The sequence below is a fragment of the Rhamphochromis longiceps genome, linkage group LG16 (assembly GCF_057381845.1).
Source record: "Rhamphochromis longiceps isolate RC_006_pf linkage group LG16, R_longiceps_female_GT1.1, whole genome shotgun sequence".
Classification (NCBI taxonomy): Eukaryota; Metazoa; Chordata; class Actinopteri; order Cichliformes; family Cichlidae; genus Rhamphochromis; species Rhamphochromis longiceps.
Genome location: NC_140572.1, coordinates 7,686,557 through 7,793,952, shown reverse-complemented (window position 1 = coordinate 7,793,952; position 107,396 = coordinate 7,686,557). Strand labels below are relative to the sequence as shown.

Below are 107,396 nucleotides of genomic sequence, written 5' to 3'. Positions count from 1 at the left end.
ATACTGAACCCCAAGTTGCTCTCTAATGCATCAAGTGTTAGAGAGAAAGCTCTTAGAAAAAGCATAGAAAAACATGCTAGCAGGGATCTGTGTGAATGGGTGAATCAGCCCATTTACCACAGCTGAACAGGTGTGTCTAATAAAGTGAATTTAATTTGTAAATGAATTTATTAAAATGTCTTCAAATTTCCTGAAATCCAGCTTGGTAGTCCTTACTAATCTTACTACAACACAGGTGAGCATTAAAAAAAGTGTAAATATCCAAATATAAACTAAGGACTGTATGTAAAATATGTCTCTGTCCTGAGACCTAGTGGAACTGAAATCTGATTAATAAATTCCAAAATATGACAAAAGTGATGTTTAAAAACACTGGTCTATAAAGAGCTCATTACAGCTACATTTAAAGCTAAAAAAATAACACTTCTATCCATATTTTAATAAGTCAGCTTGTAAAGGAGGTCAGCTAATCAGAGCGCTACTCAAAAGTACAGCTTAACAAAGCAAGAACATAAGAAAACAATCTGGCCTAATGAGTACGGTTGAATAGTCCAAAAAATTTACCTCATATCGTGTTTAGCATTTAGTTTAAAAAGGTACAATTCCCTAAAGCCAACACTTATTCCAGCTGACCCAGAGTCTAAACTGATTCATGATTCTTCATGCATGACAACACCTTGACAAGAAACGGATCGTAAGGCAGCGTAATGTTCACAGGCTGTTTTCAAAAATCAAAACATATCAGTGTGCTGTGGCACGAAGTGGAAAGCACATGTTTTATTAACGTTTCCACGATCTCCACCACTTTATCAGTTTTGGTGACAAAAGTTTTGCTGGGGCATATTTACTGATCTTCAGAAGGTGAATCACTATGAATTATGGGATGGCAGTATCTTCGTTTCCTTGCTAAAGTATGGTGTGATGTATCCTGTGCTAAAGACGGTTTAACAAATCAGTGAAAAAGTAGTGAAAACCAAATGCACTCCTCATCATTTAGAATAAAGTGTTGTGTGACGAAATGTGTTGAAACAAATTACCAAACAAGCTGCGCGTGTGCTGTGAAACTCTCATGACTGCAGCAAAAAGGAAATTAAATCTGGCAACGGTGCGGGAGAGGGAGAAACTTTAGACCTGCACGTCTGATTAATGTGAGCGCAGAGAGTGGATGAATATCACCAAACTTGTTTCGAGTGTGTGGTTGTGGATACGGCCATCACAGCAACCGTGACGTCACCTACTGGTTAGTGAAGTCCCTTTGTGAAGGCTGGAGCTGAGCGACTTTGCGGGGGGTGATTCTGACTGAGGAACTAAAGAACACTGCACGCTCAAGGTCGACGTCTTTTGACTTGCTGGAGGTTTTCATTAGAGTTCAAACTCATTACGAGCATCTTAAAACCAAAGATAAAGGGAACAAGTGTCCATGTTTCCATTCCTCTATTGGGTTTTCTCTTACATGTTTTCCAAGTTTTGATCTTTTCCTTTATCACTCCATGAGTTTTTCTTCTCCTTGGACATCTCTGAATCGGTTTGATAACTTGAAATTAAGTTTTTTTTATGAACAATCCCTAGCTACATTATTATATAATCAAGGCTCACAAATCATGGTGGGATTCTTACAAAAAATCCCCAGTATGATTCCTACACAGCGGCAGAGGAAGAATTAAGTGGGGCTTTGTGATGGTTTCTCTAACCCTTGTTTATGAGTTTTTGTAAAAACCTTCAACACCGGCAGCCACGGTTGACTCATATATTTACAAGAAAACTTTGTAAGACGTCAACACCAAAAGAAATATAGACAGAATCATCAAAACCTTTCACATCTGTACACTTATGGGCCACATGTTTTCCACTAATGCATGATGTGGAGATATACAGGCACAAGCTGATGTTGCTAGGGAGACAGGTTGCACAGCAGGTTGGGAGAATTAGTCAAAACACAGCTTTGTCGGACAAACAGAGAGGTTCAGCTCAGTGTTAGAGGAACTACAGGCAAAAACGGGTTTTCTTACTATGAGTTCTTCAAGAACTCATGAGTGGCTGATCTCTCTCAGCCATATCTGACAACCAGCAGGCACCCTAACACCTGCTGGCCTCCTGATTTTTGCAAACTTCTGTTATGGGGGTAACAGAGCAAAATAGAGGAACATGTTCAGAGCAGCAAAATCTTCTAAAGATAGAATAAATCAAGTTGTTTGATGCTGTGCAAAAGTCTTGAGCGACCCCTCACTGTCTTTATATGTCAGTAGAAAAATGAGAAATGGGTGCATTTATGATGTTGAGGTCCAATGTGGAATTCATTGTGTGTTTTTCTATCCAGGTATGCTTTTACTGCACTGGCGTTGTGTCTGGGATCATTGTCGCACTGAAAGTGAAGCCTTTACCAACCAGATGCTTCCAGCTTTTATTGCACGGATCAAAATCTGACAGCAATTTTCTGTGTTTATAATTCAAACTGATCGAGTAGTATTTGAAATTGCCTTTGTTCTTGTTTTTTCCTGCTGCTGCTTCGTATTTTTATGCAATGCTGTTGTTCTCTATAATGGATCGGTCTACAAACTTTTAAGGGCAAGAATACAGGTATTCTTGAGGTTCGTACTCTATTTTAGGTCTCTTGCTAGTTTTACAGGTGCAGTTTGCGCTTCCAGACCTTAAGTTGCTCCCGTAGCAAAAGAAAGATTTGCTTTTATTTTCAGAAGGATGATAAAGGTTGTTTAACAGCCGCTTGGCTTCTCCATGAGATTCCTCAGCCAACGCCGAACTCGATGCACAGTGAGGTCACACTTGATCCCAGTCATGAATTTCAGACAAATCAGCAATCAGTATGCTTTCCCTCCCTTTGCTATACTGTTGACCCACTCTGAAAAGCATGCAACTCCCTGGGCAGTAACCCTGGTGTTATTCCCACATATTGTTTTTCTGACACACATTCTCCAGTTTTGGTGAAGCAGTAACGCTGCAGCAGGCGTGAGTGAACTCCCATTCGCTAAGACCCGCTAGACCCTGAATGTGATGTTGATTAGTTTTCTAAAGGCAAAATACAGGATCACAACACAACTGCACTAACACAGCAATACAACTGTAGAAACCTTCACAATGTTTTATAGAAGCTGCTGTAAAGAACCAAGCATGTTATGGCATTGTTTCTCCCTAGCTGAAAATCATAAAATAAGATTGTGTGATGGTTTATGGGGCTAGGTAGATGTACACAAGCACAGGAAAACATTTTTGTTTTACATTTGTACATATAAATACAGCAAATTATAGGAGTAGCTTAGAAGAATGTAAGACCTCGGACAAAGCTTAGTTACATAATAGGAGGGAAGATTTATGGGGTTGAAAAAATGTGGTCAAGAGAGCCTGGTAAAAACACCTGGTATGAAGTCAGTGAGGGAAAAGACTGGATATGTGAAGGCATTTGAGCATATTAATGTGTATTCCCACTGAAATACTGTACGCAAAGCTATTTCTCAAACTTAATATTTCATGCGGTCAGTTTTAATGACATTAGCCATTTTCTACATGTTGCTGTGTGCTCAGCTAGCTAATGAGCTTGATTGTGTCATATTTGACTCAAGCTGTATATAAAAAATATACTTAGTCTCCAAAAACCGTAAAGCAAGAGGGAAGATTCAAGGGTTAACTATGATAGGGTTAAAGTTGGAGTTTTCAGTGGCAAGAAGGTGGCTTTCCTTTTACCATTGACAAGAAGCGTGATGCAAAGGTGACAAGTGTTGGTGTGATTATTTGGAAATAGAAGAAATATAAAATCATGTTGGTCTGGAGCTCCAGGCAAAATGTTGCCTCGTGGGGTAAGGACTTGGAGGGCTATGAGAAAGGTGGTGGATTGCTCAAAAACTACACGGATAGAGGTTGTTTGTGATTTGAAGGCAGTTAGGACCACAGTCCCCAAGAACACCATTGGTAACTCACTATTCTATAATGGACTTAAATGTTGCAGTGCCCAAAAGGTCCCAGTGCTCAAGAAGGCACATGTACAAGCCTGTCTTAAGTTTACCATCTACCTGGGAGAAAGGGCTTGACCTTCCATTGTTGGAGGAAAAGAAATGCTGAGTATGACCCAAGGAACACCATCCCCACAGTCAACCACACAGGTGGAAACATTAAACTTTGGGCTGTTTATCTGCTAAGGGTAGACACTTGTTATTAATCTCTGTCTTTCTTCCACAGCATGTCTTTTATCCTGTTTTCCTTCTCTCAGCCCAACCGGTCGCAGCAGATGGCCCCGCCCCTCCCTGAGCCTGGTTCTGCTGGAGGTTTCTTCCTGTTAAAAGGAAGTTTTTCCTTCACACTGTCGCCAAAGTGCTTGCTCATAGGGGTCATATGATTGTTCGTTTTTTTTTCTCTGTGTGTATCCGGTTGTTCAGTCTGACGTCACTAGCCGTGTCTGGGTCTAAACTCCGCTGCAGGTCCATATATCAAACGATCACTATGGCATTACTGAGAGTTGAAAAACTGTCTAAATTATTTCGTCTGTAATAAGATGATCAGTGTGGCTGCTCTACCAGGTGTAACAATTAAGTTAAACATCCAGGCATCCATGAAAACGGAATTTATGACATTTAACGGAGTTAGAAGTTAGCAGGGAGTTAGCTCGCTAGCTTCTATCTAAATACAATATGCTGTGCTTGCCAACAAAGGTTTCTCAACCAAGTACTAAGTCGTGTTTTGCCTCGAGATCAAATACTCTGTCTCCCAAAACAATGAAAGTACCTTAAGAATAAGACTGTTCATTAAAACTTCAGCAGGGGATCAAAAAAGTGTTTCTTCCATTCTAAATGGGATGCATTGCAAAAGGCAAATTATCCTACTGCTTATTAAAAGTGTGATCTGAGTAAACAATTTTGTGATGTGTTTATGCGCTCAGTCCCTAGTTTCATACAGTTTGATACAGTTCGTAAGTAATGGTCCTATCCAGAGTAATAATAAAATAAATCATGGGTGTTATGTTGGATTTGGGGGTTTTATTTGCCATCCGGTCTTTAAGTCTGATGTCGTTAGCAATGTCTGGGCCCAAACTCTGCTGCAGGTCCCTAAGTCACACGATCACCGCGGGATCACTGAGAGTTGAAAAACTGTCTAAATTATTTCGTCTGTAATAAAATGATCAGTGTGGCTGCTCTACCAGGTGTAACAATTAAGTTAAACATCCAGGCATCCATGAAAACGGAATTTATTAAATTTAACGGCGTCAGAAGTTAGCAGGAAGTTAGCTCGCTAGTTTCCATCTAAATATAATATACCATGTTCTGACTGAGAGATTTCTGAAACAAATTCAAACATACAGCTCTGCTATCACTTCCAACATAAATGAAGACAAAGTAAACAGCAGTGACGTTTGTAGGGTTACTGAAGTTTGGCTAGCTGGTATATAACGATGTGCTACGTGATCGCTAGCAACACAGCTATGTTAGCATAATATAAACAGTGAAGCTGGAGGATGAACGCTAATTTTTTCCACTTGATAAAAGTTAACACGAGGGCTCCCAATGGTCAGGGACAAATGCAGTCGCATGGCAGGGTGGCAGGCTGTAAACGGACCAAACTTCAGCCAGGAGAACAACTGAGATAATCCATCCAGAATACGAGGTTAGTCATTCATATACTGCTGCATGGGCTGGGCTATAGTTACATCTAAGGTCTTAAAAACTGAGCTTTAAAATGATTAGCGGTAATAAAAACCGAGTGAAAAACAGTCACTGACTGTTTTTAGGGGCTTTTTGAGATTAAATAGAATAAGATACAAAGCATTAAAACATGTTAAAAACACAACAGTCTTATTAAACGCAGGGTAGTTTGGGCCCGGAAGCAGGATTCATCACGTCATCACTTAAAGACCGGATTGACAATTTGCTACTGTATGCTGAGTCAGCACTACCTTGCATATCACTTCAATTTAAAACAAACCAACCAACAAACAAACAAACAAAAAGCAAAATTAGGACCTTTAATTCAGAAGACCTAAATAAAATGGTTGAAGTCCCCCCTTGGCTGTGTGTGTTTTATATACACCCGTAGTCAAGCCCAAATGTGAATTAAAGAGCTAAAACATCTGTGATATTTGATTCTTGACATGCCACCCCCTCATTGTTGTGAGGCACCTCGGATGAAAAGCTCCATCATTAAATGGCTAAAAATGACCCTGCATCATTTTCCCTTTCATCTACAAAGAGTTACGTCTCTATTGCTGTCCTGTCTACAGCTCCCTTTAAACAAGTAATCCTCATCCTCCCCGTCTCTTCTATTATTCTCAAGGAAGCACACATGTCCACTTATTGATAACTAACACTTTTTTCATATCCACAAACAACAAATAGTAAATCTGTTATTTGTCTGTGATATGCAGAAACCTCAGTACAACTCCAGTGCTGTTTTCCACATGCTGGGCTATGCATTTGTGTATTCCTGTACCCTTTATGTGGGTGCCAGGGGAGGTGGGTGGGAAGGCACATGAGTCTGACCTTTGCTGGCATTAAAAGAAACAGATTAAGCCCAACTTTCATCTGCCTCTTTGTTATCCACACCAACGCTCCCATCCGTGTTCCCCCATGAAATCAATAAAAAATGCTTTGAAGGCCTTTTTTTAAACTGCTGTTGGAGGGGAAACCCCAGAATATTCTTTGGGAACCACTCTGTAAGGTGATCTTACTGTACATCATACAAGTAGCCTTCCACAGAAATGCTAAAGTTCTTCTTCACGTATAGTTAGCTGTAGTTGTAGTCCATATGGAGTACAGAGCGTGACCCTAATATATAACATAGAGCAGTTATCTAAGTGCTTAGATAGTGCTTAGATATCCATGTCCCCCTCTCTCTATAGATAACTGATAACTGATATTTATCAGGAGAGAGAGGGAAAACTTGAGAATAGCCCTCTTTCTACATGCAGCATTTAAAATAAGCAAAGTTATTCAAAAATACTACAGTATACACTGTAACCTATAGCCTTCATGTGGTGTGCCTGGGGGATTCCCAAGTGAGTTTTTGAGAGAGCACCCAGAGCCTTAGCACACATTAAAAACTCAGTATTCAGATAAACTACTTGGTCAGTCCCAAATTTCAGTATTTTGCCGTCTGGATAACTTTGCTCCCAGCAGAACATAGTGGTCAAACCTGGGCCAGCCTGGCACCAGTTACATCAACACGTAGAGGTAGCCTAAGAAAAATAGCGGTCTGGTGGTTTGCATGAACAGGGTGGCCTGGTATGGACTCAAAATTCCCAGCCTTAATTATTGTTTTTGTCTGCCCCTGTGTTTAAACCTGAAGCTTTCATTGTACATGCGCGGAAGCAGGGTATGGTTAGTGAAGGAAAAGTTTTGAAATGAAAAATTAGCATGACATTATTATTTATTTATTCTTTTTTTTTTTTTTTGCATCTTCAAGCGCACCTTAAGGAGAAATCATTTATTTAGTTTTTCAACCTCAGTCAAAACAAATGTGAAATAAAGCAATTGTTCAAAATAAAACAACATTATAAAGCCAGAAAACCACATTAAAGGTTAAGTCACTGTCATTATCAGCAGCTATCATGACTTAACTATTTCAGAACACCAGCACAGCTGATGGGAAGCCTAACAACCAAAGGTGGCATCACAAAACTTTTCCAGAGGACAGGTGATTTCTCCTTTTAGTAATAAGCTCGCCAGCTTTGCTTTGCAGTTTCTATTTTTAACTTTTAACTGATCCTTCAACTCTTTGTTTTGGCTGGCAGCGAACACTGAAACATGAGAGGGGGAGAAAAAGGGCAGGTGAGGTGGGGGTGCTGCGATGACCTATGAGTAAAACTGAGCACATCAAGAACCACTGATTTCTCCTACCAAACATCAAGGTCTTAAAAGCACATTGTCCTCCCCTCTTCAACACCGACACCCCATGTTCCTCTCTGATGACTGACACACACGTGACTGATGTTTGTTGGCTGGTCAGTGCTACTCCTGTTGAAGGTATAAAGTGTGTTTTTATGGATTCACCTCAGGTATCAACCATCTTGCTTCTTTGACCCTCTCTCTGTTTTGGCCTTCCTGTAGCAGACTTCAGTGACCTGTTTTAAAGCTGTTGCATGATTTAACAAATGCCTTACGGTTGGGTCAATGATTTGTTGGGCACATTGTTTAGAGGTTTGCCTTTTGGACACCACCACAGTAGATTTTAAACAATCTACTGTGCAGTCTTTCAGCATTAATTCAATTTTAATTAAAAGGAAATTCAACACCTTGAATCTACTTCAGATGTCTGCATCATTTTTATAACATAACAAGGAAATGCTTTATCTCATGGCATCAGTCCAGTTACTTTTGAGTTTCTAAAAGTTGGGGACTGTCTATCAAAATGTCTTTGATTCCTAAACGGTTATTCCAAAAACCGTTTAGGAATACATTTGGGCATTTATTTTCATTCATATTGTTCATCTTCTCTCCTTTTTCTTCTTCATCTTCCTCTCTTATAAGTGCTACTTCATACGGAGCAACAAATTCAGGTAATGTATAGAGATACAGTGTTTTGTTTTGTTTTTTGGCTTGGGAAATCTTTTTGTAGCCTAAGCCTGCTTTAAATTTCTCAATAACTTTATCCCTGACCTGTCTGCTGTGTTCTTTGGACTTCATGGTGTTGTTGCTCCCAATATTCTCTTAGACAACCTCTGAGGCCGTCACAGAGCAGCTGTATTTGTACTGACATTAGATTACACACAGGTGCACTCTATTTAGTCATTAGCACTCATCAGGCAACGTCTATGGGCAACTGACTGCACTCAGACCAAAGGGGGCTGAATAATTACGCACACCCCACTTTGCAGTTATTTATTTGTAAAAAATGTTTGGAATCATGTATGATTTTCGTTCCACTTCTCACTTTGTGTTGGTCTCTCACGTGGAAATCCAATAAAATTGATTCATGTTTGTGGCTGTAATGTGACAAAATGTGGAAAAGTTCAAGGGGGCCGAGTACTTTTGCAAACCACTGTACCTTTGTTCGACACCTAAGTGCTTTCTAACCAACATTCACACTATGATGGATGCATCAGACCTCCTGAGCTACAGCAACCCAAGATACAGTCAGGTATACATATGTGTGCATAGGTGTTTGTGTGGACCAAGCATCCCCATAGAGAACTTGGCTGTCAGGTGAGATGCAGATGAAGTGTGTATGTGTTTTATATGCCTTTACCTGCCCGCTATATTCATAACTTACAACCCCCTTAAATAACCCTTCTTGTTTACTGCACCCAGGACTTTTCACAGACTGTAAAATGTCCAAAATATGAATGTGTTTCAGGCTACTTCCCAAGAAGTGACTCAGAGCTGGCTTTAAGGTGACATAAAACACCTTCTGAACCCCTTTTGGAGGTCTCCAGCTCTATTGAAAGAGTATTTTTGTACAGGTAATTGAGTTTGAGAACCTCTAACATCACCCACAGTCATATCTGTTGAGTTCTGACCAAAAGAATAAGTTTACAGATATAAAGGTGAGGCTCTTTGTACTGCAAAATACTGTAGAAACAACCAGGATAAGTACTTACATCCCAACTATACGGAAAGGGGAACAAATGTTCAAGTTAGTAGAGCTGAAAAACATAATTTATAATGGTAGACGGCATATATGTAGGGATAGTAAGATGGATATTTAAGGCGAATATTCAGAAACTGTCTCTGTGCACAAAATCAAAGCAACTAAAAGCGACCAGTTTGAGCCTAGTAAACATCATTCTTTGCACAACAAGTAATTCCAACATGAATTTGGAGACTTTAATGTCTTGTTTCAACATGACATCACTCCTGTGTATAAAGCCAGATCCTCAAATAAAAGTTTTCCCAGTTCTGTGTGGATGAACCTGACTGGTTGGCCCTCAGCTTTAGGCAGAACTCAAACCTCATCACTCAACGTCTGTGTTAGACCTCACCAACTCTTTCTGAAATAAATGATGGCTGATGAACAAGTTCAGCACCTGGGGGAATGCTGCTTGGACGTCACCATATGTGATCACATTTTTCCAGGTTGTAAAATTGGTAATTTCCAAATCTAAAGAAGCCGAGCATAGAATTTCTCAAATAAGTTCAATGTGAGCTCTTATTTCCGGATTCACCCTGGTGTCTAGATGATGACTTCACTGTTTCTTCTCCTTCTCTGCATCCAAAAACATTTCCAATTTTATAAAAGATAACAGAAGAAAGTGCACACACAGCTGAAAAAAATCAAATGAAAAAACTGAAACCCGTACTGTCCATATCAGGGCATGCTGTGACTCCTTCATGCTACATTTTGCTGGCATGGTTTGGATCTACTTGAGGCAGTGGGTCACTCCAAATCAGCACTAATTCTGAGATTTTTGTTTGTTTTTATTCTAGGACGTGTTATACAGTGACTCGCGTTTTTTAATCAGGGCCAAAGCCCCAGCCAACACTTATCTCCAGTCTTAAATTTGACCTTTACCCTGCACCCAGTAGGAGTATCCTTTGTGAACTTTGCTTCACTTTTCATTATTCCTCCCATGAGTATCACATCCAGGAAAGTTCGTCATATTCTTGCCTGTTTTTCGCAATCAGGAAAAAATCAGGGATGCTGTCGCTGCCTAAATGTTGCTTCTGGTAGAGTGTAAATGCCTAAGCTGTGTAACACACTAAACGGGTTCAGTTCAGGCTCACATTACATTCATAACTGAAAAGAAAGCACAGTACACACCCCCACCCCAGTCAAAATAACCAGCATTTGTAGTAACCAGTATAGATGACATCATGGTTGCATAACAGTAGTCAGCACAAAGGGGAAGTTGGTTGTGTAACCATAAATGTTTGTCAGTCCTGCAGCGAATGCAAATATGCTGGTTTATTTCAATGGGATTTGCCCAACACCTAAAAGCTGCTGCGCCTGTTCAAATATCACCGTCACTCCTGTTTGTGGCCAATATGCTGAAAGAATGATTTTCTCTGCGCTTGGTCAATAGCAAATTGGTCTCAATCCCAAGTCGTTGCTCAATAATAATCGGGACCCTGGGTGTTGTAGAAACTGCTCTTTTAATGTGTGCTTATCACTGTAAAGCAGGGCTGTCTAATTTTCTGTCGTGGGCCACATACAGGCCGGACCAGTTTAATTCACTTTGTCGCAACCCACTAAACAGCAAAAAAATCTTATCTGGCACATCACACACAAAAACAATTAACCACCAGATAGTTAGTGTCAGTAGAAAACAAGTATTTATTTTACAGTTAAGGCAAACCAACCAATTACAGGACAAAAATAAACAACCACAGGGAAGCTTTAAGCTTCAGGGTCTCAAAATGTTTTTCAAAAGTGGTTTCATGAAAATCTGTATAACGGTTTTAACTGTGGACAAAACCTCCTGCATCCTCAAACACACTTTATAAGATGAGTCCCAAAGTGATGGAGCGCGAGAACTACTCTAACTACGTTTTATCATAGTGGGTATAAAAGAGAACTATTCCACACATCCTTTGTTTTAAGGTCACATTCATGAAGTAAAGAACTCAGGAAATTATCAACAGTGGACCGAACCACTGCAAGGCCTACAAGGGGGGAGTCCATTTACAAACCTTTGCTCTTTTAACCAGTATGAAAAGCAGTGCATGTTATTATTGTATTAGCATCCTCTCTCTTATCCAAATAACTTTGTTACCTTTCCACATAACTGAATGATTTAACCTAATCAAATGGAGACAGAAAAGTTAACTAAAGCACATTTTAAAAAACAAACAAACTTAAACTGACACTGAAAAAATGGTAAAAATCAAAATCTCCTTCCCAGTGTGTCAGAGGGGAGAGGGAATACCGATGTCTGATTTGTTTTTGTAGTTCTTCAGTATTTTTAATGGCAAAACAAAGGACTACAATTTAGTTTATTGCAATAACACGCTTATCTTACTGTCTAAACTGTCTAAACTTCTACCGTTTACATCATATAATGTGACAGTAATAGTTTTATTTATCAAAATGTCAGTCCATATCAGTATATTGATTTATTGCTTTCTTACAGCTCTCCCACATTAGACATCCATTCATACTGTATCTCAACAACAGTTACAGGACATCTTTAGCAGATGCCACAATAAGATGAACAGTTTTGAGTTTTCAGCAGCTCGTTAAATCCCTCAGAGGGATTTCGTTTTACAATATACAAAAAATAAAAACCATTCCAATCTGATTAATATCATCATCATTAAGTAAAAGGCTTTGGTCCAATTTGGTTTATATGACAAACTGAACAATAAGAGGAGGAAAACTAATATTCAGGCACATATCCATCACTGATGGGAGTATAATCTACCATGCTGACCCACTTTCTGGTTTTTGCTTTTCTATTGGCTCACAGCCCAGCAGTTGTCGGGGGAGACAGAGTTCACCAGCTATCATTCACCGGCCTGTTTGCTGAGACACAGTTCAGATTATCCGGTTTATCCCTCGCAATACTTATTTTGAAAGGACGTAAATCTGTCCTCGCAAAGTTTTAGTGTGAAGACTTTGTTTGAGGTTAGCTCCAGGTTAAGGCTGGGATAAAAGGTTAAGACAATTAATTTAAATAATGTAATGTCTACTTAATTTATGAATGCTGTGTGTGTGTGTCTAAAAGAGAGATTTCAAAGGCAGAGGTCCTGTAGGTCTACCACATTAACCCTGCGCTCCGTTTGGCTGTGCACATTCTTTTCCAAATATGTATTTTGAGACCAAAAAAGAATCTTGTTACAAAGTTATATTTAATTATATAATTGTAAAGTTTTGTAAATTTAAAGTCTTAATGCAATTTGCAGTTGATAACAGCAATGACAGCTACACAAACCTGAAGGTTTATCACTAAAGCACACAAAAAGAGTCACCATTTACCCCCTTTGACAGGTTTCTTTTGACATGGCTGCTTTTTCACTTGTTTTTAATCTAATCATAGTACCTATGAATGACTCAAGCAGAAAAAAGGTGCCAAACTCAAAGCATGAACCAGTGAGTTGCTAAAGCACATCATGTGTTTCCATTTCTTTTGCTTAAATGAAGAATGCCAAAGATAACACAATTTGACATAAAAGAGTATTTCTGCAACAACAAGATCATTCCCAAGGTGCTATTAGCTAAAAACCTGGCATGTCTCAGTATGCTTTTCATGTGTGTCCTTAAAAACTGTGAGGAAAGTGGACATGTGCAGGATAAAAGAAGAAGCAGACCTTAAATAATATCTACAGTAGATTAAGAGTGACTGAAAGTCATGTCCTTAAGAAATAGGGAACAGTCCAGTAAAGACCTGATGCAAGAACTGAGAAATGCATCTGGTGCTTCAGTTGATCCATCTACTGTTCGCCAAAGCCTCATCAGTCTCAGTCTCAGTGGATGGGTGGCTTTCAGAAAGCCATAGTTCAGAAAGAGAAAAGGGGAGAAAAGGCTGGGGTATGTTAAATTGCACAAGAACTGGACTGAAACTCAGTGGCAACAGGTCTGATGCAGTGGATGAAACAAAATTAGGAGTTTTTCATTCAAAACATTGTCAATATGGGATGACCACAGTTCAGGGGGATGGGAAGCTCATCTTGTAACCGGAAGGTTGCCGGTTCGATCCCCAGCCATGTCTGTCTTGGTCGTTGTGTTCTTGGGCAAGACACTTCACCTTCCGCCTACTGGTGATGGCCAGAGGGGGCGATGCCACGATATGGCAGCCTCGCTTCTGTCACTCTGCCCCAGGGCAGCTGTGGCTAGAACTGTAGCTTGCCTCCACTAGTGTGTGAATGTGAGAGTGAATGAATAATGGCGTTGTAAAGTGTTATATAAATGCAATCCATTATCATTATTATCAAACATATCATACATGAAGAAGGTCAGGGGAGAGGTACAACAATGAGTGTTTTCAGCCATCTGTAAAACACAGCAGAGGCTCTGTTAAATCAGTCTTGCCTGAGGCGTGTGCTTAAAAGACAATAGCAATGCAACATGAGCGTGCTGTTCTTCTCCTTCAAACATGCAGTGTGCAAGAATCTAAAAAGCAAACAGACAAACAGACAAGTGAGGGCACCTCTGCTATCTGTTGTAAGCCCCTCCCAACAAACCTCTCCTATGTACTACAACCATGCTGATTTCTCACAAAGACACATCTATCCCAGGTGAAAGTCCTCAGCAAACTGTGCAAAAGTCCTATGTGGACTGCTTTTTCTACCATTTTAGTCTCGTTGACCTGATCTGTGATTGCCCCCCCTGTGACTGGCTGATTTTCTAAAGCCTTAAAAAACAAGCTCACTGGAAAGCTTGAAGTACAAGTCTGCTGATATGTGACTGTGGGCTTTTTTCCTGAACTGGATAGGTGAACATGATGGATGAATGGATGGATGGATGGATGGGTACAGCTGATGCCTTGAGGCAATTTGCACACAGTAATCAATATGAACAAATAAAAGGCAGAAGTAAAAAAAGAGACAGTTTAATTTGAGGCAAATTATCCCTTCAGATCTATTGATGTGTGTATTCTCTAATATCTTTTATTAGAATGTCAGTCATGTTAAAGTCTTATTTGACATGAGAATTACTTTTTCTCCCAAAATGAAACTTAAAGCAGTCAGTAGAGACAATGAAGATATGAATATTGTGCTTTGGCAGTGATGCTCTGTAGATTCATCGATTTTGAGGATTTGGACATAAGTGAAGATCGACTGATTGTAGATATTTTTGCGCTTAATGACAGGATTTAGTGGAGGCATCGCATGACAAGTTGTTTCCTAGTCTTGCAGCAGCCAGACACTTTGATAGGTCAGTGGCAAATATAAATATTTGATCCAGTTATGCAAATCATCTTGGCCCAGGACCAGAATGCAGCTCACATGACTTGTTTTATATCCAGCACACGGAAGGAGCCAAATGAGGCCCCATTCAACTGCAACCATCGCTGCTGAACATCTGCCATCTTGGATCTAATAGAAGCACAGGCCGTATGCATCACCTCCCACTTCGCTCTCTTGACAAAAAATTGGATGCCACGTTGTAAAAATGGAAAATAAGACAAAGCAGGTCAAGGCGAAAAAACAATTTCAGCGTTCTGTGAAATACATTCCTGATTAATCGGAGCACCTGTTGTGTTTGAGGAGAAGTCAGAATGGTAACTGAGGATAATTTCAAAGTAAGCAACACAAAATCAGAGCTAGAAGAGAAAGAGCAAGTGGAAAAGGGAAATCTGAGGTGTAAATGAAGACATAGAGCCAAAGAGCTGCCAAGATCAGAAAGTTCTACATTTACTTTGGTAAGAGCGTGATGAATTTGAGTCCTTTCATTGAGGTCTTAGGGTGAAATCACATCTTTGGAATGAAGTTAGAATTCTTTTTCCTTCTGGGGCAAAGTATCATCCTCCACTCTGAAAGTTATCCTCTCATAACACAACCACATTAAAATGAGAACATCATTATGGACTTCAGATGAAGATTCCTTTTCAAACTAGTGTTTTGATGTCAGCTCCTCAGCTGAAAGCGCTTCGTAATGAAGTGAAGGGGAAAGACAAAGGCAAACAGAGGGAACAGAGTAAACACTGTAACAGGCTTAATCGTGATCCTGATTAGATTCTGTTTTGAGAACAGAGCCAGAGAGGGAATCAAACCATCTGAAAGCAAATGTTGTTTTTGGCAGACGGAACAATGGTTATAGGTTTCCAAAGAGCGGTGAGAGAGGGGACTGTTTATTTCACACAACTTAAAGGAAAAAAGCTCAGATTTTTGTTGTATAGAACCTGAAAAACTTCAGCATTTGTGTTTGCATTTTTGTACAAAGTGTGGTTCTTACTCTTGTAATATTTTGCAGTTATGCTTCATATATTTGCCCACATCATATTTCTGTTTTATGTGTTTTCATTGTGTAATGTTGCATGACTCAAAAGTGAAATATAAAGCAGAAACAACAAAGAAGCATCTGCTCCACTACCCCTGCTTTAAAGCACATGTCATGGTCTCTGAGTCTTGAGCCACTTGTTTACAGTTTCTGTTAGTGTTTGTTTTTGTTTAGTATGTTTGTGAAGTGAATAATGTTCATGTTTTGTTCCTTTTTCCATCCTTCTTGAAACGTAGTATTATATTTAACTCCTCTGAGGTTTTGTTTTTGGTAGCGCTTGTGTCATTCTGTTTGCAAACACGATAGCTCGGAAAATTTTGAATTAATTCTGATAAAACTTTTTAGGGGGTTAGAGTGGCGTCATGTTGACAATCAATTCGAACTTGGTTCATGTCCACCAAGGTCAGCTTAGTGATTTATTGGTCAAAAACTGAAACTATGGTTCTTACAAGTGTGTTGTGACATTTATTATGTTAATTTAACCTTTATTTAACCAGGTTAGTTCCACTGAGATCAAAGATCTCTTTGAAACATATGGGAAGTAGCATATAAAGATTTAAAATATCATGTCACCTCTGTGACCTCTGACCTCACCTTCAAGGGCAATAGATTGATCTAAAGGTCAAATTGATAATAATGCTATATAGAACTATTTAAAACTATGTTTTTTACTACCATTGTTTGTACTGATGACATGATAGGGACTAATATATGGGGATTCAAAATATCACCTTACTTTGTGCTCCTGACCTCTTGTTCAAAGTCAAATGAGTTCAAACTCTCATAAAATGTCTTTTAGCTTTAAAACTTTGCTTAAAATTGTGCTGCCTTTGTTTTTATCGGTAGCATTTAGTACATGATACTGGTATATGGGGACTATATAAGAGTCACAATATAGTTTGCATCCAAATATCACTTTTACGTTTCACAGCTGTTGTCCCCAAAGTTGACCCCAAAATGCATTATTTTTTACTGCACTAAAGACATCCTAAAGTAGGTTTAAATAGATCAAAGAAAAGAAAACGAATATATACAAAAATAACGCTTTGTTCCCTTAAAAGTAAATACTGCCCTGAGATTGAGCTGGCTTGGCCGAGGTTTGTGCTCATCATCTTTCCTGGTATTGTTCATTATTACCTTCCCAGTGGCCTGTTTGTATTTTGGCTTACTTAAAGTCCGTCATTTTAGCTTTTCCTTGGATTGAGTTTCCATATTTCTTGGTTAGCTGATGTTTAGTATTAAGTTTCTGTTGCTAATCCACTCTGTATTTACAAGTTCTATTTATATCATATTTTGCATTTGGTTCTCAATGGCTAAATTCCTAGTATTATTTGTCTTATTTTCTTTGTTTTGTTACTCTCAGATCATCCTTTAGTTGGTCCCTTTTGAGTTTCCATTCAGTTCCTCCATCTGTTCCATCTTTGTATTTCTGTGTGTCCCTGTCTTGTGCTCCTCTCTTTCCTATGTGTCACATTAATTCTGTTTCCCCTCATTCTGCTGTTTCGCGCTTCCTGTTTGATTTTGGTCAGGGTTGTGCTCTGTTTAATTTTTTGTGCCTAATATTTCCAGTCACGCGTCCCACCTGTTATCCCCTCATTATCTTATGAGTGCATTCATTGTCTCTGCGTTTGTTATTGCATCATCCTCCATAACTGCATGAACCCCAGCTCTTGATTCTGTATTTCCTGGCGATTTCTTATGTTTTGGTTTCCCTAGCTCCATTCCTGTATTTTGATCTAATCACCAAACCCTGTTTTGTGTTGGACTTCTGCCTCGTGTGCCCTGCATATGAGTCCGCAATAAACAGGTCACACAGCCCACTTATGACAGCAGAAGTGGAGTTATTCATGAGGAACTCATAAAAACTCCAACAGAACCAAAAAGCAACACACTCTGTCATCCAAGTCTCTGTTAGCAATGATTTGGCAACTGATTTAATCTGCCTCATCATCCATCCATCATCACTCTACGCTTTTAGACATTTTGATTCATATAATGCTTGGGTTATGACCTAAAATATATATTGTGAAGTCACAGAATGCTGGAACATTAAGATTTAACCACCTAGATTTAATAAGGTCATTTCAGGTTCAAGTGAATGTCTTTTGAAGAAAAACCTCAAGGCGTTCCTAATATATCACAGTCACAAGATCATAACGCCTCTACTTGTTGCTGCTGCAAGCATGGAGGCATAAAAAAGCCCTCTGTAAAGCTGGATCCACATATTATTCATCAGAGTTAGTGGAAACTGGGAACAACCCCAGATTTCTTTTTAACATTGTAGCCAGGCTGACAATGACTCAGAGCTCTGCTCAGCTTTTTATTCCCTACTAGCGATGACTTAATAACCTTTTCTACAAATAAACTTTAAGAGAAGACAAGTTTTGAGATGAGAGGCTGGCAGCATGCGTTAACTTGATCAACATGTCTTTTAGACTGGAGTGCTCAGTGTTGTTTTAACCTGGATAACCACTTTCACATTAAATCTGATTGATCACTTTCATTAACAGTCCTCTGATTATCTTGATGCCAGTAAGAAAATCACTTCCAATTCTCCCACTGAAAATGCTACGTCCACATGAACAGAATCAACTTCATGAGAATCCTCTGATTAACCTCTGATTCAAAATCTGCAGCACGTCCTCGTGCTTCAGCCTGGTGCCTGACTCTATTTGTAAAATGCATGATTGTGATTTGTTTGAAAGGTTTCAGAGCAGAACATAGGCCAGAATCAGCCCTGCTTTAAGTCACCAGAGGTCTTTTGAAGGCCTCGCACAATTTGTCTCTTTATTTGTTCTGCTAGATCTCAGTGTTTCATTTGACAACATTTTATTACAGCAACTGGAGGTTATAATCAGGTTGAAAGGAATGACACTACGCTGCTCGAAGACTAGAGTAGAAGCACAATCATATACACCTTCCTTAAATTAACCCAGCCTAAGCAAAGTTACTGGCTCACAGCAATAGTGAAAACATGGAGGTGAGTTAAGTGCCTAAACCTAACAGGCGCAGATAGATTCCCTCCTGGTTCTCTATCATGGCTTAAAATTGGATTGCATGGGTTTTTGTTTTTTGTTTTTTTGCTTAAATGGAAAAATGACACAAAGTCTTTTTAAGGTAAATTGAGTGTTCATGATCATCATGTGTTCTTCCACAGCATGTTTTTATCCTGTCTTCCTTCTCTCACCCCAACCGGTCGCAGCAGATGGCCCCGCCCCTCCCTGAGCCTGTTCTGCTGGAGGTTTCTTCCTGTTAAAAGGGAGTTTTTCCTTCCCACTGTCGCCAAAGTGCTTGCTCATAGGGGGTCATATGATTGTTGGGTTTTTCCTCTGTATGTATTATTGTAGGGTCAACCTTAAAATATGAAGTGCCTTGAGGTGACTGTTGTTGTGATTTGGCACTATATAAATAAAATTGAATTGAATTGAATAGTTTAGATACTTCTGTTTAACCAAACAGCCAATCACAGGGCTCCAACTTAATGTATTAAGCCTTATAGATACAGTGAAGAAAAACCTGATGGGGTTCCAACTGAGCACAAAACATGGATGAAGAAAAGTGAATACAGTAACTTTGAATGGCACGGTTGAGAGAGTGATCTAAGTGTTTCAGAAGCTACTACCTGGATTTCCCAACACAACCGGGGTTTACTGTGAATTATCCCAAAATATCATCACTGAACAACCCAGCGAGCAATAGCTCTCTGGGGGAAAATGCCTTGTTGATGTCAAAGGTCAGAGGAAAGTGGCCAGACTACGTGACAGCGAGTTCACTGTGCTCAGATGTTCTCCACAGTCAGCAGATCTCAGTTCCAGAGAGCACCTTTGGAATGCGGTGGGACGTGAGGTTCACCTGAGGGATGTGCAGCTGACAAACTGGATGATGTTGTCATGATATTTATTAAAAATCTCTTAAAAAATAAAATATTTCCAGCATCTTGAATCCATGCCATGAAGGATTAAGCCAGCTCTGAAGATGAAAGGTCTACCAAGAAACTCCCATGGTCTAACTAATGACGAATTTATCCCTGATTAATCATGGAACCTGCTGGATTTGAGGGAGAAGACGAACAACAACTGAGGAAAATTTCAAACAAAGTAAGCACAACAAAATCTGAGGAGGACGAATGACCGAGAGGAAAAAGAGGAAAAGAAAAAGGCACATGATGAATGGATGAAAGGAAAACTTATGCTCAACTCTGGCTCCTATAATTACTGTGGCAGCGACTGATGGTTTTAAATCACTGGAATTAAAATCAGGTTCTCTTTTTTTAGATCTATTTTTTTTAGTAGCGAATAGCTTTGGAAAAATACAAACAATGGCATGAAATCTGACCAGACTTTAGCAATCTCCACTCACAAATGCTCCCACAAAAAAAAATGCTATTTTAAAGCAACTCTAAACAAAAATACTGCTGTTTACATCTGCAGTCACAATTCTGAGGAGGTTTACCGGCAGTCTGAGCTCACAATCAAAGTGTTAAAGCGTGTGTTTACAAGAGTGAAATATCATCTTTCAAGCTGTGTATGGCTGTTTACATCTTAATACTGTGAGCATGAATATCCCTGTTCACAAAAGTCAACAAACACAATAATCGAATCAAAACGGGGGCACAACAGAGCTAAAACACGCTCATCGCCACTGACAACAGCATCATATCTACTCAGTTAAAATTTCCCTAGACAGCCACTAGTAATTTAACACATGATGTTATATATTTAACTTTAATAATTCCACATAGATGTTAAGAAGGTGAAAATTTTGCATTTGTCAGTTAACACTGGGTAAGAGACTGTATTCTAGACACTTTACTGACCTACATCAGGGCAGTATGACGACATGTTTCTGCCTCTATCTAATATGCATATACACAAACCCATTCACACTCATGGATCAAGCAAAGTGCTGACTTTACTGGGAAACACACACACAGCCCCAACTCGTCTGAAGATTCCCAGAAGAGAAGACGCTAACACTGCAATACCAAAATAGGTCAGAGATTCGGGGCAGCGGGGATGAGTAAAGTGTGAGAGCACGACAAGCTGTCAAAAATCAAAAATGGGGACGTGTTTCATCTGGACTTTTTTCTTAGTTACAGGTCATTCTGGGAAAATTATATTTTGACTGTGACTGGATTGTAAAACAAACTGAATTCACTGTCGGGTCTTCAGAGGGTAACTTCAGACAGCCTGGGTGCTATTAGTAATGCACTAATGTTACACTAACCACAGACTGTATATAAAAGATAGACGTAGCCAATTGGGGTGTCCGACATTGGTCAGTGAACTCTTGTATTGATACCTCGGGCAGAGAGTGAAGATTTTGGTGTTTGGAAGTGAGTGACTGAGCACTGCATACTGACAAAGCAGCAGCTAATCAGTTACAATGCATACTCTTCTTTGTTGTCTCGCTTTGACAGGATAACAAAGTAAATAATATGGACAAATATTATGATCATCTGAGGCCATGGACCCATTAGGAACGTGTTTCGTGGGATAGCAGATCAATGGAGATGAAGGACTGTTTTCTCGCAGGCTTCTATACAGTTCTTTTTGTAATTGGAGGGGTCGCCCCCTAGTGGCCATTGGAAGAAATGTTTAGGGTACTTCCAGAACGTTACAACCTAGGAGGCCATGCATCTTTTGTATATGTTTCAGGATACCTACTGAGTGCATTCCTTAGGCCTGCAATTGTTACACTCTTACCAAGATAAACAGCAAAGCAGAAACTTCCAGGTTAGCCAAATTAAAATGAAGAGAAAACTGAGGCCACATGCAACAATAAAATATTGCCTGTAACTGTTTTCCTTTTTTTAAATTTTTTGTTACAGCGATCAAAGTTTGCTTGGTGATACATATGGGTATTACTGTTATCTACTGAAAGACAGGGTTTCCTCTCAACTTCTTCCTTAGTAGGGAAACTCTGAGTTACACCTCTCAAAAAGAGTCGTGTTGAATTATTTCTCCTCTTCTTTACTTGCTTATCTCCGTGTCTATCTCACTCCGCTGCTATGTGTTTCTCTTCTCTCCTGCTTCTTGTCACTGTGAGTTTTTATTTTATCCTCACTTTATCTTCAGTCTCACAGCCCACTACTCAGCCCCCTCACTCCTCTTCCCAGTTTCTGGCATGCACTCTTTGATGTTCTCATTCCTCCATATAAAGCAATGGAAACACTGAGGGTCTCGGGCTGATGATGACACATGCCACTTGTCACTGTGACTGGCTGCATGGGAAAGTGCTCCTCCGGAGAAAACTGAGACACTAACGTTGCTATACCAATATGTTGGCTCCATAGTGTAACTCACAAAGTATACACTAGTAGTTTAAAACGTATGATGTTATCATTCTGCTGCAGAAACAGATCCACAATCCTGACAGCCTGCTGTAAAACAATGCCTTCATGGTTGGATTGCACTAATTTCATTCAGTTTGCAACATGCTGACTGCTGAGAAATACAGACCAAATATTTACTAAGTGAGTTTATGTCCTTATTGCACATTATAATCTGCATCTGTATGGGACAGTACTGAAGAGCAGCCACGTCAACGAGAACCAGCTCAGCACCTTTTGCTGCATTCAAAAAAAATAAAAGCTCTCATTAGCTTTCAGATATGGATCAGATCTCACAGTCCTGATTAAGAGAAGATGCTAAATTCACTCATTAGATACACTGGTTCAACTGCCTGTTAATGCAAATATCTAATCAGCCATTCACATATTAGCTACTCAATGGTCTGCTGGGATTTTCCTGCACAGCCGAGGGCAGCATTTCGCTGGATGTAAATGCCATCTTCACGCTTTTAACTGATAGGAAGGCAACAGAACTCAAACAACCCCCCAGCTACATGTAATGTTCAACATGTCGAACCTTGAAGCAGAAGCATCAGAAGCAGGAAAAACAGGAAAGATTAGACACTAGAACATCGGAAAAGTGTTGAGTCTGATGAGTCTGAATTTCTGCTTTAATAGTTGGGTCACAGGGCCAGAGTTAGTAAACATGAAATCATGCATCTATCCTGTCTTGTGTCAGTGCAGATGTAATGGTGTGGGGGGCATTTTCTTGGCACACTTTGGCCCCATTAGCACCAACTGAGCATTGTTTAAACCTAGTTTTGAGCCTAATCTTAAAAGTAGAGAGGGTGTCTTTCCAGACTGAGAGCTGGTACCACAGAAGAGCGTCCTGAAAGCTGAAGGCGCTGTCTCCTATTCTACTAAAGATTGATCGATCTAATAATCAATAGTATTAAAGGTGTAACATTTGTTCAGTTTAGCCTATTTTTCAGTGAAACTATAACATCTATTTTACAACTTTTCACAACGTTTAATGCAGGTTAAGAAGCTGAAAGAAGGTATGTGAGACATCTGTGTAGCAAATTTTTAAAAACCACTCTGTCTACAGGAAGGGCAGGGTCTACTTTAATACACTTCATTTCAGCCTTATTTACCTATTTATAATAATTTCTTATATTTATTGCTCATTTTTCTGTTTATAGTATAAATAGGTGCTGGTGGAAACTATGCTACTGTTGGGCACAGGAGAGGAAAAAGGTGTGTTCACAGGCAGAAAGGGAGAAAGAAAGTAGCAAAGCGTATGCAAGATTGAAGAAAAGAGGAAGACCACATGTAAAGAAGATGAAGAACATGCAGAGGGTTGGTGTGACAGAAGATGATGCAAGGGATAAGATGAGATGGAGGCAGGTGGTCGACCTCATGGTCTTATTATCTTTTGCTGTCAGTGTTCCAACAGTGGGTTTGTTTCCCTGAAGAGACACAACTGTCTCCCTCTCTTTTGCCTTTCTCTTTGAGTTTTACTATGTTGCCAATTAAGGCAGTTAACCCACACTGACTGCTCTGTCATTTTTCGTAGTCCCGGTGTTTCAACTCAACGGTAAATTTGCTGTTACTAGGCAATTCAGTTTAGAAAACTACAGTAATTATTCTTATTGCAGTTAAGCCCACAATTTGATTAATCCACCACTTTTCCAGCCAGAATCCCATTATTCCACCTGCATAATATTGCTTTTGGCATTCATCTTTACACTGCTGAAAACACTGAGTCACCTTGCTGGCAAAGTCAAACTCTGTGTTTAGTATCCAAGTCTATGTCGCCCGAGCTCGACACCCCAACTAACTTGAAGGTTGTGTATACCTGATGAGAGTGGAGGAAAAGTAAGAAAATACATTTATTTTCGTGGCCAGAACTTGAGTTATGTTTGAATCACAAATCGGGCTTCTTCTCGCAAATGCAAATTGGTCCTGTTGTGTTACTTAAATAAATCTAGTTAAATTGGTCAATTTTGTAAGATTAACATATTCTAATTCTTTGTCATAACTTCTTGAAGGCATGAATACTTCAGTGCAATTTTTGGCGGTAGAGCAGTGCTCCAACATGGTATCTCACCAGATGAGGAAATAAAAAACATTGGGTTTGGGAGGGGTTTCAGTGGCTAACTACCAGAACTCTTAGCTAGAGGTTTGCTTTTGTTGTAGGGCGTTTATTTACTTTCTCTTTTTGAAATTCTATTTTTTACTTTGTGATTGCTTAGATTTAAGATAAGAGGAGTGTAGGTTAAAATTCACCCTTTGACGACATTAAGCACATGTTTCAAAGTTATCTTGTTCCAATATTTAACAAACTTTTTCACTAGTGGTTTGTTATGGACACAATACCAAGTAAATACAGGGCCAGTGCTGATGCTGATACTTTTAACCTATAAAGGCAGCTGTAGGGAAGAGCAATGTGTCATGCTTTATGAGATGAATCATCATCAATTTGCAGATTTTTATGACCACTAATTGACTTTTTACTTTCCACAATACTGAGTTAGCATAATAAAAAGACACCTTTCAGTTTTTTTTATGTATTTTGAAACCAGGAATTTAAACCTCCCTGTCTGTAAAGCACATAACACAAATGTGTTATCGAGTATAAATAAAACAGATGTGACGGTGAACACAAAAGGCTCAGACCTTTTTCATGAACTTAGAGGAACAAAATACTGATGCTATGGCACTATATAGATCCAATATCAATTCCAGTGTTCATATTGATATTATTGATATTTAGATTGATCCGCACACATTTTCATTTTTTTCCCACAGTCTACTTTAAAGGATCAGTTGACAAAGAGCAAGCGAGTGAATTTGACAAAGTCGAAAGATGACGGCAGCTCGCGGCCCTTGCTGTCGAGGTGCGGCAATTGTGGCTCAAGAGTTGGGAGTTCGCCTTGTAATCGGAAGGTTGCCGGTTCGGTCCCGGCTCGGACAGTCTCGGTCGTTGTGTCCTTGGGCAAGACACTTCACCCGTTGCTTACTGGTGGTGGTCAGAGGGCCCGGTGGCGCCAGTGTCCGGCAGCCTCGCCTCTGTCAGTGCGCCCCAGGGTGGCTGTGGCTACAATGTAGCTGCCATCACCAGTGTGTGAATGGGTGGATGACAGGTTGTGTAAAGCGCTTTGGGGTCCTTAGGGACTAGAAAAGCGCTATACAGACCATTTACCATTTTACTTTTTGGCCACTAAGATAAGTCCTGCAAAAGTGATGACAACAGCTGAGTGCATTTGTTTAGGGTCCTGATGCTGCCGAACTCAGATACTGCTACTGTCCATCGGACAACTCTTAAAGTCAAACAACAAAACAAGCATGACACCCAGCTCGTTCACTGGGACACTATGGCCCTGAACGAGTTGTGCTATTTGGAGAGTCCTGGCAAAGTAGCCACATGTTTCAAGGCAACAGTGTTCAAACATGAGTGCATTTTAAATTATTGTATTTTGTTTTGTGTATTTATTCAGTTTTCACTTTCTATCTTCAACATTTCTTCACTCATAATTGGTTACTTCTGCACACAAATTTAAATTAAATTCATATACAAGAGATAAATTCCAATTTGTTCAGGTAAAAAAATCAGTCTTTCATGTACATACTGTAAAAACATTAATAATGGAGTTCCACAGGGTTCTGCACTAGTACCTGTATACTTTTTACTTTAAACATGCATTCCCTGGGAGATATTATTAGGAAAAGAGCATAAATAATAAAAGATTCAAAAATACTTTGATTTTAGGTGGTAAACTGTAAGAAATGAGAAACATAAATGCCTGTATGATTAGAAATGTTCTACTCCTCAGTCCCCAGTAAAGAGAAAAATGGAAAATTAACATGAATTAGCCCTATAATCACTTCAGAAACACATTATATAATTTATTCACGGTGTTTTCGGTTTCTGTAAACTTTACCTGCTGCATAAATGCCAGAAAAATAAATCATGGTGAGAGAGCATTCAGTCCCATCAACTTACGAGGGCAAACCACCTCCATGTGTAAACACACTGGTTTGTTATACTGTACTCTTAGGTAACATAATGAGGACATGATGGAACTGTATGCTGTGTTGACTCTCATATCAAACAAGTCAAACCTGTGTTTGCTTTAAACTTCAAGGAATCAATAGTAAAGGAATGCCAAACGCAAACATAAAAAGTAAACTGCTCAGCACCATTTGTTTGATATTTCATAGGGCAAAAAGAGCCACACTAATACTGTATGTGACATCAGATGGTGATATGCTGCTCCCAAGTGGTCATGGGAAAATTCACTGGGCAGATTTCAAACCAGTGTTTCCTTCTGAAATGGCTGAAAGAAGAATGTTTTAATGCAAAAGCGCCTTATAGTGCTGTGAAAAAATATTCCTTATTTCTTGCTTTTTTACATCTATCATGCCATATGTGACAAATCTGAACTTGTTTAATGATCTAAAACTTTGCCTTTACTCAGGTATCTTTGCCTAATGTTAAAATTTGTTTGATGACCTGAAACAAATATGCAAAAGACTAAGAAATCAAGAAAGGACAAAGACTTTTTCACAGCACTGTGTGTAGTCCACTTTTACCGAGGTAATACATTTAATTTTCCAGCAAAATTAATATCCCAATAACTCTGGCCTGTGTTTAGTTCAAGAGTTTAAAATTAGGTCTCATTTGATAAGTCAGCTGTTGGAGACATTTGCCCTGACATTATTTTTTGTAATTTCTTTCATTTAGTATGTCAAACTCTATGAATATGCAAATTATCCACCTTCTCTCTTCTGATAATTGCTTTTGATTGCCAACCCCACAAAAGTTACCGTGCTTCATTAAGGGTCAATGTCAATCCACAGCCTTGAAGGAAACAACGGCAGGAGAGGAAGGGTTCATAGTTTGAAAACCACAAAATACAGAACATAGAGTGAAAATAGAGTTTGAAGAGAGGAGGCTCCAGCCTGCAAAATGCACAGTCACACAGTTGTGGTGCCAACAAAGCTTGCCCTTTAGTGAACATTTCACATAGACTGTATCGCTCAGAGGGACATTGGGAATGACACCAGCTAACTAATCTTCCAACAGATCAGTCAATGTGGGGATTTATGTTGTTAAAAAAGGGGTGCCCAAAAGCTGGAATGAGTGAGATGCAAATCAAGAAACTCCTAACTTGTATGAGTTACAGCAGGTAGGTATTTGAAGCAATTCAACACATGTGCTAGCTGGATAATTTGGATTAATGATGAGAATACTCATCTCCACTATGTCTCCAGTACTAACGAGGACGAGAGTTGATTATCAAATCAAGAGGATGCATGCATGCTAAGCTTGAGCTGCCTAAAGATAAAAGGGGTTAATCAACTAGCACTCCCTGCACTGCTCATAAGCTGTGTCTTTTGGCTGAATGGGACATAACTAAATTCCTATGTTCACCACAATGTATGCACCTACTAGCACTCGTTCCTAGCAGAGTTTTGGTGGGGAAAGGTGCATTGAGCACACCGGAAATTTGCACCAGTTCTTTCAGGAGTTAGAGAATGGTGAATGGACTGGTTCTTATATAAGGCCTTTCTGCTCTACCTGAGCACTCAAAGCACACGCCCATTCATACAAGCACTTTGTGATACAGTTAAGTGCTTTCTATTTAACATTCATGCTAATGGTGGTGTCAGAGACCATGGCATGCAGACTGGACTGAACCACCAACCTTTTGATCAGCTGATAACCTGCTCTACCTCCTGAGCCGCAACTGTTCCTGTACAGAAGAACTGCAAGAAATGGGCAAAGCATATAGGTAAGGACAGTGGCCGAAGTTTGTTTTAAGTCGACACTCTTCAGTAGTTTTTAAATGGGTTAGCTGTGAGAGGCTCCAATAGTTTAGGCTCATGTTCTTTCCTTACAAAGTCAGCAGTAAAGGTTCTGCCCATGATGGAATATTCCAATACAGAAGGCTTTGCCTAAAGAAATGAGCTGCTTAGCTTGCTTTGAGTGGGATGGTCAGACACTTTCACACCTAGAAAAGCAGTAAAAGATGATAAGTGTCCTCGGCTGTTGCCCAGGAAAAAGTTTTGCTCCAACAAGAATTAAGGTAAAATGTTTTGGCTTGGTCTGAAGCATTATAGTCACTGATCAAGCAGTAGGGAATGCTGAGTGGTAAGTTTCTGGATCATAGGAATTGCATGTGGAGATAGCAGAGGAGCAGGCACTGACTGAGTGAGGAAACATGCTTAGTTTGGGTACGGACCCTCTGCGCTGTGACTCTCTGAATCCTTGCAATTAGAGTCTTTTCAAAACACAATAATACTTGGGGCAAAAAATTTAAATATTTGAAAGACACAGCTGATATTTTCTCCCTCATTGGGGTATTAAATGAACCAACAAAGACTGCTGGTGAGTGTGTAATCAGTGAAAGGCCTGTTCTAAAGTACACTGTACTTCAAACTTTGAAGCACATTTAACTTGTCTCTGAAGTGCTGATATGAATGATTGTGTTCTGTACGCGCAATCTTGTCTGTGTGATTGCATTTGAGTAAGACTGTAAGATCCTGCTATATTCTATAGTCTTCCAGCCTTGTTAATCAGTCATGCTTTAAAAAGCCTTTCATAATCTCAGCGAGAGTTAAATATTTGAGCAGAAGTTTTACTTTGTTCTTTTAGATTAACCTTATTGAGCAGAGAGGCTCATGAATGGATCAGCACCTATGGATCTTACTGGGGTTTTTTTTTCCCTGCAGGTAAATTTCCTGCACATTCTGCAGTAATCCTCACAAAGGAAAATTAGGCCCTTGAGTGAACCTCGTCTTGTAGGCTCAGTAATAAAAGTAAGAGGTTAATGCAGAAATGTAACACCACAGTTTTAACTCAGGATTTAAACGGGGTTACTAAGGAGAGAATTTATTAATTCATTTGATATTTTTGGGATTTTTTAGAGTTCGAGAGCGAAGAACACTTGGGTACATGAGGACAGCATTTTTGAAATTCCTGTCATTATATATTATTCTGTGTTTGCAAACACCTAAACATTTGTATTAATAAGAATGTAGTAAGTTCTTCACTGCAAATAATATAATGTATACTAACCAAGGTCTGCTTTCCATGTGTGAATTCAATGCACATTTTTCATTTATTACTAATTATTTTTTCTTGTCTTTGTTTTTCCACAAGTGAGGCCAGTGTCCTTTTCTCCACTACCCCCCACCCCACACACAAACACACACAAACACACACATGAATCTACAACTGACCTCTGAACTTCATGGTTAAGGTCATGGTTAAGGAAAGTGCCCACCTACACCCTCTAGTGGTTGCATCTTTACAGACTTTTTGCAAAAAAATATGGGAAATTGTAGAACCTATAGGTTTACTCAAATTATTTAATTTATTTATTTATTTATTTTCTCTTGGTCTACTGATGCAACTAGATTGTGGCTCTCCATCTGAGCTTTATAAACAATCTTTATTTCTCTTCCACCTTTAATTGGAGATCCAGATTATATACATATAAACAAAGGTTTATGCTATATTAGCCTTCATCTGTTACCAAACACAGCAACAGGAGCACCCTTTAAAACAGATGTTTCCCTGGAGACTAACAACTTGTGCTCATAAACGTACGCAACCATCGGGTGTCAGTGTTGTACAATAAAAAAATCTCAGTAGTCCCTTAAACTCTTGTCTCTTTAACAATTAAAACAAGAAAAGAACACCTAAATAACAATTGCACAATCAATGTGTTACATAAATGACATTTTAAATAATCAGTCAGGTAAATTATGTTTCCTGAAGTTGTGCGATTTATGTTAAATGCAGGCTGGGTGCTATATATGCATTAAATTTAAAACAAAACAAAAAAAGCAAAAAAGTAAAGGATTTCAAATTCTGAGTTAAAAACTGAACCATTCAGCCAACAAACTTTTAAACATGGCTAACAAAGAGATGAATCATAGACTGATTTTGAATAGAATAGAGCTGCATATTGCAGTTTTGGATCGAAAGGTTTGATTATCTGTGTTCCAGACTCATTAGTTCAGTTTGCAGAAGACCTTAATTCACATGTTACTGGAAGAGAATCACACTGTGTCATGGAGCGCACTCATGAGATTACTGTAATCCCATTTAATGTACTACATTACTTCCTAAAACTGCCAAGTGAACAAAACAAAACCGTGGTGAGTGAAAGCGAGAGGACACGGCCTTGAAGAGGTGAGAACAAAAAAGAGGAGCCATATGTGGGAGGAATGTGAGCGCCATCACAATGTTAAAAGTATTGAACCTCTAATGCAGAAGAACCAAAGACCATTTGTTCTTCTGTTCTCCCTTTATGACCACCCGTTTTTGACAGAGATGCTGAAATAGGCCAAAGATGCAAACTGATGAATCAGCCCCCCTAGAGATATGCAATTATAATCTGGCCTCCATATTCAAGCAGATTCTTTCACTTTCTCCTTGAGGCTGACATCTGACACGGCCGTGATAGCACACATACCTTTCAGTTGCCCTGCATGCTGTATGCTGATATTTGACACCTGGACAAACTTACACATACTTAATGGGTGGATTATTCCCAAACGTTGCGCGAGTAAAATGTTTGGAAGATAAATTATAAACTTAATGAGCAAATCCGTCAGATCAGAGGCTCCTAATAGCAAAAATGTACACCAGTTCCAGAAAGCCATTAGTCAGGCTCTAATTGGATGTAAACAGCAATTGATATCTGCTGATATTATCCTTGTGTGGGTTTTTTTTTTTTCCTTTTCCTTATTACAACTTCAAGTTTAGGCAACTGAGAATGCCAGTGACTCACAGCTCAAAGATGACACATCTCTCCTCTTCATAACCACATGGACTGTTTCACAACACGGCTATTTTCATAAAGCTTTCATTTCCAGGCGGGGATGGATGAATGGTGAGCTTTTTCAGGAGATGCAGATGGGCGCTACCGCCTGCTGAGGTGGAAGGAAAACTCGACAGACAAGTGTCGACGATATTGTTCTACTTTCACTGAAGGCACGTATCTGTGAGGTCAAATGTTTCACGAGTGTCTGTGATACCACTGCAGCTCTGGAGTGAATCTGCTACTTCATATGGGTAATATAGGGACTAAACAACTAAGGAGGCATATGTGTTGTAAAGCAGTCCCACCGCCTGCCTTGTGCCTTCAGTCTTACTCCAACACATTCAGCATGAATCCAGCACTTATTTTTGACACTAAGGTCCGCCAGCAGTGTCCTGTTTCGTGTTTGATGTAAATTAATGCGTGCCCCTTGGTCATCCTCAACAGACTCCTTTCATGACCACACCTTAAAAATACCGCCTTAAAAACCAACCTATTAGACTGATTTATGTAGAAGAATTACATGAAAATGTAAAATTGCTGATCATTGGCCAACTGATGTGCCTTAAAGTGAGTTTTTCATCACTTTAGCTCACCAGCAAGGGTCAGCAGGGCACGCTGCAAAAATAAATAAATAAATAAAAACACAGGTGATGTAAAGAACCAGAACCACTATGTGCTGAATGCATGATACACTAGCCATTTCACTTTGCCATTACTCTGCCACTGTCTCAATGTGAAGCTGATTTCTAACGGATCTGGAGCACTGTGAAGGAGTTAGAGCTGCATGCTCTTCTTCTTTTCATGTTTCTAATTTAATGGCCATGCCTGCAAGATTTACACAAACACTGAGGGTTCCCAGTGCAAACTGTTAGCACATTTAAAAAAATAAATAAATAAAAAACGAGTCTACATTCGTTAAAGCTTTGACTGCTTTGGTGCTTTTAGCTAAATGTCTATACAAACACTTTTACAGTCACACACTTGCCACATTACATAGCAGCAGGGGGGCACTTCTCAAAATAAAATGTGACCCAACACATTTACCAGAAGGGTCTGTGAGGTAATAAAACGTCTCCTTTTTTGGAGGGTGGGGTGATAAGCTCCTGAACCCCAGTCCTACACCCCACAGCTGGGCTGCTCTGCAGAGTTTCAGTCGCACGGTGTGAGGAGGAGGGGTGGGTGAATCTGCAGGACTCTGCTCACCACGCCTCGGTACGGTGAGTTTGTCAGCCATATTGACTACCTCTTCTCCGGTCGTGGGAGACTAGCGGAGGAGTCTCCCTCCAATGAAGCCTGTATCACTATAGCTACACTCTCAGTACGCACCGTGTCCGGGAACGTGAAACGGTCTATTTTTAATCGCTGTGGATATATAAAGTACTGCTGCCTGCTGGAGGGGGTGACAGTTGGGACACATCCTCGAGCGCAGCTAGGCGTTAGAGGTGAGTTTGACCGTCTTCATCTCTGCCTGTCGTCCTTCTTTTCCTTTAAGCCGTCCATTATGAGAAGGGATTTATTTTCTTCTCTGGGCTGCAGAGCGGCAGCTGTGTCTTTATTTGAACACTCTGGGCCGCTGACGAGCGGCACAACTTATTTTCTAGCGCACTTTGACTGGCAGGTTAAAGGCGGCGTGCCCCCGGTTTGGCTTCACCTCAGTTTCTAACCGGCTTCGTGCACGTTTTAGGACGGGAGGACGGGTGAGTAAGCCCGTGTCGCTTTCCTCTGAAGGGCTCAGTGTCAGTCGGTGTTAGGCAACAGAAGAGGGTAGTCATGGCAATTAGTTGTCATGTCTACTTCGAGATTCAAGCGGAATATATATGTGAGCTTTCACGAGCTCCTCTGAGCGCTTCGATAATGATTTCAACAGCTACCCGGGAGAGCTTGAACGTGCCCGCCTTTGCTGTTGAAATTCAGGCGAGGTCCTGTTCATGTGCTGGAAGGGACTGATGCTCTGGTGGGGAAGAGAAAAAAAAGCTCGCAGCGGAAAGAATGTTTCTTGCGCCGTTTGCAACTTTTGTGGTGCTGACAACGCGCCTTTCTTTCTGTAACAATGTCGAAAACAGCCGCTGCTGAAACACGATTAGCACATCGTTCACACTGAACTGTTAGCAGGTGCAGATACGGCATTCGGGGACTCGTGTGTTGCGGTCACCGCACTTTGAGATACTTGCGGTCGATTTAAATTCCGCTTTTTTTAGCGCTGCCTCCAAGATTATACAGGCGATACTGTAACGTAAAAACAAATAACAACTTCGATTTAAGTCTGACTTTTTTTGTTTATCAGCAAGATGAGGATATGTTAACGTTGGCAACCTTGGCCTTAGTTTATCATTTTCAAGTTTAGGCGCTAAGCTTGAAGCACGCGGACCAGTATGGCTTTTGCACATAAATAACGGTTTTCAATTCAGTCACAGTAGCGCGCGCACACACATGCAGGACGCTAGCGGTCCATCTGGCACAAACAGATGCTCTGTCGGCGTCAGGCAAATTACGAGCTGCTGATAGGCACAGCGAGTGAATTTATTGGCCATTATTCCCATCGCTCAAATTCTCCTGTTGCTCTCGAGCCCGCCCACTCGTGGGACCGAATTACAACTCATTTGAGAAGGAGGCTCTCCGCACCATGACATCAGATACCCTTGACTGCTGGTTTTAGATTTCTCTCGGCTGCGCTATTTTTTTTTTGTAACCTGTTGAATAATCCCACGGCACAAGGCCACAAAAAGAGAATGCTAATGCTTGTCCTGACCACACGTCCATATAGCTGTTAATTCCTGAGAAATGTTGCTGTAAGACCACTTAAATGCAGAAGAAGAAAGCTTTACAGCAGAAGTTATTAATGAAGGCTTGAAAGTACATGCTTACTCATTGGCTAATTAAAGAGACTTGTCATTACGATTAAACTTCGTATTTGTAAATAAACCCTCACTGTATCAAAAATGGTAACCGTGAGATAAATGTAAAGACACTAAAATGGCAATAACAGCAGTATCCCTCCGCTATTTTAAGAAAGAGAATTTAGACAGAGTATTCACACACCAGCTGTCAATGTGAAACTCCTCTACTATGTTATGGCTATGGCTGTGTTCGTACTGAGTGCAGTTTTCCCTTATCAGCCTTGTTAATGAAAATTTAGACTTTTATGGTGTTTTGTTGCTATTTCCATTCTATCGTAGTCTATGTAAGCACTTTAAAAGTTTAGAGACAGTATTTACATTGTCTGTTTACATTTCTTCTGTTAATTATAGATGCCTGTCAAGTCTAGTTACATCTAAAACAAAGGAGAAATGTGCCAGAAACATCTATTATTGTCATTCGGTGCATTGTGAAGGTGCATTCATGCATGGGTAACAAGTTTAAATGGTCAGAGTTGAACCAGGAACATGCTTTGCATTGCAGCTGGAATTTAAGTTTAACACTAAGCAACAAAAGTAATGGTGAATCTTTAACTGTTCAAGTGGAAAAAGAGATCAAAAATATAAAACGCAGTGAGTTATTACTGTTGTTCTACTTTTTTCACAAACATAAGGCTGACAGCTTGCAACATCTTAAGTAATATGCCAGAAATATGCCTTTCTGTCTCATGTATGTTGGTGTAATTTATCACATCAGTTGTTACGTTGGAGCATATGTAGTAGTATCAGCTGGGAACAGGGAGCCAATACTTTAGCTCCAGAGGCCTGTCGCAGACTGATGCTATCTAGTTTCTCTCATTTCTCCCTTATTTATTGTGCCTCAATCTCATGTCCTCTCTTTCACTTTCTTTGCCTTTATCTGCTCTGTTTCCTGCACACTTTAAAGCTGGTTTAAGTAACTCAGTGCGTGAAGAATTCTGACACAGAGGTTACGGTTTTGGAGGGATAACAAATGCAAACGTCCTTCATGCACGTCTGTAAATAAAACGGGCTGGTTTCAAATTCAGCCATAGTCATTACACATGCATCTGGAGCTAGTCTTTGTTTTTGGCTGATTAGCGTGGTCTTCTGCGGTTGGCTGTTGAGATTCAGCGTTATACTCCATCCCGTCCCCCAATCCTACCCATTCTCTGCCTCCCATTTCCTCCAACTGAGAGGGGGAAAAAAGTCAGCATGTAAGCTTGGAGCGCTTGGAGGTGATTCCAAAAAAGCTGCTGTTTGTGCCATAAATTTTATTATATTTGAGAAACTCATGAAAATTCACACCTTTTCAGTGGCTTGAAAGGAGTTTGTGTTAGCTCAGTTAGTTTCAGAGGTCACACCTGGGACAAGCCATTTGCGTTTTATCACAAAGTCTCCCCTCCTGACATTCACAGAGGGGTCAATTGGCTCTTTGGTGGTTTAAGTAAAGCTTTGTTTTCTAAGCAGTTGGTGCCGATTCCTGCTGTTGTAACAGCTGCTCAAAGTTATGAGTGTGTCAGCCCTGGCACTTAACAGCAGGACATTTTGTGGCTTCTGCAAACACACATGTAATGACAGAGATTTACCGTTGCAAGTATTTCACAGCAACAGTCGCCCTTTGTTTTTTATGTTTAAGCTATCACTATGTAAATTAACAGAATAAAGGAAACCGGTGATGTTGTCAAGAACTGTTGAAAATAATTGAACGAGTTCCAGCTCCACATTTCTGAATGGGGTTTCATTACCTTCCCCCTCCCCCCACCACCACTTATTTTATTTTATTGCCATTTTTAAATGGCAAAGAAAGTCAGAACAGTATTTCCCAATATGAATCACAGCCCAACTTAACATGATTAAATGGCAAAGGAGGGACAAGTAACAGAGGTCTGTAAAGGCGACTGGAAAATCTATAAAAGTCTGTAAATTTTTTTGATATTAAGTTAGGGCTGTGCGATCTGACCAAAATCTCATATCCCAATATAAGAATTCTATCGTCCGATAACGATATAAATCACAAAAATGTAACATTTTCTGTAAATTATGTGAATCTCAGGCAGCTCGACTTGCGTGAAGTGTTTCCAGCTGGAGTCGTGTTTTAACCTATGCATGAAACTATACATTTTTAGACATAGTAACGGCCGCCGTTTTCTTTATTACACGGCGTGCTGCAGGGAAAAGCCTGTTCTAACGTTTGAGTCTAAGGTTTATTTTTTAGCACCTGGCGGCTCTTTTTTGCTTCTCATCCGTAAATAATCTGCTCTTTCACGTGATTCATGTGAAAAATCTCAACAGGATCTTGAGCTTTATTGTGAAAGGTTTATGTGGAACATAAACAAGCGGACACGCGATGCTGTTACCGTCGTTGTTGCTAACGACAACGCATAAAAACAGGCGCTTGTCCATCCCTAGTGTGGTTATATTAAATATAAGAGAAAGAGAGAACTTTAAGAAATTAATAAAAACTACAGTGACCATCAAAACCATGAAAAAATAAATATTGCCGTAAACAGTTTATTTTGCGACACCACGAAACAAACGATAGCGTAATATGAAATGATAGACGTTTTTATATCGTCATCCGATATATATCTTTATATCAAACAGCCCTATTAACAGTGTTGATATCAACTGGGAAAACGAGAGAGATGAAAGAAAGCAATGTTCACATTGAGAGAGGTTTCTTTTTGCATGAATGGGGACCTGAAAGCTATATCTTTTTTTAAGTGACCCTGTGGTTTCACTAAATATATTACATCACTTTTTTCTAAGCCTGTCTACACAGTGCAGACCTGTGTGTGCTGTGGGTTTTTTCTTTTTTGAACGACTGGCTTTATACTGTTTCACAGAACACAGACGTAAAACCACTTCAACTCTCTTAGCATTCAGTGTCTTCACCTATCTGCTGGCTGCAGGTATATGGGTCAAGTGAAGCTTTGAATTCTTACCGACTTTCTCTCTCTCTCTCTCTCTTTTTTTTTTTTTTTTTTCATCAATTCACTGTTGTAGTCCTTCCTCACTGTCTCTCACCCTCGATGTGAAATAGAAAGACACAGAGCAAGCAGAAGGTGTTACAGGGTTGGAAGAAAATTGCACAAGGTGACTCAGCTGATAAACTCATCCCAGGCTTTAGATTTTGCAGTCTACCTGCTTTAAATTTAAGTTTTCCAGCCAAGGGACTTATGCTGATAATGGTTCAGTTTCTTCTGGTTCAGTCTAGCTGTTATTAAATTGTGGATGAAGTTATTTTAGATCTATGAGACACTTTCTCATCTTTCCTACCTACAGCTGAAAATGGTTTCAACAATGAATTTGTTGCATTGATTGTAATAGGGCTTCCAGTGAAAAAGCTGTTAAGGCCAGCAGGAGCGATGGAACTGTCTGAGTTATTTATGCATTTGTGGTGCTGATACTGATATCTGTTTTTAGGGTGCTTAAAAAAATCCAACATCAATACAAATTGGTCAGTATTTATATATCAGTGCTTCCCACCACAAGTAGAGCTCTGTTGGATCTGGTTTGCACTGTATGTTAACAGCTGTCAGAGTTTGTTTGGTAGATAATTAATCTCACTGTTATTTAGAAAGTTCAGTTGCTGCTAGCCTGCTATCACCTGTACTTTCTATCTTGTGATTTCCATAGCTCTCTAGTTAAGTGGCTGTTCTGGTGTTAGTTTGTGCATATACACTACTTGCATATAGATAATTCATAGGTCCAATAAATATATAATTTCAGCATATCTGGTATGCTTAAGAACCAATATTGGAAGTAAGTAACATTTATTAAGAGCTTTACACAAAAAAAAGTAAAATTAAAAACATTAAGTGCCATAATAGCCAATAAAAAGATAAAATAAGACACAATTAAGAAAAAGATTTCTAAAAGACAAACAAATGAATAATAATAATAATAATAATAATAATAATAATAATAATAATCATCATCCAATAAAATCAACACAAAGCCTGTTTTATTAAAAGTTTTTACTGCTTTTTAAAAGCACCCACAGAGTCAACTAGACGTAGTTGTGGCGGTAGACTCTTCCATTGCCTCGGTCCCACAGACTTAAAGGCTCATTCTCCCCAGTCTTTAGTTGTGTACAGCAAACAACTAACAGATTCTGAACCCGTGAAGATGGTGAGGAGCAGTGTATATAATCTGGACCTTGGCCGTGACTTATTTCGTATGTTATTACAAGGATTTTAAAATGAATCGTAAACCTGTTGGGAGCCAGTGTAAAGAGTATGAATGCTAGTGATGTGGACTTGCTTTCTAGAAGATGTTACTAGCCTGGCCGCAGCATTTTGTATTGCTTGGAAGTGTGAAAGTAAAACTTTGTCCAAGCTGGTAAGCAGGCCATTACAGTAATCTAAATGAAAAAACAAAAACGATAAACATTATTTTCCATTTCAACTAAGGAGAACATAAGTCACAGTTTAGAAATGTTCTTTAAATGAAAGAAACAGGAATCGAGACAAAGATTTTATATGCAAGTCGAACCCCAAAGAAGAATCAAATATTACACTAAGATTCTGAATGCTGGACTTAGCCGTTGAACAAAAAACGTACGAGTCTGACTCATTTTAGGTTATAGTTCACAAGGAGCTATAATTATGGTCTCAGCATTGTTGGTGTTCAAAGCAAGGTAATTGCTAGCAAGCTTATACTAATCTGGGTTAAATAAGATGGACTAGGGTGGATAAAGCTGAATGTCATTGGCATCGAAATGATACGAAACGTAATTAAAAGATTTTAGATTTCCACATAATGACTGCGAGCTACACTAGAGTTTCCTCTGACTCCACCCTGCCTAACCATAGTTCACCATCTTTCAGTTCCTATCCCAAAAGTGGTAGAGATATATCCCGGACAGGCAAGTGTACTCAGTTACATGTCCTATAGATAGTGCAGTATTGTAGATAATGGAGATCAACATTCTCTTCTGGAGAAATTATGAAATGACACAATTTCTTAATTACAAAAGATTTTTATCGGCACAAACTGGAAACCCTGATGTATCTTTGATGGGCAAATATCAGCTGATATCAGGAAACCAATGTACACTACCAGTCAAAAGTTTGGACACACCTTCTTATATAATGATTTTCCTTTATTTTATTTACATTGTAGATTCTCACTGAAGGCATCAAAACTATGAATGAACACGTACGGAATAATGCAGTAAACAAAAAAAGAGTGAAACAACTCAAAACATGTTTTATAATTTAGATTATTCAAAATAGCCACCCTTTGCTTTGATCACTGCTTTGCACATTTTTGGCATTCTCTTGATGACCTTCATGAGGTCGTCACCTGAAATAGTTTTCAACACTCTTGAAGGAGTTCGCAGGGATGCTGAGCACTGGTTGGACTTTTTGCCTTCACTCTGCGGTCCATCTCATCCCAAACCATCTTGACTGGGTTTAGGTCAGGTGACTGTGGAGGTCAGGATATCTGGTGCAGAAATCCATCACTCTCCTTCTTGATCAAATAACCCTTGCACAGCCTGGAGGTGTGTTTGACATCTTTGTCCTGTTGAAAAATAAATGTTGGTCCAACTAAATGCAAACTGGATGGGATTGCATGTCGCTGCTGGATGCTGGGGTAGCCATGCTGGTTCCATGTGATATCAATTGTGAATAAATCCCCAACAGTGTCACCAGTAATGCACCCTCACCATTACACCTCCTCCTCTATGCTTCACGGTGACTATCTAAAAGACACGGTGGGTCGAACCAAAACTCTCAAATTTGGACTCATCAGACCAAAGATTTTCATCAGATGTCCATTCCTTGGGTCTTTTGGTCCAAACAAACTCTTCTGATTGTTGCTTTTCCTTAGTAGTGGTTTCTTAGCAGCTATCTGACCATACAGTAAAGGTCTGATTCACACCAGTCTCCTCTGAACAGTTGATGTAGAGATGCTACTGGAACTCTGTGTGACATTTATCTGGGCTCTACTCTGAGGTGCTGGAAACTTGTGTTTTCTGAGTCTGGTGACTCGGATGGATTTATCCTCAGCAGCAGAGGTGACTCTTGGTCGTCCTTTCTTGGGGCAATCCTCATGTGAGCCAGTTTCGCCATAGTATTTGATGGTTTTTGCGACTGCACTTGGGGACACATTCAACGTTTTAGCAATTGTCTGGACTGACTGACCTTCAGTTCTTAAAGTCATGATGGACTGTTGTGTCTCTTTACTTATGAAATCTAAAATTAGTCAAACAGGGTTGTCAGCTGTGTACAAACCCGACTTCTGCACAATGCAATTGATGATCCCAACCCCATTAAGAAGGCAAGAAATTACGCAAATAAACTCTGACATGGCACACCTGTGAAGTGAAACCATTTCAGGCGACTACATCATGAAGCTCACTGAGAGCACATTCAGAGTTTACAGTGCTGTCATCATGGCAAAGGGTGGCTACTTTCAGGAATCTAAAATATAAGACAGAGTGATTTATCAGTTTTTTTCTTTGCTGCATAATTCCATATATCTTTCTTCATATATTTGATGTCTTCGGTATGTATCTACAATGTAGAAAGTAGTAAAAATAAAGAAAAACCATTAAATGGGAAGGTGTGTCCAAACGTTTGAGTGGCAGTTTATCTGTGAGCCTCAGTTAGCCACACAGTCTTAGTGACTGACCAGCAAACCCACACATTGACCTCCTGTGACTAAAGATAAAATGTATATTTCCTGACCAGCTGGCGATTGATTGGATTTTATTTTATTTTAATGTTTTCAATGTTGAAATCTGTTGCAAAGATGGTGTCACTAGCAGACTTGTGCGGTCACTCCGTTTGTATCGATGACACCAACTTACAACTTACATGCAGACCATATCATCATCATTTGCTCTCTGACCTTTAATGAAACTTGAAAATGTGCAACGCAAACTGGAAATGGAACATTTGCCTTCAAAGTAAAAGTTGCAGTGGTAAGGTGCAACTTTTACTTTAAAGCTGGTAAGCAGATACAATTACCAGCTAGTTTCCATTTGGGATTTTGTGATACCGGGGGTCACCGACCTGTCTCTAGGCCTGCGTAATTGGGGTTTTAGGAGTCAATGTCAATGCTATCAATCACTTGCCAAACGTGGAATACTGAATTTTTCCTCAGGACTGAAAATGCCAGATTTTCACTTGGTGGCTTCTAGCATTGTGACTGAGCCTTTGTACTGGATGCTCTTTCAGTCTATTTACCTGCTAGAAGATGACCTCACTCAGCAGTATTGTGTGATAGAAACCTGAAACTGGTCCTGTCGGAATAGAGCTTTTTTGTGATATGAAACTTTGGCTTGGGGGTGCGTTCAGTTGCTGTCACAACTGTCAGTAATAGTATTGTCCTAGTTGTCAAAGGAGCTTGCAAAGAAAAGCGTCTGGACTTCTTTAAGTTGCTTGAAGACGTTTCACCTCTCATCCGAGAAGCTTCTTCAGTTCTAAGGTCAAATGGTGGAGAGTCCCAGATATAAACCTAGTGGGAGTGACCCCCCACAGAGGGACAAAAGGACCCCCTGATGATCCTCTAATCGCCTGAGCCAAGGTGGGAAACTGGGCGTGGGTCCCAATCAGCCAGAGTTTCGGGTGTGTTCATTGTGAAACCTGGCCCCACCTTATCATGCGAATTCCTGAGGTCAGATGGCTCAGGATGTGAGTGGGCGTTAAGGCGTCTGGGAAGGGATCTCAAAACTGGATTATAGATGGCAGAGAGTTGGTGTCGTAAACCCCCGCCTCTGTTCAAAGATGGTCGCTCACAGTGGACATAGATGCTTCTTTCACTCCTCTTTCAAACCATCTGTCCTCTCTGTCCAAAATGTGAACATTGGCATCCTCGAAAGAGTGACCTTTATCCTTAAGATGCAGATGGACTGCTGAGTCTTGTCCTGTGGAGGTGGCTCTTCTGTGTTGTGCCATGCGCTTGTGAAGTGGCTGTTTGGTCTCTCCGATGTAGAGGTCTGAGCATTCCTCGCTGCACTGTACAGCATACACCACATTGTTAAGTTTGTGTTTTGGCGTTTTGTCTTTCGGGTGAACCAGTTTCTGTCTGAGCGTGTTGCTGGGTCTGAAATACACTGGGATGTCATGCTTGGAGAAAACTCTCCTGAGTTTCTCTGATACACCGGCTACATAGGGGATGACAATGTTGTTGCGTCTGTCCTCCCTCGCTGGTGTCTGATCTTCTTTTCTGTGCCTCTTTGCTGACTTTAAGAACGCCCATTTAGGATAGCCGCACGTTTTGAGTGCTTCCTTTACATGTGTGACACACATGTAAAGGAAGCACTCAAAACGTGCGGACAGAGAGGACAGATGGTTTGAAAGAGGAGTGAAAGAAGCCATCTATGTCCACTGTGAGCGACCATCTTTGAACAGAGGCGGGGGTTTACGACACCAACTCTCTGCCATCTATAATCCAGTTTTGAGATCCCTTCCCAGACGCCTTAACGCCCACTCACATCCTGGGCCATCTGACCTCAGGAATTCGCATGATAAGGTGGGGCCAGGTTTCACAATGAACACACCCGAAACTCTGGCTGATTGGGACCCACGCCCAGTTTCCCACCTTGGCTCAGGCGATTAGAGGATCATCAGGGGGTCCTTTTGTCCCTCTGTGGGGGGTCACTCCCACTAGGTTTATATCTGGGACTCTCCACCATTTGACCTTAGAACTGAAGAAGCTTCTCGGATGAGAGGTGAAACGTCTTCAAGCAACTTAAAGAAGTCCAGACGCTTTTCTTTGCAAGCTCCTTTGACTACGATGACCTGGATGACTGAGAACCTTCACAGACATATTGTCCTAGTTGATGTGGTCAAACTACAGCTGCTGCTACTGCTGACAGTACAATCAATCTTTAGTAGTCTTAAATATGTTCCTGCCCTCTGAAGGTGCCAGTGTTTCAAACAGTAATATTAGTTTTGCTCACTCTTCTTCTAGAATAATGATTTAAAACATGATTCTGTCCTACATCTTCCTATTTTAACAAGTACTATTTCAAGCGGTAGTCTAGAGGTCACTCGTATTACAATCTTGGCTTAGTTGAGATGCTTCTGCACCTGAAGAAAGAAGCTCATCTGGCTTCCAAAGCTCTCTTTGAACGAAAATGTATTCTGAGCCAGGTAGACCTTTAGGATTTGGGCCTCATAAGACGCTGATGTGATTATGGAAGGCTTGACTGAGACTGAGCAGTGCATTGATTTGCAGGTCATGTTGTACAGTTTTCTGACACATCAAAGGGACTTTTTAAAAGTGAGAATTTGTAAATTTACAATGCTCTCAGATGTGACTATAAAATTTCAGTTTGCCTCAAGACTATTCAAATATGTAGAAATCCTTCTGCCAGCCTTCTAATAGGATGGAAATATGTAGGGCAGTTATTGACCACATTAAATGGATCTGCAGTGACTTCTGTAAAGTATTTAACTGAGGTTAGTTAGCAGTTCAATGTAGTTGTCCAAGTTAATTATTCTTTAAATAATTTTTACTGTTTTTTCTGTTCAATAGCCTAATCCTTTAAATGTGATTATTGTAAAGAATGTTTTATGCAGAGACATGTAAATTCTTGGCTGAAGTCCTCAAAATAATTTTCTTTTAGTCTTGGAGGCGTAGGTTTGTTTAAATTCACTCACTAATAGTTAGACAAACAAAGCATAGCAGAGGCTGACTGCACTGATAAGTCAATTTGAGAACACGCACTTTGAAACCAATTTCTTTTAGATCTAAACACCATCTTTATGACATACTGAATGTTTTATTTGTCCCAGTTTACAAACCAAACCTAGTTTCCATCATTATTTCGAAAATAAAAACAAAATGAAGAACTCTTCCATAATTCTTCTTGGATGGCTTCTTGTGGTCATATTAATTAGTGTAAACCTTTCCAGTAACTCTGAGATATTTAGAGAACCAAAATCTTTCACTTTGTTTTTCTTGTCAGACCGAGCCTAAGCCTGTGTCTGAGCCTGGTTTAATGCTATGTGCTGACACTTGTGGAAGGTCTATTTCTAGCCCCACACATCACAAAGATCTGGCACCTACGGGACACCTACTAACTGCTCTCCTTACATTCTAATCATTTTAGGTAACAAGATGTACTAGATAAACCCACACTGTCCAGAGAACATAACATTTCTCAGTAAGCAAGTTATGATTTGTCATAGAGATCATGCAAAGGGCTTTGTAAACCCCCACCACCCCCACCCGTTTTGTCCCCACTTACTGGTTTGTTTCTGTTTCTTCTTTCTTTCCCTGATTTTCTCTATAACTAACCACTGTCCTCTACCTACTCTATGGTTCTCATTTGTTTTTTATGCTGAGTTTAGGACTGCTCCTCTGTTACAGCTTCATCTGAACACTGATGAATTCTGCTGTAGTCAAAGGATCTCAGTAACATCTGTGTGTGTACAGTATGGTTGTTTGCTAAGTGTTGCTAGTTTAGTTTGTCCCTTTTTCATAACGTACTTGCAGTAAAACATGAAGTTAATAGTGGTTCAGTGATTTTTGTGACGTAATCTTATATCAAATGGCCAGTTTGTCCTGTTTTGACAGTGTGACCATGTCAGCAGTGTTCTGTTTGGAAAGGTTTGCATTTCCCCTTATTCCTTATTAACCTGCAGCAACTGATAAATCTGTTTTGTCAGGGCTATTTTCAGTCAGCGCACACATGGTTTAGAAAGAGATGTACGTAAAGGATTATTGAAGAGGCCTAATCCCACCTTTACAGGTAATATAACAGTTCAGTCACACAGTTATATTGTGTGACTGACTGCGGTGTAATGAAACATCACATAGTCAGACACACAAAGTAAATATGTTACAATAAAGAATTGTAACATCAGATTAAACAGTAACAGATTGTTTGGTAAATGGCCTGCATTTGTATAGCGCTTTTCTAGTCCATAGGACCCCAAAGCGCTTTACACTACATTCAGTCATTCACCCATTCACACACACATTCACACACTGGCGATGGCAAGCTACGTTGTAGCCACAGCTGCCCTGGGGCGCACTGACAGAGGCGATAGATAGACTGTTAGACAACTATGTGCTATATAGTTGTCCAGATAACAGTTCAAATCAATATATAGGTCGTTAGGAAACTCCAGTGAAGACTGATCTGTACACAAGGTCTAAGTTTTAAAGTGGGGAAAAATAAATATGTGCAGTAGTGCATGCAGCACCGTAGCAGCAGAGATGGTAGTGAACTGACTACAGCTTGTTCGTCTGCAACGAAGTTTCCTAACCAGTAGGAATTCAGAGGAACACGGTGGTGTGGAAAGTAGCACTGATGCCTTACAGCAAGAAGGTTCTGGGTTTGAATCCAGAATTCAGTCTGGGCCTTTCTGTTGATACAGCCGTGCAGCACGTTACACTTAACTGATGACAGGATTTCTCATTCGGCAGCTTCCTCATAGCTCTCACACATCCTTGCTAAGAGGAGTTTACATGCCTGAGCATAATGAAAAGCACCTTGCGTACATCCAGGAAACTCACTTCAGTTGCTGACTTTTAGAGAGCAAAAAAATTCTTGAGTTGGAGAAAACCCCGTAGGAACAAGGAGCACATGCACACCCCACACAGAAAGGCCACCCTCAGAAGCCTGGGTATCTGAACCCAGAACTCTGTTGCTGCAAGGTGGCAGTACTAGACCCGTGTATTGGTCGGGCTCTAGCATTGAGTGTGTGTCAGCAGTGTTTTTGTAGCCGCAGTATTAAAAATGACTAGGTATGTACATTTATAGTGAGGAGATGTGAATTCAGTTAGTTTATGTATGCACAGTGTGACTAAAATGTGGGAGGTTTATCTGTTACAGCAGATGCTGTGAAATCATCCATCCATCCGTTTATCCATCGTCTTCCACCTATCTAATTCAGGGTCGTGGGGGAGCTGGAGTCTATCCCAGCTGTCACAGGGCTGTGAAGTGTATATTAGAAAAATTACCACGTAAGGAAGTGGTTGGTATAGTGAAAGGAAACGCAGTGCAAACTGTTGTCAGCATGAACCCAATCAGCAGATCCTTTGTTTTTATCTTTCTGTTTTCTAATCATAGCACTGTTCTGTCTTCAGCACAAATGTATAATTGTACTATAAGAGAACCAAGAAATATAGAAGAAACACACTACAGCAGAGCCCTGGGGCTACGTCTACCTTATGTTGTTTTTTTCTCTTATTTGTTGACATTTGCTTTCATTGTTGCTTTGTGTCTCAGGCGCTGGTGCCCCGGAGTGAGGCAGGAAGACGGAGGACGACTTCTTTCTGTTTCATCAGCAGCAGGGGACAGAGCGGAGAAAGATGCCCAAACCGGTTAGTACCTACATCAGGAATGAATGGTTCACTTACTAGAGTCATGTCATAGTTACTCCCTGTATTGCTATTCTTAAGTCCTGCAAGGTTTTCCCAATCATCAGATTGCAGGGTTTTGGGGGAGTTGTTGCATCGATTTAGGTTTGTATCTTTTTTTTTTTTTTTTTTTTAATTCTGTGCTATGGGCAAAGCAAGGATCTAATTGCTCATGTCAGCAGCATGTAAGGTTCCTGAAGGTTTGGATTTGCATTTTGCAAATGATTATAAAAGAAATGAATGACTTGAGGATGTTAGAAGATGGCAGCCCATTCAATTAGCTCTAAATTTGCCCAGCTAATGCATTTGCTGGACAGTGGGTTTGTCTGGGTTGTTTCACACTTATGCACACTTCTGATTTCTGGGGCTAGAATAAAGAAAATGCAAAATTTAGGTTTCCTGTATATGTGAACAACCTTGAAGTTTCAGGGGCTTTCACACATAAACACCAATTAGTTTGTTTGTTTTTATCACAGTGAGTCAATTTGTCTCTTACAAATATAACATTCAAGAAGATATTAACCACACAACCTGAGGATCATCATTTTATGTACAGTATCTGCTGAGCTCTTGGTTTTTCCTCCATTGAATACTCAGGCTAAAGCTTCTGTCAGAGAAAAATGGTTGGCTGTAAGCTCAGGATGGGTTTTGGGTTCTGGTTGGAAAACCGAAACCATTGTTCATTTCCTTTTCCTCAAGTGTAGCTGGAGGCAGTAGTACTGGTGACATGAATTACATGAGTCTAGACTTTCTTTTCAGCTCTACTAGTCAGAAGTAATGCTTTGTAGGACAACACAGAGTTTTGGGATAACACACGCATGCACAGAGGCACAACAGTCGTCCACTTTGTGGGATTGTCCTGTCTGTTGAGGGGGAAAAAACCCACAAAGAGGGCTTTCTCTGCTCTATTTTTAAACTGAAGGACACTGGGAGCTTTCATTTTGCTGTGACACAAACGTGTAGAGGCTGAGATTGCACTGCCGCTTAAATAACAGGATTATATTTTGATGGCTGTGATGTATTTTCTGTCTATTACTTTAGAAACTCAATGTAAACTCCTCAGCATGATATAAACAAAATTAAAGGCAGTGGTTATGAAGAAATATAGAATTTTATTCCAGATTTAAATACTAACCAAGATCTAACAGAACCAGATGTTTAGTAAAAGTCAATTGTGGTTTCCAGCCTTAGTTTGGTGAACCAGCTCAATGCATCGCTATAAACCTCAAGCAAATAATAATAATGGGTTCAAAGCAGATTACAGATGGAGCAGATAGTGATCATTAAAAACTAAAGCAAGGGCAGGAAGCTGGACGTTACGGGGCTTTTATGATCCTGCTGCACGTACACGCTGGCTGCTTACACGGTTTTCTTGAGCCAGAGAGCGACAGGACTGAACCCTTGGCCCATCAATCTCGGTAATGGGGAATTAGGCCAGACACAATTCCTGGAAAGAGGAGATTGTGGGGGAGAAGCAGCAAGAGGATGGGAGGTGAAGCATGAGACACAAGGTAATAGAATAGAAAGATGAAGAGATGCAAAATGATGAAACGGCTCATAAGAAAAAGGATAAAAATGACAGAAGAGCAGAAGACGATAAAATGTTCCTGTCCATAAAGATGCCTTCGGAGGGTTTGTGATATGAAATAATTTGGGGTAGTGTTACAGGCTTTTACAACAAATTTGAATACTTACGTAAAGAGGTTAGCTCTGCGAAACAATCAGAGATGGTGCTGAGCCAGATCAGATGGGAATTGCTGGAGAAATTGTGTGGTGGGAGGATGGAGACAGCGCTATGGACAGATAGATGGGGGGTTGGGGTGCAGGAGTGAAGGAGAAATTTGTAATGAAAGTGCAGATTATTGAAATTGACCATCGGGAGTGAAAACAAAGGGATAAAAGAGGATTTGGGAGAGGACTGAGTGATGGGCACTTTGTTCACCTCCAGTCTAGAAAAACGACACCCAAGCTACCCTTGAGGGGAACTCCCACTCTGGTTACATTACAATGCACTTTGACATTAAGCCTAGCGGTTGAATAGTAAACACATCAGCCCTTTCACTGCTTCATTTATGCATTCTGGTTTCCTGAAAATGCTTAAATGTCACTTTGGATTACAAGCTAAAGCTGAGTTCCCCCTGAAGGCATACCTATAACCATTGAGCACATAAGCTAGCCTGACTCCTTCAGCTCCAAGCTAATAAGCAACAAAAGAAGAAACTGTAGACAGGAAAAACGCATCAACAATTGAGGTGACCCGAAAGGTCTGCAAAGCATTTGTCTTGTTGGGGCACAAAGAAAGACCCTCAAAAGGCAAGACAGGCTATAAGCTAGCTAGCCCCAGGAAAGCCATTAAAAAGTGAGTTTGCACTAGATCGTAATCCTCCCTTAAGCAGTGTTTTAATGGCAAGTACACACCCCTAACCCAACATGGACGACCCCTGCTACTGACTGCTTCCTTCCTTCTTCTTTCATGTAGGTCAGAGGGGGTTGTACAAAACGAGTCTGTGTTAGGAAGCAGCCCAGAAATTGATTGCTGTAAAAACAGAGGGTAAATTCTTCAAAAACAGTGAAATGAAATTGAAATGAAATTTTCTTTTTTCTTTCCTCACATTTTCACATGTTGTACTGTGACTGAGAATTTTATATTCCCTCATCAGATAACCTTGATAATGAAACACAATACCACACCCTACCTTCACAATAACCTTGAGCTTGGATTTGGTTGGCTCTTGACTATAAGGACACTTGAACTAAAGTAGGGCTGCCACAAATGATTATTTTGATAGTCGACTAGTTACCGATTATTTTTGCAATTGGTCGACTAATCAGATCATGCATCCATTGAACGTCAAACGTACAGCTTATTGCACCAGCATGCATCTGCTCTTATATAACTATCATTATCTTACAGCTTTAAGTGTTTAAGGTATGTGCTAACTAAAAATAAAGACAAGATGATAGTTTATTAAATTTTAATGAAATCTGCAGGTTGTTTCAGTGAAGTTTAATAAACTCAGCCGTCTGCTCCTTGCTATCTAAAATATAACAGGACACCGGAGAATATTCTCGAGCATCTCACACTTCTGATAATCAGCTGTCTGCTTGACGTTTGTTCAGCTGTGTAAAAACTATAACTTTAATCTCAGCCAAACCGATTTACTCAGGAACAAATAAAATACTGAAAAAAGCCAAACAATAACATTTTTAAGTTATCAAGTGACTTATATATGTTTAACCTGAGTAGCGAAAGACGGCGGTGGGTTTAAAAATGATTTGCCGGGAGTCCGGTGTTCTCACGGGTTCTGGTGAGCCTTTCCCCCGCTAGCTATCGAGCTAGTGGGTAACAGACGTCTCTGAAAACGTCGGAGCGCTTTTGAAAATATGTGATGTCTTGATAAACTGAGCAGATATTTGAGGTTTATACAGCTACATTCTCGCCTGAAAATATGTTAAATGTTTATTTTGTGACCCAGAAAGAATAATAAGAGTAATATTAAAACTAACTAGCTGCCGCCATTGTTGGAAACTGAGCTGGGCTGCGCTGTGAATTCTGGATAGGTTGGGCCATGAAGTATACACCCGACCCATCCTTCAAATCTGGGGAAATGAAGGACGCATTTGTCGGAGTCACAGGAGGATGCGGTTCCTGAATTTGGACACCGCTACGATACCAGACACTGCTTCTTCTTCTTCGGGGTTTAACGGCAGCTGGCATCCTTGTACATGCAGTGCTGCCATCTTCTGTTTCAGTCCGTTATTACACTCTTAAATCCTACTACTTATTCCTGTGTCTTTTGGGATCTTACAAAGCTTCAAACGATGCGTCGACTACCAAATAAGCTGCCCACGATTTTGATAGTCGACGTAATTGTGACTAGTCGACTAATCGTGGCAGCCCTAGACTAAAGCAACATCTGAGATCAAGCTGAATGTGACCTTGCATAATGTAAGTTATTACTGTTCAAATCCCAAGAACTTTTATGCAGCTTTTAACAGAAATTGACAAACTTCTTATGTTCTGCAAAATCACTTTTCTGGTGATTTCTTAATGCTAAAACTGTTCTACATTTAGAGACATTAATCTTTGGCCGCCAATGCCAACTTCTATTTCTTGCAGTACATATATCCATCAGGAGTCTAGACAATGATGTAAGCTTGATTTGTTTGTGGTAGGGCTGTTCGATATAACGATATATATCAGATGACGATATAAAAACGTCTATCATTTCATATTACGCTATCGTTTGTTTCGTGGTGTCGCAAAATAAACTGTTTACGGCAATATTTATTTTTTCATGGTTTTGATGGTCACTGTAGTTTTTATTAATTTCTTAAAGTTCTCTCTTTCTCTTATATTTAATATAACCACACTAGGGACGGACAAGCGCCTGTTTTTATGCGTTGTCGTTAGCAACAACGACGGTAACAGCATCGCGTGTCCGCTTGTTTATGTTCCACATAAACCTTTCACAATAAAGCTCAAGATCCTGTTGAGATTTTTCACATGAATCACGTGAAAGAGCAGATTATTAAAAAAAAAAAAAAAGCCGCCAGGTGCTAAAAAATAAACCTTAGACTCAAACGTTAGAACAGGCTTTTCCCCGCAGCACGGCGTGTAATAAATACTCACAAAGAAAACGGCGGCCGTTACAACTTATGTCTAAAAATGTATAGTTTCATGCATCTGTTAAAACATTCGACTCCAGCTACATGACGCGCAGCTGGAAACACTTCACACAAGTCGAGCTGCCCGAGATTCACAGAATTTACAGAGATTGGAGATTGTTACATTTTTGTGATTTATATCGTTATCGGACGATAGAATTCCTTTATCGGGATATGAGATTTTGGTCATATCGCACAGCCCTAGTTGGTGGAGGCTTGCAGTCCCATGGCAGTAAATCGGTTAAAAAAATGTCTACCCTTAATATACTGTGTGCATGTGTCATTATTTATGACACATGTTTGATTGTGTGCTGCCCACTTAAAATTAAAAAATGAATTAAAGGGAAAAGACTCCCTTTCGAGGTTGCCGGGTTTAGGTCTTGATCAGTTAGACTTTGACACTTCAGATGTTCGGAGCCTGGCTTGACTGTGATGTGCGTATCGTGTATCATTACAGTCGACATGTTTGTTTTACCCATCCTCATCTGCCGGGTCGAAGCCAAAAGTTTAGCTGCTCACAGAGGCCACACGCAAAGCCAGCGTTTGTAGAGAGACCCACTTCTCTCTACTCATTTCACTTGATGATCATTTTAATGAAAATATTTGAAGTTTCAGCGACATGTCTGCCTGGGTGAATGCAGAATGTGTTGTTTACTTGTTTGCTGTGTGTGTGTGTTTGTAGGAATGAGCAGGCATCAGGCCTTTTAATCTAGGGTGTGAGATGCAGCGGGGGATCATACATTATTGATTTATTGCGGCGTTTTGCACATGTTGCCCCTCCTGGCGTTGGTGTCCCTGAGGGCCAGGGGCTTGTAGAGAGGGGGCAGTGAGCCCTCGCTGGAGGCTATAAATATTTTACACAGCCATTTTCATTTATATAATGGGAATTATCAAGTCACTAAATCTAATTAGAGGGAGGGTGTGAAGATCAGCACTACTTCCACCTCCTCTCCCCACCCTACATTCAGTCACTGCTTCAGCTATATTTTCAAAATTTGTAGATAAAACATTAACATTTTAATTGTAAACTTTTATTCATTGTGATCTACAACTTAGTGATTTGGAGAAATAATCGTATGATGTGATTTTAACCATCCAAACGATTCAGTTGTATTTCAATGGAAGCTTGGTGTGGTGTAAAAACGGCAAGGTTCCATTCAGCAGTTTTATGTATGGACCTCTCTAATGTTGCTGGGACTGAATGGGAGGAAATCTCTGCAACCAGTTTCCAGAATCTGGAAAATCATTCGACAAAGCTGGATGCCATCATACTGATGGTCATCATTAGTGATGCACTGATATACAGTATCTGTATCGGCCAATACTGACGATGTTGACTGACACCAGTGGCAGGTAGTTTGTGTCACATTTATTGTGAGCTGGCAAAAAGTAAAAAAAAATTCTCAAAATTGATGCATATAATGGTTTCAAATAACTTTCAGCTCATCCACAGACTGATGAGCTAACACTGTGGCGAGATGTATATCTATTTGCAATTCACAAGAATTACTACTACAATAGTAATACAATAATACTACTATAGTATTGATCAGAAATCCATCAAACTTACTTTACAGTAAATTCTCACTGCCTCTCCACTGATTAGTACTCAGATCTAACACTTTCGAAAACACATTCTCAATATTGATACATTTATTTATACATAAAATAATAAAGAACTTCATGATATAAGTGAAATACATTAGCTGGGGCCTTCCAATCCCCTTTATGTTACCATTAGTAATATAGTTAACGCTCACTTTCACATGGTTTTGAACAATGTTAATTTGTCCCAGCTGTGACTGTTAGTGAGCCTCCTTCTCAGGGGTTAGTTTGTGCCGCACAGCCAACCAAATGAAGCTTACTGTAGGGCCAACCAATCAGGTTTTACAAAGAAACCAGTAAGAGGCGGGCAGTATAGCCTCAACATTTGACAGACTACATTTTAAGAAAATTTGCAGTTATATTTCTGACAGTGTAGGAAAAAAAAATACTGAATGCTTTTATTGGCACTCAGCTTTCAGGCAGCAGCATTTATAAGTAAATGAAGGATTACTTTTCCATCCTTGTTACTGATGGCATACTGCCTCATATAAAGTGTAAATCTAATGAAACAAGGTGCCTGCAGCTTTATTTTATTATAGTGATATAATGCTCTGTCAGTAGTATTGCAAATGACACGGCACAAGTCAAATATAAGCACAAACTGTTAACTGGAAGGTTTTAAGTAGAAGCACAAAATAGCTGCAGAACACTGTTATATACTGCCTAAATTCATACTGGTTATCACAGAAGGTATGATATGGGATGACCCTATAAAGGATATATGTGATGGAAAAAATTGTATGTTGTGGCTCCACCACAAATTTTGTTTGTATTGGTAACCAATGGTAACCAAAGTATAATAATAATTTGAGGGAGAAGGAAGAAAAATCCACCTTTTATTTTCTCGCTGTTTCCTGAGCTGGAGGAAAGTATTAGATTTGTGCTGCCCTTCACTTTTTATTCTTGCTTGGATGTATTGTTTTTTTTCTCTGCATAACTGCAGGCAAAGCGAGATCTTCCATGCTATCCTCTCCCACTTAAGACCGCATCAGCCCTCATTACTGTGTAATTTCCCAGCGCTGATGTATGGATTTTTACTGTGAATCCATAATACCTGACTTTGAGAGCGAAAATACAAACAGCCATTTGAACAAACCCGAAGCAAAACACACTAGTCATTAATGTGCTGAATAAAAAGAGGTGTGGAAGAACAATGGGTCTAGGAAAGCAAAATGATGAATGGAAAACGGGTGAGGCAGAGGTGAGGAGATGAAGCTTGACAGAGGGCAGGTGTTAGATGAGATAAATGGAAAGATCATGCATGATGATGAAGCGCTGAAGGTGGCAGCATAGCCCCCGGTTGCCTTTAAAGCCTCTGTTAACCAGCTTAGCTACCAACAGCTTGTAATTATGGCTGTCTGAGAGTGTTCCTCCCTCACACACACTAACAGTCAACAGGTGGGCTGTATTGCGTGGGCAGCCTGAGCCTGTACACACTAGCCTACTATTTAGCTGTCACTACTTGTTATGAATAACATGCAGGGACTGGAGGATGCTGGTAAACACTGGAGCTACAGGCACACGGGATCCATTTCTCCAGAGTCTCCTTAGATGGAATCTTATTACAAAAACTGATATAGTATATAGTGTTTCAGCTCATCTGCAGTGCAAATAAATATTTCTGCTCTCTGTAGCTCCACTCAACTTTATGGATCTTTCTCTTCATGGCTGTTTTCACACATGCCCTGCAGACCTTTACTTTTCTATATACCTGACAGAGATGCCCCTGAGAAGACAGATGCCCCGTGTATCCAGATTGGACAATAAACTGTCTTTAACCTTCTTTAAAAAGCCACATGAACCCCATAGTTTTCTGTTCTTGCTCAACTCCTAAAGCTAGGAGATATAAATTTTTTCGATAATATGATTTTTTTCAAGTGTTGTAACAGATTGCCGCTGTTACCTTACGCAGTTTTCTGTGTTCTTCTTTTTTTTTTTTGTTTTTTTTTTTTTGTTTGATGTTGTCTTTACTAAAGTATGTCCAAATAACAGGCACACAATTTTTATTTGGTACAAGCTAGTAGAGCTCAGTATTTGACTTTTCCTCCATGATGTTTGCATGTTAAAGCCTGGAGCCGTGTGACGACACACATGCTAGTGTGCTTTGAAGCAGACAGTACATAGTGAGGAAGTATTAACAGAAGTTAAAACAAACAAACAAACAAACAAACAAAAAAAGCAGAAATAACAAACATGGGAACAATTAGTTCGATTAGAGGATCTGAGTGTTGGTTTTGATTCAAGCCCTAGTGCAGGTAATTCTAAATTCGCAGCTGAATACCAAACAGACTATTTCTAGTAGTGTCATGTGGACTCTATACTGGTCTGTGCTACATTAGAGAATTTCCATGTTTGGTCAATGTCACAACCTGATTCTCCAGGCAAAGTCCAGTGTTCATTTGTGGTAATGGTGTCTGGTCCCATATTAATGGCTGTCAGTCAAGATATCATAAGAAGCTGTCCTCAGAGACATGCTGATCATGTGGATTGACGTCATAAGGTTAATATTGTTAACAGTCTACATCAACATAAACAAATCCATGAGGTGTCATGTTGCAGTCAGGCATGATTTTCTACAAACAGCTACTTTTGTTGTCGACCAAGTGAAAGCAAAGGGATCTTCCTGTGCCATCACTCAAAGCGGTGCTTGTGAAATTTACTCATGAATTTTGTAAAGTTTACATTAATAATGTATTTATTTATCATAGCTATTTAACTTTAAACATGTTTGTGTCGTAACAAGTTCAAGCTGTGTTTCAACATGTTGTCTGACTACAACAAGCTATGTGACTGTTAGCGCGCACACTTGTGTGTACTTAACGGGAGTCCTGTTTAGAATAGACTATAATGAGTTTATGACATAGACAGTAGAAAAACTGACACGCTGATTGCATAAATCTAATTTTGATGCCATGACCTGAGCGTTGTTGTTGCTGCGTGTATGTGGAACAAAAAGATGTTATGTGTTTCTCTAAGTTTTATCAGCTGGAGTGAGTCAACAGTAACAGAATAGACTGTGGTCAGTAAACTGCTGAGACCGCCTGCTTTATCTGTTAACAGCTATCAGCAAGAAGACATGGCATGGTTCTTCATCAGTTTGTCCCACTCTCTCTCTGTCACACACAGACACACACAAATACAAATGTTAAAACAGCTCTTGCTCACATGCGTACACACAAATCTACAGCTGGAGTCTCATGTACAATATAGTGAACACTTTATATAAAGAGTTGTTTCAGGTATTTTTTTTTTTCTCTTTGCAACTAAAAATGGCAAAACATACATCGTAGCGATTTCTCCACAAGTCAGCCTGTTAGAATGTGGTGGTGTTGGGCTGTTTGTTGTTGTTTTGTTTTTTACTGTAACTTCATGTCTTTGGGCTACTGGTCAGACACAACTTAAAAAAAAAAACATATTAGTCAGTGATAACTTGAAGTCGATATCTGCACAATGCATTTTCTGAACTAAAACATGTGGGAGAAATAACACAAACAGTCATTTTAGCCTCGCTTGTTTAACGTCGGTTTAGCGTTTTCTTCTTTTACTGTTGCCTGTCTGTTGAACCGATGAGCTTTTCCTTCATCTCAAGAGAGGACGATCCTTTCTAGGCCACCCTGTCAAGTGTTAAAATCCCTCATTAGGACGCCCACATGGCTTTTTAGAAAATTACATTAAAATGTGCCACTGGGATGTTGCTGTGAGGTATTATCATGTGGAATACATGGTGTACAGTGTGTGCACGTCATATGCCCCATATGGCTGCACTCTCATACATACGCACAAATGTCAGTCTTGTTGTTAAATGCATGCACACACACACATATACACACCACCATATGGTAGTGTTCCCATGCTTTCCCCGCATCTACTGCACAAACACTGTTCCCTCTTCAGACTTCAAACACACTTCATTTTTCACAAGCACATTATCAATACATTAACATGAGTAATTATATTTAAAGTAACAGCTACACAGTAACAGTGTGAAAAGCTATTTGGGTCTGAATTCCTGTTTATCCAGTTTAATGACAGAAACTTGATCAAAAATGATTGTGGTGATCAATAATAGTTGAGTAAGGGTTTGGTGTTAAAACTGAGGCCCAGTCAGTGTAGCAAACATCCACAATCTTGTGCTGCGGTCAGCCCGACAAAAATGAGGTAGCTGGTTATGTGTTGCAGCTGTGTGCGTAGGAACAGCCCCCTAGGAGCTGTTGGGTAACGAGTCTCGTAAGATCAACCTTGGATGCAATGTCAGACCAAGAACATTAAATGATGCCCTCATTTTCAAAATTACTTGAATTGGGACCTTTTTTTTTTTTTTTTTTTAAATTTCTTTCTGCATGTGATAGGAAATTCATTGACATTAAGAGTCAGTAACCCACGCCAAGTCTTTGTGTGTACTGCTTTCAAACTGGCACTTTCACAGTTTCTGATCCATCAGCAGTGTGGTTGGGACATAGTTCTGGCATGTGGACAAGGCTTACGGGAGTGTTAGCTGCTGTGACTGTGCAACATGCTGATGCAAAGGGTTCTCCTGGTTTTGGTGGGAGTGTTGCCATCGACAAGAAAAGTAATTCAGTTGTTCAGATGCCAGAAGTGCACAGAGGCTATTGGGTTATTTATCATGCTTGTAGCTGAGACATTGTAGAGTCAGAAATGGAGTGTGTAAATAGTGAGTAATTAAATAAAAAAATAAAATAAAATAAATCCATACAGTGAAGCAGCTGCTCATTCTGTCCTACCTCCGTATGTTATGAGTATAGTCCGTACTGTCTTAGAGGAGTCGCCTAAAAAGTGTGGACTGCGGCTGGTGGTATATAGTTTAGCACAGTGTGGGGTTTTTTGTTTTTTACAAGAGAGGACCTCACTTTGGTGTGGAACTTATTGGGAATTTATTAGTATCTTTGCAGACAAAAAGATGCAACACATTACAGGACGAGAGGGAAAATATAGAGTATAATATACACACTTTAGTGTGTGTGTGTGTGTGTGTGTGTGTGTGTGTGTGTGTGTGTGTGTGTGTGTGTGTGTGTGTGTGTACCCACTGTCTGTCGTATATTTTTCAGGTCAGTAGAGCTGTCTGTGATTTCTTATGATTGATGCGTAGGCATCATCTCTTTGTCTTTGTGTGTCTCTAAATATTACACACACACACACACACACACACACACACACACACACACACACACACACACACCTTACTAGTTCCTTATGCAGCAATTTTGTACTTGAAGTGCATTTTATTGCTTTCGTTGTATGCATTTATACTTCAGAGCTGATGCAGGATTGACAGAACTATGACAATAAGAAAAACTCCATATGTCCACACTGGCAGATTACAGTAGTTATTGGATAGCATAGTGAGCAAGCTAGATACAGTTACATTCTATTACATGTAGTTTCACAGGGGTTACTGCAAAGCAGACAGTTGTTAAGGTGGCTGCAGTGTTTGCATTTCTGGGAAGGTATAAGTTAAGCGATTGCATAGATTTCTTATAGTAGTATAAAACGGCATAAGACTGGTAGTTTTTACTGTATCATTGTTATTTCTCATCTCCTCTGTGCCTCTCTCACTCCCCTCTCACTTTCTGCCAGGGTTACTTGAGGATAGTGCCAGTTGGTGGTTGGTTTCACTGCAGAGAGGGTTTCATACTGCGGCACAGGGCATTATAATGTATTGCACCTCGAGTGGGAAGAGAGGAATAGATGCACACCAAGAGAAATGTGCGATTGCATATTTATGTACTGCATATGAGTATGAGTTCATTACTATTAAAAGTGTCTGGAAAGGATTACTGTAGGGCAGTGGTGTGGTTTTGAAGGCTGATCTGATCTCTGGATTTCTTAGTCTTTTAAAACATGTTACTGTGTTAAAATTTAAAATGAGGTGAAATTTCCTGAATTCACGCAGAGACGGTGTGTTTTCCTGAGATATCTGTCTGGGCTTTTCTTATGAATAGCACTACATCATAACTCATTGAGGAAGTGACGCATTCTCCAAATTATTATGGTTGTTTCTTGTGCAAACTTCCACTCTTCTATGCGGAAGCACAGATGTCCAGTGAACCCCAAAGATCCAGGAGAAATGGTTCTTATTTTAGTTTGAGTTAGGGCTGCTCAATTAATCGAATTTTAATCACGATTACGATCTGGGCTTTCAACGATCATTAAAAATGACTGAGCCGATTATTAGCCCCTCCCTAATTTATCCGCGACACCTTAAAGGCCGGTCCGTGAAAATATTGTCGGGCATAAACTGTCCGTGGCGCAAAAAAGGTTGGAGACCGCTGATTAAGAGGACCCGAGGGAAGCTCGGAAAGCTAAGCAGAAGTTATTTGGAGAGTGACTGCCGTTGGTTGAAAAGAGAGGTAAAAAAAAAAAAAACTTCAGTGGTGTTGCACACTATTTTATATTATTTTTTTAAAGTCATTGTTAACCCTTTAAAGCCGGTCAGAGCAGCATGCTCCGTTTTGCGTAACTATTGTTAAATCCCTGTAGAACCTGAACCGTGTAAGCTAGCGCAATAATTTGTTTTGCATATGAAACCGGAGGAGTTGTACTTACATCTGATGCCATCAGCTTGTCCTCGGTCACGGTTTCGTTCCACATAAAGCTTTGCAAAAATTGCATAAAAAGCGCTTGCAGGAACAAAAACATAATATTCCAGAAACACGCTTTGCCGTTCCGATCAGCTGTTCGTAACACTTCCCACAGTGAAATGATGCACATGCTGTTTTCTTTGCAAATTTGCATCATAGGATTGTTTTTTGTTTTTCCTGCAGTATATAAAAATTGCTGTATCTCCAAAATAAAACTATGAAGACACTCAAAATAAATTTCCTGTTGTTGTAAACTATTTTTTGCAACTTTATTGTATTTAAAGTTTTGAGGGATAAGCCTCTTAAATTTCTCCAAGTAGAAATATATGTAAACAAAACAAAAGCGATTTTCAATTTTTTTTGTAGTTTATTGCACTTTTTTGCAATTTATGTAATTACTATGGACTTAATGCATACATATTATTAAAATATGGGCTATAACAGTTGTATTGATGTATAGCAACTTGAAATGCTCCCACAAATGGCACTACAGCATGTAAAAAAATAATATAAGCTCTGGTGGACTTGGTTCTATAGTAGGTCTTAAAGGGTTAAATAAATATCGTCAAATAATCGTGATCTCAATTTCAGTGAAAATAATCGTGATTATCATTTTTGCCTTAATCGAGCAGCCCTAGTTTGAGTCATTGTAGTTTTCACTGAGTACCCCCCTTTTTTATTTTTATTTACATTACAGTTAAATCGGAAACCTAGTGACAGGTCTTGGTAAAAGTGGAGTGAAAACTTCCTCTATTCAGTTTACGGGAAGAAGGATAAGCAGCGTAAACAGACTGCACCTAATATGGAAGGTGTGTGTGTGTGTGTGTGTGTGTGTGTGTGTGTGTGTGTGTGTGTGTGTGTGTGTGTGTGTGTGTGTGTGTGTGTGTGTGTGTGTGTGTGTGTGTGGTCACTATGTGTTGGGAATATTTATAGAAGTCTGACAGGGACTCGCACACAGCTGCACAGGCAGTCCCACCGGCAGACTGTGGAGCCTCAGATCAGTCCAGTTTACTTTTTTCCAAGCTGCTTATATTTGCTTTCTTTCAATACAGTCTTTAGATTTTCACACGTTGTTAGGAACTTTCACATCCTGTTTTTAGCAGTTCTGCTTCCTCCACACATTTATTTATATATATATTTAGTTATTTTTTTTAATATACACTTAGGGTTCCCTTTTTTTCTAAATGTAATATATTAATTCCTATTACATTTCATTTAACCTGTTAAATGTGTTGCAGCTTCCTGTACACGCTTCCTTCTCCTTCCCAGTTACAGTGGGGCAAAAAAGTATTTAGTCAGCCACCGATTGTGCAAGTTCCCCCACCTAAAATGATGACAGAGGTCAGTAATTTGCACCAGAGGTACACTTCAACTGTGAGAGACAGAATGTGAAAAAAAAATCCATGAATCCACATGGTAGGATTTGTAAAGAATTTATTGGTAAATCAGGGTGGAAAATAAGTATTTGGTCAATAACAAAAATACAACTCAATACTTTGTAACATAACCTTTGTTGGCAATAACAGAGGTCAAACGTTTACTATAGGTCTTTACCAGGTTTGCACACACAGTAGCTGGTATTTTGGCCCATTCCTCCATGCAGATCTTCTCGAGAGCAGTGATGTTTTGGGGCTGTCGCCGAGCAACATGCACTTTCAACTCCCGCCACAGATTTTCTATGGGGTTGAGGTCTGGAGACTGGCTAGGCCACTCCAGGACTTTCAAATGCTTCTTACGGAGCCACTCCTTTGTTGCCCGGGCGGTGTGTTTTGGATCATTGTCATGTTGGAAGACCCAGCCTTGTTTCATCTTCAAAGTTCTCACTGATGGAAGGAGGTTTTGGCTCAAAATCTCACGATACATGGCCCCATTCATTCTGTCCTTAACACGGATCAGTCGTCCTGTCCCCTTGGCAGAAAAACAGCCCCATAGCATGATGTTTCCACCCCCATGCTTCACAGTAGGTATGGTGTTCTTGGGATGCAACTCAGTATTCTTCTTCCTCCAAACACGACGAGTTGAGTTTATACCAAAAAGTTCTACTTTGGTTTCATCTGACCACATGACATTCTCCCAATCCTCTGCTGTATCATCCATGTGCTCTCTGGCAAACTTCAGACGGGCCTGGACATGCACTGGCTTCAGCAGCGGAACACGTCTGGCACTGCGGGATTTGATTCCCTGCCGTTGTAGTGTGTTACTGATGGTGACCTTTGTTACTTTGGTCCCAGCTCTCTGCAGGTCATTCACCAGGTCCCCCCGTGTGGTTCTGGGATCTTTGCTCACCGTTCTCATGATCATTTTGACCCCACGGGATGAGATCTTGCGTGGAGCCCCAGATCGAGGGAGATTATCAGTGGTCTTGTATGTCTTCCATTTTCTGATGATTGCTCCCACAGTTGATTTTTTCACACCAAGCTGCTTGCCTATTGTAGATTCACTCTTCCCAGTCTGGTGCAGGTCTACAATACTTTTCCTGGTGTCCTTCGAAAGCTCTTTGGTCTTGGCCATGGCGGAGTTTGGAGTCTGACTGTTTGAGGCTGTGGACAGGTGTCTTTTATACAGATGATGAGTTCAAACAGGTGCCATTCATACAGGTAACGAGTGGGGGACAGAAAAGCTTCTTACAGAAGACGTTACAGGTCTGTGAGAGCCAGAGATTTTCCTTGTCTGAGGTGACCAAATACTTATTTTCCACCCTAATTGACGAATAAATTCTTTACAAATCCTACCATGTGAATTCATGGATTTTTTTTTTTCACATTCTGTCTCTCACAGTTGAAGTGTACCTCTGGTGCAAATTACTGACCTCTGTCATCATTTTAAGTGGGGGAACTTGCACAATCGGTGGCTGACTAAATACTTTTTTGCCCCACTGTATATAGCACTTGTGTTGGTTATTTAAAATCACAGATTCTGTAGAGTGACCTCTCGACAGTTTCTAGATCTCCTTTGCCACCTCTTATTTCAACTCAGTGATCTCAAATTAGAATTTACTGAAGGGGTTTTCCAACACTCTGCATTGCTGTCAGTGTCACAATGGTTACAAGGTGTGGATCATCTTTGACCAAATACAGTGGCCATCACTGCCTTTATGCTGCATCATGGTCGTCTGTGGGAAACATTCAAACCACATAAATCAGGTTTTACATTTTCTACAGTATAAGTCTTCAGCTGACACTCGCAGAGCATGCTGGCAAGCTGCACAGCTATAGAAACCCAAATGAAGCTTCTGGTGCACGTTTTTTCTGCTGATGTTAATGCCAGAAGAGTTTTGGACCATTGCAGTTGTTAAGTGTGCTTTTCTGCAATACACACTTCAGCACTTGGCAATGTCACTATGCAACTTCACGTGGTCTACCGCGTCATATCTGAGTTATTGTGGTTCCTAAACACTTCCACTTTGCAATAACAGCACTTACAGTGGAATATCTGAAAGGGAGGAAATTTCACAAACTGACTTGTTGCAATGCTAGCGTCCTATTACAGTACCACACTCGAGCTCTGAGAGCTTCTGAAAATGACCCAATCTTTCAAAAATGTTCGTAAAGGCTGACTGCATGGCTAGATGCTCGAAAACTATATCCCTGAGGGTAACATCCCACTGAGTATGTCTGTCTTTTATATATCGTCCGTGTTCAACAAGTAGAATTAAGTAAACCATTTACTGATCCATTACTTGTGTTTCACAGATCAATGTGCGCGTCACCACCATGGACGCTGAGCTGGAGTTTGCCATCCAGCCCAACACAACAGGCAAACAGCTCTTCGATCAGGTAAGAGTCGCATACTGTAAACACAAAGATGTAAGTGTCTTATTTTTAATTTATTCCGTTTTGATCTCAGATTGTGAGGACCAAATCTTCTTCTGCAGCTAGAAGGGTTCAAAATGACTTCTACTGTTAGAATAGACACTACATGTATTTTAGACTATGTGACCTACTGAAAGACTCATGGATTACTAATGAAATGCAACACTGAAACTAAGTGCTGGTGCGTGTACCAGGGCGTGCTTGGCTGGGTTCGGGTTGGTACTGGTTCTGTACAAAGAAAACATATAAAGCACTCTTTGTTCAAAAGAGGAGCTTTCAGGAGTCAGCAGATGGGTGGAAGTATTGTGTGGATGGTGTGCATAACTGTGTACGTGTGTACGCTGTCTGGGAAGTAAAAGGGCAGCTTTCAGTGTCGTTTCATGTCAGACTACAAAGGGTTGTTGGGGTTGTGGTGGAATACTGTGAAGACAAAATGCGAGAGAGACACATTTGTTTTCTGCTTTTGTTGTCGCTTTTGTTTTCATGTTCTGTACAGCATGAGGGGAGTAAGGCTGTGTGTTTGTAATAGATCTGTTTTAACAGCAGAAATCAGGACTTGTTGCAGTCTAAAGCTGCAGATCATATCTGTAGTATTTGTGCAATATACACACCCAGTGAAACTGTGGTTTTGTTTTTGTATTTGTGTGTTCTGCTTCCTGCTGTGGATAGCTGAGCAACCACGTTCTGTTTCAGAGCTGTCTATGAACGTGCCTTTGACCTTTGGGTACCAGGATCCATAGAGAAATCAGACTCACTTAATGACTTGCTTCTGTGACTCGTAAACAGATTTTCCTAACATTTGTTATACAGTTATTTTTTTCTCATTCATATTCTGACACTGATCAGCTCATCTGATTGTTTGAAAGGATGATGACAGTTGGTGGTTGTAGCTGACTCGTGGAAACCACTGAGAAAGATGCCAGCTTCTGTTGACACTAAACATTTTAATCTTGCAGGAAATGCAGGTGTAAAACTGCGTGACGCTGGAATATTAACACATTAGTTAATTTTGTAGTTAACATGAATTGGCTCTTTTTTTTCTTTTTTTTTTGGTGACTTCACAAAGTCTCTGCATCCATTACTCTCTAATATCGCTTTTCTTTCTATGAAACGCACAGACGCACCAAATCTGAACGTTTCAGCTGCCTGTGCCTATGCATCGCCATAGCAACAAACTGTCAAATGCCCAGTGATTTGTGTGTGTGCGTGCACTTGTGCTGCATAGTACCGAATCTGCCAAAGGATGCTTGTTTACAGTCAGCGTACAGTGATATGTGTGTTCAGTGTGTTTCTGTTATATTCACGCTCATAAAAAGAATACCAAATATTCATTTGTTTGAGATTATTTTGGTTTTAAAAGCGACCGAAAGTAAGCAATAGACGGGATGCCTTGCAGCTTATAAATGAACAAGCCAGTGGGGATAAAGTATTGAATGATGAGATCTTGTAGCATGTGAGTGGCTTATATAGCATTGGTGTGGGATATTTTGGCAGGTTTCAGACATGTGAATGAAGACACTGATTCTTTGTTCTACAGGACTCAACAGAGACCAAACAATGACAGGTCTCCACAGGGCTACATTCAGTAGCCATACAGATGAGCTCCTTGTTGTCTGTGTGCCTTTCAACTCTAAAAAAGGAGGTAGCACCACCTTGTGGTGATTTTGAGCATTTCACTAGAGCTACTTGAGAAGGCTTCGAACCAACATCGGCTAATTGTTATTAGTACACACTTAAAAAAGCTTTAAAAATCAGTTATTTACCTGAACAGAATTCTTAATATCAGTGAAAATTCTACCCTTCACACATTATAGCACTTATTCAGCTAGAAATAGATACGATGGTGGATATTTGGAGAAATTATTGTGATTATGTTACATGAATATACAAATCTTAATTGTTCCAAAATGAAGATAGCTCCTGTCTTTTCGCTTTGTTTTCCTCCCTTTATTATTTCAAGGCTTGTTATTGCTGTGTTGTCTGTTCTGGTAATTCCCATCATTAAGGGCAAAGCTGTTACGCAGGCAGCCAAGGTATTACAGGTGTATGGATTTAGCCAATGTGCAGTCAGAATTCCTAGAAAGAATTCTGCGAGTTTGATAAAATAGGTTTGTTCAGTCCAGAGATGCCCAATTCCTGCTGTAACTTTGCTATATGTAGGAAACTACCTTAATCTTTATTTGATGGATTTGTTTTGGTGATATTTCTAAACTTTTTTTTTTTTTTTTTTTTTTTTTTGTTAATAAGAAGAAATATCCCAAAAGTTTGAAAATTACAGTGTTACAGTAACCAAAGTGTGGAAAAACAACTTTGCACAATAAAAAGAAAACCAAACCTCAACTGGTACTAAAAATGTATTTTATTTCATTTATTTTTTTAAAAACTATTAAAAATGAGCCTTTTTGTGATCTTCAAAAAAAAAAAAACAGGTTTAAAGTGGAAAAGACTTTGTATCTGTTGCTGTGGCAGCGGAGCTGAAATGAATGTTAGACAAAGTGTTCAGCTGCTTGTTGTAAATGGTGCAGAGCGTGGTCTGGATCCACTAAATATCCAGAGCCACAGTCATTCCACAGAGGAATCCAAACAGTGTGATGATTCAGACTGGATTGGACCCATAATGACAGCAAATTCCCTCATGAGGATATGAATGCATTCCAACATCTAAAAGGACATTACTTCATGTTAGACCACCTCTCAATTACAGCTAGTACAGTCCCTCCACATTTCAAATTAACATCCACAAGAAGTCCTGAAGCCACACTGTGGTCCAGGAGTGTGGCAACATCTCACTACAGTGCTCCATGAAGCACACCAGTCTACACACTGTAGTACTGTGCAGTATTATAGTCCTCGCTGCAGGCAGCAGAACTGTCAGAGGCGATCAGCTGATAAAGATTGTCTGTACCAACCTCGGTCATGGAGATGCTGACATGGTTGTCTTTTTGTAGGACTCGGATGTAGTTCTTTTTAAACCATCCGTCATATAAAGTGCGATTGATATGCATAGCAACAACTGACGTGCTTCAGGAGCTATATTTCTTCTGCATCCTTTATAATCCTGTGATCCCTTAAATGCAGCCTGGCTATGTTACCTACAGTACAGGAAGTCACATGTCCAGAAGGCAAACGGAGGCAAAGGCAAATGACATGCAGCACAGGGAAAAACTGTGCTGCATGTCCTGATTCCTTCGCAGTGATCCAGATTCGCATGAATGAGGTGAGGGCTTCATTGATAAAGAGGCTGCAGAGCTCACTATAAATGGCTCACTCAAACACACACACACACACACACACAGGATGATAAAAGGCCACATCATGATGGAAAAGCTTTTCAGACAAACTAACCCAAACATGTAAGCCTGTGATGGGTGATGATCACACTCGCTTGTAAAACTGCCCGTGTGAGCAAATGTTTTTATCTAGCCTGAAAGTATGAGAGTCCTGCTCAGAGGTCCAGGCAGCTTGATCGCCTTTCCCCGTCTCTGCTACACTCATCATTCCTCCCCTCTCATCCTGAAGTCTCTTATCCACATAGCTGTCTCCTCGTACCGCAGTCCCACTGGAGGCCCGCTCTGTGTAGGCGTATGTGTGTGTGTGTTTGCAAATGTAATTGATTGTACCGTTACCATCGCAACGGTGTGGTTTTTTTTTTTTTTTTTTTTTTTTTGGATGGGCGATTGTGGGGGCTTTCGCAGTTGTGCGTGCATGCGACATGGGTATTTAGCTTGTTTATGTCAGCATCTCTATTATTCTCTGTGCGTGAGAAAGAGTTAATTACATGGTAGAAGTGGCGTGGTATTGACTGTGTAAATCACCTTAACATCTGAGAGAGTGTCTACAATCCCCTCTGGGATCATCTGTGTCTCTTTCTCACGCTTCCTCTCTGTGTGTGTATGTGAGACAATAGTTTGTGAATGACAAACAGAGAATTGTGTTTGAGAACAGGGAGGAAAGACGAGGGGAAAATATTCAGTTTCACTTTTTAATGATGCATCGATTTGGTAAGATTGCTGTCAGTACATGATACCAGTGAGATGACAGAGCACTTTTACTTTATCTGACGCAGTGTGTACAATTTGTGGTCTCAAATCCTGAAAGAACTGAAACTGCAAGTACAGACAACAGTCATACTGACTACAGGTGTCGGGGAAATTTTGAGACTTTTTGAAGAGGAAGTGGAAAACATAAGATATATTTGTGGTTTCAGGTGGTGAAAACAGTCGGTCTGAGGGAGGTCTGGTTCTTCGGCCTGCAGTACACAGACAGCAAAGGCTACGTGACGTGGCTCAAGCTCAATAAGAAGGTGAGAGGCTGCTCAAAACACAGGAAGAAATCCATCCCTCAGCATAGCTTAAGCATGCTTATGTTTATATTCTTTGTAACAACTGAATTTATTCTCACATTAAGAAAACATTTTAATCTTATGACTCCTTGTAAATGGTAAACATTCATCATCCTGTTGTTAATACTTTATAAAACGACGTAGAGGATGGACCATGAACACTGAGATCTGTTTTTAATGTATTTTCAGTTTAGTTTTCTCAGGACTTTCATGTCCCATGCACTTTGTAAAGGGCAGATGATGAAGGCTTGTGTTCGGGTGTTCCTTCCAGGTGACCCAGCAGGATGTCAAGAAGGAGAATCCGCTGCAGTTCAAGTTCAGAGCAAAGTTCTTCCCTGAGGATGTTTCTGAGGAGCTCATCCAGGAGATCACACAGAAACTTTTCTTCCTGCAGGTACTGTGAACTGCTCAGGCTGCCAAGCTCATGTACGGGGTAAACCTGCATGAAAACTGAGCTGGATTTACAGCTGTAAAGAGCCTTTCTTATCTAAGACAATAATTACACCTTTTTTGAGCTGGTGTCATATAATGTGGCTATTGTGGTTAGTATAGATCATGCTTACCGGTATATTTGCTTTCTACATCAATTATTGGCAGTAGATGGATCAACATATCAGCAAATAAAAGAGTACGTATGGTTGCCGCTGGCTTACATTTATTAAATATAATATTGAAAGGTGGTTTGATGACGAGCTGAAATACTTTTCCTGGAGTTTTAAATCATTATTTATTTCCCTATCTGCATTGCCAATGTCTGTCAGCTAAATTGGGGGGTTTTGTTTTTGTTTTAATAACCATGTTTAATGTGCATCCCCCGCTGCAGAATAATATTGACAGAAACACTATTCTCTGAATCCTGCTGTTTAGTGAAAATCCCTGTAATTCCTCTACATTCATTTAACTATAGCCCACCCACTGACTGTTGTCACCTCCAGTTTTCTGATATATGAGTAAAAGGCCTCAATTATACTCTGTTGTGGGCGCGGACAGCTGGAGACACCACGGGTGAGCAGTGATTCCCGTTATGCTTCTTTGAAGCGTCCTTGTAGTCCGCCACCTGAGGTGCACTTGCCTGCCAGTTTTTCGAGACTACACTTTACAATGCACCAACTGTTCATGCAGCCTAGGCAGTGTGCTTCCATCCAGGTGAAACAGGAATGATTGCTCAGCTGTGATGTTTCCGTGTCCGCAACAGAGTCCTGTGTTCCATTTGCATCGTAAGTTGGAAGGCGGAACTGGGAAGTGACATTACCCCCAAGTTCAGCACATTCATTAGGAATGTCAGAAAAGGAAGAATAAACAAGGTTTGTTTCAGTGCTTAGCAAAGGTAAAGGTAGAGCCATTAATGAGGCACATGCATGGCCAGTGTTCTGCATATGGCTTATTTAATTTATTTATTTATTTTGGCTTATGTCTCAAACACACATATGTAGTAGTGTAGGTTACAAGTCACAAATGTTTACATACACTGCCGCCATTTGGACTGTTAAGTTAGGGTTGGTGGGGGATCACCAACTTCTGAGTTGGAAGTCCGACTAACTCAGAAATTCCTTCTTTGGACTTAAGATGGAATGCTTTGCATTGGCTTACATCTGCCAAAGATGATTTGGCTTGTAGCGCCAAAACACAACAGCAGTCTGCTCAAGGCGCTTTATGTTGTAGGTTACAAACCCTACGAGACACCCTAACAATCAGATGACCCCATATGAACAAGCCCTTGGCAACAGCGGGAAGGAAAAACTCCCCTTTAACAGGACAAAACCTCCAGCAGAACCAGGCTCAGGGAGGCGTAGCCATCTGTTGGGGTTAAACAGAGAGGGACAAGACAGATGGGAGAAAGCCAGAGTGTGAAAGGAATTACTAATTAATGATATAAATGTATTTTAAAACATCTTTGGACTGCATTACTATTTTAGTTCAACTCAGTTCTGCTGGAAAAACAGAATTTTCTTTTTTACCCATGAATCATGGAGTCAGAAGATCTTGACGCTTGTGTGTTTTTGCGTATATGTGTCCTCTGAGCAGGTAAAGGAGGCCATTCTGAATGATGAGAACTACTGTCCTCCAGAGACAGCCGTGCTGCTGGCCTCGTATGCCGTTCAGGCCAAATACGGAGACTATAACAACGATATTCACAAGCCTGGCTACCTGGCATCTGACCGGCTACTGCCACAGAGGTAAAATCAGTAGACATAATATGCTACTCCACGTGGGTCTAATGAAATATCTGATTCCAGAGTCTCTCTTTGTTAAGAGTAAAAATGTGTACATTTTAGCATGATTAAAAGCCCAGGAGTGCTTGTTGTGTTATTGTTTTCACTGTTAACTCTTGTGTTGTGTCGCTTGTGTCCTTTTCTCCTCGGCGTGTCCTGTAGAGTTCTGGAGCAGCACAAGTTGACAAAGGAGCAGTGGGAGGACAGAATACAGACGTGGCATGAGGAGCACAGAAGCATGCTCAGGTGAGTGTATTGTGAAAGTTTCATGGTTATGGTTTCATATTATTTTGCATGGAAAGTTTCATTCACTGGCTCCTGCATGTTTCTCTGCTAACTGTTTTCTCCTATTGTGTGTGCAGGGAGGATGCGATGATGGAGTATCTGAAGATCGCTCAGGACTTGGAGATGTATGGCGTCAACTACTTTGAAATTAAAAACAAGAAGGGCACAGAGCTGTGGCTCGGGGTCGACGCCCTGGGACTCAACATCTACGAGCATGAAGACAAGTAATAAATCTACACATTTGCATGGATGTGTACTTGTTGTGTTATTCGTGGATATCGTCATTGTTTCTTGTGATCAGGGACTCAGCTCAGTATTTGTTTGACGAAATCATTCATGTAGCGGATGAAAACCAATACGTCATTTTAACCAAAGAAGGAGCAAAATGGAACAAAAAGAGACGTTTTGTTAGACAGCTGCTCGGTTTCATTTGGGGAAAAAGTGGAACAGAGATTGATGGCTGGCATACATACACTAATGCGGTTTAGAACAGCGGTCCCCAACCCCCGGTCCGTGAGTCGTTTGGTATCGGGCCGCGAGAGTTGAGGCTCAGGTGTGAAATGTATGATTTTCAGGGTTTTTATCGGTTTTCAGCGTTATTTTGTTATCGTTAACTCAGTTTTCCTGGGTCTTTTCACGTGTGTTATGAATAAATCTTCTTTTTCGGTACCGGTACTAGTTTTATTTTGTTGCATTTATCCACGACACCTTAAAGGCCGGTCCGTGAAAATATTGTTGGGCATAAACCGGTCCGTGGCGCAAAAAAGGTTGGAGACCGCTGATTTAGAACTTAATTACACAAGAAAACGTAATTCAGTCGTTTGTTTAAATCGTTAAATCCACCTTCTAACACTTTTTTGATATTTAGTCCGAGTATGTAAATGAGGTCTGGGATGCACTGACATTATTTCCCTCTAATGGTTGTGAACAGTGGTACACAACTGATTGTTGAAACAAAACCAGGATTTTAATGGGCACCCATCGTCTGAAAGCCACTGTTGTTTTGAAGTTTTATGTTTACCAGCTCGTGCGTTTATTTAAGTGGAGTAAAATGTCTCTCTGCTGCCTCAGGTTGTCACCAAAGATCGGTTTCCCCTGGAGCGAGATCAGAAACATTTCCTTCAATGACAAGAAGTTTGTCATCAAGCCCATTGACAAGAAGGCTCCAGTAAGTGCTGATGAATTCATACACGGTTTAATGTTTTGTTTTTTTTCCCCCCCACAGAAGAATAAAATTTTTACTTACTAACCTTTCTTATGCCGGCTTCCTCCAGGACTTTGTGTTCTACGCCCCACGGTTGAGGATCAACAAGCGTATCCTGGCGTTGTGTATGGGAAACCACGAGCTGTACATGAGGAGGAGGAAGCCTGATACTATTGAGGTGCAGCAGATGAAGGCTCAGGCCAGGGAGGAGAAGCACCACAAGCAGATGGAGAGGTACGGCGCAAAAAGACCTATTAATGGATTTATTGCATGAAGTTTATATCTAAATACATACCAGCAGTTTTAAATGGTAGTCATTTCCCACCAGTCTATCCTGTATTTCTCCTAGTACTGCACACTTTGTATGACAACTACATACAGTGGGGCAAAAAAGTATTTAGTCAGCCACCGATTGTGCAAGTTCCCCCACCTAAAATGATGACAGAGGTCAGTAATTTGCACCAGAGGTACACTTCAACTGTGAGAGACAGAATGTGAAAGAAAAATCCATGAATCCACATGGTAGGATTTGTAAAGAATTTATTCGTAAATCACGGTGGAAAATAAGTATTTGGTCAATAACAAAAATACAGCTCAATACTTTGTAACATAACCTTTGTTGGCAATAACAGAGGTCAAACGTTTACTATAGGTCTTTACCAGGTTTGCACACACAGTAGCTGGTATTTTGGCCCATTCCTCCATGCAGATCTTCTCGAGAGCAGTGATGTTTTGGGGCTGTCGCCGAGCAACACGGACTTTCAACTCCCGCCACAGATTTCCTATGGGGTTGAGGTCTGGAGACTGGCTAGGCCACTCCAGGACTTTCAAATGCTTCTTACGGAGCCACTCCTTTGTTGCCCGGGCGGTGTGTTTTGGATCATTGTCATGTTGGAAGACCCAGCCTCGTTTCATCTTCAAAGTTCTCATTGATGGAAGGAGGTTTTGGCTCAAAATCTCACGATACATGGCCCCATTCATTCTGTCCTTAACACGGATCAGTCGTCCTGTCCCCTTGGCAGAAAAACAGCCCCATAGCATGATGTTTCCACCCCCATGCTTCACAGTAGGTATGGTGTTCTTGGGATGCAACTCAGTATTCTTCTTCCTCCAAACACGACGAGTTGAGTTTATACCAAAAAGTTCTACTTTGGTTTCATCTGACCACATGACATTCTCCCAATCCTCTGCTGTATCATCCATGTGCTCTCTGGCAAACTTCAGACGGGCCTGGACATGCACTGGCTTCAGCAGCGGAACACGTCTGGCACTGCGGGATTTGATTCCCTGCCGTTGTAGTGTGTTACTGATGGTGACCTTTGTTACTTTGGTCCCAGCTCTCTGCAGGTCATTCACCAGGTCCCCCCATGTGGTTCTGGGATCTTTGCTCACCGTTCTCATGATCATTTTGACCCCACGGGATGAGATCTTGCGTGGAGCCCCAGATCGAGGGAGATTATCAGTGGTCTTGTATGTCTTCCATTTTCTGATGATTGCTCCCACAGTTGATTTTTTCACACCAAGCTGCTGGTGCAGGTCTACAATACTTTTCCTGGTGTCCTTCGAAAGCTCTTTGGTCTTGGCCATGGCGGAGTTTGGAGTCTGACTGTTTGAGGCTGTGGACAGGTGTCTTTTATACAGATGATGAGTTCAAACAGGTGCCATTCATACAGGTAACGAGTGGGGGACAGAAAAGCTTCTTACAGAAGACGTTACAGGTCTGTGAGAGCCAGAGATTTTCCTTGTTTGAGGTGACCAAATACTTATTTTCCACCGTGATTTACGAATAAATTCTTTACAAATCCTACCATGTGGATTCATGGATTTTTTTTTCACATTCTGTCTCTCACAGTTGAAGTGTACCTCTGGTGCAAATTACTGACCTCTGTCATCATTTGAAGTGGGGGAACTTGCACAATCGGTGGCTGACTAAATACTTTTTTGCCCCACTGTAAGTGACAGTACGCTAGTAACCCTTTCTAGCCACTAGGGGGCAGTGCTGCTTTGAAGAAAATCATAAGGCTGAACTTTACTTTTTTCTGTTAACTGTAAATTTCCACATATTTCTATTTGGTAGCAGGTGATGTGGCGATTTTTATAAATGCCATCAATGTGTCCAGCATTGGTTTCACTTTGTGCTGAATTTTTGTGTGTGTGGGTAGATTTAGTTTTACTTAACAAATTGGTAAAAGTGTCTTTTATTGACTACATAAGGGTTTGTTTTTTTTTTTTGTTTTTTTGTAAGTGATTCTAAAACATATTGTTTTATCATCTTCAGTCTGTGTGTGCCAATATTATGTGGTTGTTATGGATAAACAGGTAAATTTGGCATAATATTGCAAGAATAATGTAAGCTGAGTAGTCAGTCGATCTGAGTGTGCACGCAGTGCCTGAAAAAACATGTTTTTTTGTGTGTGTCAGCGGGTTCACATGAACAAAGGAACCACAGCTTTCTGTGGGAAACTGGGTTAAATAGTTAATTGATATGAAGCTGGAGACACAGCAGCAGGGAGCCAGACTCAACACAAACCTTTAAAACCTTCCTCTTGAGTTTTGTCGGTACACAATCATGTGACGTTTGCTTTCTTTGTGGTCTGGACAGGGCACAGCTGGAGAATGAGAAGAAAAAGCGAGAGCTTGCAGAGAAAGAGAAGGAGCGAATAGAGCGAGAGAAGGAAGAGCTGATCGAGAGGCTGAGGCAGATCGAAGAGCAAACTCAGAGAGCTCAGAAAGGTACGTCTCCACCCACTTCACTAGTGTGTGCGTGCGCGTGTGTGACAGTGGGGTGTACTACAAACGAAGCTCAAGGAAGTATTACGGCTGGGCTTTGTTTGCTTTAGCTGGCTCAGCAAAACCTAAGCCCCACTCGGAGATAACTGCTGTCATGGTGATGGTTATCAGCTTTCTCTGTTTAGCTCTCTGTCTCAGGCTCTGTGCACGCTCGCATTAAAGGGGGGCCTTTCACCTCCTACACCAATCACAGATGAAGATGGTAAAATGGTGATTAAAGAACTTTAGAGAACAGAAAACACTAAAATTTCAGACTGCTGCAGATCAGGCAAAAGATCTGGTGATTTAGATCACAGAGAACTTAGATAACATAACGTAAAAAAGTGTATGCATTTAAACTATAAAGCTTGCTGACCCACAGTCAGAGGAGAGTTTGTTGGCACATCAAAGTGAAATTAATTTGATTGATTTAACAGGTACTCTTGGTGACAGTCTGATCAACTTTCTAAGCTGTGGTCTAGCAGCTGCAGTTCCAGCTGTGTAAAAGACACATAGTAGCAGATTAGAGTCGAGCATAATTATATTTGGACATTTCCTTAGTATTACGTCACAACAATGTGATTGGTCACTTGCAGTGTTGAACCTGGAACAATATTTATTATGATGATGTGGGAACAACACCAACTCGACGATATCAGATCATCTGATGTAGCCAGGTAAAAACAAACCGACCGGTCACTCTCACCTCGTTCTGCACGTCCTCTGTTCGTCAGCCTGTGAGACGTAGATATTTCCTTTAGTCCTGGGAGTCATTACATGTTTGTAGCCACAAGTCTTTTATAGTGACATAATTTATATTTATTTATGTCATTTCACACATAACTTTAATTGTGGTTTCAGTACTGAACTGATAAGAGACATTTGGTAATAATGTTTTAATCACTGAACAGGGAGCTGTTTTTCTTTCCCTGGAGGTCAAATGCAGTTTCCCATCCTGAAGTGAGGGTTATTGTGAAGTGTATCTAATCTGATAATCTGCACACCTACCCACAAGTTTGCGTTACTTGGCTGATGTTTAACATTTGGGAACTGCTATCTAAGACGGATCAGCATCTGTGGTTCATCATCTTATTACTAATTTTCTGAATTTGCATAACATAGAAGCTGCAGTGCAGACCGCAGGCAGCAGCAGGCTGTACTGGCGCCGATCCCAGAAGATTAAGAACAATTCACACCTGGAGTGTTTTTAATCTAAGAAATGCTTGAAGCGTTGGATTCACCACTCTGTATCTGGACTGTACAGGTACAAATGTGGAAGTTTAAAAAATGAAAAATAAACATATTTTAAAGAACTCGTGACGTGACGTTTGAAAATATTGGTCTGCTGCAGTTCTTTAACTTGGATTTTTTTTTTTACCGGGTAAACATAAAATGTTTTCGGTTCATCATTAAAAATACATGTTATTTAAAAAACTTTATATTTGTTGACGACTTTACATCCAGGGTTGCAAGTAAAGCTTAAAAGTAGATGTGAGAAACATTTTAGTTAACTCATTTTGACTTCAGTTTTTTTTTTTTTTTTTAAATAAATGGATTTCTGTATTAAGACTTTAGATGCCTGCATAAGCTGAGAGGTGATCCAACAAATTTCCCACATGTGGGACTAATAAAGGTTATCTTATCTTATCTTATTCCATTTAAAACACTAAAACTAACCCTGGACCACATAAAAACGAAATAATCTGAGAGCAAAAAGGGGCTAAACTGACACGATCAAATCCACTCTGGAAACTGAACTGAATAGAAAACAAAAACTCTAAAAAACAAATCTGAAACTGTGGTCACTGCATGTTAGCGATGCATATTGAGACGCTGATATGCGTGTGCCTGCAGAGCTGGAGGAGCAGACCCGCAGAGCGCTAGAGTTGGAGCAGGAGAGGAAGCGGGCGAAGGAAGAAGCAGAGCGGCTGGAGAGGGAGAGGCAGGTGGCGGAGGAGGCCAAGACAGCGCTGGCTCAGCAGGCCGCTGACCAGATGAAGACCCAGGAACAACTGGTACCTGCACACGCACGTGGATATTCATTCATTTATACTGGTGCTGTGGTGCAGGTGTAGATGCCACCAGATCTGTGAAAAACCACATAACAGTTTTTTGTTATAGATTCATGTTTGACCAGTTCAGTGATTATTCATCATTTTCCTCTTTTATTCACATTTAGAATTATTTTTTTTTATAAATAAATACATAATGTAAAAAAAAATTGTAACCATGTAGCAAAGGCTGTTTCTCCACCAGAACCCTAAAATATGAGAATTGCATCATTATTTCTGCTTCATATTATTTTGCATTGCAAATAGCATTGTGTGCTTGAAATGTCAGTTATGTTTGTGATAAGTTTTTGCTTGGATGTGTTATTATTTTCCACAGGCTGCTGAGTTAGCAGAATTCACTGCCAAAATTGCTCTGCTTGAGGACGCAAAGAGAAAAAAAGAAGAGGAAGCAACAGAATGGCAACACAAAGTAATGCCTGTGTTTGTGTGTCTGTGTGTTTGTGTGGTTGTCATTACTCTTTCTAAGTATGCATGTATCTTCTTTCCAGGCTCTGTCAGCACAAGAGGACCTGGAGAAGACCAGGGAAGAACTTAAGACGGCCATGACATCTCCACCGGCGCCAGAAAACGACGAGCAGGATGAAACGAACGCCGAGGCCAGTGCCGAGCTTCTCAGCGACGGCGTCACCAGCCACCGCAGCGAGGAGGAACGAATCACTGAGGCGCAGAAGAACGAACGTGTTAAGAAACAGCTACAGGTAGAAATGAGCCTGAGTTTCTGGGGGAGGGATTCTTCCAAAGGTACACACTCACTGGTTACTTTGTTAGGTCCCACTTGCTGGGCAACTGCTTTAATCCTGCACGGCAAAGATTAAACAAAGACCTCGAAAAATGCTCAGAGATTTCTGTCCATATCGACGAGACAGCATCACACAGTTGCTGCATGCATTAATGATGTGCGTCTCCTGTTCCACAACGTCCCAAAGGTGCCCAGTTGGATTGAGAGCAGCTGGTGACCATTTGATCTCAGATATCTTCTTGTCGTGGTCATTGTTAGTTTCCTGATCTTAGCTGACAGGAGTGTCACCCGGTGTGGTGTAGCCCATCTGCTTCAAGGTGTGAGTTGGCTGTGTCCAGAGATGCTCTTGTGCATACCTTGATTGTAACAAGAGGTTATTTGAGTTACTGTTGCCTTTCTAGCAGTTTCCAGCAGCAGGCCATTGTCTGCAGGCATCAACAAGCTGTTTTCACCCAGAGAAAATGCCGCTCACTTGATATTTTCTTTTTTGCTTTTAAGAAGAGAAAATATTTTCTGTAAACCCTAGAGATGGGTGTGTGGGGAAAATCCCAGTAGATCAGCAGTTTCTGAAAGGCAGACAGCCCACCAACAACTGTTTAATGTTCAAAGTCACTCAAAGTCCCTTTTCTCTCCCATTCTGATGCTCAGTTTAAATTTAGGCAGGTCATCTTGATCATGCCTAAATGCACTGAGTTGCTGAGATGTGGTTAGCTGATTAGCTATTTGCACGTAGTAGTTGAGTAGATGTACCTAATAAAGTGTCCAGTGAGCTGTTTTAGATGCACACAACAAAAACTGTATGTGTGTGTTTTCTCTGCATTAATGAGAACTCCTTTCATCAAACATCCAAGCTGGCAGACACGTACACACTTGCTGCCAGTTTGCTACAACAGAAACACCACCTGAGAAAACGGGTTTCTGCAAGACCGGCACAGTCGAGTTTGTCAGTGCAAATGCAAAGCCTCCAATCCCACTTTTCAACGCAATCTGTGTATCTGGCATCATTTGCAACTTCAGGACTGTCACAAAGCTGAAAGGACTAAATAAATAATGCTTCTTTCAGTTTATTAGACAAAAGCCAAGAATCGTACAATTTGATGGGGTTTTTTTTGTTGTTGTTATTAATAAATTTCTGCAAAACTTTGAATGTAGTTCTTTATTCAGTGTGGTGAACAAAGTGAGGAAGTACTGTGTATCAGTCGGTCGAGTTTTTGATGTTTCTCAACACATGCAATCATTGGAAAAACAAAGATTGCACTAATTTTCTGTCCTCATTGGCACTATCGTACAATCTGTACATCTTAAGGTGAAGCGTTGGTGGAAGGACTGCATCCTTTCTGAAACCACTGCTGCGTAGACACTGTGGCAAAGTTATTTTCCGGTAAAGCTGCTAAAAAGATCTGGGTCTGAATTTTGTAGTTTAATCCGCAGAAAGTAGCCTGTGCAGTGAAAAGCTCGTAAGTTTTCCTGCTGCACATTAGAATATACGACAGATTTGATTGCAGCTTCGGTTACAGCGGCGGTTTGTCTGAATCCAGAGCAGCTGTGAAAATACATTAACACTGCCTTTTATCTGCAAATCAGGTGGCGCATAAGCCAGCCTGGCAGGTTGTTTTCTTTTATCACTCAGATGTACCGATGTCCTGTTGAACGGCAGCTGTTAAAAGCTTTTCATCCTTATTATGATATGGGAGCAACCACAAGCTGCCGGCTGTCAGAATTCAGCATTTCTTGGCCGTTTGTTGATCTTTACAACAATGTGTCTTTGTGTTTCTGGTCTTTAAAACTTGACTGAATAAACAAAAGCCAAAATTCCCTGTATGTATCAACTCCCTGTAGGAGTTGATATAAATTTAAGCAAATATTTCATTCGAGCAACGATGGAGTCGATCTTAAGTGAATTGTGTCTCACCACCTCCCTCCCTTTGTCTTCCGTCCAGGCTTTGAGTTCGGAGTTGGCGGAGGCTCGGGACGACACCAAGAAAACGCAGAACGACATGCTACATGCCGAGAACGTCAAAGCGGGCAGAGACAAGTACAAAACCCTACGGCAGATCCGCCAGGGCAACACCAAGCAGCGTATAGATGAGTTTGAGTCCATGTGAGCCAGAAACGTGGATGGACACGACACTGAAAAGAGACCGTTTGGTCTCATTGCCATGTCAACGCCTCACTCTCCTTGTAAAGCCCAAAACCTGCTGCCACTGCAGGATAGCTTACCTTTTCTCTACCCCGGAGAAAGATGAGATAGAGGGCTTCGTAGCTTCAACCTCGCCAAAGCTCTGCCTAGCAGCGGCTGGCCAGCCACATACTCAGCTTTCTGCTTTTTAGAGCTCTGCCCTCGCCTCGATGAAGCACACGTCTTTTAATCAATCTGGACAAATAGCAAGCAACGTGTCGTCTCCCTGTACATTACTAGCAATTTAAATGCTTGCATGTTTGATAATTAAACAATATCGCAACCTTTAGACAAAACGTGACTGTTCCGAAATGGTTTCTTTTATTCAACAAAATAAAATGATCATTTGTAGCTATAGCTTATTGATGTTGGGAGTTCGCTTTAATCTGTACCTTTATTTTGTCTTCAGCAGAACAATTTAAATTTTTTTTTTTAAACTGCTTTACTCGTGTCATTTCTTTCCCTTTCACTGCTGTCATTTTGTTTTGGTACAGTTACGCTGTCGTCCACATTCAGCAGTTAACTTGTTCTTTAACAGGTTGTGTGCTCACAGAGAGCCGTTAGCAGGCAGATAAGCAAACTAGATTTGCTTGGCGTTCTCTTTCCATTGAGGCAGTTGTTTCAATATATATTTTGTCTCACAATAAAGAATGAATTTATATTTCCAATAATACACCTATGGTATGATCTTGGTCCTGACTCTTCCGTCAAACAGAATGAGTATCAGATTTGCAGGATGTGGCCTGAGCACCTCTATAGAAGCAGAAGTGTTGGGAGTTCGCTGCTGTGGTGCATTTAGCTGTGGTTTAACACAGTACCATAATCTTCCCATGAGTGGATGTCCCAGCAAAGTGAAAGCCAAATATAGTTCATATCATATCACCATAAACACCTCATGCCAGCTGTCAAGCACTGTGGTGGAGGTGTCATGATTTGGGTTTGCTAGCTACAGGAGCTGAACACCTCGCAGGCATAGAGTCAGTCATGAATCATGAAGTCAAACTAGGTCATCAAGACAATGATCCAAAGCACACCAGCAAATCTGTAACAGAATGGCAAAAATATGAGTAAACTAATGCCTGCAAACCTCAATGGACTGAAGCTGTAAAGAAATCCTCCACAATATGACAGAAATTTATACAGAAAACAGATCAGTTATTGCTACTACAGGTGGTTTTACAGCTACTGAATCATGGAATTTACTTAATTTTTTCACGGGGTCGCAAAGTGGAAAGTTTCATTTTCATAACTTAATGGAAACATTTCACAGCACTTTTCATTGTTTCCTGCCACAGCTGATAGATCGTCAAAAAACAGGAAGAGTGATGCAAGTGTAAACAACTGCAGTAGAGCAGTGATGTCACTTCTCTTGCTGTGTCCAAAATACCCAAAAGAAAAACTCTTCTAAAATCGGTGTGATAAGGTCCATCCAAAAGCGATCATGCAGGTTTCTGTGGCATCTGTGGTTCAGTGTAGGCACATTACATTTAATACAAATAAAAATGTTCATGAAGGAAAATTAAAAGACTCTTATTTCAAATCACACTATACCAAAATCCAGCATGTACACAGACCAGGCAGGACGTGAAAGCTTTAAGTGAGGCTTTTATTGGTCACTTTTACATCACTCACAAGAACAGTCAACATGTCTCATTCAGCCACATTTTCCCTGATCCTGTAGGTATGTCACATTTGTTTTATGTGCTCTTGTTTTGGGTTTCAATCTCTAAAGCTTAATCGAGCACAACAAATGTTTGGTGAAACCGACTCTGGAATGGTGGTTTTATAGAATAAAAAGTTAAACTCATACAGGGGCGAAAAAGTGAAAGTACTGTACATTAAACCAAAAATCAAAAAAGTTGTTGTGAAGCACAATTTTAATCACCTTAATCAATATAGTGATGAGTGACAACATACAGCGCTGGTCCACCAAATACAAACAAAACGGCTTCAATGTCAATTTTCCACGTCTCTGACACTCATCTGGAAGGATAGTTTCATTCTTCTATCAGATATTCCCGCATTTAGTGTTTTGATGATGGTGGTGGGAAGCATTGTTTAACATGCAGGTGGGGTTGGAGTCAGGTGATCAACTCATCAATGCCATCTGAACTGAAATGTTTTGTCACAGGATAAATATGACGCCCCAGAACAACTGACGCTTCCCTCCAAGGGGACAAATGCAACCCAGAAATTCCCTCCTCCCCTCCTTTTAGGTTTTCCTTTTAATTTGTTAACTCTATGTATGAATCAATACTGTGATTTACCACCATAATCCTGGATCACATTATAGAAAGAACCACTTTATTCCCTAGCAGAATATACAGTGAAACAGCAGCAATGGTCTAACACTTTTTTTTCCTTTTTAATTTTGGTTTAATAAAAGCACCACTAGCCCGAGAGATGAGCAACAAACAGCCTTTTCCTTGGCTGTGGTCCCTGAAGAGATGGCACTTACTTATTTCTGTAGCAGAAATGAAGCTGTATTAAAGCACACTAAAAATAAACATGTGAATAAATGTGCTAAACAGGGACTGTCGGCATTTTACATTTTTTCTATTGATAAAACACCTAATAAAATACAAACACACATCATGATTTTAGTCAAATGAGCAACAAATGACAAGTTGCTCGTCATCGGTTAATACAAACCCCACATGCAAATTCAAAATGCAAATAAAGCGCATTCAGACTGAACAGGAGGCAAATCTGAGTTCACTACACACATACAAATCTCCTATTATTGCTTTGGTTGTCAGCAGATTGCTACCATCGTCTGTAGTTTGCAGGGAAAATGCTAACTACCACCTATGGCATAGAAAAACTGCAACCGAAGTTGGTGTGTTCCATGCTTACTGCTACCAACCTGCTAGCAACCAAAGCAGTCGCAAGGAGGTTTTTGCCAGCCGGTGGTGGAATATTTATTATGCCCTGGCTTTAGCAATCCATTTGCATCCTCCTTCAGAAGCTACTTGCCAACTGGTCAAAGACTACTCATTGCTCCCACACAACCAGAAGTTGCAGACCAGTTCCAAGGACTGTGTGACCATCCCTAGAGAGCCAAAATTGGGACTAATCATGGCTATAATTGATGGTAAAATTGTCTCCATGATTGTCATATATAGATGACCCTTTCAGAAATAACAGGGCAGCTTAAAGTACTTTATTACAGTAATGATAATCCAGGATATGCCAGTTGCCGAGTCCAGATTCAAAACACTAAGATGGTGCAAGAAAACGCTTGTGCTTTTCAATGGGGTTTTGCTACTCAATGCTTGACGTCACGGTGGCTAGGTCCATCTCTGATACTGTCTATCATTTCAGATCTTTTCCCCATGAACTGATATGAACCATCTTAGTTGTTGCAGAATTCTCCAACATATTTAAATCCAGGATTCTTGAGAGCCAGGTTCTTCTTTTTGATCACTGCTAGCTAAAGAGACAGAATATTAAATGGACATATGCATAAGACGGAAAAAAGAAGAGATTTAACTGTAGTCATTCCAAATGTGGCCTGTATGTTGCTAGCTAAAGAACATTTACATCTGTGTAGTCAGCACATTAGCTATACTTAAATTTAAGTATATAATTCAAGACAGAAATTTGCTTCATGTTCAGTCGGAATTCACTTTTTCAAGCAACAGCTATGAAGAAATCCATTCACAGCATGATGTCAGGACATGATTTAACACACACTTTCTAGGGATTTTTTTTTTTTGAGAAAAAAAATACACACATTTAGAAAAATACCTTTTTAAAACGTTTGTAATAATAGAAAAATATGTATTTGTACACTGAATAAAGTTGTTAATATTTATCAGAATGTAAACACAATAACTTTAGAAGTTTGTTAAATTATACTGTAGGGTGTCTTAACCCATTTAGCAAACACTAGCACATAGTGCCAGACTAGCAGGGTTACCACAGACTTAGCCTTTAGCATCATAGCGGATAACAATGTAGGCTAATGATAAGAGAAAAAATGTGTAAAAAAAAAACCAAAAACCTGACAGACTGTTACTCACATTTGTTCATGCCTTGCATACAACTCTCCAGGGTTTGAGAATAAAGTTTTTTGATGTTAGAAAGCTCCACAGAAATAAAGAAATACATTTTCTGGAAAGTGTTTAAGAAACATTTGGAACATTCAAGCTAGCTACAGCGTTTGCTGCTCCCATGGAGTGTGATGCCAGGAAACTTTAATAACAGCCAATCACATCACAAAACAACTTTAACAAGCTCTTTCTGTTATAAAACTTTTAACCCTGATCACTTTTACTGTTTTATGAGCGTGTGCCCACTTAGCCTCTAGCTAACCAGTGTTAGAGGTTTCACCATTTCTGAGCTAGACTCCACCTTGCTTTCCGTTCACCGACAATACACACAACTATATCCAAAAAGTGCACTTGAGACTTTACTGCACCCGGAAACAGGGAACAAGAATCCCCCTTACATAAAAGCCGAACTATCACGGGCGACATATTTTGCCACATAAAAATATTCAACTGAAAACTTGTTCTCACATTTTCATATAAAACAATGTTTATTTTCACCATATAGGATACAATTTGTATCAACTAAGAGAGGTGTCATCGGGCTACTTGAAATTAAGCTAACCAGGCGAGAGAGTTAGCTTTCCAAACAGTTCCTCGGGTAATAAAAATAACCTCACTGGCAGAGATAGTAAAAATAAATTATCATAATTTCATTCAAAAACACACAGCTCCAAGCAAGCTGCATTAAGAAGACACAACTTAAAAATAATTTTAAAACACTAAAAATATATTTTAAATCCCCCCCGCCCCTCGATTTTTGGGAGAAAACAGGCAATTCACAGAAGTCACCTTGGGCACTGCAAAATTATTATGAATATAAATATATAAATAAAAAAAATATGGTTAAAAAAGTAAGGATAACTGGAAACCTATACGAGCCCTGCTGGCATTTAAGGAGGTCTGTGATGGTCAGGATCAGTTGAAGTTATTAAAAACTATTTTTATTGTCTTTTTTTAACAGAACCACAGACTTTGAAACCAAACATGAATATCTCCTGAGAAAAAAACCCTGCAAAGTAAAAAACTACCATGGTCCAAAATGTAGTTCAGTGGTGATGTAGTGATTTTAAGGTTATGATTCTCACCCGGTGCCTGTTTTGTTTTTTTATTCAATGTCTCATAAACTAAAAAAAAAAAAAAAAAAAAACTGTGGATCTGTGCAGTTAACACAACTGTATGCAAAGCATTAGAGGCAGATAAACCCTCCACCACTGATAAACGATACCCCGTGTCTCACATTCACAAACATTAAGTATAATAAATTAACACATAATTTAAATTAAAACAATACCAACAATCTGTTCCCCATAAACATTTCCAGTTGCCACACTTTGAACCTGATTTAGCACACTGATATTGTTTAGCGATGGAAAGGAACAGCGCGTGATGAACCGTGAAGTCAGCTGACAGGGCTATCCTAACAGAGGAAATAACTCTCATTCAAAAGTGAACAAGAGCTTGGGGTTTTCAAGTGGAGTTTTTGCTATCTTCTTTTGTGGGTGCTGGTTAAGTTTCACTTCCTTGTTGGGGGAAATCCACAAAATCTCGCAACAACTGATCTGCCACCTGTCAGCACAGAAAGAAAGCCGTTTGTTGGGCTTACTTGAGCGTCAACTATGGTCGGGCTGTATTTGCAATGTGGCAAATACGTGCGTGCCACGTTAATGCTGAAAATGTTAGAGCTACATACCCAATGTTGTCATCTCAGTGACTAAAAAAAATTAGAAACAGAGAAACAGCGCAAACGGCTATAATTATACCCTGATATGATTGCCAAAAGAAATGATCTGAAGAAAAAAAAAATAACAAAAAGTGCAATAAAACTAAAATAATTTTAAAATTATATAAATAACTTAAATGTAACAAATAAATAAGTTTAAAATCAACAATACTGCCACCCTTGAAACACCTTAAAAGCTTCCCTAAATACAGTGCTGTTTTGACTCATAACCAAAAAAGATGAAACATGCAGATGCACCCCTACCTTTTCCTATGTTACGTTCAGAAGTAGCAGGCATATTTCTAGAAAAAAAGTATGGCAATTTTGGTATTTCTCTGTATAATAATAGCATTAAAAAGGCAGCGTGTTAACAGCTGAAGGAGTCTCGTATCTTGTGATTTTGGTTTCTGTATGCCCAACTTGACTTTTTTTATTAAGCTTACAGAGGATATCCCTGCAAATACGAGTTTAGTTAAGATGAAAACTTCACTGTGTTTATTCAAGAGCTGTGCTGTGACTTCTCCATTAAAATGGCAGCTGCAAGCTCCTGAGCATCCGTCACATGTGGGTTCCTGGTCATTACCATCCTCACCAAATCTGGAGGGAAGATGCCGCACAAGTTAACAAACACCCTCTCCCTAAGGTCCTGGTATCGACCCAAGGCAGTTGGCTTTGCGTGCTGGGTTGCTGAGGGCATGTGGCTCTTGTGGGTAGGGACAGATGGAAGAGACTGCTGTGAAAGCGATGGAAGACCTGGTATTAAAAGGCCATGTGGTGATGAATGAACTTGCTGGCCCCAAGGAGAGTGTCCATGGACTTGTGGAAAACTCTTATAGGAAAACAGATCATAGTAAGGCTTAGGGGGTGGCTCATAATTAGGGTCCCAGTTCTGCTGGTGCTGAGGTTGTTGGGTTCGCACAGAGTAGTTTCTTCTAGAATGAACTGGTGAGCCTTCACACACTCTGTCCTGAAGCCCATGTTCCGGCCAAAGGGAGCCCACCATATTGTGGCCTCGAGGGAAGCTCTGAGACCGGGCATGAGTAGTGGGTGTTTGGGGTGGATGTTGTGGATGAGGTGGTTCCCCTGGAAAATTGGCGAGCAGCTGAAGCTGTTGCTGGGGTTGGATGTAGACAGAAGCGGTGTTGACGTGATGTGGCGAAATGCGAGAGGCGACAGATGCTGGAGTATCTTCTATGCCAAAATCACGTTGTCTCCAAAGTCCTTGAGGATGGACATAGCCACGAGGAGAATGCTGGCTCAGACTAGGAGAAACACGGCTTGCCTGGTGAGGGTACTGGCCAGAGTAGTGATGATGATGGTGGTGGTGGTGGGGATGATGGTGATGGCACTTGGGGCTATCATCTAACACGGGAGAGAAAGAATCTGAGCTGACACTGCTTTCACTGCTACAATCTGAAGCCAGTGAACTTGTGCCGAGCTCACCTGGAAAGAAGCATTCAGGAGTCTGTGGCACTACAAGACTGAGTCCCGAATAAGCCTTTACCACAGAGTTGTAGCCCACCACTGGAGAACTGCATCTGTAATAAGATTCAGCTTTGTTTGGTCCTGAAGCCCCGGCAATACCGGAGCTGCATCCAGTACTTCCAGCAGGGTGTTCCCATCTTTCCAGATGTCCCGATGAAGGCGGTCCCCCTGGAGCAGGATGTGCTACAATGTTATTGCTACAGCTGCCACTAAGACTGCTGTTTCTCCTCTGTTCCTCCACTTTGGAACTGACCTGAGTTTTGTCCTCTGAGAGCTCACTGAAGGAGCTCTGAAGGCTCCGATTTGGCTGTTTCTTTCCGGTATCCCGAATCAGCGGGGCCTCAGCCATTCCTTCTGATTGACCATTTTTTTGGCTCTTCGCCATCAGGGCATGTTCCAGCAGGCCTCTTGAAGCTACTGATGAAATTTTGGCACTGGCACGGAGTTCATCTGCCACAGCTCGCTGGGGCTGACTACCCCTTTCAGGGTGATAAAACTTGCACTTGTGGCCATATGTGCACTTTTTTCCTAATGGAAGAAAAAATGTGAAGTTTTTTTGTCATTGTACTGGAATAAAAAGCATTTATTCTCGTACAATTTTTTATCTAATTCCACTATGCAAGAGCAGACATCTTCTGCAGCATAGCTGATAAGCATGCATTTGATAAGAAACATAACTAAACATTTTTTTTATTACCATAAGGACATGGCTGCTTTCTATGTTCAGGAATAACAGGCCTCTTTCTCAAGAAATTCTCAAGACTAGGTCCATGGCGTCCCAGCGGGTCATCAGGTGGCATGAATCTAAATATACAGTTAACAGACTGAAATTAGATGCAAATATTGAGTTCTTTCAAACACAGACATACGTTGAAATTCTCCCTTTTTTTTAACAACAAATTGGTTAGAGTAACACAAAGACAGCATGTTATTTAGTATGTTCAAAGGTGCAGGGAAACAATGACGTTAAAAGGAAATCCAACAGATTTGCTTCTTGTGCTGGTGCGATATGCTTACTTGTCATTTACAAACGAGTACATCAGCAGGCGCTCATCTATAAATTTCTTCCACTCTGGCTTCTCATTTGCTAAGTCACGGTAGTTGTCGTTTGAAACAATTATACCATCTGACTCGTAGGCCAGTTTGACGATGAATCTGTCATCGTAGCAAACCACACGACGTCCCTGAACGCGTCGTGATGGAGTGAAAACCAAGATCTTTTCTTTCTCCAGACGCCGCAGGATCTCTTGGTCTGAACAAGGAGAGGTGCAATAGTTAAATATAGAGAGAAAGACTAGAGTTAATGGATAATAGGAAATGCTTCCAAGAGCAGGATATTAAATCACATCCTTCACACTGTTGTTATTCTGGGACTTTCAACTGTGACAACGACTGTAATTTTTACCTGTGATAAGAGCATCAGGTCGCGACTGCTCCTTTCTCCAAGCAGGGACAAACACTGTGATGTCACGGTGGCCTCGCTCCAAGAACCAATCAACTGCTAGCTTGATACCTTGGCAGGAAAAAACTTCCTTGTTCCCATGACTACACAAACAGAAGGCAAGCATCAGCCACACAGCTAAGATTAAACTTTGCCTGTTTGCTTGTCATAGTCATACTGTCAGTACGGCAGGTTTTTCATGTTTTTTGAATTATAATCAAGTAACACAAAAAAAGCTTAGAAGTCAAACTCTTGAATTAGGCATCTGAATGTAGAGTATCCTCAGGTTGATATTGTTGATGAAGATGTGTTTTTGCATTTTACTAATGATTGTAACCATCTGAGGTTTAAGGTTGTAAATCCAACCCTCAGAGAAAGAACTGTTTTTTTAAATAGTTGTCTTCCCTGACTGCTGAGACTTTGAAAAACAATTTAGCAAAAACAAAAATTACATAATCGTATTACATCTTCCCACAATGAACAATTGTTTCACTTTGTGTCACTAATTACAAACCAGTGATACAAACTACAAAGGCATAGCATTAGTTCACACAGGCCACAATCTCAAGCTCAGCTAGAATTAGCTGATACCCTTCTATGCATCGAATTGGCAATATAAAGCACTGCAAGCCACTTTGCAACCCATCTGTATTCCAACTCGTTTCTTAGTAAATCTGATTAAATCAATCTTACACCTGTTTTCACCGATGTCTCCTCTATTGCTTGTCTCAGAATGTATAGTATGTAACATGTAACTAACATTAATAGTTTTAAACTGATATCTTCTTAAATGGTTTTGGTAAAAACTGGATTTACAAAAATTCAGAAAACTAAACAATGCATGTTTTCAACAAATAAGCATTTCTCTAAATGTGTGTTATATGGCTTTCAGCTTAGCTATATATGTTAGGCTCTTAAGCCTAATATAAAGTAATAAAGCTACACTCTTTGTGAGGTAAAGAGGTAGATACATGAAAGCAGAACAAAACCCTAGTATATTCCAAAGCTTCTCCTCCTCACCTCATGGCTACATTGCTTCCATCCACAACAACAGGTCGCAGGTTTTCTTTGTCTTCTAGCAGGTGGGACCGGCACAGTAGCCGAGAAGAATCCAGAGAGGAGTTGGAGGTGGAGGACAAAGAGGACGAGGGAGACTGTGAGACAGCTTGACCTCCTTGCTGATCCATCTCTATTTTGGTTCCCAGTTTAACCAGCTCTCCCAGTATATCATTGATAAGTGCGTCAGGGCCTAGTTTCCTCAGGACCAGCAACACTAGCTCTTCGGGGTAGCCTAGTTTGAGAGCGAACTCCACCTTCGTACGGCAGTGTGTGATGGGGTCAGTCAGAGATGTTTCCGGGGGGTCTCCAGGAGATGTATTTGGTGCCAGGTCCAGCCTGACTGGCTGAAAGACTGAGGACTCCTCCCTTTGGTGTAGGTGAAGCTGATCGTGGTGCGGTGTTTTAGAGTCAGAACCAGACCCGGTCTGGAGCCTTTCATCTTCACTGTCAGAGATAGCACTCTCTTCAGAAAAGTTACTGCAACTGCTACTGCTGCTTGAATGAATGATAGAGCTAATGCCTCTGCTACCAGCAGTATTGCTGCTTTTAACAGTGACACCCGCTCCTAAATTCCCAGCCTGCCGTTCAGCACCTTCCACGTGTAGGTAGTCCAGATCCAGCCCTGGGCTGAGGATGTGGCCTGTCCCATCCTCCAGATGGTCCTTCAGGCCCATGAATCCTTCTCATACATCCAGCTCCACTACCTCCGTGACCTCCCAAACACCTGACTGACCCCACTGTTACTACTGATACTTAACTCACTTACTAACTAGTCCTGTGAGGGTACCTGGGAATTAAAACATAAAAAGGAACTGGTTAAATTCTCAGTATATACTCACTTGTCATGTGATACCATCACATGAGGACACAGGGCACTACACTGCATTTATGTTCAAATACAGAAACACTCGTGGTCAGTACTCCATTAACTTCTACATAAAAAACAATTGAAATGTCATAAACATTAAAAACCAAAAAATCTGTTTATCTAAAGTATGGCCCAATGATAATAAAAATTCTCCCCAGCAGCTGTAAGGGTATTTTATTCTGCTTCTTCCTCCCATCTCAAGCACGCCTCTTCTTCATCAAAAGGAAAAAAAAACGCAGGGCCCAAAGCAGCAACACCTCCTCTGCCCTGGGACAGAGTCTGTCTGCTCCAATAGCTAATTTGCATATTAAGTTCTGACTGCAAGATTCAAATGAAAAGCTGCTGATGGTGCACGCTTTATGATGCTTAAAACATGCAGGCTGAAAATTATCTTTACCAACTTCTACTGATTTGCATTTTAACAGTGATGAGTTGTGTTGTCAAACAAATAACAGCTCTGGGACAAAACGCTAAACACCCGAGTACCGAGCAAATGAGGGGAAGCCAGCACAGACGTAATAACTGTGCAGCACGGGCAATTTTCATCTGCTAAAGAACAGCAGCACTGTCAGAAACACTGTTGAATCATATCCAGCCCTCTGCTTAAGGCATTTTTAATTCTTCAGTTTGATACTTTACGATTTAAAGCACCTCATTTTATATGTACAGAGTACAAAACTTGACTCTGTCATATGCAGGCATTCTTATTCTTATTGACATATGCATTTTATTTTGTGAAATACATTACTTTACATTTTGAAACAACAGCTCAGTGAGAAATAGGCCAACGATCTTGCCATATGAAACACTTCATTGCTGCTTCACACCAGTAATATAAATAAAATAAAATAAAATAAAAGCCTTTTTGGCCAACAGGCAGATTCTCCGCTTACCTAATCAATGCATGCACTAGCTGTAACTTCTAAAATGGGATTGACATTGTTTGTCTCCTCATATTGTGGTGACTTCATACTCAAACATAGAAATGCGCTTCTTCTTGATACATCATTTCAAAACAAATATGAGCAAAATTCATTCATATGCGTTTAGTGATTGCATTCACTAATGGAAACCGAAATGAACGTGACGACGTGACGTTACAGTAATTACAAAGATCTGCAAAGTTTGTGGCAAGTCATTGGACACGTTTTGTGTGATAACTCAACAGAGTGCGTTAACTTTTCTGTCTCACTGAGTAAGTGAGAAAACCCACTGCAAACATGATTTTATTGTTAGCAGCCCTGTTTGGCACATCTGTGTCCTCAGAGTAAAGGTAAGAATAAGCTGTCATACAGAATCAAACGCATTTTTAACTGCTTGGCACATTTTGCACATTCAAAATCTAAACGTGCAGCAAGAAAAGGTACAGCCGAAATTTACAAACATGAGCAGCCAACAGGAGATTAACTATAATTAAGAATAATTTATGAAAAAAGCCATGGATATATGTATGATAAATTAAATCCATTTTGACTGGACAAAGCTAATGTTAAGAGGCAGGAGGTGCTGGCCGTGACATGAGTCAAAAAACACATTTTCCACTTATTTCAAATCTCCGGCCACTATAGAGGTGGGGCGTCCTATCAAAATCATAAAAAGAGGGCTCTTTCTGACACAAACAAGCGTTACTGTTACAGCTGTGTGAGCTACCATGACAAAGAAAAATTACAAACTGCCCATTAACACAAACACAGTACATGTTTTATGTTTTCCAGTTAGTTTACTGATCACCGAAAGCCCAGAAGAAATCCTCACAGTTGGACACAAACTACATTACATAAAGCTGTACTTCTATTTAAATCCACAACATAAAATCTTAAGTAATGTTTATGAAATTCAGTCAGTGATACACCAGCTAACACTGCAGTCAGTGTTTGTGTTTATGTGGCCTTCCTGAATGTTTCTCAGTTCCATCTGTGGTAGCAAATGAGAGAAACCCCTAATGTTGCTCAGAGCCTCTGAGTGTGGCCTGCTGGTTGTGTGGGGGTGCACAGACTGGCTGAAACAAAGAGTGATCTGTAAATTGTTCAGTGACCACTTTAAAAAAAGAAATTAAATGTCTTTGTTTACTTCCAGTGTATTCACACAAAACATCCACTAAATTACCGATGCTTTTGGTAGCTATAACCTCATTTTGAGTTGACTTTAAATGTTGCTCATTTCCTCAGAAATACTATGTCTTTTTTTTTTTGCCTGTCCCGTTTGGTTCCTTTGCCATCAGAATTATTGTCTAAAGGCAAAGAAAGATGCCCAACGGATTTACTTTACCAAATTGACCATCCCAGCCTTGCCGTAATGGTCCATTTGATTCACCTTTTATTGTTTATTTTATTTATTTTTTATTTTCACTTGCTAGATACGGGACAGACTTGAATGAGGAAAAGAAAGGGGAGAAAGGAAGAGGGGGAAAAACAACGGAGAAGAGGGACGGGGATAAAGGGCAAAAAAACAAAAACCAACTAAATAAGCAGACAAAAAAAATACATATATCAATCACCTGGATCACCTGTTGAGAAAGAAAAAAAGAAAACAAGCAGAAGAAAACGAGAGCAATACAATAAACAACATCACGATGATATATGGGAATATAACAGTAAATACTAAATATTAAACATTACTGTGCAGCACGTAAGATCGACAGCGCACAGTGTGCTTTGAGGTGGGAGCCAAAAAGGGTGTAGTTTGTGTGTGTGGACCTGTGAGCATGGACGCGCTTGTTTTTAAAAGGTTCCTTCATGTAATGATCTGCTAGAGGGTGTGGGGAGAAATACTATATATCTGGTTCCATATTTTTATTTAGCATACTAAATAAGCCTGGCATATTTTAAAGTTCAAAATAGTACCTTTATTTGATAGTGCTGGATATTTAATATTCTTAAATCACACTTACATCACCCTCACACAGCTAAACATGAACATTTGAAAAAAAAAAAAAGAAAGAAATAAAGCTGTCCAGCGCTCAGAGCAAGCCACCAGCTAGCTGCTAGCAGCCTCGGTATGAGCAACGGAGGCAAGGTAAACATTATGGAGATGAGTGAAAAAGAGAAAAGTTATAAATATATAAAGATACTGAAAAATAGTGTAAGCACCTGACATTAGTTTTCTTAAGTAAATCTGCTGCACCAGCTTTTGTTTGGTAAGGTAAAATATGTTGGATAAAGGTGGTTTAAAGCAACTCTTTCATTTTTGCACATAGCATGTAGTTTTTAGATATTTAAGCAAGAAAAATATCCTCTAACTTACTCAAGTTTAGGGGGAAATAAGTTATATCCAGTGAAGTTTAATATTTTACATTAAAAAATGCTGTTTGTTTGTATCAGCAGATCACAAAAATTGTACAACTGAACCAGCCAAGAAAAATAAAATCAACTATTTACGCTCGGCCTAGTTCCTGCCCTTCATAAACAGCAGGTTTGTACACCAGGTGGGTGGGGCTTCTTCAGCCCAAGCTGATTGCCAGAGATGACTATTTCATATAATATCCACTCTCACTGACATACAGATCCAAGAGTAGATAAAAATTCTGTGAATCAGAGCGTGATGCCTCATGTTTGGTTCATATTGAACATGAACATCCACTGTTCTAGCACAATATATATGAAGGAAAGCAAGAAAAAGCATTGTATACAAATTACCCGTTAACCTAGTTTAGTCTTGTTGGCTTCATGCATAAAAAAACAGACAGAGCCAAGATCCTCCTTTGAGGGTACCTCAAAGGTACAAAAAAATTTATCTTCAAACAGAGGCATAGAAAAAGGAAGTGACAGTTGAAAACCAGTCATATGATGACTTGCCTCAACACCCCACCTGTAACTGGTATGATGTGGACAGAGTGGGCCTGCTTCAGTTTTTGGTGACAACGGTTCACATCACAAACAAATACCAACAACTGTGTGTTTGCATGTAAGGTTGTTTATCTGTGGAAATACCCACGGAGGGTACTTCCAGTGCATGAAACTGCCCTGAGATCTGTGAGAAGTGAACGGGAATGTTATTTACAAGTTTGGTGCATCTTCTTCAAATGTTGTTCTTCAAAGTACGATGTCAAAAAAAAAAAAAGATTTCTGTGAAAGAAAAATACTCTGTTATGCTGCTCTGGACAAATAATGCTGATTTTTTTTATGTGCTGACACAAGGTGAACAAATACTGTCTGGTAGCATTGGAAGACTTCAGTTCACTTCATGAAGCTGCTCCTCATACAAGACTGAACATTTATTTCAAAAGATACATTTTTTCACCAGTTGTTTGCAAATCACTTCAAAAGAGCTACTTCTGCACTCTGTATGCGCTCCTATTTATGGTTATAGTTTAAAGAAGAATTTCTCAGATCGCACGCTAAAGCACCGGAAAGCAGGGGCCTCTTAATGTCCCGACCCCCGACGTCTAAGCTGCACCGCCGCTGTTTTTCATCCTGAATGCCACAAGAGAGCCGGAATAATTTAGTCCAGCAAAAAAAAAAAAAAAAAAAACCAGAAAAAAAACAAAAGAGGCACAAAGGGGAAGAGAGCGAGAGTGAGTTTGTGTCGGGGGGGAAGAAGTGTGTCTGGCGTGCCGTCCTTCAACAATGCAGCTGCCACACAATCTGTCCTCCTGTGATGGGAGTATTGTTCTCTCGGCCCGAGCAGCATGCACAGACGGAGGCAGGGGCTTTTTTTTTTTTTTAAACCCATTCACCCCCCACACCAGCACATCAACATGCAAAGCATGCCTGCTTATGCATCAGCCGCGCGGACTTCAGTCGCAGGATGCCAGACGGAATCTGAGGAGTCAGCAGAAATGTGAGAGTGACACAGCAAGTGTGAAAACCCACTTATAAGGCAGTCCGGTGACATGTGGTGTGATCTCTGCACTATATATGTGTGCCATATAAAGGAGTGTGAATACACAAATGTATTTGCATGGAAGTTTTTGGGAAAACCAAGAGGAAAAAAAAAAAACTCCAATAACTCACGAGGAATGCCATTAGCTGTTCCTTGTAGTATTTCTTATAATATTTCAGTTCCATTTTAATGTTACTTAATACTACACAAAGACCTGGATGACAATTAAGCTATTATAGTTTGTGTTTCAAACATACTAAATACATAAATAAATAATATCGCTGGTGGATTTGTACAATATCTGAAAATGTCCAGTTAAACTTTGAAGCACTGAACAGCAGCATCTATTGCTTCATTTAGTTTTATAAGTGTTGATGCTGTGGGTGTGGATCATAAACCAAGAATGCAGTTCAAGAGTCCTGTACAGCAGCAAGAAGTGCTACAAAGGAGACTTTTGAGTACGTTGGAAGGTGTTTGTATATCTGTCAGTCTTTGGTAACATGACAGCGTCACCACAATGCAAGATGCAGTCGCGATAATTCACAGGTGTGCAGCCGACATGAAAATAAGAGTGGGTGTCTTCCAACAGCTTAGTGGTTTCAGAGCTGGCGTGATCCCTACACATGCTAAACTTTAGTTTTGAATGAACTTTCTGTTCACTGCTGTCTATCCGGAATAGCCCATCTTGAAGTACAGAAAACAAGCAATTGTCTCCTGGTTAAACGTGGACTTGGTTGTAGGGAGGAAACTCAGCCTATCAGATGACTGTATAGTGTTAATATACACGGAGAGAGTTTACATAGTTTTTATATTTAGTTACAGGGTGAGTTTTTTAGCTTCTGCCACCACACAGTGTCAAATCACCAACCTTTTTGTTCTTTTCAGTATGAAATATCAGAGATGGGTGAAAAAAAAATGCAATTGCTGGTGAATACTGTTTTTGTTGAGCAGCCATATATTACAAGATGAGCTGCAGTGACAGATTAGCTTAAACCATTTAGCTGAGCATGCATAGCCGTTGATTAGTCTCCTAAAAAACTTAATTACATGCATCAAAATCTTGAAGAACTGTAACGATCCTTTAAGTCCCTTTGGATAAAATAAAGAAAGAAAGAGTCTCACAAACTGCCAGCTACCGTGAGTTTTAATTTTGAGTGTGTATTTTATTGGAAAGAATAACTTGTCTACCAAACTTCGGTGAGTCAGTGTTTCATCGAGGGGAAGCTGAGAGTCTTTCCATACTGAGCAGATGCTGCAGTCTGCACTTCGTTGACCTACCCTGCCCATCCTGACAGTGGTCTGTGCGTATCATTATATGTGTTGTGATCCCGGGTTAGCCCCCTTGGGTGTGGGGTGGAAGGATGAGCTCCCCTGAGGAAAGACCCCGACCAGTCCCTCAGGGCCACCGCATGGCTGCCATTTGCCGGCTGAGTACAGCAGTGACCCAGTCTGCCACGCCAGCGACCGGCTGGGAGGGGGACAAAGAGGGTGCGGAGAGTGGGGGTGGGGGTGCATATAGGATTGGGGGAGTGGTGGTGGGGACAACAGATGCCTGCTGAAGCCACAGGGGACCTCCCTGAAAGCATCCTGTTCCTACACCCTCCCTGACTGCAACTGGTGGTGTCCAGATTCATCCTCATTGATACATATCACCACTGTCTGTCATGTGGCTTTTTCTGGTAGCGGACAGCACTCGGTTTCACCTCTAAGCTGTGCAGAGTCTGATTCTGCCTCCCTCGCTGCTCAACTAAAGGCCATCATACGGAGACATTTAGTGGTCCAGACCCTGCTAACGTTCGTCAGCACATATGATAATCTATAATTTGTTTACATTAATTTAATTGAAGTGAAACCTAACCAATGACCCGTTGAGGGGGAAACCCAAGGAATCCCCCAAAGAGCCCTGATTTAAAACCACAAACGGCCTTGTCTTAATTTCACTTGTGAGCTCAGACTGCGATGCTTATGTATACGACAACCTTCCAGAGTGAACTGCGCTGTCCTAAAAATCACACTCAGTAACTAACAGGTATTATTAGTCTATAAATGTCCCCGTTTGAGCGTTACAGCAACAAAGACTGTGCAGCTTTAACTGTTGTAGTATTACAGCACGTCTGTTCACTGGTCACATATGTTTATCATTAGGTTATATGGTTACAGAGATTTCATGATAAAAAAAAGAGTGAAAAAAACCCATCAAAATACTGCAGATAATCCAGGATGAAGTATGACAGCAGTGTTATCAGCGTCTTTAACGGGCCAACGCGAATCCAAGCTAAACGCACAAAAGTAAATTAGTAAGACTTACCGAACAGTTCCACGAGAAACAGCAAGGCAGTAAAGCACAGAAGAACCAAGAACTCCTACAAAGTGTCTCCTGACATGCTACTCTGGATCATATCAGCAACAAAGCACAAAGTGGGAAAGATTTTAAAAAAGAAAATGACCCAGTAAAGTGGTGAGGACTAAGCCCAGGAGTATGGCCCGATTTTCTTTTAATGGAAAAAAAGGAAGTTAAATGTCTTGTATCCACTAGAGAACTGGAGAAAGCTGCCAGTCCAAGTGGGGCTGAGCAAAAAATGAGTTTCCTGGTCGAGTCTGGCAGCAGTCTTAAGTGATCAACCATGAAGTTCTCCTTTTTTTTTCTTTTTGTTGTTGCAAAGCAGAGTGATGTGTCCTGAAGCTGCAGGGCTAGCAGTGTTACTGACAGCAGATGGAGTTTAAGGCACCTACCGTCCCCTCCTCACTGTGAGTCTGCCCACCAATACGAGCACAGAAATCTCCTCGCACAGCTCACTTTCGTCTCTTCACCAAATCTCCTTCTGTACACATGCCAATCACCCCCCTCTCCACCAATAAAAAAGGGACTGTGAGATGTAGTAGGGTAACTCCACCCCTTCCCAACCCCTCACAGACACACGCACACATCACCAGACCATCCGCCGACCATCAGCCATGAATGGACGAGAAGGCATGAGTTGACAATAGAGGGGAGGGGGATACAAAGGAGGGCCCTCAGCGGGCAGCTGCACACGGACACACCGTCCTTAGAGCTATTACACCCAGACACACACGCACATGCACTCACAAACACACACACACAAACAGATACACAACAAGAAAGAATGAGTAAAAAAAAAAGGAAAGAAAGAAAAAACAGCACCCAGAATGGAGCCCTGCGTAACACCTGGCTCGGTGGAGACGGCTGTTGCCTTCTACATCTTTGTTTCATGGTGGGAGGACTGGCTTGACTCAGACAATGACACAATTATGTTAAAAGTAGTGTGTGCTTCCCAAAATGGGTGTCAGGAGTGTGATCGCCTACGAGTGCGTATGCATCTCTCTTATGGAAAGTTAGCAGGTGGGGAAGGAAGCTGCAGTGAGCAAAAGACACCAAACTAACGCAGTAAAAAAAACAAAAACAAAAAACCCCCAGCCATTACAATCAGGAGGAATTTTTCAGTCTCAAAGGAGGTCGGGCTGGACTTGAACAGCTAAAGTTAACCAGTCATTTCAAATTTAGATAGAAAAATATTTATGATTTTATTTTTCCAGAGAATAATAAAAACACATTTTAAAACATCCCGTGAACAAACGTAATCTTTAACAATTTCTGTGTGAGGTTTGCAAACACCTAAGGGGAAGATTGTGCTCCACGTTCCTGAGCAGATTAAATTCCTTTAATCTAAATGTAGATGTCAGCGAGGGAATGTTGATTGACATATAAATAACAGACTGTATACCAGAGTCAAAAACTGAAAAGTTAAGCCAACCGGAGGTATCCTTAATGACCAGCAGGGGGCGACTGCTTTAGTTGCAAAAAGACTTCCAATTGCGTCGAAGTCTAGGTTAGAAAAAAGACCCCTCAGCTCCTTTCATCAGCGACCATGGTTCAAACATTCCTGATCATTTTATGGGCTCAAGTGCTATTTTCACATCACACTTTTTACACGTGCACATCATCTATACACATCTGGCTAGCAAAAAGCAAAAGATCTCAGTTAGGTCCTGGGAGTAGACAGGATTTCATCCGATATAAAAAACTCTGCCAAATCAAACATGGTGGAGCTACCTGCTGTGGCAAGCCCTTGTAAATAAGGGAGCAGCTGAAAGTAGCTTTGTTGTTGAGATTTGAGACGTTTCATAATCGAATTTCTGAAATTCTTTGATAAAAAAATCTCAATACCAAATCTCAGGTCTTTAAATTCAAATTGAACCTCACGTAGTGGAGCTTTGACCTTTAATGGCTCTTTGATCAAATCTGTCTTGTCTCGTGTAGAGTCATATGTGGCATGTTTCCATTTGAAATGCAGTCAATATTGCCAGCGGACGACAGTCAGGAAGATGTTCCAGCTAAGCCCACACAGTCTCAGTGGAAAGTCATTTATGTGGCATGCCACTCATAAAGCTACACTAACAAGACACTCGGTTAGGTGCATACTACTAGTCCCAGGTTTGATCGTATTTTGCTTTGAGAACTTCATAAATTTTTCATGACTCTGCAAATTGAATTCTTGTCAAATGTGTGTGGGAATGTGGGAAATATAGAAGTGCGCTACTGAATTGCAATCTGATGTGTACGTCTGTGTTCTTAGTTGTTGTTTTTGTCTGATCGGGGACTAAAAATGAAAAGTAGCCCTTTGGCTAATTTTGTGGATGCACAGCAGCCACCTGCTGTTCAAACCGTCTGTTTTTGTGGGGCAGCCATTTAGAAGAAAGCTGGCTCAAAGGGTGGGGCGTTAATACTGAAGGGCTTCAACCTCTACACCGGGAATGTCAAATTTCATATTAGGGGTCAAATACAGTCCACCTTGATCTTCAAGGCGCTGGACCACTGAACTTCCCACTTCTATCAGTGTGAAGAAGTTTAACCACATATTAAATCTTTGACACAGCTTAATATAAGAAAAGGAAGTGCAACTCCAACAGTATGTCCTAGATTTTCCACATAATATAAGAAATTTTCAATGACGTTTTTAAGAGATGTGAAAAATTACAGAAAAAATTACAGTAGCTCATTGTGCAGATTGTCCCGTAACTATAAAACAGAAAGTTTCCATTAATTCACAGAAAATGTTGTTATTTGGAGACCCATTGTGAAAAAATTGTCTATAGTCAACAGTGAAAAAACTGGAACTTTTCTGTTATTTAATTTTTTGTCTTGCTTAATTACTGTGGTGCAATATGAATGATCATGTCTCTGTAAGCAGAAAATGCTGAAAAATGTAACTAAAATATGTTAAAAAAGTCCAAAACTTTATGCCCTCCTTCACATTTTCCAAAGTGTCCAATGCAACAGATTCAAGTCTTTGCCTGGCCAACACCAATTCTGGACCCCGGACCTTATGTTCGACACCCACGCTCCACCAATACAAGATAAATAAAGATTACATTGAACTTTACTTTATTAGAGCCCAAAAGTAAAGATGAATAGGTCTCCTTTCATTTTCTTAATTCTCTTAATAAATAAAATAACGACAATTATTACAAAGACGATGCTTTCCCGTAGCTGTTTCTAGTTCGTCTGTCTTCCCCCATCTCGCATACTTCTTCCCAACACCATCCACAATGTGCGTCCCCCTCATTCTTTGTCTCAACTTCTCTAAGTGACCCTTATTTTTTGTTTTACTTTTCGGTTGGCCAGTTAATCTTCTGTCTTTTGTCTTCCAAAAACAAAAAGAGAAAAAATATATAAGGCCCCCTTTGCTTGCTTAGGAAAAACCCATGGTAAACAACTTTACATGTGGTAAACATGGTTCTTAATCCAGGAAAATTACTTTAAATTACTTAACATGAAAAGCGGCCAAACCTGGCTCACCTGGAAAGTCCAGGCCATGCAAAACTGTTGGCCTGCTCCCATTGTTGTCTAAAGCCTCAGAATTTATCCCTCAGGGTTGAGCACTCGCTATGTTTTTACAGTAGGCATCACTGGTTCTTTAAATGCAAATCTGACCACATCAAGCAGTAATACCTGTTCTGTGTACGCCCATGATAAACACAGGCAGCATAATGGTGTCACTCCCTCTACAGGGAAGACTTTAAAAAGATGTAGGTGCAGAGTTTGTCAAAGTTTCAAACAAAGAACCCTCTGAGTCATCACAGGCATTAACTCTGAATCTGTCCCTTAAATAATTTTTTTTAATTTTATTTTTTAAATGTGTGTCAGTTAGACTGATTTTTTTTTCTTTGACTGATTTGAGTTGGAGTCATCACCGATGATGACTGAAACCTCAGATGGATAAAGGTGTGTTATGTGCTGGCATCTACATATCTGGTAGTTATAGTGTGAAATGTGGACTTCTTCTGCTAAAGAAATGCTTCATTGTATTATCCATTGTCTAAGCCGTTGGTTCCCTTATGGTGTGAATTGTTATTGTACTGTCTACTGTGTACACGCTTTGAACACACTCATTTCCTCAAAAAACAAAAAAACTCTGTCAAACAGAGCCCCAGTCCCTTTGCATGGTTCCTGGATGATGGGAAATTCAAAGGCCCTGAATGACAGCAAGGATCGTATGCGGCGTTAGCCATCATGATTCACCAGCACAGATGATTGGCGATGACCTTTAGAAGAGAGAAAAAGTATCACAAAGGCAACTTGTCTTAAAGTACAGCTAGTCTGGGGATGTCAACAGCCCCTACGCCGTGAAATCTCTGCGTTATTGTAACTTTAAGCGCCTTGGAGTCAACTGTTGTTGTGATTTGGAGCTTTAAAATAAAACTAAATTGAAATCTGAGATTTATCCTCCCACATCTTTAAGGGAAAATAATAATTCAACCAATCCAGAGGCTACTGATATGTTCCGCCCTCCAAAAGAACATTCCCTGACAGGATTAACTTTATGCCTAAACTGGATCGTAGCTTAGGCCCTTGCAAACATCTAGGATGTTTGCAAGGGGGAAAAGAGGCCAAGCATACGTAAAGAAAGAAACCTCCACAGATGACAATGGTTTAATTGCTTTAAACAAGGTTTAATTGTTTTAAACAAGGTTTCACTTCAGCAAAGTTTTTTGTCTGTTATTGCTTCTGTGTTCCCTGCAACAAGTGCCAAGCTTAAAAACCAACAGCAGAGGAGACCGGCTGTTCCACCCATTTCTGAAACAAGTGACAGTTCACACAGCTACAGCATGTAGGTGTGGCTCTGCAAAGCTCTGTTTAGACACTTGGGGACAGTTGGCGAACTCTAACCTTCACAGAAAACTAAAGAAGCATTTTTAAAAAACACAACAAACATCCCTTCAGATAAAAAGATGCTGCATCTGAACAAAAGGCAACACAACTTTGACCTGGATTATGTGAAACTGTTTGAGAAGGGAATTTAAGTCTGATATGCGCCAGCAAAAACAACCGACTCAAACGGGCTAAGAGAAAAGCAATCAAAAGCAGAACTTTGTGTGACTATTTACTGCAGATATGAATACACTGTGACTACACATTTTGGTTTTTCCCTTTTAAACCTCTGCACACAAAATGTTTGAAAGTGACTGCACAGATTTACTTAAAAGGATGCATCTTTCCAATATGGCACACTTTTCTCACATAAGTCTTTCCAATTCACCATAAAGAAAAACGTCCAATTAAATTATCTGAAACTTTTTTTACTTGGAAAAACAAACTGCTTAGTTTAAAGTGACAAAAGCATAGCTAAGTATATCATATATCTGTGTATGCTGATTAGATGACTCACATGTCGGGGGGTTAGTAATTAGTAAAGTAAAGAAGGGCTCCTAACTTAACCAGCAGTATCATGTCTTTTAATTCCACAGTCTGATTTGTTCAATTATCACGTCACAGTTATTTGATTATCAGACTGATTTTCCTCTCTCTCTCTCTATCATCCACCCCCACTCCCCGCTCCCCTATGACTTGCAGTGACTCCTTAATTGGGGCTCAGCTGACAGTTTTTCCCCTCGGGGGAGCAGGCGCCATGTGGACCATCTGCTTCAAGTCGCAGGATGAACAGGTGTCCTGCTCCCGGCCGCCTGCCTGCACCTTACCAACCCTATCGAAGTGTAGCACGGCACAGTGTTGCGCGGTGTAGTAGCCGCCGCCGCCGCCGCTGTGTACACAAGATAAATCCGAGTAGTTTTGTTTGACCTGAGCAGCATTTCTGCCTCAGACAAAGGAGGAAGCATATGGAAGCGCTACCTAATCTGACATAAAGATCACAGCCATGACAGTAAAGCCTGTTACTGCACGTCTGAGTCAGAGTTGTTTGGTTGATGCATCTGTTCTTAAAAGCATTTTGAAAATTGGGGTTTTGTGTTTTAATAAGCGATTTCTATATTGTGTCCATAATCCAGAAAATCCATATTTATGTTGTTCGTCTATATTCTACCCAGCTTTGGAACAGGATCTCACTCATGTGTGATAGTGGGTCACTACAAAGTGGTTCCTCTACAAAGGATTTCTATGGTTAGTTTGCGCTGAGTCTTGTTGAGTTTAAAATTCAGATAAGGAAATACAGACAAGAAGAGAACATATCAACTCTACACTGAAAACCACCATGTAAAACAGCGCAACTGGATGATATAACTATGGGTTAATACATGTCCCAACCTATATCTGGATGAATAACAACAACCGGTGATTGAATCAATATCAAAAGTGGCCTGCATTTCACAGGTACACATTTCCGATCTAATTCACCTAATTCTGCACCATCATATCCCACACCTTTACTATTTAAAACTACTTTTTTGCAAGACTAGGACTGTATTAAAACACATTTTACTCCTTTTTTTTTAAGCATTCTGCAGTATCGAATGAGTTCCAACAGGAAAATTAAAACTTCAACCTGGGTAAATTTAAACTTGAAACTTTTAGAGATGTCTGTTATAATCTTTGATGCTGCACCAAACATGCTGGTCTGCGTCGTGTGCGTTTCACTTCAGAGTTCTGGAGCTCTGATTGCAGATTACTTTAAATAACCTTTAACCTGTCTACACCACCCTGAGTACCTCCATTAAAAGATTATTTTAATGTCCTTGAACAGTGAATATCCAGTTGAGTCCTTTTTACTCTAAAATCAATGATCTAAGTAATCAAAACAAATAAGGACAGAGCAAAAAGGATAGAAATAAGTGTGGGTGTAAAGGTAATCCACGCTGAGGGCTGAGTAAGTGCCAGGAGCAGGGTCTGCAGCAGATCTTCAAACAGTACACTGGATAAACACTGATCCAGGCTGCAAGGATTACTCCAGCCCTTTAACAAGGCCTGAGGGGTGGAAACAGGCAGGGGAAGAGGTAGTCCAGCTGGTATCAATGACACACACGCGCACACACACACAATACTATGCTAACAGGCTCTACACATGCTGCTACCTATGAAGAGGGAAGTCAAACAAACCAGTGTGTGTCGGGTGTGTGTGTGGGGTTTGTGTGTGTGTGTGTGTGTGGTGGGGGGGGGGGGGGGGGAATGGGATGGGGTCACTCAGGACTTTGAAAGAACAATAGGTTGGCCTTCAGGCCAGTGCCCTCTGGGTCACTTAAGGAGGCAGCATGAAAACATGTTAGTGCGCACACACACCACCTGCTGTTTCCTGCAGGCTTGTATTTGGTGTAATGGAGATGGAGTGATTCTGCAGCCACACATTACTGAGATTTACCACATAGCTGAGGCCAATAAAACCTCCATGGCAACTTGGCTAGCATCTTTGGAATTGTAGTTTTAAAAAGCACATTAGGGCCGTAACTGAGGATAATTTTCACTGTTGGTTTGTCAGAAAGCGGTTAAAGACTGAAACATACACTGGCAATATATTACTGCATCAGATTGAACTGTTTGCTGGGAAATTACAAACCAAATTATAATGGCACACAACACACGACTTGGCTACCAGCAAAGCTCGCCAGGACTCGACAGAGAAATATCAGCAACTGACACTGATACAGGTCCTTTTTGCCTGCAGGCTAATATCAGTCAAACAGTCGACAGCGGTGACCTGTCAGTACACCCCTGTTTCTAAAGAACTGAAAAGCGATAAGAGTGCTACATCCATACATCCATATTTCTGCATTGCCAATTACCTGTGGCAATTTTCAAGCTGCTACCTGCAGACCTACTTCAGTGTTCCAAGTCTTTTGATGTTTATGGTAATGCTAGCGGGATTTTGAGGAGTTCTTTTTCACTTTTTTCGAGCACTCTGTGAGAATTAGAAGAAAAAATATGGGAATGATCTGAAGCAAAACAAATTTCTTAATGCTACATAAAGTGAATCAGGCACATGTACACGGTGTTTCACACATAAATTCACAGCTCTGTGATTAAGTCATGATGGATCGTCCCCACAGGGCCTGGCCTATTGAGCACCGTTGTGTGTGTATGTGTCTACAGGGCGCTTTAGCAAATAATCAAATTTACATATATGCCTGCACATCCTTGCATGTGTGTGTGTGTATGCGGGGTCATGTGTCTGACTATGTGCAGGTGTGCGAAAGTGTGTGTGTGTGTGTTTGACATCAGGGCGAGTGCCGGGTCAGAAGGGTCACAGAGAAACAAAAGCATGGAGCAGCTCCAGCAGCTGCCGGGCCAAACGTCATCCACAGAGACCTCTGGCCTTACCATCACCCTTTCTTTTCAATGGGAGCGTGCCGTGGTCCTACTTCTGCTAACACATGCATATTTACACACACACAGACACACACATGCTCTGCCTGGCGGGCCACAGTCATGTCTGGAGCTCAGTGCAGCAGGCGAAGGAGGTAAAAGGTCATTTGGGGACATATGCAGAGGATGTATGGGTGCAAATCAAGTGTAAACCTCTGTGGCTGAAAAAGTGAAGACATCACTGAAGTGCAAAAAAAAAGAAGTTTCTCTAAAAGTCACACGAGTCTGCCTCCAAAAATGAGCCAGTCTTCATAATTCAGCATCAGCTATGCTTAACGGTTTGATGTAAAACTCTCTATAGTCTATTCCCCCTTCATAAAATCATCTCATGCACAGTAATTATATTTTTTTAAAAACTACAACACAAGCAGCTTATTCAAATCACTGAGCTACATCTCTTTACTTGTGGTGTTGGTGCCTTCTGGAGCATTTTTAACTGCAATACTTGAAAAGGTTATGGTCTGCTGTGTGGTACATCCCACTCATGAAGTTTGTGCTTCAGTTGCTTTTTAAATTCTAATATTTTACACATATGTTGCACCCATGCAGTTTATGGCTGACATTATTAGCTGATAATGTCTAAAGATGGCCATTTGTCGCAAAACACAGCACTCACCAGAACCTAATAATTCAGGCTTCCTTCCTTCCTTCCTTCCTTCCTTCATTCGTTTATTAACGTTTGCTGTGCCCATCTGCAGTGTATGGTTCAAATGCCCAACATGATTATACCTCAAATCAACAACTACAAGACTCTTAAAATTATCAATCAATCAATCAATCATGTCACAAATTGTGTAGAAAATCCATGACCTCTTCACAACCATTTGCCTTTGTGTCACAGATCAGTTTTTCCTGTTCCTGCTCAATTCATCAAGCTCCCAGCTTAGATGACATGTTTGAGCACAAAGGGCTTAGTGAGAAAGTGAGTGGCAGTGTGTTTGTATGTGTTCACGAACAAGGAAACTGAATATACTTAATGAGGAATTATTTTAGTAAGTAAATTTTATCCCAACATTAGCTAATTATATTGTATACTGCACTTATGTCTGCAGACTATAAGCTGCACTGACCATGAGTTCATTCAGCACTATCACTTTACAGAAATATTTGTTTTTTTTTAAAAAAAAAACCCAACATAGAATAACTATACACCTGTCCCATATCTATTAACGATCTTTGGACATGTCTGTGATGCTACACCGACTTCATATTGATTTTACTAAAGTTAAAATATTTCCTGTGCATACTGTATTCTTGGTTCCAGTTTTTATAATGTTTTACTTTACTGATATCTTCTCTTTTCCCTAAATGTAAACTGCCAAGAATCAGTAAGGAATCTTTTGGTGCATTTTTGTTCAGGCAGTGTGAAAAGATTCATATATGATCCCTATTATATGTAGTATTTCATGATATAGTATTTCATTTCTTATGCATGTCGTTAATGATGACTATTCATTACTGTATATCTTGTTGAAAACAAAATAATGTCCACTTACTTTATCGTAGCATCCTCCCGTGTTGAATTCATTCTCCATCACATGTTACGACAAGTGTCCTTGTAAAAACTCTCATGGTAGTGCAAAGTTTGCATGCTGACGCTGCTGCTCTCGGGATCTCGTGGTTGTCAGAGAGGAAATCTACAGAACAGCCGAGCAGTGAGCGTTTCCTTGTGACTGCCTGAGAGTCTCCACCTAGCGGCCATGATCTGCATCTGCATGAAATCTGTTTCTTGCACTTTGCTCCAGAGACGATATTGCTACGCCTCACAGTCTATTGTGAAAGCATATTCACAAAATATGTCCCTTTATGCTCCAGTTTGTGCATTGAATGATTTCACACTATTTGCACATCAAAGCCTACTTAAGTCTATTCTTAGTGACAATGTGTTGTACTTTTCAGTGATGATCTCAATATTAAGTGCTTAAAATTTTGAACTACTTTGTTATTACATGTAAAGTGTGTTCTTGAAAAAAAATGGGCAAAATGTTTGAATTTCTTCTTTAATTTACCACAGACAAAAAGAAAAACACTCCTTACAGGGATAGTCTATGAAGGAGTTTCAGACAGACTTGACACTTCAACCATTATTTGGAAAACCTTTCAATACCTAAATTCTGGAAACATGACTACGTTTCCCCCCTAATACTATAGGTACTAAAGGCAGCACATATATTGCATACAAGCAATTTTTGAAATGGAAAGCTAAAGAAATTTAATTGAACTGTCTAATATTGTAAGATAAAGACATGACAATATTAAACAAAGCACAAAAACAAAAGAAAAAAACAATCCACAAAAAATATAAAACTGAAAAAGGAAAAAAAAAAAAAAAAAGAAAGAAAAGAAAAAAGCAAAACCCAAAGATCGAATGTGACCAAGCACTTGGCAACAGTGGGAAGAAAAAACTGGTTTAAAAGGAAACTTCCAGCAGAACCATGCTCAGGTTGGGGCAGCCATCTGCCAGGACTGGTTGAGGTTTTGCGTAACTGTAATTTAATTAAATGCCAATTTAAGCAAATTTTTTAGATTAGGGGTAAAATAGAGCACCTGGTGTAAAGCAAATGCAACATACTAAAGCCAGACTTCACACAGTACACTGACGTGCTAACCTTCTTTCACGAAGTTTAGGTTCGTTACCATGTTGCCCAGATTCAAAATCAGAGATCTATGTGATTTCTTTGAGTAGTTGCTCATAAAAGG

At 40.4% G+C, this 107,396-nt stretch overlaps 2 protein-coding genes across 5 annotated transcripts; one reads left to right on the top strand and one right to left on the bottom strand.

Moving 5' to 3' along the window:
- The first annotated feature begins 32,048 nt into the window (after positions 1-32,048).
- LOC146650525 (radixin) lies at positions 32,049-79,311 on the top strand. 3 transcript variants are annotated; one of them, XM_085384841.1, is made up of 15 exons: positions 32,049-32,162; positions 46,021-46,115; positions 62,716-62,799; positions 67,043-67,138; positions 67,449-67,571; positions 69,203-69,354; positions 69,553-69,636; positions 69,753-69,899; positions 70,747-70,843; positions 70,950-71,113; positions 73,482-73,612; positions 75,503-75,663; positions 76,037-76,129; positions 76,209-76,418; positions 78,400-79,311. In XM_085384841.1, exons 2-15 carry the CDS (start codon positions 46,104-46,106, stop codon positions 78,562-78,564), a joined length of 1,719 nt encoding a protein of 572 aa, XP_085240967.1. In that variant the 5' UTR covers positions 32,049-32,162; positions 46,021-46,103; the 3' UTR covers positions 78,565-79,311. The 3 variants fall into 3 exon arrangements, with proteins under 3 accessions (XP_085240967.1, XP_085240968.1, XP_085240966.1); XM_085384842.1 differs by having other exon boundaries at positions 32,109-32,157; XM_085384840.1 differs by lacking the exon at positions 32,049-32,162 and adding an exon at positions 32,169-32,387.
- A 1,011-nt stretch (positions 79,312-80,322) lies between these two features.
- Positions 80,323-106,317, bottom strand: LOC146650524 (putative ribonuclease ZC3H12C). Of its 2 annotated transcripts, none has more exons than XM_085384839.1 (6): positions 106,193-106,317; positions 88,360-89,185; positions 87,304-87,443; positions 86,916-87,150; positions 86,596-86,702; positions 80,323-86,426 (listed from the first exon to the last, which is right to left on the bottom strand). In XM_085384839.1, exons 2-6 carry the CDS (start codon positions 89,070-89,072, stop codon positions 84,913-84,915), a joined length of 2,709 nt encoding a protein of 902 aa, XP_085240965.1. In that variant the 5' UTR covers positions 89,073-89,185; positions 106,193-106,317; the 3' UTR covers positions 80,323-84,912. The 2 variants fall into 2 exon arrangements, with proteins under 2 accessions (XP_085240965.1, XP_085240964.1); XM_085384838.1 differs by lacking the exon at positions 106,193-106,317 and adding an exon at positions 96,396-96,892.
- Positions 106,318-107,396: the final 1,079 nt, after the last annotated feature.

What these genes read in the sequence shown, in the direction of transcription:
- LOC146650524 (XM_085384839.1), bottom strand. Translation starts at nt 89,072, where the DNA reads ATGGGCCTGAAGGACCATCTGGAGGATGGGACAGGCCACATCCTCAGC. An exon ending in ACCTGATGCTCTTATCACAG is followed by an intron (nt 87,151 to 87,303) that starts GTAAAAATTACA and finishes CTCCTTGTTCAG; the next exon opens with ACCAAGAGATCCTGCGGCGT. An exon ending in TACTCGTTTGTAAATGACAA is followed by an intron (nt 86,703 to 86,915) that starts GTAAGCATATCG and finishes CTGTATATTTAG; the next exon opens with ATTCATGCCACCTGATGACC.
- LOC146650525 (XM_085384841.1), top strand. An exon ending in GCAAACAGCTCTTCGATCAG is followed by an intron (nt 62,800 to 67,042) that starts GTAAGAGTCGCA and finishes TTGTGGTTTCAG; the next exon opens with GTGGTGAAAACAGTCGGTCT. An exon ending in ATCTACGAGCATGAAGACAA is followed by an intron (nt 69,900 to 70,746) that starts GTAATAAATCTA and finishes CTGCTGCCTCAG; the next exon opens with GTTGTCACCAAAGATCGGTT.